Source organism: Dioscorea cayenensis, chromosome 5, assembly GCF_009730915.1.
Source record: "Dioscorea cayenensis subsp. rotundata cultivar TDr96_F1 chromosome 5, TDr96_F1_v2_PseudoChromosome.rev07_lg8_w22 25.fasta, whole genome shotgun sequence".
Classification (NCBI taxonomy): domain Eukaryota; kingdom Viridiplantae; phylum Streptophyta; class Magnoliopsida; order Dioscoreales; family Dioscoreaceae; genus Dioscorea; species Dioscorea cayenensis.
This window is the reverse complement of record NC_052475.1, coordinates 28,416,646-28,555,963: the sequence shown is the minus strand read 5'-3', so window position 1 is coordinate 28,555,963 and position 139,318 is coordinate 28,416,646. Positions and strand designations below refer to the sequence as shown.

Sequence of the window (139,318 nt, the reverse complement as noted above, 5' to 3'; positions counted from 1 at the left end):
AGATTTTCTATTTACATACATGTTTGCCTTTTAGAGGTATACATATGTAAGAACTTCATGTTAGCAAGGGCATGTACTTGACAGCAGTATGCAATTTCAAGATTTTTACTAGGGCTGTATAAATAAATACATGCATACTGTTGCAAATTTCAGATTCTTACTTATACAACCCCTGCACTAGAAGTATGATAGTAAATTACTCTTTTTCCCTCAATTTATGAACATGAAATTTCAAGATTTTACAAAGATGTTTGTTGAGTTTGATGAAGTTTAGTGAGTGGCATACCCATAGAAACCCCAGGAGGCCCTGGCGGTCTTTGACAAGAAATTATAATCAGCACAAGTTGGAACTCCATTAACTCTATTGTAAGAACACATCATCCCACTTGCATGCCCTTCCTGCACACAACTCTGGAATGGTGGTTGGTATGTGTCCGCCAAGTCCTGTGCTGTTACCTGAAACCTCATCAACACAAACAGAATTAATTGATTGAAGAAGTTCTGATTTTTTTATACTTATGCATATTATACAGCAGACTTCTCATACATGTCTAGTTTTATCAGAAGAGTAATCAGTATGCATGAAATGACCAAAAAGCCCTGTTAGTCTCTCTCTTGTTCTTTTATTGCAGTAATAATAATTTCTACTTCTTTTAATATAGATCAGCCTTACATCTCGCTCTCTCTCTCTCCCTGTCTTCCTTCAAGCCCCAAAATTTTGTTTCTTTTTAATTGATCTCCATTGGGGATAGAGTCTATTGTGATATCTCATGGTCATGTTCTTTAATCCAACTTAAATCTATCTCTAAATGCATAAAATACAATCATGTAAGGCAGAAGAATGTTACCTTGGCATCAAATGTATAACGAACAACCTTCTCCCAATTATCCAAGTCATAAGCAGTGTAGTGTTTGCAGCATGCTGAAACCTTAAGTCCAGTAGAAGAAGAAGAAGCAGTAACACCACCTTTCTTGTTATTAAATGAATCTCCTTGCATTCCCCTCACATAGCTCACTGCATACCTGCTCACCGTCTCCGGGTCCTCTCCCGGGAGTCTCCTGCCCTCTCCCCCACCTAGGATCTCTGAACACATTAATATTCGGTGCCCAAAATGTCAACCCTTCAGCTTGCCCAGCATTGTATACCGCTCTAGCCTCTGTTCCAATGACCTGCAATCATACTAACACAAGTGTTAGAGTTCTACTGTCTTGTAACATACTATTTACACAAATTTTATTCATGTGGATAAGCAAATACTTGTCCTATAAGGTACCAAAGGTTGGGGTTGAAAGAAGCAGCAGAGAGAATGACTTGAGGAAAACTAGTAGCAGACTGAATTGTGCCATTGAAATGGATCCCTTTGCCGGAGTTTCGACACACCATGCAATGACTCTGACCACCATTTGTATGCAGGGGATGCCGAGACGAGGAATGGCAGGAGCTATATCACCTAACTGAGATATCTTCTCATCCAGAGTGAGTTTAGAGATCAAGTCAGCAACTCTCTGTTCTATGCTTAACTTGGCATTGCAGAAATTGTAGTTCTTGGAGGGGATTGAGGCACAAGAAAATGGAGGCTCTGCTGATTGAACTGAGAATGATGCTAAAACATTGATGATGTTGAGGAGGAGAAACAGAGAATGATGTTGATCTTTGAGGATTCCCATATTCTGTTCTTCCCTCCCCTGTTTTCCTCTGTTTCCTCTGTTTTCACTATGTTGTGTGATATATATAGAATGAGTTTAGAGAGAGTGAGAGATGGTGGAATGACTGAAATACCCTTGAGATGTGGAAAATAGTGGTAGTCGGTGGAGGGTAGTTTGGTGTTTGTACTTTTTGTTAGGGTTGCCTTTTATGCGGAGGGATGAGAACTTTGACTCATCTTCTTTCCGAATATTAATGTGGAGTATTAATTAGCAACTCAAATTTAATAATTATTAGGAATTAATGAAAAATAAAGACTGCCAATTACATTCTTTAATTCTAAATTAATGGTTAGGTGATTTAAACTAATTCCATTAATTAATATACACAATCATTTTCATATACATAATTATTCACATTAACATACACAAGATGTTTTATGAGAATATAGATAAAAATAATAATTTATTAACTATTGCTTTTTCATTTTAAAAGAATTATTGAGGTTGTTTATTTATTTTATTGTTTATTTTTATGGTAATAAATTATTTTTATTAACATTTAAAAAAAAATACTATGTAATTACTACTGTCTTCTAATACTCCTTTTCAATATACTAAACAACTATAATTATTCACTAAACAACTACTATGTTCTTTTTTCTGTTTTAAATTTATTTTTTTAAAAAAAAATGTAATCTACATAATTATTTTTTGAATAAATATGGATAAATTTAAATGATCAAACCCTCAGTTTTTGAGCTGGTGGGGAAATGCAATACAAGCTCCCATAATTACAGTGTTGGTAATGTATTACATTTTGTTAATCCAAGCACTGTGATTTATTATCATCATTACTCCATATATATATATATTTGCTATTTATAAAGTCTATATTTTAGCAAATGGAGTATTTAACTTTATTTATTTATTTATTTATTTATTTTTCTCAATTGCATGAATTTTATATATGTACAACAGGAAAGAAAAGGTCTGGTTTTGGAGTGGGGATGGCACTGCAGTCTGCAGTTCATGTGCATATGGGGTCAATTCATGGAGTTGTTGTGAGCAATGGGAATGGAATAGGTTGGGAATTGCAATCACTGAATTTTCACTGCACACTGACAAACAAACAAACAAAACAAAAGAGAAAAACTGAAAAAGTTTATTGTTAATGCAGTGTGCCTATCAAGATTCAAGGCAAAAAAATAATGCAAGTTCATGTGAAACTTGTCTTCTTTTTAGTTATTTGATTTCTTTAAAAAAAAGAGAGAGAGAGAGAGAGAAAGAAAGTACTTGGGAACACTATTCATTAGTTGGGAAGAAGTTATATATATATATATATAAAATTGGGTGAATATTAATATTTTAGAGTAAGAACTGGGTTAGATCCTTGTACTTTGTTGATAGTGTAAATCTTGTTTTAATTTTTATTAAATAAATTAGGTTGTATTTGAATCTATGCAATAACGAGGTTAACAAACCTAAGTTAAAGACATGCATGTATAAGAGAGCTCTTCTAAGAAGTTCCGTTCTATCATTAAGAAATATGCTCAATCGCCACTTATCCTCTTTTTTTGTGAAGTGGAGATTCAAACTTGCCACTTTAACATAAAACGAAAAAATCATCCTATATATTATTTGATTATTAGTCTTTTGGTAAAAAAACTAGTTGGATTATAAAAATAAATAAATAACATAAAAAAGATGTTAATCAGAAGTGGGAGGAATGTTGAAATTAAATATATGCCCTCTCGGTACATGTTATTAGAGAAATTTAAGATATTTATAGTTCTAAAACCGAAATTGGTTGGTGCATGTCCTTGTTATTGAATGTAGATAAGAAGCCTAGAAAATTAGTGTTGCTAATTTAACAAACTTCGGTGCTTTTTCTCATTGTTTTTAAATTTAAGACGTTTGGCTACATCCATTATATTAATAATTCATAAATTTTAAAAATAAATAAATAAATAAAAAGAAACATGAGAGAGATAGATGATAAGAATGGAAAGTGAGCTGGAAGAGGATGACATGTAAAGACTTGAGAGGCTGTTGATGACTTCAAAGTCTCAAACAATACCAATCAAAAAGTGGAACCCTCACAATAAAACAAGTGGGTGTTGCTTTTGAAGTTATGTTATTCCGGAAAAAAATAAAAAAATAAAAAAATCTTTCAATGAGACAGTGATTCATGCCATACTTAGTTTCATTTGAACCAATGTTTTTAAAACCCAATCGGATAATGAAACTGGTCTCATATTCGTGGCCATTTTGGTCATTTTCTATTCAAACCCACTCTAATTCTATTGCCTTATCTACGACCATAAATAAATATACTTTATTTTAAATATTATATATATGTAATACATGTATACATAATAACAAACTTTATTATATTTTAATCAATATAATTATTCAAATATTTATTTTTATTGTCATTATGATTTACCAAACAAGTTGAAGATTCAAATAATTAATCTAGATAAGTTAAACAAACACAATCTCAAACCTTTATTTCAATCATTAATCATAAATGGGATGACGAGTAACTACATAAATTAAAACAACTAATTAAATTACTAATTATGTGGGAGTGAAGGAGACAAAATGAAAAAAATTCAAAACAAAACTAGAACTAAGTATGATTAATTTAATTTCTATAATGACTCAACACACTATTAAAACAAAAGATAAAATAAAATAAATCCTAAATGATCTGGCACTTTAAACACCATAAAGCCAGATTCTAAACCCAAGTCTAAAATCCAATATTTTCAATAAATCAAGATCAAAGAAAGATCACGAACAAAAGAAAAAAAAGAGCCTAATTCAAATTTCTTTAAAAACAAAACAAAACAAAACAGCCAGAAAACAAAATAAACAAACAAAACAAAACAAAATAAAAATCAAACCGTCTCCATCCGGCGGTCCGACTCTACGTTCACCGGCCACGTGTCAATTTGGCTCAAAATCTTGGCTATTATTCTTAAAACCTGACCGCCAGGCTTGCCTCCCTTGAAGTCGGCCCCGATCAATACCTGTCCGAAGCTAAAATACGATTTGGTGAACCTTCAATGGATGTGGCCCGTCGCTTTATTTTATTGTTTTTTAATAAAATAGTTAATTATGTCAAAGTTATACACAGATAAAGAGTTAATACCTTAATTTATATATGCCCTCACTCTATCTGAGGTTTGAATCTATCACCTAAAAAAAGTGCTTGGTATCTTTTTATATTATTTTAATACTACATCCTAGAGTTTATAAGATCAATAATATGTTTTGGAATTCAAATTTGTCGCATTTAATTTAAAAAAAAAAATTGAATTCATAATAGAAGAAAAAAGGACACCCAAATGGTCCCAACTTAAAAATATGTCATGAGTGTTCTCTCAAAACATGAGAAAGTTTGGTCCCTTGCATGAACCCTAAACTTAAAAGCATGTCTTGATTTGGTGCTTGGATGTGTAATTAGACCAAACTCAAGAATTGAATAAAAATTAAACACAATCCAATCCATGAAGTTGAAACATCAACCAAGTTGCTTTAAACCAAATTTCTTGCAAGCCAAGTAGCCAAATGACTTGAAAATGACTTTGAATTCATCTACAATAAAAACAAGTGTGACAAGCAATACAATGAAAAAGAGCTTTTTGTAAATACATTCCAAGCTATAAACCCTAAAAAGCTTGAGCCTTGAGCCCTTGCTTTATATTCTGTTTTAGGGCTTATAATTATGACGTGGACTTTAGAATACATTTTAAGCCATAAAAGGTATGATGAGAGTTTGAGATATTGTGATTATTCATTCTTTTTTAGATCTTTATATCAATATCAAGTTCACCAATTATAATTTATTTCCTTAATCTCTTTCAGAGCCATGGTCCACCTACTTGATTTGTTTTCTAAGCATTCATAAAGATGTATATGTTTCTTCAAAATCAAACCGGATTGGTTGGTTGGTTGGTGCATGGGTTAGATTTAATTTGAAATAAATAATTAGATTATGATCGATCCAAATAGATAGTTAGACATGACTTGACCTGTCTATTTGCTTAACTTATCATGTTATTAATACTGTCTATATATATATATATTTAATTAGATGAAAAAAAATATTTTTTTAATTGAGTAAATAAACTAGTAATTTATTGAAATGAGAAGAGATGAATACAAAGTTTTGAAAAACGAATAGAAAAAAATAAATAATAAAACAAAGAGGGATACATTAAATCCACCAAAAATGAGAATATAAAATTATAGAAATAAAAAGGCATAATTTTTATAAAGACAAATTTTATTACAAAATGAAATTATCCTTGATGTTAAAAGAAGTTTTTAGTCAAGTACCTTGTCCTTGATTTGTGTAGGGTACAGTCTATCTAGGTCATTAGCTAGTGAATCTAGAAAATTAAGACTTTTTTTAATCTGTCGGACAAAATCCTCTAGTTTAATATATATTTTTTATTTTTTTATTCAGTGCTTTTTAAAATTAACTTAGTTTGAACTTTAAACAAAACTCTTTCCTGCTTTAACTTTATTTTTATATATTTTATCATGTGATATAATTTTATTATATGCCACTTTTTAATCTAAACTTACTTTCCAATTATTTTTCCATAAATTATTTTAAATAAAAATTATTATATTTGGTTTAAAACAGATACAAACAAGTTTAGTGTCAGTGAATTGTCCTTGATTCGTTGAAATGTTTAATGGATAGGGTGCATGATCTAGTTTGAAGATTTGAATCTCCTTGTCTGATGCTTCAACTTATTCACACTGTGGGACCTCTAAGGTTTTTAAATATACAAATATAATATCATGCTTTCAAGATTTGAGGGTCACACCATTTAATTAAAAAATAATAATATTTTATTTTGGTTATATTCTTTTTCTCTCAATAGTCAAGCATTGGACTATTTAAGGTGCTTTTCTAAGTCTTGAGACATTTAAATAATGTCAAAGTTGACGGTGGGAAAGAAAGAAAATCAGGAGGAAATCATGCCTAATTTTCAGAAAAAAAAAAAGTTTAGTTATAAACTTATGGTGCTTATTCTAACCAATCTCATTGTGCAATGTGCTACCAATCTCGATGTGGGTTGGGCTCTTTTTTTATTGGGCTCAAATATGTCCTTAAACTTCCAATTTCATACTTAAGGATTATATATAAATTTTATTTTATACATACTAATAAAATTATTAAAGAGAATATAATTTCAGATTTTGCTAATTTAGATATATAAATATATAAAGTTTCAAACATTTTCTATTAATAAAAACCAATTTGATGAACTTGGTAGACAGAACCTGCATTCGTTGCAACTTGCAAGAAGATGCAAAATCAAAGAACAGCAGCTTTATTATTTCCACCTTAGATTAACTATAGATATACATCACAGATTCACAATGGAATGCATTCTCAGTCTTGTCTGGAATAAATACATTTACACACATCAAATGATGTGCAGAAACATTGATGTGAAAAATAATATTTGGATCACAATAAAATTTCAGCAAAACAACATTATGAGTGTGAATTGGATAAAAATTTTATGACTATGGCTCGGAATGTGAGGAAGATGCAGCTCGGTCGGCTTCGATCATTGATTTGATATAAAACTCGCCTGCTTTGTATGAGGACCGGACCATAGGACCAGATGCAACATATCGGAAACCCTGTTAAGGCACAATACAACATGAATTACAGTGTTCAAAGATATTAAACAGAAGTAGCTCAGCTATCACGATTTAAAATGTCATTGTTCTAAAAACATTCCTAATGATAACCATCGTCAATTGTCTCATAATGTTGAGCATAGAAGATAACATTAGGTAAATAATGCAATATTAAATCACATTTGTGATATTCTTGGTGATTAAAAGCAGTTGAATCCATAACGTGTGTTCACAACCTAATGTATAGAAGAATGTGCCAAAAGTTATAACGGTTACCAGAGATCATGAGCCAATTTGAAAAACTGTCAATTAAAGACTCAAGCCATAGAATGGCCATGATGGATGGGATGGCTCAAAATGGACTTACTCGAAGTTTAACAATATTAAAATTTTTGAAAGCAAGATAATCGGTTTAAACAAACATATATATATATATATATAATCAGCTGAAAGAATCTTTACCCACAGAGTTGTAAAAAAGATTGGAAGTTTGGGGATGTATCATTGCTACATTAAATGCACAATAATAAGATGTTATCTCAAATTTCTCAATGATTCAATTTTTTTTTTAACTCTATGCCTATGGTATGAAATGGCATAGGACAAGGAATTATAATTATAGGTATCATAGAAACCATTTGAGTGAAAATTTATTTTTATTGAACTATTTCAAGCATAAGTTTGCATAAATAAATCCAAGGAAGCAAGCATTAAATAAAAAAAGCAAGCAAAATGGTCATACAGACAAAACTATCAGGTATTTAGGCAGTCATGAAGAAGGATGTACCATTTCCATGCCAAGAGATTGATACTTGTCAAAAGCTTCAGGTGTCACATATTCTGAAACAGGCATATGCCGCTTTGAAGGCCTCATGTACTGACCAAAGGTCATGACATCAACACCAGCTGCTCTCACTTTCTCCATTGTGCTAATTATCTGACCAGGTGTTTCGCCACAACCCAACATTATTGAGGTCTTTGTAAGAGTACCAGCAGGAGCAAAATCTTTTGCCATCTTAAGAACATCAATTGATTGCTTAAAATTAGCACGGTGATCTCGCACTGAACCCTGCAGTTCTTCGACAGTCTCAATGTTGTGAGCAAAGACATCTAATCCAGAAGTGGCAACTTTCTCAACACAGCTAGGATCTCCTCGAAAATCAGGAACTGCAAGAAAAAGACAAAACATCAGAACCCACTAATCTCTGCAAACTTTTAAATTAGGATATGTAGAAGTGGCAACTTTCACAGTGACAATAGGAAAAGTACACAATGGGTCAATGGCAAAAGAATATTGACTTCATACCAAGTGCTTCAATTAGCATCTTTGGCTTTAAAATCTTCAGTTTCTGCACTGTCTCTGCAAAATGACCACTTCCTTGATCAAGTAAGTCATCTCGATCAACACTGGTAATCACGACATATTCCAGACCCCATGAGGCAATTGCTTCAGCAACATTTGAGGGTTCATTGGGATCTGGTGGGGGAGGAGTTCTTGATGTCTTCACATTGCAAAACCTAATTGACAGTAATATGTCAATATCATTTTCTAACATTAGCAGAAAAACCAAGTTTGATGCTTTTAAACAAATCGCAAATTATCTCCACAAAAGAAAATTTCTAAACAGACACAATAAGAATATGATAAAAAAAAAAAATCTCCCCGTATAAGGCCATAGCATTAATATCAGCATGAAAAAGGACAATAGCCTATTAAACTACCTTCAGCTCTGAGGACAAACAGAAGTTTCTTCTTCCACAATTCATACCCTTCCTCACCTCCTAAGGTCCTGCTTTGATAATTATCTGATTACAATTTAACACACTAAACATCAATAGTTAAAACTTTCCATAACTCTTCCATCCAAGTTTGCTCCTAGAAGATCATGTTGGCATGCGAGTTCTTTCTCAACCTTTATCCTAACTATCACAAACCTATCTAGTTTCCAAATTTCCACAGCCAATGCTATTTCCACTGGAGCCTGGAGGCATAGTGTTAATATCTAGAAATAACAAGCAAAATACACACTTCATAGTATTTCAAATGTTAATAAATACTAATCACACCCAATGTTCCTTCTTTCATAATATAATTTTTAACTCATATCAATGCTTAACATTTCAATGTTTGAGTTATCAATAACAAAGACACAAAATGATTGAGTTACATTATTTTTGCAAAATAGAAAGAATGAAGAACAGTACAAAGGAATGACCGTGGAAAATGTCATAATCCTGCGTCCTACCTTGCAATCCATTAGTAACATTATTCTACAGCTTCTCAGTTTATGAAAGGAATTGGTCTCCAAACGAACCATATAAATAAACAAATCCGGCGAGTTATAAAAGAGAACGAATTTCCCCGAAAATTAAAAGCAGACAAGGAGAAATCAGAACCTAACCTGCAACCTCGCGTACACGTATCCCCAAGAATCATAATCGTCGCCGTGGCCGTGCCAGTCTCGCCACCAGACCAGCACTCACCGAGGTTAGGACACTTCGCTTCCTCGCAAACAGTATGAAGCTTGAGCTCCCTGAGCTTGGCCTTGATGGCCGCATACTTGGCACCACCAGGGATGGTCTCCTTCATCCATTTGGGTTTAGGCAAGGGCTTCTTCTTCGTTCCGACCTCAACGGAATAGACGAAGTCGGTAAGCGCGGGAGAGTCAGCAGCGAGGCGACGACGGAGCTCAGCGAGGGTTCGCGGCGGAGCAGGCGGAGATGGAGATTGAGGAGAGGGCGACGAGATCTAGGGTTTGAAGAAGGGTCGCCGTGGAAGAGATGGATCGATAAAGATGAATTGGGGATTTCGGGTGGACTAGGGATTTGGTGATCGAGATGAGACCTCGGCGTTGCATCTCGTTCTCTCTCTCTCTCTCTCTCTCTCTCTTTTCTCTCTTTATTTATTTAATTATTTATTGTTTATTGTGGGATATTGATTTTGTTATCGGACATGGAGTTGCCTTGTGATCCGTGGGAGAGCAGATCTTGAGCTAAGAGTGCGGTGGATGCGAGATTATTTTCTAATCAAATGATACATTTGATTTTAACAAATGTGGACATATTAGAGATATATACATGAGTAATTTGGACAAATAATACGTATATACATGAAATTTATAAGTTATTTAAATATTTCAAAATAATAACAATAATAATTATAATGAAATAAATAAAAAATTTTCATACAAGCTTCAAAATTTATGAGCAACTATATTACACAGCATAATTTTTTTATTTTTTTTTTTTGATAAAATAAACAAGAGTCAAATACCTTAGCAGGCAATTGCCAAGAGTAGCCCGTATAAATAAATGGTAGAATACCCATATTAGTCCTTATATTTTTTTCACTTTGCCATTTTAGTCCTCTTATTTCAATTTAAGCCCTTTTAATCACTCTAGTCTTTGAATGAATGTAATTAAGTTTTCCATTTACATTTTGAACATAATAATTACTAATTTTTATTACTCATATATTCTATAAATCATATAAAAAATAAAGTATTTGTATCATTTCCCTTAATTGTGTATATTACAATGTTTATTATGGATGAATTGTGTAGTATATTAATTATTTTTATGATTAGAATAGTCTTAGGGGACTTGATTGCACTCATTCAAAGAGTAGAGGTATTGAAAGAGCTTAAATTAATGTATGAGGATTAAAAGGGTAAAATAAAATAAGTACATGGATTAATTAACATGAGTATTCTAACTAAATAAATAAAAAGAACAATATATTTAATATATGCATTATTTAAAAAATAAATAAATAAATAAATAAAACGCTAAGGTTGAAGGGATCACCCTGAGAAACCCCACAGCTTATAACAATCCCTTATTCCCGGGGGTGGTGGCTACTGCTTCAGGCGCAGCCATGGGAGACAAGAAGAAGAAGAAGAGCAAAAGCAAGAGGAACCCTAACGCCGATCATATCCTCGCTTCCAGGTACGTTCACGAGTGGTTCCTTGGTGGTGCTCCTGGCCCTCCTCTTTCCCACGACAGCGATGAATTCCTACCGCCTTTACCCCGTTACAAGGCCGCCGAACGTATCGTTTTCGAGTTTCACTCCCACTCCAAGCATAGTGACGGGTTTCTCTCCCCCACTGCCCTCGTTGAGCGCGCCCATCGTAACGGGGTGAGCTCTCTGAACTGATGATTCCGCTGATTGTTCTTTGTTCGATGTATCACCAATGTTTCAATATATTTGATTATTTTCCATTGCTTGTTGTGTTCTTCTCTTACGTCAGTGTTAGTGATGTCTGAGATGCTAGTTGTTCTGTTAAACATTTTTGGGCGATTTGTTCTTATATTTTGTTGAGGATTTAGTGATTTGTTCACAGTTCTGAAATTTTATTTCTTAAGGTGGTCTAGATTTAATTTTTAACCGTGTTGCTGATATATGTGTTTGCGCGCTTGTGTGCTGATTGAGTGTAGAAAATAAGATTTTACATGCCAATGAAGAGCATTGTTGAAAAAAGAAAATTTTTCATGTTTCTTTGCTAGCATTGTTTTTAATTTCTTTTTATTTGTAGGTGCGTTTGCAAATGGATTTATCATGTACCCAATTGTATCCCACTTAAAATAATTAATGTGAATGTAGCAGTGTGCAAGATTTTAGGATAAAGTAGCTGGTTTTACATGTCCTTGGTTAGAATCACAAGGGACCAAGGTTGGTTTTTTCTCCCTCCCTCCTAGAAAGTGACCTGAGTCATTTGAAGGGTGTCTACAGTTCAAAGTGCCGGAGCTCTTAAATATTTATTCTGGATAGAAAAGTGATTTAGTTATGTGTAGGTTATGGGAATTAAGATATATGTTGTGTCTTCTTTTGTGAGTGTCACGCCAGATTATGGATGCATAATTATAAATACTACTTCAAGTATATTGGTTTGTCTGTAACTCATACCTTAGGGATCTTTAGTGAATTTGTCAGAGCAGGATTTTGTGTCCTTATCCTATGTGAACATGCTCAGATCCTGTTTTTATCTTTACTTCCCAGTTCCCTCATCCTCATTCAAACAAACATTGTAAAGCATATGTTAAGGAATACACCCATGATTGTACTTACATCACTGCCATAGTCATCATCACTGTCATTGAAGAGACAAGAATTCTAAGTTGGTATTGGTTGGTTGAATGTTGTATGAACCTGAAGAGAGGACTAATTTTACCATGCTTGTTTTTTTATAATTATGTTATGGTTACCGGTGCCCATGACACGGCCTTCATTTGTAGAACAGGTGAAAGTACTTGCTCTAACAGACCATGATACAATGGCTGGTGTATCTGAAGCTGTTCAAGCTGGTCATAAATTTGGAATTAAGATAATTCCAGGTGTTGAAATAAGTGCAATTTTTTCTTCAAGGTACTTTATTTCTATTGCTTATCGAAGATTTTCTACTTCACTGTAATGCGATTGCATGAACAGCAGAATTTTCTCTTGTTTTGAGTTTTTTGACCAATAATACAACTATCAGGTGTCTTTTCAGACTTCCAGTTCTTGCTTCATTTCTTCTTTGTACTAATGCTTTTATAATGTTTTCTTTTCTTTAACAATTCAAAGGGAAGGTTCTGGGGCTGAGGAATCTGTTCATGTACTTGCATACTATGGAAGCTGTGGGCCTGCAAGATATGAGGAACTTGAGAGAGTATTATCTCATATTAGAGATGGTCGATATGACCGTGCGAAGAATATGCTGTTGAAATTAAGAAACTTAAAAATGCCTATTAAATGGGAGAATGTTGTGAAGATAGCAGGCAGTGGAGTGGCTCCAGGAAGGGTTCATGTTGCTCGGGCTATGATTGAAGCTGGCTATGTAGAGAACTTAAAGCAAGCCTTCAGCAGATATCTGTATAATGATGGACCTGCTTATGCCAAGTAAGAATTTAACCTTATTTTGAAGGAAACTTATCACAAAAATTAATGTCTAAGTAGGTAAACCAGTCCTTGCTTTTACACAGGGGAAGCGAACCATCAGCAGAGGTAGTGGTTCAGTTGATTTGCCATACTGGTGGGGTTGCAGTTTTGGCCCATCCATGGGCATTGAAAGATCCAGTTTCTGTTATTAAGAGTTTGAAAACTGCTGGTCTTCATGCTGTGGAGGTTTATAGAAGTGATGGAAAAATGGATGGTATAATATTTGTGCTTGAACTATATTAACGCTTCAACTTCGTTATAGCTTTTGTTTCCTTTGTTACTATACATTTGCAAAAAATGAAATCTTGTGCATTGTAGTTAATATTGGTGTTGTATGCAGTTTCTATAGAAATGTTTTATTTGTCAACCAGCCTAATTGATCTAAACTTCTGGTTCTTGAACAGAATTCAGCGATTTGGCCAGTATTCATGACCTTGTAAAAATTGGAGGGTCAGATTTTCATGGAAGAGGTGGACATGATGAATCTGATCTGGGCAGTGTTAATCTTTCTGTTCAAACAGTTTTTCAGTTTTTGAAGCTTGCTCGGCCTATTTGGTGCAATGCAGCAACAGAGATCCTGCTTAGTTTTGCTGCAGACCCATCGGATATGAATCTAGAGCACCTTACCAGATTCAGAAAACTAAAGATTCAGAGTGGGATTCCAACTGATAACAACAATAAGGATGTTCTAAGCATGTGTCTAACTTTATGGCTAACCAGTGAAGAGAGGGAAACTGCTGAGATTGAGGCCATCAGGCTGAAGCTTTCAGATACACAGTGTTGTTAGCTATGGGGACTTATGTATAGCAAATGTGATGCACATAGGTCCACATACCTTAGGGTTATGAAATTTTCAAGTTCTCAATACACCTACCATCATAATTTGTTTTCCAGACGCCCGAGTCCATCAATATAACTACTCTACAGAAGAATTGGATGGTGTTGGAGGGATATTGTCTAATAGTTTCAGCATTTAAATGAAGATTTGGAGGTATGCAAGCTTTGTGCTAGTTATAAGGCCTTGTTCCAAAAGAGAGTTGTAATCGTATTTTCTCTGTAAAACATTTGAGTTGACAAATAACTGTTCAATATGCCTTAGTCACAGAATGTAAGCTTGTTATTTTGCAAACCCATATCTGTGATGCTTTTCTTTTGAAGTCAATAGATACATATTGCTTCCATTTAGCATATGGAATTATGGTTCTCACATTTCTTATGTTAAACTTGCATTGAAAGATTTGCCAAATTTTTACTCATCTTGCATTTCTCTAGGTAGCACATTCATGTTGGGACTGGCTCAGCATTGAATTTTATTCAGTTTAGGGTCTAGCCTTTCTTACTTAATTATTTTGGTTTTTTGTAGGCCTAAAAGTAACCACCTTATATTTGTGATGCTTTTGGAATTTTATGTGACTGCTTGTTTGAATGCCTGGTTTCAGTTACACACTAGTGGAAGGAGAAGCGAATATCAAAATTATGTTTTGCTTTTATCTATCAGAAAGATATTATTGGGATATTAGCTTGTGCCTTTATGCCAAAATATTGATGATAGATGGATTAATGTTTCAATGATTTCATGTAACTTGTACGGTTATGGCCACAAAAACTAAAGGGATTCAATCTTCTCAAGGTGGTAGATTTGCCATGCTGTCATTAGTCTTCAATTACAAGTATTGTCTGCTCAATATCTATATCCCTCTTGTTTTCACAATTTGTCTCTGCATTACGTGTTATGCCTCATTTCAAGGAGATGCTGTGCAGAATGCACAGGTGTGATGATGCTATACAGGTATATTATCTGTTTGATGAACCTTCACTTTCTTTCCATGATCATGATCCAGAAGGGAACCTAATAGGAATTCTTTTCTTTTTGTATCCATCAGTGCATCACCTTTGATGACCTAAACATTTTTCACAAGCATCCTTCCAGGCTGCGGTCCTCGCGTAGGAGAAGTAATACCAACCATTAGACTTTGTGAATGCATTAGCCTAAAACATCCAGTACCTGAAATCATGAGCTAATTGTAGTTTTAGGTATCCATTTGAATGTATGCATGATAAATGACCATGAATGTTCACCAAGTACTATGTTTTCTAATATTTCCAGATCAGTAGGTTTGAGTTGCAGAAAAGTGATTTTGAATGAGATCTCTCGATTTAAATTGATTTCATTCTAAATGTTGCACGTTTCAAGTCTTCCTCACCAGCATTAGTCATTTTTATCAGTTAGCAAACCTGGAGGTTTGATTGATCCTTATTTTGAGGAGCAGTACTTCAGTACGATATGCTCTGTTTATTTACTAATATTTTGGTTTTTATTTTTGCAGCAGGCTATGATTGAGAAAGAATAGGTAGAGCCAGAATATGATTCAATGATAAAAAGTGGTACGAGACAGTGAACCTGCCTGTTTTAGTGCATTTGGATTGATTCAAGGCCAAGCAAATATATTCTTCTCTTCTGAGATTGTGGCCCTGCTAAACTTCTGCATTACCATCACCCTTTTTCCAATAGCATCTACACAAGAGATATGTCTTGCATCTTTGGAAGGACATACTCTGATTTAACACACCAGAAATGCTATGCAATAAGGTACCTCTACTTTGCCTTTTGCTCCTCATTGTGGACCAGTCTATCATTCTGTCACTCCATATCTGACACTGAAATTTGTTTTTCACTTGACAATTGCTATTCCCTTATGAGAATGAAAGGCTGGTCCCTCTTTTGCACACTACTTAACAATCTCATTAGTTAGGTTCCGCTGTGATTAGCACTGTGTGCCAGAGATTGGCTTATTGTTGCCAGCGTAGAAATTTTAATATTTCATGCTATAAAATTACTGAAAATTTGCAACATCTCCTTTTAGTTTTTATGTTTTATTTTCTTTGCAAAAAGTATGAATTTATGGGTATAAAAGTTTGAGCTAGTTTGTTCTGTGACTTGTTATATCAAAGAAGACTGCAAATCTGGCAAAATAGAAATATAATTTTCTAGGAAAGATGCAAGTATAGAAACTGAGTATGAGCTTGAGTCGACTCAGTGACTACTAGTATTTGAATAAAATAATTTGTTGGGCTATGAGAATCCTAATTTCTTAATTTTGGAGAATATATGTTCATAGGAGGATAAAATTGTAGAAATAATATGTCAAGTGGTTTTTATAATTATGTGTTAGTTTACTGATATTCTTAAAATTTGTAAAATTAGAATGTATCCATCTTCATCAATCTACTGAAAATAAAAATTGAGCAAAATGATAATTAAATGCTTGACTTAACATCACATTGACAAAGCACAGTATTATTCTATTAGAATAGAAAAACATTTAGATTGACATAAATTTATTTTTAAAAAAATTAGTAAGTTTGGACTGTTTTATTTTGTCAATTTTAGAACTTGGTCTAAAAGCAAAACATTCATTGTATGGCACTAACGTTGACTTTTCACCTCTCTATTGATCTCTTTTCTTTAATATTTCTTTCAGTTTGGATAAAAAGTCAAATATCTCCAGGTCAACGCCACAATCGTCAAGTGTGAAAGCAACAGGTGGTGGCAGCGAAGCCGTCCATGTTGTGGATGTTCAGATGAGTGCACACATGGCGCACAGTCATTGGTTGACTTGCATGATGAATGGAGTCTGATGTCAGCGCAAAGACGGCGTGGCGTGCTTTAATTGGATGTCCACCATGGACTTCTAAGGTATAATCGTCAGCACCTCTAGGTGGATAGATAAGAATGTCAAACAACACTAATCATATAATGCTCACTAATCACAAGATAATTAATTAAATAACACAAGGTTCAAAGGTGGGGATGCTTGGAAGCTTTATAAAAACCTCTTCGCAAGCTTCTCACTCTTCTCAGAGAGAAAACAAAAGAATCAAAGCAAAGGATTTCAATTTAGTGTTTCTTAGTTTACTTTTTCAAATCAAAGTTTATTTTCTAATCGAAGAAGATAGCTTTTGTTTTGCTGATTCCGCTCAAGGACGTATTCTTTCCTCTCTTTTTTTTATTACCTTAGGCCCATTTTCTATCTTTTCTGTTTTATTTTCTTTTTCAATTTTCTCATCAAAAGAGGCCACCATTTTTTCCATTTTTTCTGAAAGAAAAAGGGTGGGAAGAAAAACTGAAAAAAATAAATATAAAACTGAATCTTTTGCTTTGCTTAGAAGAAGGGAAAGGAATGTCTGCAGCTATAAATACATGCAGTAGCTTACCAGCTTTCTCTCCCAGCTCTTCACAGCAGGACTTCATGGAAGCAATGGATCCTTTAATGGCAAGTAGTCCTCTTTCCATTTCTCATCAAAATCTCATCTTTGGTTCTCAAATTCAATGGCAGCCACAATTGCAACACCAGCACTTGGTTTCAATGCAAATGGGACAAAGGGTAGGCTTTCTTGGCCCCAGACAGCAGCCCATGAAGCACACCGGCTCTTCGTTGAAGCCTGGGAAGCTCTACCGGGGTGTCCGGCAGCGTCACTGGGGGAAATGGGTGGCAGAAATACGGTTGCCACGCAGCAGAACACGCCTTTGGCTTGGCACCTATGACACAGCTGAGAATGCTGCCTTGGCCTATGACAATGCCTCCTTTAAGCTCAGAGGAGACAATGCAAAGCTCAACTTCCCAAAGCTTCAGAATAATGCAGCCCTTCTGGGTTCATTCCTGCATGCCTCTGTTAACGCCAAGCTGCAAGCCATTTGCCAGAGGATGAACAATTCTGATAAATCTGACAATTCTGTTCAAGCTGTTGATTCTGTGGTGACACCTGGAGAATCAAAAGAGGAATCGAAGACGGAGAGCTCATCGTCAGGTACCGACATCGATTGCTGCTCTTTAGAGTCTTCTTCATCAGCTCCAAAAATGGAGCATTTGGATTTCACTGAGGCTCCATGGGATGAATCAGTCAAGCTGTGCAAGTATCCTTCATTGGAGATTGATTGGGATTCATTACTCTTATGATGTCTGGTTTGCTTCTTGTTTTCATGGTTTGATTGATGCCCTCCTCTTGCAAATGAAATTTTTGGCATTTGCAGTGATTGTGATCAATCATGGTGTGGATGATGAAGGTCATTAGATTGTGACATTTTTATGTTGCTAGATCTTCCGGTTTGCTGGTATTTTTCATCTTGGCATTACCAGACACTGGATTTGGTGTCTTTTCTACATGCAATTTTCATTTGTTACTCTGTTTATCAATGTATTCTTGTTTGATGTTTATGAATTACTCTTTATCTTTTATTTGGTTATTTGGCAAACTATATATTGGATATTAAATGATTAGATTGAAACTCCTTTTGATTTTCTGAGCTGTATTCTTTGGTCCCTTTTGTTGTATTTCCAGGAAAACACTTTTTTTGTCAGATTTCTATTATTCCTTCTTTTCTGTGCAACGTTTCATGAACTCCTATGTGATGCCAAGCTGTCTAGAGAAAAATATTCCATTGTTGGAGCACATCAATATATATTTTATAATTATATTATTATTATCTTTTTTAAAAGAAGAAAAAAAGGGGAATGATTAAGTTTAAAATAAGCATTAGAGTTGGTGAGTTTATGAATCTAAGTTGATTAAAAGTTGCCTAGTCTATAAACCAGGAGGCATGAATCAAAAGGTTTGAGCTTAATATAAACAAACCAATCACTTGAGAACAACATTCTCTCAAACTTGGGCCATAAATATGCACACTTTAATTGGCTAGAGAATAAAGAAAGTAGGCAATACCACAGCCACAAACATAGCATTTTAATAAACTCCAAATACTCTTCTATTAGTCTATTTCTTCCATTGATAATCTTGTGATTAGTCATAATCCACTTCTGAGATGGATTATCTTAAAATGGTATTATTTAACCTAGATGATATTTTAATTAAATTGTTGCGTCCTTTGAAATCACATATTTATATGTAGATCGATTAACTTATTATTATTATTTTTATATAATTTTTATTTAGGAATGTGACCGGTGCCAACCACTAGTAGGCTAGTGGAATGTCACAAAAAAGACAATAGATGAATAAGCGCAAAGTTGAAATCCTACACTATAGTACTGTAACAATAGTGTTTATTTACTATTCACATGTCAAATATTATTTGTGATACTATTTAAATTAGTCATGATAGGTTCTCTATGAGACAAGTTGTATCTCTCATCTCTAAGGTTGCAAGACAAGAGTGACTTGTTAGCTCAGTATGACACCTGATCAAGTTCATAAGTTCTTAGAGGATGAATAAATTTATACACCTCTCATACATGTTTGTTCGCTGACAAACCATCAAGTGAGGGCAATGTTGTCGTCTATTGCCAAAAAACAAACAAAAATGGCTTACTTGGACTCTTTATTCTAATTAGATATTGCTCTTGTAAAACTGGTATAAATTTCTATTTAATTGATTGTGATATAACAGAGGGTTATTATCCAAAAGATGAATGAATACTTCATCTATTTTTTGTACTCCTCTTTTTTTAAAATATTTATTTTTTTAAAAAAATTAAATGACAACAAGATGCACTGCTAAATAATTTTTAAATACAATGGACACACTATAACTTTGAAAAATCATATAACAAATTAATTATTCATGAAAATAACCAAACTGAAGACGAGCATTACCACGAATATTGTCATATTGAGAAGTTTTTTAACATAACTTAGACACACTCTTCATGTTAGTGCCATTTAAGCCCAGCCCAAATTGTTTAAGAAGCCCAAGTTACAATGGTTGTGCTACCAAAGTTTGAAGCCCATTTCTCTATCTCCTCATCTCCCAAATTTATCAAAAATCTAATTATCCTTAAAAGGTTAATAATTCAACTAAATAGTTAAAAAAAAAAAAATCAACATCAAAATAGTTCTAGAAACTAAAAGTTGATGGTAATTCTTCTCAACATAATGTCATAGTCTCAGTTTCCAAATAAAACAAGAAAAGTACTTATTCCAAACACCAAACAACTTAGCTATTTAGTCAAAAAAACAAATCATATATTCATTAAAAAGCTACGCATAATTACAGTGGCTTTGCAAAGCATTTCCAATAATGCATAAATTTAGGCAATACTTCAAAGCCATGTGTGCTGAAAACTGATTCTTAACCAATGCTTTAAGAAATGAAAAGAGAAGAGAACCTTTTTTTTTTTAACCCTTCAATTAATGTATCAAGTTTAGTTAAAAATCACAATCAAAATTTGACACTTTGAATAAGAAGATATTGTGTAGGAGTTACATCATGCGTGCATGACTAGACTTTTATTTGATGTTAAAATTACAACTAAAAGATGGTGAAAAGTTTTTTCCTGGTTTACTAAGGTTTAGGGCTTACAAAGGCTAAGAGCATTCTTAATGAATTTGCTATAAGAATCTAATGACCAATCATATATATATATATATAGTTGAAAATTTTGTTATTACATGTCTATTAAATCATCTAGAAGTAAGGACTAAGATTTTTATATATTTTTCTTTAAATATAGTTGTACATGGACGGCAAAGTCTATGTAGAAATACTTATTCGGGTTTTATTTATATGTTTTTTTTTTTCAAAAGTTTTTTTTTATTGTATATGTTCATTTAAAAATCTATGAAGCATTACATAGGTTTTTGCCCAAAATTGCCCTTTATCTTTATTATACTCATATATTTTTCAATAATTTTTGGAAAATTAAAAAAATATTTTGAGGGAGGAAATAAAAGATATAATTAGAGTAGAGAGAGAAAGTAATGGAATTTTAATAGATTTTTAAATGAGGATAATTTTGAAAAATTGATATAATTTTTTATAAATTTAATGGGATTACTTAATTTAACTAACATTTTTAAATGATATGAGTTGATTAAAGAAGGCATATAAATAAAATCGAAGGGATACATTGATCTGGTTTTTAGTCCATTTATTTGTAAATGAAAAAAAAATCAGACAAATTAAAGAGAAAAGAGTAACCTTTATAAATATATATATATATATATAATCATGTTTACTAAAGTGGAATTAATTTTGAGTTCAATTACCTTAAATATCAGATATGTTATTGATTCCATCCAAATCATTTACAAGGAAACAGGAAAGATTCTCCCCCCTTACAAGAACAATTTACAAAGTTGATACTTTTCTGTTTTTGTTATGATATGATATGATATATATATATATATATATACATATAAAATGTGACAAAATAGTCATCGCTTTAAGATGGAGTATCTCAAAGAGTTGCTTCACCTAATTTCTACCTAAATAAGTTCATAATGAAATATGATACCTCTTTCGGAGGATTTGATGGGACCCAATGCTGTGCCTTCAGTTTCTTATGAAAAAGTTGCACCCATATTTTTATATAAAAAAAAATGGAATACATATATATGTAAAAATAAATTTTATTACATTTAAACCTTTGATAGATTGTGAGCTAGAAAAACTCTCATTTTTATTTTTTATTTTTTTTATAAAGTTGATGAATAACAAAATTAAAAAACAACTGAGTAAATGAGCTTAGGAAAAAATAACAGAAAATAATAGTCACTAAAAATGAAAACAACTATTTAAAAACAAGAGAAAAAATAGAGACAACTAAATAAAATGAAGGAACAAATGACCCAAAACACAGAAAGGGTTTTTATCGGGTACAAAAACGTATTTAGTTTTGCTAATTGACCACTAAATCTAAAACCTACTTGTAAATATTGTATTTGTCTCTCGTAGGAAATTATGGGAATTAAATGCTTCTTTTCACAGCATCAGCTACAAACACCTGAAAGATGAACATATAACTAATTAAGAAAAAAAAAGTTAAAAATAGCATCATAAAATTAAAATATTTTCATTTCTCCCAACCTAAATATGTCACTGAATAGTTTAGCTAGAAAATATTTATATTTGGCTACTTTTAAGCTTTCAACATGTTCCTAAGCTCACCATCAAAATAACATAACATATCAAATAGGGAGAAATTAGAGAGTCAACTAATTTTATTCATAAAAATACATTCATGCATCCATGATCCATGTACAAATAAAGCTGCAAGATGAAGAGTGCATATATGTGGTCGATCTGTTGACACAGGCAACACACACATATATATATATATATATTATATTCTCAGTGGAATTGTGCACGTCTTCATAGCGATTAGAAAATGGTGCACCACTAATGCTCTGCTAGATGTCTCCATGGCAGGACCTTAATGTCCCATCTCCAAATTAAGCTTTTAACTTTCACCCATGACTAGACTTAACAACATGAAGATGATGAAAAGGCATTTGCTACAAAGGATTAGGGTTTTCATGCATGTGTATACGTGTCATGGAGGAAATGAAAGTTTTCATGTGGGTGGGCTGTCAAAGCCATGCAAGAAGAGACATGTGGCTTCATGTGTTAGAGTGAAGTGAACAAATTAACAACAAAGAAAGAGAGCAGGATGGACAAACATCATTTCCTCTCCACTTTTTTGGTTAATATTTTCAAGAGTTTTGGACTGTAAGAAAGTGTGAAGAAAGAGTGAAAAAAGGTGAAAAAGATGTTCTCATTCTTTCTTGTTTCTATTATTGTGTCTTTTTTGTCACCAAGCTAGCTATTACAAACACGTATATTGACTAATGGAAGACTTATTTTCCCTTTAATACCCTTTATATTGAGCCTTTTTTTAAATTATATTTTTAATTAAATATATTGAGGGTTAATTATATGTATATACAACGGTTCTATTATACATATACATAGTTTAGTTTATTTATTTTTATTAAAAAAATTTTCAAAATATCGTCATAATTGAGATAATTAATTTATACACCACATAATTAATTCATACGTATACATCACATAATTAATTCATACGTCTAGAGTCCGTAGTTGTGTCACAAAAATATCCGTATAAGTTATAACTATTGTATCATCTTTTCACTTGTAGTGGGCTCTTTGTAATTTACTTTATTGTTGTGGTCCAGCTCTTTTATTTTATTGTATCTTTGTTGTTTTCTTATTTGTCTGTATTCCTATTTCTATTCAATAAAATATCATTTATTTTTTTATTTAATTATTTATACTTATTTTTAATTAATATGGGTGGATGTTTCATGTTTGTTTTATCATTTTATCTATCGCATTATATAATTGATTGCATGTGGTTATCCTTTATTTATTATTAATATAAGTATAGTCCATTGTAATTTTTATTCTCAAAATGATGTTATATATTTGATAGATATTTGCAAATTTTAAATTATGTGGCTATGAGTTAAAGGCAATTGCATTTTAATTGTGAAAAATGGTAAACTTTGGAAAATGGCAATTTGCAAGTCTTCTCACAAATTGATTCTAAATTATTTGGCCACATTTCTATATAATCTATATAAATAGAGTTTGTATATATATAATACACACAGTTGAAATTTCATGTCTTCATAAAAAGGTTCTCCACAGGTTATATATATATATATATACTTGAGTTAAAAACCAACTATTTATAATCATTTTAGATTTAAAAAAACATAAATAAAAAAAATTAATTAACACACATCTGTTTTTAGCTTTAAACTTATAAGATTTTGTAAATAATTAGGTACATGTACAATGGATAGTCTTTTTATATGATTGGTTCATAAAAAAGTAATAATCATAGGTTTACCTAACTTAATTTATTTATGATTTTAGCGAGAGCTTAGGCTTATAGGTGCGTGTATGAACTAGTTTGAAGACCTTGAGATATTTGGAAATTTTATATAAACATGAATTTTAATTGGTCTTTCTACTTAAACGTTATGTTTCATAATCTAAAATATTAAATGATAGGCATCTTCCAACATTATTTGTTGGTAAACAATCAAAATCAAAGCGTGCCAAATTTAGAATTATTAACATATTATTGTTAATTAAACAATGTTGGCCAAGGGGTAAAGACTAAAAAAAATTAATGAATCAATAAAATTAACATCACCGAGATTTTAATTTGTTTTTGATGTGATTGTTTACAGTGACTAGTTATAATTAAATTATTTGTATGTGTAACTCTAACCGTTGATTAATGCCTCATGTTAAAATTCTTTATAAATTAATTATTTCAAATATTTTGTTATTATAAAGGCAAACTAAGTCATTTAACACGCATTAGTCTCGTTGCACTTAATTACATGAACTTGTGTCAACTTATGCAAAACTTGATGAATAATAATTAGCTTGTGGTAAATTGATTATATATATTTATTATTATTATTATTACTTATTTTAACCCACCCGTTTTCTAATAGCTACAATATCTAATTAAATTAATCGGACCAGCTGGAATATTTAAAATTTTATAATATATAGATTTTGTGTTTTTTGTATACATATATAAATATTCAAGCTCAAAACAACTTAGGTGATTCAAATCCATATCACTTAGACCATTTATAATTAGTAATTAATTAAATTTTATTATACTTTAATTCCTTCTTACACCTTTTAATATAAAAATAAAAAAATAAATTTATTAAAATATTATCATCATATAAAAATTTATTTTATTAGAATTAAAAAGAAGAGTTTTGTTTGATGTATTAACACACACTCTCTCTCTCTATCTCTGTCTCTGTCTGTATGTATATATATATATATATATATTTATATAAGCATGTACTTTATTTTGATTAGAAAACCTTGGAAATCTAAATATTCCAATTACCTTTTCTAAAAGAAAACAAATCACATACTAATTTGAGGCCAAAAATGGAAATTTCTTCACTTGGTAATAAATATCATATTTATTAATCATGCTCCAAGAAAAGGAGCAGCTGGTTTGGGGCTTGGGCCGCCTGTTTACTAGTTTTCGGTGGGCCGTGTGCAGTGGCTGTTACTGTCATCTTACTCACCAATCCACGCGCCATACTTCTATTGACCCACAAGCCCGCCACCACTGGGCCCAACTGTAATACACGTGAGGAAATGTACAGGTGGCGGCCTGTCAATCAAGAAGTACTATATATTTCCGCACTACACCACAGCCTTTTCCCGGATCTCAACGTGAATTTATTTTTTGTCCGTTTCTGTCTCCCACCTCAGAACAACTATAAAAACCACCTTCTCCTCTGGACCAAACTACTCAAAAACAGAGCAAAACAGAGCAAAACAGAGTAGTCTCTTCAGCCTATTCCCTCTTCTTCTTCTTCTCTCCATTTCTCTCTGAATTTTTACAATTGGTCTTATTTGAGTGATTTGGGTGAAGGACAAGTGATGACGAAGAACGTGGCCGTGCCGGAGATGACCCAAAACTCATCTAAGCCGATGCAATACCCGCCTCCTCGAAGCGGGAATGCCGGCGCTAGCTATCCCATTCACAAGAGATTTCTTGCTCGTTTAGAGGTTTGTAACCATGGTGTTACGCCAAATGCATGGACAGACTCTATGAAAATTTCGTCTCCAACGCAAGCCATGTCTGTCTCAACACTGGTTGATGAGGCCTACATTGCTTGGACTGTGAGTTTTCAATTCATAGTTTTTCTTTCTTTTGGTAATATGATCTTTGTATTTTAGTAATTGAGCTTGATTTTGTGAGCAGGCGAGATATCCATCGGCTTTGGACCGATTCGAAGAAATCATCGGTGCGTCTAAAGGGAAGCAAATAGTTATGTTCTTGGATTATGATGGCACTCTTTCACCGATTGTTGAAGATCCTGATAGAGCTTTCATGTCTGATACGGTTGGTTTTCAAGCAAATCATTTTCTCTGTTTTGCTTATTAGTCTGTTTGCCTCTGTTTTTTTTTTTTTTTATCACTTTTGTTGATGAAGTTGTTACCGTTTTTTGAACCAATTAATAGATGCGAGATGCAGTGAGGGATATCGCAAGCTACTTCCCGACGGCAATCGTTAGCGGCAGATGCCGTGATAAGGTGCATTTTTATTTAACCACTCTAGTCATCGTCATCAAAATACCGAATGATTTTGCTCACTATTTTATCTTTCAGGTTTATAGTTTTGTAAGATTAGCTGAACTATACTACGCTGGAAGCCATGGAATGGACATTAAAGGCCCAGTGAAGGGACCTAAGAACACAAAATCCAAAGTATAGGGACTAATTAATCCTTCTTGCATTTCATCATAACAACTTCAAATTAAATGTTAATTTTTCTTTCATCTGTGTTTCAGACTAAGGCAGTGCTCTTTCAACCAGCCAGTGAGTTCCTTCCAATGATCAATGAGGTCAGAGTTTTCCTTAACATTCTAATGAAAACTAACTTAATTTTTCAGTATAATCAACAAGCCTGCAAAAATTTTCAGGTCTTCAAGACATTATTAGAGACAACCAAATCAACTCCTGGTGCCAAAGTAGAGAACAACAAGTTCTGTGTCTCAGTTCATTTCCGGTGTGTCGAAGAAAAGGTACATAAATACATATAAATATATGATGCAAGTTTATCTCTCAATCTTTCAGAAAATTGATACACATTAATTAATTTGTCCTTCAAAATTATTTCAGAAATGGATCTCATTAGCTGAACAAGTTAGATCAGTTCTTAAGGAATATCCCAAGTTGAGAATTACTCAAGGAAGGAAGGTGTCAAATCTCTTCAACTTATTCAACATCTGTGCTGTCTTGTTCTCATATATATTATATACACACATAAATAAATGTTTTCTTGACATTTCAGGTGTTAGAGATTCGCCCAACAATTAAATGGGACAAAGGAAAAGCTCTTGAATTCTTGTTAGAATCAATTGGTAAGCTAAAAAAAATATAATATATATATATACACACACACTAATATTCAAAACAAGTGTTCATTTCAATCGCTTTCTTTCCTTAAAGGATTCGCCAATTGTGATCATGTCTTACCAGTCTACATTGGAGATGATCGTACTGATGAAGATGCATTCAAGGTATAGTCTCACATCAGATGATTAAACAATCGATATCGATATATCTATCTATCTATCTATCTATCTATTTATCTAACATGTAGTTTGTGCGAAAGGTTTTGCGTGACAGAGGACAAGGTATCGGCATTCTTGTGTCTAAGTTTCCAAAAGATACAAATGCGTCTTATTCTCTTCGAGAACCTACTGAGGTAAGTACTACTTGTTAATCATCTAATATGATCAAAATTTACCGTATTGTGATTAATTATGATGTTTTTTTTTCTACTTAGGTGATGGATTTTTTACATCGTCTCGTGGATTGGAAGCGTAATTCTTAAAAGTTAATTTGAAGGTGTAAATTAAGAAGAGATTCTTGTATTGGAGCTTTTTATTCTTATTGTAATTTTTTTTATCCGAAGTGAATGTTATGTAAACTCTTTCGTGTTCTTCTTGAAGTGTAATGGAATTTGATTCGTGATGAAAAGAACATAACTATTCATGGTAAAAAGAAAAGATAGGTATCAAACGATGTTTAAATTAATACATACCCATAAATTTAATTTTACATCATTCAATACATATGAATGCATGCAAGCATATTCCTTATTAATTTTTTTTTTTTTTTGAGTTTGTTAAATTAATATTAATCAATTAAAGAATGTTGTTTAATATCACTTTCTTTGACCATCCCTACATTTTGATAGTGGTATTTCATTCCTCTCTAAATCGAGAATTCGGATCCTATATATGATTTGCCCATAATTATAAAAAAAAAAAACATTTTCTTTGTTTCTTTTGTAAAGCATGGTGGTGTTTTCCCTTGGAAGAAATAGGGAGCATTTAAAGCATTAATTTATTTTTATGTAACAAATATTACTCTTGTTCATATACTCTCCCTTCTTTTATATATATATATATATTGTGTTTAACTTCTATTATGTTCTTCTTAATTATACAACATCAAAAGAATAGTATTTTTTTAAAAACAAATTTGGATAAATCACGTATTAAAAATGTACACATGAGGAGTTAAGAATCTATGACTTTTGTGCCCTCTATTTGTGTGAGCTGAGATTTAAACCCATCTCTTTAATGAGATAATTACATAATGCAAAAGATCTGATGCCAATAGGACCAAACATTGATCGAAATAATAATAAAAATTTAATTACAATATCAAACATACATATAATAATACTATATATACCTAATAAATTTAAGTAAACCTAACACATCTAACATGACCAGGGGGCAGTTGAAGTTAAGCATCAATCAACAACATGTGGGTGGTTTTCAACAGTTTTGGTGGGAGACCATATGACAACATAACTCATTTCTTATTGAAGCCAAATAATGTATTATGTCTCAAGGACTCATTCAATTTCAATCACTTCATGTTCTCTTTCAACCAAACATGTCAATGTGATCCACAAAAACCCATCAAATGAAATGATGAACTTGTTTTGAATCTCTACGTCATGTCTGATTTAATGGATGAATAGAAAGCACCAGTGTTTATATTCAGCCAAACATGTCAATGTGATCCACAAAAACCAATTAACATGAAATGATGAACTTGTCTTGAGTCTCTACTTCATGTCTGATTTAATGGATGAATAGAAAGCACCACTGTTTATAATAAACCTATCCACATAACAAGCATAGTGCTATGAATTTAATTATTATTATTATTAATAATATCAAGTGGAACTATATATGTCAGTATTAATCACACTAGAAGGTTGTCATGCTTTCATTTGAAACTTGTCAGGTTTGCCCCCCCAACCAAGAATTTTAAAACATATATCTATATAGGATGTCAATGTTCATTGGTTTTAATGAATGTTGTTAAGGTTTCAGTGGTTTTTTTTATAATTTTAAATTAAAATATTGAGTTAATATAAGCCGACCAACTACTCTATTATAGTATTATTACTATTATATATAAATAGTAATGCAAGGCATGTTTACTGTATTGAGTTCACACTTCATTCTTTGTAGTTTTTTATTGTGTGTGCACAAGGGTAACTATTTTTATTCTTAATTTGTCAACCTATCACCAAATTTTGTTTGAATCATAATCTTATTCATCTATTAAAAATTTGAATGTTGAATGAGAAAATTATTATAATTTCATTTAAAATCGACGGTAATAATTTTAAAAAGATTTTGAATGAGCACGAAACATTTAATTAGAATATATATATATATATATAAGGTGTGGCTTGTTTCGTGAGTCTAAATACAATTTTAGTACCATAAATATAAATAAATTTTTATGTGCACACAAAACATTATCACCACCAAAATAATTAGCATATCAAGTTTTAAAAGTAAAAGGGACAGCTAATTCATTTTTATCAAACTAATGGTATCTTAATTTCAATGTCACATGCTTGGAGAAAACCATGGATTACAACAATTTTATGATCTAAAAATATTCAAATATTTAGATCTAAAATCATAGATGAATAATTAACCTATTGAGTTTTAAAAAGTAGAAGGACAACTAATTCATTTTTTAATAAACTAATGCGTCTTTATTTCAATGTCACATGCTTGGAGAAAACCATGGATTACAACAATTCTATGGTCCGAAAACATTCAAATATTTAAATCCAAATCATACATAATAACCAACACAATTATTTTCAACTGATATGAGAAAATTATTATTATTATTATTATTGTTGTTGTTATTGTTATTGTTAGTGGATAAGCAACTCACCTCAATTATTGGAAAAGAAGATTGATCCTTTAACTTATTACTCGACATAGAAAAGAGTTATCATCTTTTTATTATGCACGTGGTTATTTGTTATAATATTACTTATTTCATCATTTTAATATATATATATACATGCAATATATATATATATATATATATATAAAGAGCACCGTTTTGCAACAATGGCTTGTTGGAAGTCAGTCAAAGCCACACACTAGAATGAGAGTGGAATGCCAGCATAAAAAAAATGGCTTTCTTCTCTTTTATTTTTCCCTTGTGGTTAGGTAATGAAAGAAATAAGGTTGCTTTTGGTGTAAAGGGCTTAATCATGGTTGAAGTGGAGTTGGATTCCACTTCTAGTGTTTGATGCCTTGATCACAACCTCTTCCCCCCCTTCTTCCTTTTATTTTTGTAATCCCTTTATGGCGTGTAAAGCTAGTGCCCTGTTGCATTCAACTCATCATTGGTGCCTCTTATCTAATAAACTAAGTCATTGGAAATTCAACATTATTGGTAGCCAAGATCCCTTCAACATTTAACATCTCCCTTTCTTAATTTTCATACTTCTTTTGCAGTAATCTTTTAACATAAACTATGAACAAATCTGTTTTCAATTCAATTCAATTCATCCATTTGATTCTCATGCAGTTTCGACGAAATTCTATACATGATCATATATATTATTTATATGTCTATCAAGACTTTGCTTCTTGATTCAAATTGTATGTATATTAGTCAATTCTGTGTACTTGATGATCACATGCAGGTAACTGAAATAAATTGGAAAGAATGCAGAAAAAGTCCATGGTCCCCCTCATAAAATTCAGATTCTATTCATGCATCACATGATGTAAAAATTTCTGAAGAAATGGAGTTCTTTGAGTCTTTTTCTGATGATTCACATGAATTATATAAAATTGGTTTACATTATGAAAAGACTAACTAATATTGCTTAAAAATGAGCTTTGATTAGATTTTGAATGGCTGTTGAATCTTATGGTCAAATTAAGACAGCTTACCATAATTATAATAATAAGCAAAAGCTCTTGTAATTTGGGTTCAGTGCAAGGACTCAATTCATGAGTCAATGTATTATAATTCTTATGGATTCAGAGCACAAACAAACTACATTTTGATTTAAGTTAATTAAAACCAGCCCGGAATTTATAGGCTATGGATTGAGGCCCATATGCAGCATCAAACTAAAAAAAAATCATTTCAAATGATCAGTTAATTACTCTTCATTTCAGGTAATAAATTTCTTTGGATTATGCTTCTTTAATCACATTTTTATTACATGCATGCTGTTAATATAAAAATTACAAGTGCACACATACTCTCTAATCTCTATGATTGGAAAATATTAAAAATGATATATATTGTGATTGTTGTCACCCTTTACTTATTATTCAACGGTTTTTTTTAAAAAATAAATGTGAAAATTTACTATTTTTAATTTTTTTTTAAAATACCAACTATTCACTGAGACTATGGTGGATGAAGTTTATCTTATATATATATATATATATATTACATATTCACATCTTAGATAGTTGTAATCTCGTGCATTATTCAAGTTTTGAAAAACAACAAAATTTTAATTATTTTGATGGATATAAATAAACATTTGATTAGAAAAAAAAAAGCAAATAAAGATAATGCCCATTTCTCCTCTTGTTATTTTTTTCTTTATTTTATTTTATTTTATTTTTTGTCAACTTCTAACTAGGCCGTGTACTGTATCTATAGATGTTAAAAGGCCTTGAGAAAAAAGCCCATGGACCGTAAAACACAAATCTTCTAAAGGCCATCAAGCAAATAATAATAATACAGACACAATATTATTCCATTGCATCCACTAATTGAATGCCATATAATACCCAAATGGAAATTAATCTAAGAAATCAAATGGACAAATTAGAGGAAGACATGTCCTTGTTGATGTAGGTAGTTGAGAAACCTCAATTTGTCTCCTTTCTTGATCCAACTTTTTCAAAATTAAATGGTAACCAAATTAATCAATTTAATCATATAATTAGCTAGCAAATATGGACAGGGCTCACCATGGCCCATTGACCCGCCAGCAACCATATAAATAATAATAATAATAATAATAATAATAATAATAATAATAATAATAAATAACTAACTAACTAATTAACTAATTAACTCCTTTTTAATTAGCACTGGGTCTCATGTTTGTGTCTTGCTAAAGAGACGGATTCAAATCTTAACTCACTTGAGGCCATAGGTGTGTTACAGTAATAACTGTATGCTTGTACTGAAGTTGTTTGCCTACATTTGTAAAAAAAAAAAAAAAAACAAATATAATAAAAATCTATTTGTAAATGAAATAAAAAAATATTTTTGAAAATTATTGATTTTATGGATAATAAATAAATAATATATAATATTTATATATGTAGTTTATTATATTTATTTATTTATTTGTTTTGAATAAATATATCAAGAACTCGCCATCTTTGTCATATTCTCATAGGTTTTTGAATAAATTTGAAAATTTCCGACATAACCGTTGGGCCGTTACGGCGACGTAAGCGCGGGAGTTATTATCATATTTTTTTTTTCTGTAACGGTGTAATGACGTGTACTTCCAACAACGTCCTGAAACTTGAATTCAAAATCTCGCCACCGCTACTACGCTCACTCAACGGTAAGCTCACCGCAGTGCTCACATATAACCTTTTGGGAAACGCGCTCTCCAACACAGTTCTCAAAAAATTCAATTTATCAAAAGAAAATTATGTGAGGAAGTATTAAGAATATTATTATAAAAACATTTATTATGCTTTTATCAATTTAGAACATTTTGATGGAGATTTATTCTAACAATTTTACTTTTAAAAAAAATATTGATATTGAGTTTGGAATTTCATTCACGGAGAATGAGAACTTGAGTTAATCATTCTTTTTAATAATATTAAATAATAAAAACAAATTCCAATTAGAAAGGTGCATTATCACTTAAAAAGAATAATATTATTAAAAAAATCCCAACTCTCAAGTGAGATTAATATTACATTTTCAAAAAAAAAAATTATGGGTTTTAATTATTTTTATTCAAAATTTTATCCCCATATATATTTTTTCTAAAAAAATTTGTTATGTTTCCAAAAATTCGCATAAATCAACAACAATATAAGTTTATGCATGAATTTTTTTTTATAAATTGAACATAAAATCACGTGTCACCCTTGAAAATAACACATTTATTTATTTATTTGAGTAATTTTGATAATTTAACCACTGCAAAAATATTTGGGAAAAATTGGTTTAAATTATATAATTTATTTTACGAAAGCAACAAGCCCATCTACATAAGAATTGTGTGTATGGGTTGATAATTAATCGTTCAACCAGCACACTTTTATCAGGGAATGAGCGATTTGGGCTACGAGTCCAATACTATAATCAACAACCCATTATCATTATTGTTTACAACAAATTTTAAACTTGAGATCCTTTTGTTATCTCGATTTTATTTTTTGCAATAAGGTGAGGTGCAGGTCGGCTATAAGCCGTTTGGTTTATATAATTTTTTTAAAAAAAATCATTCACATCAAATAAAAAAAAACTAATTTGAAATCATTTTATATTTCCCTTCAAAGGGGGAAACGGAGATCCCAATTCCCACTATAGAGGTAAAGCAAAGAAGGATAACACCGGCGGTGACAGGATCCTAGACATGGTGCCACGTGGCAGAAGCACAGATCAAACCTTAATACAAAAATGGAAAGAAAGAAGGGCCCTGCTGCTGGCAAAGCTCGCTACTTCCCCTTCCTTCCCTTTCTCTACTTCTCAAGCAAACCAAAAGGGAAGCAATGGCGTCTGAAAGGAGGAATCCTCGCTCCACTGCCGACCTTCTCACCTGGTCTGAGACTCCGCTGGAAAATCCAGAGCCGCCGCGTCCCATCAAGGTACTTCGTTGTCGTTTTTCGTTCAATTCCGGGCTTTTTTTTATTGTTTTTTTGAAGGATAATGATCTGGTTTCTTGGGAATACTTGCAGCCTGCGGGAGGAGTTGGTAAGGTGTTGTTTGGCGGTCAGGTCACTGATGAAGAGGCTGCTAGTCTGCTCAAGAGGTGTAGATCTGAAAATTCTGCTGAGATTTTCGTTCTTTTTATGATTTCTTGTGATTTCGTGGATCTTGGTGATTGTTTTGATGAAAAGTTGAGATTTTTACCTGTTTTAGTTAGATTCGAGTGGTTTTGTGGAAATTGGAGTCTTTTGTTGCCTTTTTAAAAGGTTCTTAGATGAGAAATTTGGAGAAGGTTGTTGGTGAATTGCTAATTCGTGTTTAAAGTTCTGGGATTATGATTTATTATAGGATGCTAATGTGACTGTTTATTATAAATATGTATGCTGGCTGAGGAATAATGGAGTAACATTTGTGAATGATATGAGCATGTGATGAGCTAAGATCTTTTAGATGTGAAATAGAAGCGCACCAGATGTGAACTGTTTGATAAAACCATCTTATTGTTCATAATGTGCGTCATGTGGTTTATGTTTTTTCTGGTTTTTGTTAAAAAGTTTAAATCGGAGAGTATGATTTCATTAATGTTTAGTTTCATGCAGATGTTTGATATGAACTTTGGAACATGGATTTAGGGGTGACATGAATTTTTGTCCAACAAAACATCTTGGACTATAATGTGAATGCAACACTGACATCTTTCTTAATATGGCGAAACCCTGACTAAATACATTCTGTTGTTTGTGTTCGTTCTATGACAATGTGGTTGGTTTGGCATGCTTTGACATTCTAATTTGTAACCCCAAGGAAAGGAAAACTTGTTCATGAATGCAAATTGACATTTTGATTTTATTTGTAAAGCGTTGGCTAAGCACATTCTGTTTTTCATGTCCTACAGCAACAGATTTTGTCTAGAATGCTTTGACATTCTTTTTTGCAACTTCCAGGAAACCTTGTTCAGGATCCAAGTTAAGGGAGATGACTGGTAGTGGCATTTTTGTTGGTGATGGTGAAAATGGCACTTCAGACTCAAGTTGTGCCTCTTTGACTCCAAATAGTAAAACAAGCGTGCGGATTTACCAGGTACTGCTTATATTACAGCTGAGCTGAACTTTGTTTCGGTGATTTAGTGATTTGTTTTACTCCAAGAAACATATATCTTCAACCAATAGTTGGGAAAGAATATATATATATATATATATATATCTATGGTTTAATATTGTCCCATACATAAAATTATGCTCAGAGGGTAACCATCTGTGTAGTTGCCTGATTTTGCTTGGAGAAGTTTATTTTCATGCATCTACATGTAGCAGACAACACATTTAAAGTGTTATAGACGACTACTGCAATCTTTGTTGTTCCTGCAATATTTCGTTTTGTATGACTCTACCCAATTAGACTTGATAATAATTTTACTGCATGAGGAATACCACAAATTCTTGAGATAACTTCAGAAATGCCTGAGATGGCCATAGTTCTTTGATATGGCGCTGAAGAAATCTTATGTTGAGCCAGCAAGCAATTGGTGCAATGAGTCAGATCTCTTTCAGTGCTGATGAGAGTGTTTCTCCTAAGAAGCCTACTTCCGTGGCAGAGGTAGCAAAGCAGAGAGAGCTAAGTGGAACTCTGGATAGTGAATCAGATTCCATTTTAAGGAAGCAGATCTCTGATGCCAAGTGTAAAGAGCTCAGTGGGCATGACATTTTTGGCCCTCCTCCTGAGATTCTACCCAGACCACTAGCAGCTCAGAATTTGGGAAAGGAGAAAGATGTTGAAGAACCAGCTCCAAGAAACATTCATACATCTGTAAAAGTCTCAAATGTAAGTCTCATTCAAAGTAATTCCTGAAGTTATAGTTTCTGAATTCTTCTGCTTTTTTTCATGCAAGTATTTTATATTTTATTTTTATGCAAACTATTCCTAAGTAATAGTTTCTGAACATTTTGTGCATTTCTTTTTGCAAACTATTCTTTAAGTTATAGATTTTTATGCGAGAAATTAAATAAAAGTTTCAGGGTTTCTATATTTGAGTGGCATCATGCTTAGGAAACCAGATGGTCTCAGTTCCTTGATGCTGTTGTTAGATAACTTACAAAAACATCCTGCCATGACAAGCATATCTACAATTTCTACATTTCTATAGTGCAAGTGATGCTTATACCCATTTTTGGTACCATTCCATATTCACAAGCTGGTTATATATCTTCTGATGTGTCATTTTGTGTATACATTTGAATTCTGCAATGACCATCTATACTATGTGAGATGCTTGTTTTTTATTCCTGCTAAATGGACTTCCACTGTTTGACGCCCCTATCCTTTTAATTGATCTTTGGTGACTATTTTTTTATGGGCTTACCGAAAATCTTACTTTGGGCTAGTAAATAAAGATCTACAGGACCCCTCAATTGGGAAGGCATGATACTTCACGTAAAAATTCTTCTTGGCTCTTAGTTAATCTGAGGGTTTCTACTAACCAAAACTCATGTTCTTCACTGTAAATCATGAAAATCTTAGTTATCTGATTTTATTAGTTTCTACAGAATCCTTACCTGGCATGTTATTTTATCTGTATTATGATTATATAATTATATAATCCAAAATCCATGGTCGGTGATCGTGCATTTATGCCTACACCAAATTCTTTGTCCTGTGCCATTGTTCGAAAGGCTGCGATATCTTGACATTATCTAGAACAGTTCATTTATTAATGCGATAATTGTACGACTTGTAAGCCCAACACATCTACATTATTGATTTCCAAGTAGTTTATGATATTTCAAACTTCTTGTAGCCTGCTGGAGGTCCTAGCAGTATGATCTTTAGCGAGGAAACTCCAGTCAAGACAGCAAAGAAGATTCACAACCAGAAGTTTGCAGAACTAACAGGCAATAATATTTTCAAAGAAGACACACCACCAGGCTCAGCTGAAAAATCACTACTTAGTATGGCAAAATTGAAGGAGATGACTGGTAGTAATATCTTCGCCGATGGCAAAGTTGAGTCTAAAGATTACTTCGGCGGTGTGCGCAAGCCTCCTGGTGGTGAGAGCAGCATTGCACTTGTTTGATTTTTCTAACCAATTATTTGTTTTAATGTTTTCAAATGGACCATATATTTGGTCTGCTGAACTGATTTATATATCTAACTTTTGTGAACATTGGAATTTTGCTGCTGGCTATTTGATCATTTGGATTGTGTTCTGGATTTTGAGGTTATGAAAGTGGTTGAACTGTTTATTATGATATAATTCTTCACAAGGCCTTGATATTAAAATTTTCTTTCAAGCTTAAAAAAACACATAAAAATCAAATCACTATTAAAGGGCAATGTAGCATGTGGGTGATAATTATTTGATCCATTTGGAAGTGCATGAGTGCACTTGTCATTTGTGTGGTTGGGTCCGCATACATAATTGACTGGGTTCAAAGTCTCTCAAGACTCAATAACTTATTTTGAGAGGACAAATATAATAATGCACAATAAACAGAGCATGCATATATGCATGCATGCATTGCTTCAACGGGTATCTTTTACGTGACTATGAACATATCATATGATTGATGTCTTCCCATGCTTCATTGAATTTATATTGCACCCTTTTTTTTTTTTGTATTTTTTTCTTAATCTTCTGAGGGTTGTGTTTTCTTATGCGTTAGTACATGAGAAGTGAAAATTTGTAACATGAGTGTAGTTGAATATAAGTGATCATTTGAATATATTCTTTTAATTACTTATAGGTTTGTTTAATTTTTAAATTTGATGTACTAAAACTGGTTTAATAACATTTAACACCTAAGTAGATATATAATGGTTAAAACACTATCACCATTGGGACTTGGAATAATGTTTGAAATCTAGACACTTTTAAGTCTTGAGTATTTTGTAAAATCTTTAATTAATTATTTTATATTAAAATTGGTATTTAAGACAAAGATTTATTGTGGATATTATTATAAGGGAATTAAGATCAACCAATTGTAGTTTCACCTTTCCTTATTTCTCTCAATTTTATACTGAACTAATCTCAATTAAAAATCTTTTAAAATGATAAAACTGAAAAAAATTATAAATTTTTTAAGTCATTAAAAACTTATTCTCACCCATGCTTTTATGGAAAAATCAAAGATGTTAGGATTATGATTATAAAAAAAAAAGGCAGACACTATTACAAATATTTATCAAATATCTAGAAAGAATTAAAAAAAAAGTTTTCTTTTTTCAAATATCTCACTAGACAAAACAATTTTTGTCAAGATAAAAATTAACAGACTTTGTTTTATAGTACAATTTAGAAATTTAAAAAAAAAAGGACATTAGAGGCTAACAGATTACATCACTGTCTTCTTGCTGGGGTGGAAGAGAAAAAAAAAAAAAGACTTTTTACATTTCAATATATTAGAAATTGAGCCTAACCAGGTGAATAATATTATTTTTTTGACCAAATAATTATATCAAATGATAATTAAAAATAAGATCAAGGTCGGTTATTCAGTGATGAATGATAAGATTTGTTTTAAAACAAAAATTTTAAATTTGAAAATCATCAAATAAGATCAATGGCTGAACGGTGGAATTCGGTATAAAAGCATTAAAAATCCCAGAATTTACGAAACTTAGAGCAACTGATTTTCCATTTGTTAAGATTTACCATAATTTTTTTTTAAAAAAAATTACCATATTTGGTGGCGTATATAAATCCATGTTGTTAAGATTTTCCATATTTTTTAACAAACAAAACAAATTTACTATAATTTAGTGCACGTATAAAAAAAAAAAAAGAAATCTTTGTGGCAAAAGTCAATAACTAATTTTTGTAAAAATACAACTTTACCATTATTTTTTGTATTCCAATATATAAACTTGATTGACTTTTGATCACAAAAAAAAAATATACATGTAAATATTAATTCTTGGGGGGTTATATATAGAAATATAAATGTATATAATTTCTGTTAAATTAAAAAACATGCAAACAAATGAATGGAGGCATCTTTTAGCAGCGACGTGGCTGAATCCTGACGGTCCGATGGTATCTTTGGGGGGCATAGTCTCATATTTTATTCCAAAAATTATTAAACAGTCCCTCCAATCATAAAATTATGAGAAAAGAACATACATGTACTGCGAGTTTATTTAAGTTTGGATGCGGTTTGATGACTCAATAAATCTTGATTCCGGATCCAAAGCACCTTCCTATTCAAAGGCCAACTCTCTTGCCAACTTGGTTTCCTATGTAAACCTTCTTCTATATATATATAAATATTTTATTATTTTCATAAAATGTCAAGAAGTTGAGATATAGTTTTACTTGTAATATTTATTTTTTTAAAAAAAAATTGAGACACTTTCATAAAATTAAACTTATAAAAATTTAGTTTTTATTAAAAAAAAAGTCAAAGTCATGTTTTACATCTGCTATAGCTAAATTTAAGTTAAACATGTTCCTAAAATTTTTACCACATGCCTAAATATCAGGGGAAAATTCAAAGTTAAAATTTAACAATTTATTAAAAAAAAAAGAAAGTTTCTCATCTGGATCTCACAAATATATATATTTTTTTTAAAAATACACACTCCAATTATTAGTATATATAATTTATTAATTTTTCAAGGTTAATTTTGAAAAAGAACCCGGTCTAACTAAACCACGTAAACCCATCCCAAATATCAGCTCGAGATATTTCCGGTAACCGTACCGGATCCAAGATATCGTCCAAATCTTTATTTTTTATATATAATTAAATAATTCAGATAAATAAATAAATAATATAAATAAAATAAAAAAAACAAAACCCATAAACCCCAACCCATATATATACACACCTCTCTTCTCCTCCTCTTCTCCTCAATCTCTCCTCATCTCTTCTCTTCTCTTTAAGCGGATGATTGGAACCCTAGTAGCCCTTTTGATGTATGTTTTTGATTCTAATGGAGGCTGCTGCAATCTCAATCTTTGCCTGGTTATCAATCTGTTTGTGAAGTTGTGAGTGTTGCTTGTCCCACAAGAAACCCTCAATGCTGGTCGGATTGTGAGTTTTTTTCTCTGGATTGTTGTTGTTTTTTGATGTTTGATTTCATGTTGTTGATCTGTTGTAATGTGGATTTTGAAATTTTTTTTATTTGTTCATTTTGTTACTGGGTTTTTTTGAGGTAATTTGGTGGGATTTTGGGGGGTGGGGACTGGGGAAGGGTGTGGGGGGATGGAACCCCCAATGCAATCTGAATTCTGTGGTGTTTACCTTGTTTTGATTGCTTTCTGGATGTTGATAGGTTTACTAGTCTTAGTTTTTGATTTATTTTTTCAGGTTTTTGGGTGATTTTTAGGTGGAAATGAAGGAAATCTAGCTGAAAACCCAAATGCCATAGATTTTTCTAGTTATTTGAATTCATTATTTGTGTTTTCTGAATCTAAACTCAAGAGACGGTTTCAATCTTTTTATGCTTTTTTTCCCCTCTTTTTCTGGGGTTTTATCTGATCCATTTTGATACAGAAAAGAAGGAAATCTGGGCGAGAATTCCCTCTGCAATCTCAAATCTGAAACCCTGAGCTATTTTTCTGGATTTTTGGACTTATTTGTTTTTTAATTTTTGGTGGCTTTTTTTTAGTGAATTCTGAGAGGAAGACTATGAGACTTGGGAAACAGGAGGAAGGGGAGATGGAGAGTCTATTAGATGAGATCCCTCACGCCATTAACATCAATGATTCTCGTCATGGACTGCCTATGGATGCCTTGTTTGGCAGGACAAGTGTCTCTGATGACTCATCGTCACCGATTTTCCATGGTTGGCTTCAATCCCACAACAATGGTTATGTTCATGGTGATGGCAATGGCAATGGCAATGGCAATGCATGCTGGTCATCGCCCATATTCTCTGATTGCTCTTCAAGCTCAGGCGAAGACCGGATGCTGGATGAACAAAGATTGCTTGATGGCATTCGAAACATAAGCATTGGCCGACAAGCAATGGCTGCATCGATGGTCAGGTCTAATTATAACAACTCTGCAAGGAGAAGCTCTCCTGAAATGGATCTTGGGCCATCTCAATGCCCTTTGTGGGGAATGGAGGGGTTCAGTGGTAATCACAATGTGAGTGTTTTCTCACCTCCATATCAGCCTCGTACTGCCAAAGGAGCCTTACAGTCACAGAAGAATTTGTGTAATCTTGATTGTGATGTGGATGCTTTGAATTCTTCGAGTCCAAGATCCCCTTATGATGTGCATCCTAAGGTGAATTATAGCTTACCTCTTGTGAATGAAGAGGCAAGAACATTCCATGGCAATGGAAATGGGAATCCAATCTCCTGGTTGTCATCTATTAAGAACTTGTGTAATGTGGAGGATTTTGATATTGAAAGCAGTTTGATTATGCAGGACAAAGGGTTGTATGGTCCGTCAAATGGGCGGAAGGCACCACAGGCCAATGACCAGCTTCCTTTAGGTGGCCTTGGTGGAGTAGTGAATTATGGGAGCAGTCCTCGCCATAATCGTTCTCCAATTCATCCTTTGTTATATGAGCGGTGGGTGGATGTTGAAGGGTACATCTCCTACCTTGCCAAAGACCAACATGGGTGTCGGTTCTTGCAGCGGAAGTTTGATGATGGGAAAGATCAAGTCGATAAGATATTTAATGGGATTATTAATAATGTCGCTGAGCTCATGATTGATCCTTTTGGGAATTATCTCATGCAGAAGTTGTTTGACGTGTGTAGTGAAGAGCAGAGGATGAGTGTCATCCTTGTACTCACAAAATATCCTGATGAGCTTGTCAGAATATCTCTGAACATTCATGGGTATTGATCATTGCATTTGAGATTCATCTATGTTTGCTTCACAGTTGTTGTTAGATGTGATAACTTACCTGTTTTATCTGATTGCGCTATACTATACTGGTTCAGGACAAGGGCTGTCCAAAAGCTGATAGAGACTATTAAAACCAGGCAACAGAAAGCTCTGGTTATGTCCGCTCTTCAACCAGGGTTTCTTGAACTCATCAAGGATCTAAATGGTAATCATGTGATACAGCGTTGCCTGCAATCTCTTACCAATGAGGATAATAAGGTATGCTAAAACTTAGAAGATAATAAATAATTTTGTGAATTGCATTGATTCATTTTCTTATGCTTAATCTCTTCATGTTCCCTTTGATATGATAGTTAATATTTGATGCTGCTGCAAAACATTGTGTTGATATTGCAACACATCGACATGGGTGCTGTGTCCTGCAACGCTGTATTGCTCATTCAGTTGGAGAGCATCGTGTGAGACTGGTTTCTGAAGTTTCTCTTAATGGGCTCCTTCTAGCTCAGGATCCTTTTGGGTAACAATCTGGAAATTTAGCTCTGACTTCCTTTTGTTTTATGAAAGATATTTTCTTGTGGAGTTTATTGTCAATGTTTAACTCAATTCTGAATATTTTTTTATTATAATTTTTTATTTAACTCATGGCAATAGGATGCTCGAGACGAGCTTATTAGGTGTAATGAAGGTAGGATCACTCCTGTTAATGTTTAATTTTTCTCTTGCTAGGATGGCAGTCAGAATTTGGCCGTTCTTGGAATTTTTACTTTGGGTTTGCAATATTTAACTGATTACAAACCAATGTAATATTTTCCATGACCTCCCTCCATATATTCTGATCTTTTAAACTAAAAACCAGGGTTTCCTTCTCTTGATGCTCCAGAATATATATATATATTCCACCAATAACAATGTTTATTGTCTTTATTATTTATTTATGTTGCAGAAATTATGTTGTTCAATTTATTCTGGAGTTGAAGAACCAATCAATTCTTATGATCCTGGCTTCTCAATTCGAAGGAAATTATGTGCAACTCTCAACTCAGAAGTTCAGCAGCAATGTGGTGGAAAAATGCCTCAAGTACTTCGGTGAAGAAGCCCGTGCAAAGATTATATCAGAACTGCTTACAGTACCTCGATTTGAACAGCTAGTGCAAGACCCATATGCAAATTATGTCATTCAATCGGCTCTTGTAAATTCTAAGGTCTTCTTCATCCTATCCATTGCTTTTCCATTTTTTAGGCAGTGAAGCATTAAATCCTTATCTTTCTTCTCACTTTTTACTGCAAATTGCAGGGCTCTCTCCGTGCTGCATTGGTTGAAGCTATCCAACCACATGCATCGGTGCTTCGAACAAGCCCTTATTGTAAAAGGATATTTTCTCGAGCTCTGCTGAAGAAGTGATGTAAAACTGTGAGTTCTGTAGAGCTGTGTTGTTGTCTTCCATGTTCACTAGTAGTGCTGTGTCATGGTTTAGAATCCCAACTCTAAGAGTCTGCTGAAGCCCATTGTTTGGCTTTCAGCTTTAGGGTTTGTAAAAATAAGCAATTTTGCGTCCTGCTGCTTATTGCTATGTATTTGATGTGAATTTCTTGTGCATCATCTGTAGTATTCTGCTGTCTTTCATATTCAGACTATCAACTTATCGACTTTCTCTTCGTAACTCTTTTTTTATATGTTAGTCTTTAATGTTTTCATATATTATTATACTTTTGAGTTAATGTTTTTGACTATGATTTACAGGAGCATAAAACATTCATTATATAAGCAACATAAATAAAAGGCAGAAAAATAAACAAACATAAGTAGATTATTTATAAAAGTTGAAACAAACCACAGTAGACTCTGAAGTTTTACAGGGCAAGCAAAACAGAGCACTGAATACGGTGGATATATCATATGCAGCAAGAACAAACAGATGCTTTATTTTATATCTATAAAGAGGCAGAGCTCAAGCATTACTTTCTCCTATCAAGGCAAGAAGGAAATCCTCATAATCTCCACGAGTGTCCTTAGCAATGGCACGGTCTAATGGCACACTGTTTCTTTTGTAGTACTCTTCCTTTATGATTTTCAGATCAACTTCAGCTCGAGTTGTTATTACCCTGGTCAGAGCACCTTCATCGGTTCCCATCTTGTTTATCGCTAGCCGAATAACCTTCTCGAAATATCTTTCTGGGGCAGTGATGCACTTCACTACAGCCCTCAAGGCAGAGAGGAACTCATCTTTAGGATCAGACTTCAAATCCTAGGAAGGCCAAGCAAAGGTTTAGCTGATGAAAACATAGTACTATCTAAATTAATTTGTGTTCAACGCTGATACCTTATTGATTGGATTACCAAACTCATTGTGGTAATGGTTTAGTGTTGCAAAGAGTTGCGCCTTGCTCCGGCTAGCGAGAATCCTGATAATTTCATCATTGCTGTAATCCTTTTCTGAGATCTTTCCATGGAGTATCTTAGCCTCCGATTTTGCCAATGAAATGTTCACTTCAGGCCCATCGTAGCGGAACGAACTTACCAACGGTACAAGAAGCTACACACAAACCAAAAGCAAGTACGATCAGAATCAAATTGGTATTAATTTAGACTGTGGTACCTATTAGCTTCTTCTGAAGGGTGAAATAACAATACAACAAGACCAAATGGAATCTGCCATTGCCAACAATATGGAAATGGATAATTACATCGGATGATCTTTTATGTTGCAATGCGGAAAGCAGAGTCAACAGAGCTTGATATTTTAACAAGACTTCATTTATGTATATACACACACACAAGCTCATCATCTAATTACACTATTTTTATTAAGAGTTTGTAATTACCCACAAACCTGGCTAAAACTAAGATCTTTAGCATTTGACTCTAATGCAACAGGGCGAGGATTTGACTCCCCTCAAGACATAGTTAAGACATAAAATAGAGTGTGTAATGCCTTATCATTTAAAAACCCAAATAATCACTTTTTTTTTAACATAAAACACTGGGCTTCATGAGGCTTGCAGTCACGGAACAATCACAAATTTTGGTATGACCTTTTGCCAGGTTGCAAAACAAACCTTTTTTTTTCCCAAAAAGAAAGAAAGCACAAAGCATGGAAGCACTGACCTTTCTGAAATGATCGGAGGTGTGCGCCGCAACATCCTCCTCCAAGGAGCGCTTGAAGCGGTCATGGTACGCACGCCTGGCGGTGAGTAGCTCCTCCGGGCTACGGGTGCATGCGATCTCTATGAGCACTCGGTTCGCAGGGCTCCATCTCTTTATCACCTCCCCCGCCAACAATGCATCCCTCTCCGCCGGCCCCAGCGTCCATGTCAGCACAGCCTTCTGCTCACCAGCCCCAAGAACAAAAAATAATAATAATAATAATAAATTTAACATATTAAAACAACAAGTAAGATAGAATGCTGTTTCATTCTTTCACAAAATAAAATCTCTTGTTACTGGATTAGAAAACCAAACGTGAAACACAAATAAAGTCTCATTTCAAATTATCACTACTTCTCACTCAACATAATTTTAACTCTAAAATGAAAAAAATCAAACCTTTAATATGCTAAAAATAATTTGGTCCTATATATAGAGAGAGATATTTTCCAATCACAATAAGAATTTTGTAAATTTTAAGGACTAGAATTAGCAAGGACCAACGGAATAGCTTATTTCAAAAATCAAAATAAGTACCCCTTCACTGCTACGGTTTCATTGTTCACATTTCTAATACTTTAAAAAAAAAAATTAAAATAATTTATGTATATTTTTGATAAATTACAGAAATTATTTTTGGATTGAAACAGATGATATCAGCACCCGCTAGCGATGGTAGCGAGTAGAAAACAGAAACCCGTGAACAAAAGCAAAAAAAACCAATGAAAAATCTCAAACAAATAATTCAATAAACCAAAGCAAAATTAAAAACTTTAAAAAAAAAAAAAAAGAAGAAAACTTGAAGTTGAAGATCGGATCTATGCGTGATAAGGGGAAAAAATTAATAATAATAATAATAAAAAGGAGGGAAGAAAAAGCCCCATCTTCGGGATCAGCGTCATCACACTGGTCGCAGTGACCATAAGGTACGATGGGCAATTGGAAAAAAAAAAAAAAATCATCGGGATAAGCACTGTGCTGATCTCGAAGTACGGATCGGCCGATCTGATGTCCAAAACCTTGGATCAACCCTTTTTATCATATGTAAACATAGATCAAGCCGGAAATTGATGATCGGAGGGGAGAAGGAGGAGATGAACCTCGAAGTCTCGAGTGAGCTCCTTGTCGAGGGACTTGAGGAGATCCTCCCCGTGAGTCTTAGAATAGACGTCCCGGATGACGCGGCGCTGGGCTGCTGTGCGGTGGGCTAGGATAGAGATAATCAATCCCTCGTTTGTTCCCCAACCTAGGATCAAAACCAAATCAAGGAATGAAAACAGAAATGGTGAGAGATCTAGAACCGTGAGTGAGAGAGTTGTGAAGACCCACCTGAGAAGGCTTTGTGGAGCTGCTCGCAGTCCTCGGCCGGGGACGGGACGGTGGCCGGCACAGAGATGGTCGCCATTGTCGAAGCTTCGCGAGAAAGGAAAGGAGGTTTTGATTGTTTTGAAGGGGTCGGTTGGAAAGGGACAAGGGGTATAAATACTAGAGAAGTGGGGTCCATTTTTGGAGTTTGTTTTTAAGGTGCGCGTACAGTGGACACACGTGGCAAACCTTACGCGGAGAACTGAACGAGTTTTTGGAATGATCTGTGAAGGCGCTTGAAATTACCAATTAAGCCCCACTAACTAATATTATTAAATTCTTTTTCCGTGCATGACCCTTTTAAAATGTGGATATTTGAAGAAAACCTCCATAAAATTATATGATTTTTATTTTTCATTGCATTAAAACAAAATTATATGAGAATTTTTTTTTTTTTTTTGGGCCAAGTAGGTATGGCAAAAATTGAACTCCGGGTTTAGTTTTCCCATGCCCCGCCCCACTAATAATCTAACTTATTATACATTATATAGTGTAAAGAGTAAATAATTTTTTTAAAAAAAAATTCAATAAATTTCTTATGAGCTTGTTTTTATAAGTAATTATTTTATTAAAAAAAATTATTTAAAAAATATTTTTAACAATTTTAGTTATTTGTTTGTAACTATGAGCGGGGCGAGACGATCGGTTAATGTGAAAAAAAATAGAATAGGGCGAACCTTGGATGGCTTGCCCCGTCCTGCCCCATTGCCATCCCTGGGGACAAGACAAGCGTGGGTGAGAACTAAACCTAGGTTAGTCAGGCAGTCCGATAAATGTTTGTATCATTCATGGTGCATAAGACCAACCAAACGTCAAAATAGATCATTCCATGTATGAATAAATGTAGAATGAGAGCATGACTAGATCCTTGTTCACGATCAATGCATTGATCGCTGAGTGCGGCTATTAGCTAATACAACTATTCATGTGCGTTTTGGGGGAACATAGTGAACATTGTTGTCAGCACAGAGAGCCTGCATATGGAGAAATATGTTAAACACAAGACAAAATACAACCACATATGGATTTAGATTAGGCATGGAATGAAATAAATTCTAACTCCAAGATATTCTAACTTGCAGGTTTTTATATACCTGGTATTCCTCCGGAAGTTCCTCAGAGACTGCAAGTGTGTAGCATCCTGGAATAAACCTTCCTACAAAGGGTTAACAAATTTCAGGTCATCGACAAATGTGTTTTAGTAATTCTCTCAATGCAACATAATGAGATGGGATAGATGACAATCAGACAAACTATATAGCCCCATATTAAACAAGGCATGTGAATTTCTTCGCACCCATCACTATTAATTGAGCTAATAAATGCACTCAGATGGTTTCATTGTTTGATTTACCAATTCTTAGCCAGCGAGCAGCCCAACTTCGAGTTGGATCCATGACTGAAATAATCCTGCAGAAAGAGAAGCCAGATATCACTTAAGTTTGGCATATATATTTGTAGATGCTACTAGCAGATATAAGAAGTCCTGCCAGATGGACATGGTTTGTTAGTTTGAGTGGAAATCACTAAAAGAGAATAGCAATGACAAATTTCAGAGGAAACATTAAGAAGTTCAGCCAGTAAGTCAAAGTTGCAAATAATTGGCATAAACATAAGAACTCATATAAATGTTACACCAATATTTAACTCTAATAATTCCTCACACTTTTAGGTATTAAAAGTTCACCAATGATGCAGGTTCAGTGGCCTTCCAATGGTCTGGAACTTTTACTCAGTTCAAAGGACTCCCATGTTACAAAATCACCCCATGACAAATGAAATGCTAGACAAAAATGTAATACTTACCCAGTAAAATTGGGAGTGGTGCAATTTACCACATTGTCGTGTTCTTTATCCATATCCAAGAAGGGGCAATTTTCACAGCCAGACTCCCTAAACTGCATAATCAAGACAAGAAAGCACATAAATAAAATAAAATAAAATAAAAAGAGGAAGAAAAAGATATTGACAAAAGTATATTTAACATAGGAACATTTTCTTCCAAAAAAGCAATCTCAAATACATCTAATACTTATCCAAATTACATAAGCCATTCATGTAAACAAAAAACTTTTGCAGCAGAAACACAACTACAAGGAATGCGAACAGAATGCAGGAAACTGATGGTCTGAATAAAATTAAGATGTTGACCCACAGACAACATATGTATGAACATACGTTAATGTGAAAAGTACCAGCTGTTATGGTATGCACATAACATATACCAAATGCAAGGCTAAATGAAGGTTAAGCTCAAAACATCCCTCAGCCTCCGATTAAATTATTCTAAACCACAACATGAAGTTTATGCAACATATAATGCAATTTATAGTAAACCAATTAACAAATGGATAAATACAACTTAAAATTTATATCAAATTTCACCTACTAACAGATTATAGATGCTACAATAAACAATTCTAGCAGAGTGGAAACATAAAAAAAAAAAAAAAGTGTCCCATGTTTTGCGGGCATGTCAAGGTTGCATCCTATGTGCAAATTTCCTCAAATTAGTCATAGAAGGATATGCAGATGAACTTTATTGTAAATGAATGAAACTATGAATAGAAATACTTTGAAAATCACTTCAAAGCATACATTTGGGTATCACTTGTTCATTGCCTGAATAAAATTCTAGTCTTGCTAGCTTCACCAAACAAATTCAGCTCAACGTCTGTGGTGTGATTTCATCATAGAAATACATTGAAACCTTCACCTTTAGTAAAGATTAATTCATACAAATGTGGAAATTTCTTTTCGATCTGATATTTCAGTAAGAGATTTCGAATCAAGGCAGCTTCTTGTTGACAGGATATATACAGTATTACTTCACATAATCAAAACCAGTACGAGAGATATTCAATGCTTAATCTGAACTTCAAAGAGTTGTTTAACATACATTTTGTCAGATGATGAAGATTCAAACGAACCCTAAATTTGTTAACCATCCATAAATTTATGGGGGCAAATGGAGAGATTTTCAAACCCTAGAACCGAAATCAATGCCAGAAAAATAGACAAGGGGTCAACGGGAGAGAAAGCAAACTCATGGGAAAATAAGAAACCATGACGAAACCCTAAACCTAGCACAAGATGAGGAGAAGGACCTGATCGTAGGTCTTGACGAGCCGGCAGCGGAGGCAGGCGCGGAGCTCGTGGCCGAAGCTCGTGGGGATCTGCGCGAAGCTCGACGCCCGATCGTCCTCGGACGGCATATACTCGCTTCGCTTCCCTCCCGCCATCGATCCCCTCTCCTCTTCGTTGTTGCCGCTGCTTTGAAAGCGAACCAAGTGATGGAACTCCGTAAATGGGAAAAAAAAAATCGATTAAAAAAAAGAAAATTAATAATTACTTTTTGAATTTAAATTAATCTGAAATTAAAAAACTTGTATTTTTTAATTCTTATATTTTTCAAAAAAAATAAAATAAAAATATTTCCAATGAATAACATTCCATATAATGGAAGGACATAAGCTAAAAAAAAATTATTCAGAAAATGAAACATTTTCTTATTAAGTAAATTCAAAATCTATTATAATGGAGTTAATATTATTTTTTTTTTTAAAGCTAGTCTTTGGTCAATCGATATTAGGTTGTTCAATTTTAATTTGTGCAATTAAAAAAAGTGGAAATTGCCAAAAACACCTTGTAAGTTTGCAATATTGCCAAAAACACCCCGTTAGTTTTGCACTCCTCAAAAACCCCTTCCTTTTGAATACGATGATTTTTTTAAACCCCCAAACATCTAATAGTGATTGATAGAGTTAATTTGGAATTTTTTTGGACTGAAAATTGTCCCTGCGTGGGAAGTTATGGCAAGTGTGACGGGGTTTGACTATAATGCCATTGAGATCAGATGAGTTTCTATTTGAAAAATGAAAGCTCTATTTAAAAATATGAGGTATGAGGTTACTGCTTTAAAAAAAATGAGTTTCCCTGTTTAAAAAAATGAGTTTTCTATTTAAAAAAATTAGTTTTTTTGTTTAAAAAAATTGAGTTTTTCTGTTTAAGAAATGAGTTTTCTGTTTAAGAAAAGAGGTTTCTGTTTAAAAAAATGAGGTCTCTGTTTAAGAAATGAGGGTTTTGTTTAAAAAAATGAGGTCTCTGTTTAAGAAATGAGTTTTTTTCCGTGTATTTATCACCCCCAAAAATCTCTTTATCTAGCGTTGGATCGGGCCAGGTGAGACAAAGCATGCGGCTCACAATCACGATCACGCTGCATGAAAAATGGGATTTCATGTTCGAGAGAAAAAGGTCAGACCTTTCGATGCCTTCGCTCGACGACGAAGAGCATGCGGTCTTCCCGAGGTCAACGGCGAAGAAGATGAAAGAGATGAGGTCGACGGCGGGGAAGGCGATGAAGACGAAGACGAAGACGGCGAGATCGAACCCTCATCGGCGCCGCTTCCTCCCTCCGCTCTCGCTCACCAACTTAGGCACCATGGATCCAAACCCCGGAATGATCCCTAACCCTAACCCTATTGCTATCCATGTTGCGGTCTCCGCGATCGAGAATGGTTCCGTTCGAGTTCGACTCGTCTTATCCGACGTCGCCATCGAAGACCTCACCACTCCGACCGCCGAGGAACGTCGCCAACCGGATCGCCAACGCCGATAAAGATTTCTCCTTTAAGACCCCACGAGAGCGAGCCGCTCGAGATCGCTCGCCGGATCCGGAGCTCGGCCTCAGCGTTCGCGAGATCGGCGACGATGAGATACTCGATGTCCCTACTCAATGAGGGTCTCTGTTTAAAAAAAATAAGCTCTTTGTTTAAGAAATGAGTTCTCCGTTTAAGAAATGAGTTCTCTGTTTATATGCTTGTTTGTCTTTGTTTAACTATCGATGTTTCGTTTAATATATTGCGTTTACGTTTAAAAAAGTGCTTAAATATCGTTGTTTTCTATTTAAATATGTACGAGTGCAACCTTTCGATGCCTTCGCCGACGACGAGGAGCATGCGGTCTTCCCCGAGGTCGACGACGAAGAAGATGAAAAGAGATGAGGTCGACGGCAGTGGAAGAGCGATGAAGATGAAGACGAAGACGGCGAGATCGAACCCTCACTCAGCACCGCTTCCTCCCTCCGCTCCCGTCACCGACTTAGGCACCATGGATCCAAACCCCGGAATGATCCCTAACCCTAACCCTATTGCTATCCATGTTGCGGTCTCCGCGATCGAGAATGGTTCCGTTTCAAGTTCGACCCGTCTTATCCGGACGTCGCCACCGAAGACCTCACCACTCCGACCGCCGAGGAACGTCGCCAACCGGATCGCCAACGCCTAATAAAGATTTCTCCTTTAAGATCCCACACGAGCACGCCACCTTCGAGATCGCTCGCCCGGATCCGGAGCTCGAAAGACTCAAGCGTTCACGCGAGATCGCGACGATGAGATACTCAATGTCCCCTACTCAATGAGGGTTTCGCTTTTAAAAAAATGAGGTCTTTGTTTAAAAAAAATAAGCTCTGCTTTAAGAAATTAGTTCTCTGTTTATATGCTTGTTTGTCTTTGTTTAACTATCGATGTTTACGCTTTAATATATTGAGTTAACGTTTAAAAAAGTGCTTAAATATCGTTGTTTCTATTTAAATATGTATGAGTGGCCAAGATTAATTGGTTTTATATGCAGGATTAATTTGCCATGTAAATATTTGTTTTTTCTGCTTTAAATATTAATGTTTTTTTGTTTAAAAAAATGAGTTTTATGTTTAAAAAAATGAGGTTTCCGAGTTTTTCGTTTAAGAAATGAATTCTCTGCTTAAGAAATGAGTTCTATGTTTAAAAAAAATGAAAGCTCTGCTTAAGAAACGAGATACGTCAAAAAGAATCGAAAAAGAATGAAAAAATGTATGCAAAAGGTTTAAGAGCAATGATGGAATTTCATAATGCAGGGGGTAAAAAGGAAGTGAAACAATAAAGGAAGGGTTGTCTGAGGTATGCAAAACTCACAGGGGCTGTTTGGGAAGTTTTGAAATTATCGAGGGGTAAACAGTAATTTTCCCTTAAAAAAATTATAAACTTCAATTTTTTTACATGTGTCACGAAAAAAAATTACCAGATGGCTTAAAAATAAACTCAAATTAACCTACTAGTTTCAATTTGAGGCTTTTTTAGGTAAATAAGTAAAAATGGAAAATTAGAAAAGTTCGAGTAAAAATAGTGAGTGATTTTTTGACCCTAACCTTTGGGTGGGTTAGGGGTCTTGTTATGTTATTTTGTTTCGACCTTGTTATCTTGTACTTTGTTTTTGCTCCACTTCAGTGGATGTTGTTTTCGGGACTTATTTTCGCTTAACGTACGCGTTTATCCACTTTTTTTCAAAAAAAATCAGTATATTATATATTAATATTCTCATAAATTTAAATTTTCTTATAATATATATATATATATATAGATTCAAAGACGGATTGCGTGAGATCCTCTTCCGTCTTCCGTCTTCCAGAGGCTTCTTTCCCTTGAGCACCAAGCCCGGGCCTTAACCCTAGTGCTATCCTCATATCTAGCATCTACGCTAAAGTTCACTCCTTTCCGGCACCGGCGTCGGAGATGTCGCACTTCGGGAGATCAGGGCCGCCTGACATCAGGGACACATACTCGCTTCTCGTTCTCAACATCACTTTTCGTAAGTGCATACGTTTCTTCTCACGCCGTGCTTCCTTTGATTTTGGTTTTTCTTGATTCCGACGTGATCTATATTAATTTGGGGGCAGGGACAAAGGCGGACGATCTTTACCCTCTCTTTGACAGGTATGGCAAGGTAGTTGATGTCTTCATTCCAAGGGATCGCAGGTGAGAGTGGAAACTAGCCTCTGCTTCTTCTTCTTCTTATTTTGTGTTCTCTTGGATTTTTCGTGTTGAAATTCTTTTCCTTGATGGGGTTTTGGATGTGTAGGACGGGAGATTCCCGGGGATTCGCGTTTGTGAGGTACAAATATGCGGATGAAGCGCAGAAGGCTGTTGATAGGCTTGATGGTGAGCTTCTTTTCGGTTTTGTGTCTGTTTATTAGGGTTTTGAACCTGATTAGAAATTTAGAACATCTTTGTTATTTTGGTTATTTGAATTGAATTTTTTGTAATCTTGGATTTACAGGAAGGAATGTTGATGGTCGGAATATTATGGTGCAGTTTGCAAAGTATGGGCCCAACGCAGAGCGGACGTATGTCATTAATTTTTCTTTGGCTTTAATTAGAAGTTTAAGTCTGTTCTTTTTACTCCTTCCATCACAAGTTTGGTTTAATTGACATTGAGATGGATTTAATTGTGTTTTGTTTGCTTTGCTTGTGCTTTTATGTTTTTATGCATCGTGCTTGGTTGTTGTAGTTTGTGTACAGGGAAAAGTATAAAGCTTGAAAATAATGCAGTATTGTGTCTGTGACTATGTTCATTGTTTTAATATGCCAATGGGCGCCCTTTGGAGGTAAATAACATATGACAACCAGTTTTCTACACAATATTGGTGGCCTCCAACAATCCATTCTCAGTTCAGCCTTAGTTCAGCCTTAACGGCTTCAACTGCCTCAATACATTTTGGAATATTTTGAAACCTCTAGACCATATCATCCTCCAACACTAAAACACAGCCTCCAGATAATTGCTGGTTGGTTGGGGAGCGTGTCAGGATGTTCCTTGACATTACAATTGTTGCCCACAACACAGAACATCAATTTCATGTATAAGTCTTGTGTTGCTGGTATGTTAGTCACTGACAAACTGTTCTTGGATGAAGCTTAATTTTAGTAATTATTGCTCTTTACCAGAAGTCAATGCCTTGGTTGAGGCATAAATAGGGTGTGTCCGTAGTGGCTTGTCCACATTATAAAAAAAGAAAAGAAAGTAGTCTATGGCCATAAACTTGATCCATTCTTATTAATGAATTATGTTCACCATGATTGACTTTGTAACAGACTGATCGTCTTCTTACCCCAGAGTCCTTAAATTATAGCATGGTACATAGGAATGGAGTTGAACAAACTTGAATGAACTTGTTTATGTTTTTCCTTATTTGTGTCTTATTTATTTATTTAGTTATTTATTTTTTAAAGTACTAGCTTTTGCTGGTTGCAGTCACAAGGGAAGAATCATGGAAGCAGTTCCAAGGTCAAGGGGTAGATCAAGGAGCCGAAGCCCTAGGCCAAGGTAAGCTTTCTTGTGACTTTCCTTTTCTTCTCAAGCTTCAAGTTGATACCAAGTGACTTGGAACTCAAAGAGTCAGTACCAAATTTGGCTGCAAAATGCACTAGAGTAAATTGCATTTTATTTTGCCATTATATTATTTCCTTTACACACCTGATTTTACATCTGTAAAGCAAATTACTAATATGAAAGTAAATTATGTTTATTGGTCCTATGAGTTTCTAGCAAGGTTAGATTTGCCTTCTTAGAACATCTATTCAATCACACTGTTTTGTTCTTGCTTATGCTTATGCTAATCGGAAAGGTACTCATGTGGTTCTCTGTAATCTCTGTTGTATGTGTTTATGAAGAAAGTTGCATCATATTTGGTTTTAATATTAATCTTATACATGTTACATTAAGATCTGCGATATTGTATATGTAACTCTCCCATAATCTCAATGTATGCATGTGCTTATGAATGGAGTTGCATACTAGGGTCTTAGTCTTGTTTCTTAAACTTGTAGATTAAGATCTGCGATATTGCTTACATGGCACTCCATAATCTCGATATTTGTATGTGTTTATCAAGAGTTGCGTCATGTATGGTTTTAGTCTTGGCTCTTAATCATGTTACAGGAATATCCATGATACTGACTATGTTTTGGTTTCTTAAATATATAAGAAAGCCCCAGTTTTGACAAAAGCAACTTTGCTGGTGCTCCGGCGCATTAATGTCAGATGATATGTTTAAGACAACATCATTGTACAAAGCATGTTAGGTTCATGAAAGCAGTGGCTGCTAATGTTCACTGCATTATAACCTCCACATTTTGGTGATCTTGGCATGACAAAATGTATATCATGATGAATTAGTGTTAAAGAATAATGTAGGAAATTTCTTGTGCTAAGCGTTTAAGTTGATTAAACCAGAGGCTGCATCTAAGTACATGTATATCATTTAATTTCCATAGAAGACCTGTCAAGAAGCGAAGGGAAGAAGTCAAGTATGCGTGCCACATTCTTTCCTGGCATTCATCTTTGTTTGCGCTGTTTTTTAAATGATTGTTCAATGCTTTCAGGTATAGGGATGATTACAGAGATCGAAATTATAGAAGGCATAGTCGCAGTAGAAGCAGAGGAAGATATGAGCGTAACAGGCACTATGACCGAGAGAGATACTACCATCGTAGTAAAAGTTACAGTTTCAGCCCTGACTATGACAGAGATTATGGTCGAAGCAGGTTAGATGATGCCCGAAGGAGCAGGAGCCGCTCCTTTGCCAGGTACAGTATCTCCTATTATTGTGCATCTTTTTTTGTTTCTTCCTGCCCTTTTAGAATGAAATCCTTTGGCAGTGCATCACCTGCTCGACGTAGCTATAGCTCAAGGAGTTCCTCCCCCCGCAGGACACCCCTATCTCGTGATGCGAGCCTGGATGAACATGGCAGTCGGGGGAAATCTTCACCTTCCCGTAGTGTTTCTCCCGAAGGTCGTCAAGATGACTCCAGAAGTACATCTCCCTGCAGTTCTGGCTAGGTAATTATCTTACGTATGCTACAGTTCTCTTTAAAATCTTTGGTTGTTAGTTTAATAATCCTCATCTGTCTGATCAGTTCTCATCATTCAGCAGAATTAAACTGTCAGCTATCTTCAGCATATAAAGATTGAGAAGGATTCTCATGAAGGTAGAGGCATATGGTTCTTGCTGGCAGTGATCTTGTTTCCTAGGTTTAATTTTACTTCGTTAAGGTCAGCCAATGCCTCTTTCATGTGCCTACTATAGTTCTATCCTTGTGTTTTGTAGCCATGGTTCTTACATGGAAATCTAGAATTGCTTTAGATGGCTGCTTTGTTGTATTTTACTTGAAACTCTTGTTAGCTCTATGTTGCTCTTGAACAATTCGAAGAAGGTTTATTTTGATTCTAATTAATATGAACTATATTAACCTTCCTAGTTTTGTTCGAGAGGGAGTGAGTTGCTGATTACTGACAAGATGAATGTATATCGGTTTTCATCCTGATGAAGCTGCTGTGGCTGACCCTGTTTTCAATTTCATTTGATGATGATGATGATGGTGGTGGTCATGATGATGATGTTGATGTTGATGTTGTTTGTTGGATGGTCGTGACATTTGTCATGTTACAACACCCAACCACAAGTGAGGCCGATTCCAATGTCAGTACCATTTCTAAGTCGTTACATGATGCCTTCTCATCCTTTGCTAAGGCCTATGTGTTTTCACTTTATTATCTTGAATGGTTTTTTCTGCGTAGATATAGCTTCATCCTCCCATTTGTGTCTCGGTTGCTGCTGCGGTTGATATTTGAGACCTCAGAAAGTAGCAGCAGCTGTTAAGTGCATGAGATAAAGCTTGGGTTGAAATGCACCGTGACCATTGCTCATTGTTGTGCTTTGGTATGCTACTCTTCCGCGATTTGATATGCTGTGGTTATTGCACTTTGCTGTGCTTTTTCTGAATACCAAGCTGATACTTGCATGTTGACCATAGCTCATTTTTTGAAAGTTAATGGTAACGCCGCTCAGCATGCTTTGTTTAGTATTCGTACTTAAATAATTTTGTGGAATGAAGCTATATGTAAAGATATTTTTCAACAGGTATTGGTGAGCAGGTTTATGTTCTTCACCCTTGTTTAGTTACCGGCTCATGTGATTTATATATCTTTCAAAGTAAAAAAACGCTGGTGTCGATTGGCTGTTAGTGTCCGGCGATGTTGACATTAGGATACCAACCAAAGAAAATGTTTCGAGTAGTAACGTGACATTGCACTGCGACCTTATTTCAAGTAAGCATTTTTTATTATGTTAAGAGGAGGATCTTTGTCTGTAGTGTTTGCAAATGAAAAGCAAATTAAAATCAATGCCTCTTTTCAGTTTCACCCTTTTATATCCAACTCATGCGTTAAACACGAGCCCATGGGCGCATACACGGTGGCATGCAAGACGTGTTTATTTCATCAAAAGTTTTTAAATCTTTGTCAAGTCAAACATATGAATTAGTGGAGGTATATCCAATGTAGACAAACTTGGTCCGACCAGTCCGCCATGAGGTTGATTCGGGTTTAGTAAGAAGTAAAAACCTCTCAAAATCTAGTGATGTGGCTGGTCTGTTAGACTGGGAATCAGATGAACTGACTAGGTATAAATGATCAAAAATCAACTCAAGTTTTTTTATATATCACTCTGTGTAATCCCTACACTAGATGAGATGGCCATAAATCTTGAGACTTATAATTAACTTAAAGAAGAGGTGCCAATCTTATCCAACCCTCCAACTGTCTTCGCCATCTCCACCCTCTCGAAGCTATATATTGCCTTGTCCTCTATTGATGGTGGCTTGCCGTGGCCTTGTGGCAATGCCAGCCGCAGTAGGGATTTGGTCTTTCATCAAAGTAAAGAGAGAAAAACACAGTGATCAAAGAATTGAGAGGCCGTTTGGTTCGTAGTAATCATATATTACCACGTAACGAGATTACCGTGGTAATAAAATCGGGAATGTTATATGCCCAGGAATGTTGTGGTAATTCATGATAACCATGTTTGGTTAGAAACTCATATTACATAGTAATCAACTTGGTAATGTTTTAAATTTCCTATATTACCCTTGTGTCTACCATTTTATGCAAGTTTAAATTTAAAATAAAATAAATTCTTGGATAAAAAAAAATAAATTTTCGAAGATCAACATATTCCTAAAATAATGTTATTTAAATTTATTTTTTTTATCCAACAAATAAAGTATAAAAAATATTATTTTTAAATAAAGGGCATAGTTGTCCAAAAAATATTTCAGATTACCACCCACTTGGTAATCCAACATAGCCACCTATTTTGGTGGTAATGGGATTACCAAGTTTCTTGATAATCTTCCAAGGTTACTAATCACAGATTACCATCAATATTACCATCACCACCAATCCAAACATGGTAATCTTGTCAGATTACCACGTAACAGGCGGTAATGTTTTCACATTACCACGAACCAAACGGCCCCTGAGGGTTAAGAAGGATGTGGTGTTTTTTTTCCGTTTGCTTTCATATTCATATAAAATCTAAATTTTATATTTAAATATTTTATTTGCATCCCTACCCAAAAAAAAAAAAAGCACGGTAATATTACGCATAAAAAAAATCTCATTATATTTTATTTTTATCTGAATAACTTTACAAAATTTTATTTTATTTTTTATAACAGAATTATATAAAAAAATTTAACTTTATTTTTTAAAAGAAAACTAAAATTATCCTTATTTATTATAATCCTAAAAAAATTTAGTTTGTTTTTAATTATATATATGAAAATATCCACATAAATTTCATTTTAAGCATAAAGATTAGTTCTATATAATTTTCTATTATGTTATTTTTAATTCGGGTGTATCTGTTTGGGCATAGTATGGATTTAAATATCAAATTTAACTTTTTTTATTATTATAGCTATATTTATGTTACATTGTATCATTATTAATCGTTATAATTTATTTTTTTTATATTTTATTATCGGATTTGCCTGACAACATTGAGTATATTTTGAAATCATTAATTATTTATTTTATTACTATATATATATATAACACAAATCCACTAAACATGAATAAATAATACCCTCTCTGTTTCTTTTTAGTTGTCATATTTAACTAATTCACATCAATTAAAAAAATTAGTTATAATTAGTTAATTATTTATATTTTATAAAAAAATTATTACTTTTTAAAACTACCTCTATTTAAAAACTTTACTAGTAAAAATATAATTTATTGTTTAGTTAATTTTGATTTATTAAATTATATTAAATTAAATAGATAAATTTTAAAAAAAAAATATTTAATATTGCACAAATTTTTTGATGTGATAAATAAAAATAAAAAAAAATAAAAAAATAACTCCAAAACGTAAGTAGCGGAGGGAGTAATACTTTTGGAACATATAACGCTGCCGTTCCAACTTCCAACCTTCGTTTTCTGCCAGGCACCAGGAGTTATGCGTTGCTTTCTATGCTTTAATGCATTGGCCTACAAAATTAAGCTGGTTGATCAACAACCATGTCAAGCCCAGCAGCCCCACCCTCAAGAGTCAATGTCATTGGATTCCCCGCCCTTGATTATTCTACATTATGGATTTTTAACTTTTTTTTTTCTCCTTATAAACTTTATTTTCCATATTTAAAATGGCAAATTGCCCTATGCATTCATTGTCTGTATTATTAGTACTGCTACTGGTGTCATTATCATTATTTCATGCAATTGTAATTTATGTTGTAAAGTTTCAATTTTTTTAAAAACAATAAAATGTTTTATAAGAAAAAAATTAAAAATCATTTTATACAAATTATACCAATAGTACCGGGTCTCTTAAATAAAATATTTATTTTAAGAAGAATTTGAAATCAAATCCTAATAATCACATAAAATATAAAATATGGATGTAAATGTTTATTGAGTTTGTAATTACATTTCACAAGTGCATGTTTTTAATTTTTTCTATACTAGGTGTTTGTAATTTATATGTTAAAAAAAAACCCTTGATACATAAAAAGATGACATTAAAAAGTTTCGAACATGCATTTGTATGCGTACCATGGTGGTTGAGGTCATAATTCAAAATATTATATCACCAAAGACTTATATTTAATTTGACTATAACTTCATTAAAACACGGCATCGGGATGGTAACAAGTCTTGTGTTTTATATTCTTTCCGTTTTTTTTATCTATTGTGAATAACCGAATCTGACATATCAAAAAAGTTATTATTTTATATAATTTAATAAAAAATTAGTTATCTTTTCAAAATTACCCCTAATTTATATTTTCATATTTCTCTATTATATTAAATTTAAAGAAAAAAATAATAATAAAATGTTAGGATAATTTTTAAAAAAATAATAAATATTTTTTAATTTTTAAAAATAATAAATTAAAAAAATATGAATTTATTACAGATAAATAGCAACAGAGGAGTACAACAATATCAATAACAACAACTGATAATGTAAATTTCCGATTTAGCAAGGGGGCATGCATAAAAGTGTCCTTAAAGGAACATACACGTGTCGCTGTTCTAATCATCAACCGTACTTTTCACTGTTCATTCCCAAACAGGTGTTCCATCCCGCCATAAGCTTGCCAAGGTGGACGAGTTACAACCCGCTTTCTCTTGCCGTCCAATTTCTCGATATTCCCTATATCTCGCCGGACCGCTCTCCCCTCCTCTTCTTTGTCGGAGTTCTTTCGCCGGCTATCCAATGGATTACGGCGATCCAACGCCGGAGGACAGCTTCTCGCGCTGCCCCAAGTGCCGTGCGGCTGTCTCTTATTCTGAGCCTTCTGATCGAAGGTCGGAGGAGGAATTGAGGAGGGCGATCCGGCGGTGCACGGAGGCGGCCGGGAAGGGGTTTGCGATTGGGGCTGGACTTAAGGGTGGCCTTGCCCTCTTTTCGATTCTCGCTCGGTTGAAAAGCCGTAGGACCTCTGGATCTGTGACAAGGTGGGATTTTTAGGGTTTGTTAGATTATTTTCTTTTGGGAGTTTTTTGTTTAGGTTTTGTAGTCATTTGTTTTTTTGGTTTTGATGGTTAGGAAGGTTGGATCGCTCACGAACTCAGAGGCGATTGTGATTGCAGTGAAAGAGACGTTGAGATATGGGTTGTTTTTGGGGGTTTTTGCGGGGACGTTTGCTTCAGTGGATGAGCTTATTGGCACCATTGGAGGGCGCAAGAGGTGATTATCATTGACTCCATTTCTTGCCATTTTTGGTTATTTAAAGAATATGTTATTTTTGATGGTGTAGACTTTAACATATTGGGGGTGTTGCTTAGTGTCGTAGCAATATTAATTGAGGTGGAAATCTGTTTTGATTCAGATAAATTCTAAGCGTAGGAGACTTTGTTGTTGTAGAATTTAAGTCCTTTGGGCTCTGGCTTGCTTATTTGATGGCCGATCATTATACTTCTTGCGGTTTTTGGTATAGTGATTTATAGCTGTGTTAGGACTTTAACAGGGTGAATTAGTGCTACCTATCATAACAATTTTGTTTGAGGTGGTAAAGATTTAATTCAATTAGCGGAAAGTTCCTGTGCGTGAATTTTGTTGAGTTTCTTTCCATCTATGTCTGTTCATTTGATTTTGTCTCTCCAAATTCTAGATGCTGTTGTTAATGAGTGAAGTAAAAGTTTTGTTCCCTATTTTGGTGATATTGTGTTGTCAATCATGCTTTAGTCTTTATATATATATATATATATTCCCATGTTGTGCTGACAGAGAAATTTTTATTTGGGAATACTATGTTTCTGTGCGTATATAATCGAGATTTTCTTGAATGTGCTTACTTTTTGTGGGAGTTGAAAGCAGCATATAGTGTGCACCTGGAGATTCCTTGCAGTTATGCTGCATAGGCATCATCACACCATTGAAGTGAGCTGCATGCATTATTTTAAAAGTGTGGCATGGTGGAGCATATTGCTTGTATGATACTACAAGTATTGTAAATTTTAGGATTTCAATCTTGAACATTTCTGGATTCTATTGTCTTAAACATGTAACTATTTGAGTTATATATTTTGGTAGATAAACACTGTTACACTCTATGGCTCTAGCACAAGGCTGTTATTCCCTTGGCAATGAGTTATGTGCTGATTGATTTCAAGTTAAGATTTCAGTTAAACAGGCATTGTTTTGCGCTTGCACATAATCTTTATCATGATTTTCTCCTGCATAATTTTGTGTTACCAGATTGTGGTTATCATAAGTTTTAATTAGCAAATCAATTGTTTACCTTCATTTTGGTGCAGGACTGCTGGCTGGAGGTCAATGCTAGCTGGAGCAATAGCTGGTCCGTCTATGCTTTTGACTGGACCAAAAACTCAGCACACTAGTTTGGCTATCTACATCTTCATGCGGGCTGCTGTACTAGCAGCACGTTGTGGTATAAAGAGCAAGAGACTTGGAAAAATTTGTAAACCTTTAACTTGGAAGCATGGTGATACATTCCTTATGTGTCTCTCATCATCACAAATTTTGTATGTTCTCTTTCTTCAGATATTGGCAATTAGCTTGTTATTAGTCCTTTCTTCTATTAATTGCCACCATTCAGAAAACCACAAATCTCTCATTAACAATGCATATACATTGCATGTGAAAAAAAGTAATAGTATGGAAAGCTGATGAAATGTCGGCCAAAAGAATTAACTAAGAATTATTCAATATAAATTACATTGGAAGACACTTTTAACAGTAGCTTGTTAGCATGATATAAGCAATGTCTTAATTTTATGTTATTGTATCAGTAGTTATTTGTTTAACATTACTTGCTTGAGGGCCCGTGTTGTATTTGTCTGCTGGTGACCTTAGAAATGTCATCAGTTTATGACTGCCATCAATGTCTCTGAATTTGGATAATATTACTATGGAGGGTGGATCCATTTATTCTTAGATCCTTAAAGTTTTTCTGAGTAATGTGTATGGTTTAAGTTCTTACTTGGGAAGAACTCACATTGAAATTTACTGTCGAACATATCAATCAACATTGATAAATTATAAATTGGAACTTTGATGCTTTCAGGTCTGCTTATATTTTGAAGCAGGACAGCTTACCATCATCCTATAAGTCATTTCTCAACAAGCATGGAGGAAAGGATCTTGTTATTCTGCAGGGCATCAAAGATATAGCAAGCGGCATGCCTTTCACCAATTTGCTGGAGGTGGAGAAGTATTATAAGTCTGTTGGTGTTGACATAAAACTAGACCCGAACATGAAGGTGCCCTGTTCGGTGTGTAGTCCCACTCACATATCACTTCTCAAATATGTTGTCTTTCTAAAATCATTTCATCATAAAGCTGTCAAACCAATTTGGTAGAAAGGTACTCCTTGATAAATCACTTTTGGGTAAAAGAGGACGTTTATAAACATTTCAGATTGGTCTTGGTCACTAAATCAAGGCGTGTGCCAATAATCCTTGTTAGACCTTCGGTGATATAGCCATCCTTTGTTTTCATGTTTATTTCTGATTACAATGCTGTTGTCAGAATCTTCATGGACTACATAATTGTTATTTTAATAGTTTTCTGTTTTCATACAGAAAAGACATTGTCAAGTCTTGCCTAAGGTCATATTTAAAGCCTTTTTAGTGAGACTTTTGTCCCAAATGCATGTAATTGCGAGACTTTTGTGAGGTACACAACCTACACTCATATATAAGACCCTATTGGGAGAATACAGATTATATCTTTTGAACGTTTCAAAGGAGAGAACTAAGTTGAAATTACATGTAATAAGTTCCAAAGAAGAGCATTGGCCTCAAATGTAAAACAGATTTGGGATGAGAGAAGTTTGAAATAATATTTGGAAGTGGAATAGTCTGCCTGCTGCTTCCGCATGAAGGAAGAAAAGTAAATGATGTGCATTAGCATCTTTTACCACATTTAGTCACTTCAATTCTTCTATGACCAGTTCTATTGTATTTCACTGGTTTGTTCCAAGTATATGACATCTTTAGTTTTTCATGCTCCATTTCTTAGTATTCTTATATGTTAGTTGGTGTTTAAGTTTTGGCATGTTTATTCATGCAGATTGTACACGGCAATCAATCCTGTACTGGCCATGTTCTTTCTTTTCTTTTTCAAGCATATGGAAGAGCATTGCCCGTATATGTTCCAGTGTACTTAATTCCTGCACTGATTGTTCATCGTCAGGGCCTCTTGAAAAGGTAACGTTCTTTATATATATATATATATATAATAAATTCGCTTAGTTAAAGACTTTCACAATTTTAATTTGAAACATATATGAAAATATTTTTCTTAAATAAATGTTTTAAAATTTCTGAAAACAATGCAAATTATTGACTGGGAGCTAACCTTAAGTATTTGAGTTTTCTATATTGCTCACCAAGGTGACTTGACTAGATTATATTTTGAATGATTGACCAAGGTCATGTGTGGTGACTTCCACAGGGAGCACATGGAGTTTATTGTGGGTCTCCTTAGAGTTTGATCTTTAGCTGATTCAAGAATGTGTATAATGAAACCAAAGCATTGTGGTATCTTCATCACATTTTGTTTTTTTGTTTTTTTTAATTTTTTTAACTTAGATTTTGGCAGATATTTGGTATTCTCCAGTCCAAACAAGGTCTGTAAAATCAGGGAAAATTTTTAATCACTGATGAAATAGATCTATATAGATTGTTACTGTCCTCAGTTTCCTTTTGAATCTGTTAGATGTCTTGTCTTTTTGCTGTTGGGCAAATTAGGTGGCATCGTAAAGGTTTTGTAGGCTGAAAAGCACTAAATTTGCACATGTATAAGGAATTCTAAACTCAAATGAAGTCTTCAGCTTTCATTTCCTTTTTATCTTCACAATCATTTGTTAAAATGCAATTTTCTTTTACTTTGATCTCTTTTGTGCATCTCTTGTATTTCTTCTGTTCCTCACCCTCATATGAATATCTGATATTTTGTTTGCTGAAATAACATATGCTTGACACCCTCATATGAATATATGATATTTTGTTTGCTGAAATAACATATGCTTGACACTGTGTTTGTTCAACCAACGTCATGCAGGCCATACACTATACTTGGAAAGAGTCTTCTTGGAACTGCAAGATCTAGCTTGTTTCTCTCTGCATACTGTGCGTCAGCATGGTTAGTTTTCATCTCTCTTTGGTCTTTCCAACTCTAACAACTAATGCAGAAAACATTTTTCTTCTCAACTTTGCCACCTAGCTGCAGTAACTTTGCCAGGTTACTTTAATGACTTAGCCATGATGAATATCCTAATGCCTCTTGTAAATCCTGTTTTATGGGGAAATCTACTTGGTTATTGATCCTTGATTTTTCATTACAGGGCCTGGACATGCTTACTTTTTAGGCTTCTTGAGAGATGCAACATACCCATGGTTGCAATGGGGACGGTAAGTTATTGTTATTGAACCATTTTAGCCATAGGCATGCTTGGTTTTGTGGCTGGAGTTCATTTTAAAATTAGAACTTTTTGTCAAAAGCCCTCACCGAAAGCTATAATTTGGTGTTTTATGTAAAAGCTCCATTTTTGTTCATTTTTTAGTTTTTAGTGTTCTGAAAGCTGTTTTCTATCTAATCAAAGTGCTTTTAATCATTCAAAACCTTGTTTAGAGTTTCAAAAGGATCCCCTAGATTAGTTATCAACAATTTCTCAATCAGGCATTGTGGTTACCAATTGTTGCTCCTGATGACAGTTCCTGACTGGCCTGGCACTGTTGATTGAAAAGAAAAGCCGAAGAATAGAGATATCTTTATACTGTCTAGCGCGAGCTATAGAGAGTTTCTTTACTTGCATGGCCGATGCTGGCCTTTGTCCTCAGGCTTCTAAATTGAAGCGATCCGATGTTCTCGTGTTTAGCTTAGCTACATCCATAATCATGCACTGCTATGCACAGGAAAGGGATGTTTTCCGCTCGAAATACCTAAATGTGCTTGACTGGGTGTTTGGCATTCCGCCACCATGCGACAGCAATGAACTCGAGAAATGTCAATGTTAACAGCAATTTTGAAGAGTACTGCTTTCCAGGTTTTCTCCGTTGCTTTTGTTTGGATAGGTTTATTATTCAGCACATTGAATTAATGATTTTTTAGGTTCATTATTCATTTTCTAGCGTCAGATGCAAACTACAAAATCAGGTTATATACTCATGTTGTTAGGACCACCTTCAAAATGTTTTTACAAGAATGTAGTGTCTGAAAATGAATTACAGTGTTGATTTTTTTTGGGGGGGTTTTGTTGTGTTAAGGTAGCAATAAAGCCTCTGATGATGTTATACACATTAATGAAAATTTTCCATTTGAATTATGTTATTTAATGATGTTGTTGTCTTTACCAATAATAATATTATTGCTAATTAGCATTTTCTTTATTTTAAGTGAATTTTAAAATTTATTGAAAATCCCAAATGCTTGTGCGGCTGATGAGTATAAATCTTGCCAGAAAATAAATAAAAATAGAAAACTGAACTGGAAAAATATGTTAATCAAAGTAATTGCCAGGTTTGATCAAACCCTTTCCTCAATCCAAGAAAACCAAAGATCTTGGAATATTGAAAACACAAAGTATAAGGGAAACGATGATACATATGTAGATAAAAATCAGATTTTTAAGGCAGTAGCAAAATCATAAACAAAAGCCCAATAATTCAATCCTATTATCACAAATTACATTCCAAAACCCTAACCCTAAACCTCATCCTCGTTAAGCAGCATATTAGGAATCCCCTTATTGATAGGAAACCTCCGCCCAGTCTCCGGGCACACGAGCGCCCCCTCTTCCACATGGATCTCTAACAAAGCGTGGTGGAATTTCTTCAAGAAATCCTCCGATTCGAGCATGGAGGCGTCAGCGGACTCGGGCAAAGCGACGTAGCCAACCGTCTGGGAAGCGCCGAAGAGTGCTGGCCAGTCGATCTTGGGGAATACGGAGCGGAGGAAGTCGGCGTTGAAGTCGACCTCCTTCTCGACCCAGGTTGAAGCTTCGAGGCGTAGCGGGAAGCCATTGACGACCCCCTTCACGTTGCTGGATAGCATGTTGTGCGTTAAAAGCCTCATCCTTTCTCTCTCACTCTCTAGAAATCTATAAGAAAGGGCGGCGATGTGCGGCGAGGAAGGAGACGATGGCTTTTTAGGGTGGCGATATTTTCATTTATCACGTGTCTCTCACGTGATTAAGGGGGAAATGGGCCGGTCTACTGATCCAGACCCAATATGGGCTATAGCGCGTGATCAGCATGTGCTACATATATATATATATATATACCCTTTACAGGACCCGGAATTAGGCTTGTATTTTGCTTATTATATTAAATCATTAAATTAATTTAGAAAATATTTGATATGCCATGTTAAATAAATTTTGTTCTTTTTATTTTTTAATTATTGAAAAATGTTTAATTTTAAAAATTAGAACTTAAAAATAAAAAACAAAGGGAAACATCCTTCTTTAGTTGTACATATAAATTTTAAATATTTTTCTTTTTTTATTTATTGTGGAGTACTAAAATACAATTAATTGTACTTGAGATATATAGCTACATATTTCTATATTTTCATATATATATATATATATATGAAAATTTATTTTTTCTTTATCCACCGGTAAAGATGGGTCTTCTCCAAATTTTTATAGAAGATATTCAATCAAAGCATATTTACTTTATATAACCAGTTACATACATACATACACACACACATGTATATATATATATATATGCATTTTTGTAAAAACAAATCGGTATTCATGCGAACAAGTCCCTTAATAACTTGAAAATTTATCAAGAAATCCATACTACTTCCGAAACAAGCTGTAAATTTCGATTATATCTTTATGTTTGGGATCTCGAGGCAAATGTACGATGGATGTTAAGTTGCCGGCGAGAGCAAGATCACATGAGGGTCATACGGCGTCCTCTCGGCAACGGATCAAATTGATCAACAAAAATGAAGAAAAAATAAAATAAATTGAAAAGGAAAGGGTGAGAGAGAGAGAGAGAGAGAGAGAGAAACCCTAGAATTCGAATTCTTTTCATTCTAAATCCTTTTGGTGCCTTGATTGATAGCCATCGGCATCGGTTCCGGTGGTTTCTTCATCGCAGTTGCAGCTGCGAAAGTGGAGAAGTTCTTTCCCGGGGGTATTGCACGGTGATAGAGCTGGGGTGGGTGTGGGAGAAGTTGACGGCAATGGGGGCCGCGGGGTCCAAGCTCGAGAAGGCCCTTGGCGATCAGTTCCCCGAAGGCGAGAGGTTCTTTGGCCTCGAGAACTTTGGGAACACCTGCTACTGCAACAGTGTCTTGCAGGTAGTTTGATTTCTTATAGAATGAGAAAAACTTTGATGTAATTCTTGTTTCATGTTGTAATTTGATTGATCCATTTAAACTTCGTCGAATAATCAGGAATTTTTAATTTTTTATAATCTAGTAAGATGAATTTGATGCTTTGAACAATGGATATAGAGTGAAATTGGAATTCAATAGCTTGAATGCTTGATCTAGTGTACTAGCAAATGAACAAGTTTTTTTTTTCTTCTGCCTATTTTTTAGATTAAATTTCTTCATACTTTAGTTTGGCAAAATGATTTGGCATTCATAAGCTCGTATAAATTGCTAGAAAATTAATTGACCTATACCAAGCCTTTTGTAGACCTTGTTTATATTGCTAAAGATATTAACGAAAACTTTGATTCATTATCATTAGATGTGACAAACAAGTTGAATTACAATTTTATTGTGTGGTTTTGCTGAATTGATTTTTATTTGCTAATCAAATTTTGTGTGCAGGCACTTTATTTTTGTGTCCCTTTTCGGGAGCAGTTACTTGAATATTATGCAAATAACAAGAAGCAAGCTGATATTGAGGAGAACCTTTTGACATGTTTGGCAGACCTATTTAGTCAGGTAAAGTTCTGGTGCTTGATTTGTGTGTGTATTAGAAACTATTAGCTTTGTATGTTCTATATGTGCTTGATTTCACTTTTCAGTCATGGCCCTTTTGCAGTCTGCAACTTAGGCCTGAAGAAATTCAGCATTACTTGTCATGGGGTTTAGCTTCGAACTGATGTTAAAAAATTGTCATGGATAACATAAATTGTTACGGAGGAGTGCTTTATTTTATTTTTTTTGTTCTTCAAGTTGATTTATACATGTGTCAATCTAGTAAGAAAGGAATAAAGACTTGTGCCAAGCAAACAGTACAGTGGTGGTTAATAACTTTATGGTTAAATGTCCTCTTGAGCAAATGTAAACAAATAACATGTCTTCTGTAGCTTGTTAAATTCCATTTTTCCTCCGTATCCTGATCCTTTTTTTTGATTTGGAGATGCAATGATGATGAATATATCTAAGAGACTATTTTCATTTGGCCGATGTATTGTTATTGTCTACTTGCTGATCAATTATTCGAACATTGCATCTACCTTGTGAATAGTTGCTTTCCCTGATGGTGATACTTTCTTGTACAATGCTTTCTAAGATTTTTTTTTTTTTCTTTTTCATTCATGTCATGCAGATCAGTTCCCAGAAAAAGAAAACTGGTGTTATTGCTCCAAAGCGTTTTGTACAAAGAGTGAAGAAAGAAAATGAGCTTTTCCGGAGTTACATGCACCAGGTTGGTAACTAGTTCCTGATTGCATCTTACTATTGTATGTCTCTTTGTGAAGAGTTGATTGTTGTTAATATTGGCTTGTGGTACAGATTGCACATTATATTACAGCATAATTGGATGCATTAGTTTTATTAATTTGTATTTGTACTAGTACTTGTGGCAAAGTACTCTGGAATATCGTTGTTGTCCAGCTATCTTGATAAAGCCCTGTTTCTATCTCTGGTCATCCTTTTCTAGACTCCAACTTGTGCTGTTGGTTGGTCCCTATCAAATTAATTGTAACTTTATCTCGTCCTCCTCTGTCACCAAGCCACTATTTTTTTTCTCCAAAAAGGAAGGAGGGAAAACACTGAAATCTAACCACTTCACTTAAATCCCTTGTATTTTTTTTTTTTTACTTATTTCAATAATTTCCAGCCAATAACTCTTGATTGTTGATGTTTGTATTGTTTCCCTATTTTGCAGGATGCTCATGAATTCTTAATTTTCTTGCTTAATGAACTTGTTGATATCCTGGAGAAGGAGACTAATACTGCAAATGGTTCCCTTGAACCCCCACCACCCCTGGAAAATGTTGCAAATGGGCGACTTCATCCTCAACCCAATGGTACTCACAGGAAACCTCTTATCACGTGGGTTCACAAAAATTTTCAGGTGAAACAAATCCAACATCTCAGACTAGCCATGTTTTGCTCATTTACATGTATATGGTGTAATCCAATGACCTGTAATATTTCTGAGTTCCTTTCCCCAAATGATTTATGTTTCCATTTTGTGATAATCTTTTTGCAACTAACTCTCTCATTAATTAACTGATAGGGTATTTTAACCAATGAAACAAGATGCTTACGGTGTGAAACTATCACAGCCAGGGAGGAAACATTTTTTGATTTAAGCCTTGACATTGAGCAAAATAGTTCTATTACAAGCTGCCTGAAAAACTTCAGTTCCACAGAGACTCTAAATGCAGAGGATAAGTTCTTCTGTGATAAATGTTGCAGGTTCTTTCTTTCTCCATTCATGTTCCTCTTAGTTCTTTGGTGGCAAATGCTCACCACCCTCCATGTACATTGCATGCATCATTTGGTCATGATCCAAAATTAATGACATTTCTGATTAGAAAATTTAGTTTGAAGGACCATGTGTTCCTTTAAATGTTCTCTCTACTTTCTTGGCTTTTTGTATAGCTTCCACAACTATATTATCCTTTTGTTCCTGGTGATGCAGTCTGCAAGAAGCTCAGAAGAGGATGAAGATAAAGAGACCGCCGTCTATCCTGGTTATCCATCTAAAGCGCTTCAAGTATATTGAGCAACTTGGCCGAAACAAAAAGCTATCATATCGGGTTGTATTCCCCATGGAATTGAAACTGAACACAGTGGATGGCCCCGAAACGGAGTACTCCCTGTTTGCAGTAGTCGTCCATGTTGGAAGTGGAACAAACCATGGTCACTATGTTAGCCTGGTCAAGAGCCATAATCACTGGCTGTTCTTTGATGATGAGAATGTCGAGATGATTGATGAGTCCAGTGTCCAGACATTCTTTGGATCTGCTCAGGAATTCACTAGTAACACTGATCACGGCTACATTCTGTTCTACGAAAGCATTGGTGCAAGAAGTTGAAGAAAATGATATGCCATTTGTGATCATTTCAGTGTACAGTTCATGGCGAGGAACACCGAACACCATCTTCGCCGTAATAAAATGCTGAGTGCATGTGGTTTGCCTGACGTTTACAGGGTGAATCCTTTCTTTTATTTTAACAGCATGTTAAACATTATAATATCAGATGTGATTGCTCCCAAGATGTTTTTAGCTTGGATGCAGTGTCATCTGTATTCATTTATGAGATATTGTTATCTGTCAAACACACACAATTATGTCATTTAGTTATCTTTGCTAGTGAATTACTCCTTAACATCAATATCATCTTTTATCTCAATCTTTCATAGTTAATATCTGCATGATTTTGCAGTTTGAGTTCAACTTAATATTTTGACTGACAGTCCAAAATATTATGACGTAAAGATACCATGTTATTCTCAATACCAAAACACATCTTTTAGCTAGTATGGACTACATATTATTCATGACCGAAATTTCTACATATGCTTCAAACAACAGAAAATGCAGCAATGGAAAAACTCTTAAATTTAGCGAGAAACACAAACTGAGTTGCATGTAGAACCAGAAGAAATAACTGAAACAAAATGCTACAAAGATTCAACAGAACTTAAAAAGAGTGTCTCTCATCTTCTTTGAATTAATCTCGAATATTTTGAGTTCACTGGAGAACAATGTGATTCATGCCTTGGTAGGCATCCTTCAAAAGCCCAAGCTATTGTATAGGATTGCCATAGATGATACCATTTCTATGCCTCTCTGTCAATGCTATCTCCACTGGATTCCTCTTAAAAATCAAGAAAGAAAAAGCAACGGATTCAATGAGTTAATTCTCAAGTATGATTAGAAAAATTAGGCTTCTAAAAACTTTGTTGTTGTTGTTGTTGTTGTTGTTGTTGGGTTGTCTAAGAAGTTGGCAATTGCATTATGATAAAAGCATAGAAGTATTTCACCTCCATTTTCAGGCAACTCGGATGACCATAACATTAAATTGTCTTTGAGTAATTCCATTATAAGTGTGCTATCTTTGTAGGACTCTTCACTGAGGGAACTGAGCTGTGTTATCGCCTCATCCAATGCTCGCCTTGCAAGGTGACAAGCTCTGAAAGACGGCGAAAGGGTTCAAAAAATCTTGAATTACTTATAAGTCGATGATTTATTTAAGAATAGAAAATACAAACGAGGAACTGTCACTCACCTATCAGGTGCGTTCTGTATCTCATAATGAAAAACAGAAAAATTAAGAGCGAGACCGAGCCTAATCGGATGAGTTGGAGGCAATTCAGTAATTGCAGTACTTGTAGCAGCCTTCATACAGAAAAAAAACAATCAATCAAAATTCAGTATATTTATCGATAAGGATAGATAATGAACATGAAGAATTTCGCATACCTGATATGCCTCGAGTGACTTGTCTGCAGCTTCTTTTTTCTGTTCTCCAGTCTTGAATTCAGCCAAATATCGATAATAATCACCTTTCCTGTATGTTGTAAAACAAAACATCAGTAACAAAAGTGTGCAGACTAGTTGAATGTCTGTGACTGAAGAATACATCACTATGATGATAAAGAAAACATAATTGTTGACTGCAAACAAAATTCAATGAAATGCAAAGAGAAGGAAGTATATCAGTGTGCAGCCAGTGAAAGACAAATCACATCTTGTGGAAGAACACAATGGATTCTCCGGAAATGGATGACGGAAGGATGTGGATGGCAGTGAAAGACAATATATCGTCGCAGATCTTTGTGAGTTCATGTTCAACTCTTTTCAAGTAATGCATTATATGTTCGGCATTGTGCTCGTTTCGCTTTTCATCTTCTTTGTGCATGAGTGAAGTGAGGTACCACCATGATGTTCGTCTTGCACCTATCAAATTCTTGCAACCAATTGATAGTAAATTTCTCTCTTCTGATGTCAATTCAATGTCCATCCTAGCAACATTTTTCATGAACTCCACCATGTCTGTGAATTGACCAATGTTAATAGAAAATTGAAGTAAATGATCAAATAAACAAATCTCATTAGCATTGGTCATCTAATTCTTCAACATATATAGTTTACATTAATGAAGATACTCAGTTTTATTGTTTATTTAACAGAAATTCCTATACAATATGGATCAACAAAATCAGAGGAAAAGAGCAAGAAAAAGATACAAAATGATAAAAACATTATGAAAAAACAAGCTTAAAATTAAAAGAAGATAAACATTTGTACCAGAATTGCTCAGTCATATTAACGCTTATAAAATATACAAAAATCACTAAGTGAACCTCATTCAACAACAAATTACACATTAATTAAAAACAACATAACAAAACAAAGTAATGCATCTTTATAATATTGTCCAAAAGAAAACCTCAGGATCAAATCATACCATCATATCTCTCTGCCTGCTGAGCTAGCTTTGCAAGATACACAGTCTTCTCCCTCTCTTCCAAGAACCCCATCTCTTCTTCTCTTTCTCTACCTCTCTACTCTGCCCTTCTAGCAAGTCATTGCTTTCTCTTTCCATTAATTTCTAGGCTCTTATTATGGTGCAAAATGATTGATTGATGAAGATGCATGTTTGTCACTGTAATTTCAGTAGTTTTATTATTTTTTTTTTTTTTGGCACTGAAAACGTCTGTTCTGTTAAAAATTCTTGTTTTATGATAAAGCTTTTATTTAATTAAATTAACTGATGTTGTAATAAAAATTGGTGTATGATGTGAATTGACATAAGTAGAGTTATTTCTATTTACTGGGAGAAACTGTTGTATTTGTGATATGGTAACATGTATACACATATATGGTATATGTTTTATGATGGAGCTAGCTTTTTAAAATTCAGGAATATTTTATTATAATCTTTAAATCATAATTTAATGGTTGTTATTTGTAGAAATAATGTGCAAAGTTATTATTAGTTATCCTGTTTTGGTACTGTTAAGGAGTGTTATAAACGATTTGATACTATAGAAGAATGGATAGTGGCTGTTAGATGAAAATCTAACAATCACTGTGAGTCACTGTGGGATGTTCTTAAATGACGTGATCTTATATATATAATTGATAAATCACCTCAATTGTATTAACAAAAAGTTATTATTTACACACGTACATAAATTAGAATAAGGTCATGTACTAAAAAAAATCAAAGTATTGTAAAACTACTAGAGACGATTAAGTAACTCTCCGATAATGAGAACAAAAATAAGAAAACATAATAGGATTTAAAAAAAATGAACGGTCAAAATGTGAAAAAACGTGTTAAGAATTTTTAAAATAATCCACAATTAGGAAAAGTTACCACCTAACACAGTAAACAAAGATACCCTGGAAGTAGAAATTGCAATGGATAGTCACATAATCATCCAAATTAATTAAATCTCTCCAAACCTTGGGCTTCTCTGTATAATGCAAGATCAAAATGCTAATTAACTTACTAATTCGACTTACTTCGTTAAGTTGAACTCAAGCCAATGATAGCCAGCTGCATAGCAAGTCTTGCTGTCTAAATTGGCCGCATGCAAACTTAGCCAGCTACCAGATCCGGATCCGGTTAGTTTTATCAACCACTCCTGACATGCCACGTGGTGATAATTTTTTAACTCCAACGTGGAGTGGTTCCATTGGACCGAAAGCCGGTTGACGACCCATCACTACTATTTTTAGAAGAAAAAAAAAAAAGAATCATGGACTAATTATTTTTAATAAAAAAACTATAAGTATTATTAGCTGGTGGTGGTCTATCCCTCAGAAAATACTTGAAATAAAAATAGTACAATAATACAAAGTGGAACTTCATTGGAGCATCAGGCAAATATTTTAATCGTCAGTCATCACTCATTTGTTTGTACCTTCTCAGACATTCCACTGTATGAAAAGAACCATAAGCTGCCTCTTTATCATCTCTTCAAGCTCCTACTCTACCCCACTTCTAAAGGCTTTAGGTTGTTTTTTTTTTTACATAGGGTTTTGGTCTATTAATACTGATTTCAGTAAAAAAAAAAAAAAATTATTAGAACCTTTATTGTTGAGGTTTTAAAACCCATCGTACATAATGACCCTAAAAAAAATTCCAGCTGTGGATGTGGGTTTGCATATCAATTCCTACATATATCGGATGAGTGCACATTAACTAAAATAATCAATTCCCAGTGGTGCACATGCCTCAACTATTTTATATATATAAAAAAAAAAAACTTAACTTGATGAATTTGTTATAAATATAAATATATTATTTTAAATATAAAAGTTATAGTTAATTCGGAGAAGAATTGTTTAGTGGGAAATTGGATTAGTCTGTTGATTGAGACTGTAGTTGGATTTTAAAGGTTTTTATCTTTTTTCGTTTTTATGTAAAAGAGGTAAATACATGGGACTAGTGACATCCTGTCTGTATAGGAGATTATTAAACCGTATTTGGATTAAAAAATAATAATAAATTTTATTTTTAAAATGCAAGATGGAGAATGGAAATGGTTTTATGAGGAATAAGATGTAAACAAGCATAAACATTTCCATAATTCACAGATGAGAAGACCAAGATATAATAATAGATCAATCCAAATAAATTGCAAATTGCATAAACAGTGATTTACTTTCTGCAGTGCAGGCTCATGACAATTTACTCCAATTTTACCCAGGACAAATAGAAATTACATAAATAGATGTGATCCTTTATGTCACTCAATGCTGGCAAACGTTGTAAAGCCATAAATTTTTTACATGATTCTCAATTGACAACATGAAGGGATAATTGAAAGACAAGCAGTATAAGAACAAACACATATGATGCAGAAGTTGTACTACAGAATGAATGGCATCCGATGTATATCAAACTTCTCTGAAGAAGCAAGCTGAGGTTCCTGCAAACATATATGAAGCAAGTCTGACTCAATTCTATGATAGATCAATCATGTTTTCTGATAATGGTTCATGATAAGCTAAATAAAGAAAGAATGGCAGACATTCTGACATGTCAAGCAAATATTGAAAGTCTAAATATTTTGTAAAAATTTGACAGATTAACCATTAGAGAATAGAAAAGAGTAATCACCACAAACTATCTTGAGCATCTTAAATGAAAAGATCAAGCCTATCTGTAAGTTCTGCAAAGTTAACATCTAATGGAATCATAAAAAATAAGATCATAGTAGTGGCAATACCTGGTCTATGCCACACTTGAACACTTTTTTGAAAAGAGCAGCTATAGGACCAGAGAAAGGGGCACCCATGCCAGCATCTCGAATTGCAGTGCGCATGGCACTGAGAATGCGACCATAGGTCAATCCAGGTTCACTTATCACAGCTTGAATAAAACAGAATGTCATAGCACCAGTCGTAACATCATTCGAAAGGGCCTGAAAGAATAATGATGATCTTAGTTGTTGGTAAGATCTTCATTTTCAAGGAAAACAATTAAGGCCAAACCAAAATCCAATCATGCAACCATAAAGCACACAACACAAATAATAATTAATGTCAAAGCATGATTAAGGAAGACATTAGGAACAGAAATATGAGATATAAAGTTTATCGTACCTATGGATCAACAGCATGCACCAAAAAATGACAAAAGAGGTGCTAAACATGAATGTTTAGGATCTAGAGTGCTAGATACGAAGAACAGAGATGCTTAATATGAACGCGCATTCAGACTCCTATTTTCATATTACCATATCAATGCAATGGAAACTGCAGAATCTTGATGCATTAGAAAGTTGAAATAGGTGTGCCTTGATATGCTACTGGGTGTGCCTTGATATGCTACTGGCAATAACAATTACTCCCACAGTCCCACTAACATTATCAGAAGTTTGACCAGAGAATTGAATATTAGTTTTCCAACAAACATGAGAACCCGCACAAACTACAATCTTCCAAACCTAGATCTAACCAACAAATATTTTAAATCCAAGCATGAGAATTTAAGCCTGTGCCACATTCTCATGAACTAGAAAACAAAATAAGAAGTTATTCCAACAATCCTTCAAGCTAGTATTTAAAATGCCATTAACTCACAGCAGTGTCTGCAGAAGTCTGATGATCACCACAGCCGCTAAATGAAATGGCCAACCCACCACTAGTGCCTTTATATGTATTTGAACTGTTGCTTTGATCTTCCCACTGGAAAGAACCTGTCCTGTATAAAGCAATAAGGAGCTAATCATTCTCACATATATTTTTCAGAACAAAGCATGCACATACATAAAATACACTCTCCATCAGAGATGTTGGTGCTAAAAATCCTAAATGTTCCATTATATACTTTAAATTACCTTAAGCTAAAGCCAAGCATGAGAATTGAGAATTGCATGGGATCTAAATAATACAGCCGATATGTTAACCAACACAACTACACAGAGATTTTTCTGCTAATTAAAAAACCATAAGATTGAGAACAAGAAAATTGAAATAATTCGAACCAGAACTATAATGCCTTCTTCCAATTTCATTTATATATAACTAAAGCATTGGTCCAGACACAAATCTTCAAGATTCCCATAAGCATAAAATTGAACCACCTTGCAGAGAAATATAACTAAACAAAGAAGAACGATCAAAGAAACACAAATTGAATCACCTGCTCATCTTGAAGAGAAATACAATTAAACAGAGAAGAACTGTATAAAAAACACAAATTGAATCACCTGCTCAACTTGCAGAGGTAAGGCAGATCAAGAACAGTGCCGCTGTGGCAAGAATCAACAATGGCGTGAAGCCGTACTCCGGTGGGCAATGGCCGTACGAGGATGTTGTTGATGTCGTCGTCTACGATCATCCCCTCGGTCTCATAATCAAGCGGGCAGAGAGTCTCGTCGAAGCCATCATTCTCGTCGCCTCCAAGGCATGGGCGCTGGGAACCATGGCCAGAGAAGTGGAAGAAGAGGGAGTTTCCGGAGCTCACGCCGGATATGAGCCACTGCATCGCCTTCAGTATGTTCCGGCGAGTTGGGATCCGGTGAGGATCCTTCTCCTCCTCTGAGATCAAATGGGAGAAGGGTTAGATTGGAGGACGCCATTGATGGCAGCAGCGCGACGATGACGAGCTAGGGTTTGGTCGGGACCGAAACGCGAAGAAGTAAATAAGAAAAAATTTTAAGACTTTTTCCCTCCAATATCTCCATTGATTTACTTTTATAGAGTATTCCTATTTTAGCCCTTCTTATTTGGTGAAAAAGAAATATTATTTTTTTATATAAAATTAAATAAAATCATAGCTTTATTAGAATAGAAATGCTACTATTCATCACGAATAGCTTTCACGAAATCCAACATGAATACTAACCCGGAGCTGGGTTAACATTTTCAGCTCCGATATATGCAACACCAACTATGGGGTTAGTATTCGTGCGATTTTTTGTACAAACTATTTGTGATGAATGTCATAACTTTTATTAGAAAATAAAAGATGAGTCAAAAGTAAAACATTTGATTCTCATACAGGAAATCAAAAGTTTAAGTCTCTTTCAATATATGGTTGAAATATGATGAATTTTTATGGTAACTATCAATGGCAAAGAGATACTAATAACATTTAAAATAAAGTTACAATTTAATATTATCTTACTCTCAATTTAATTAGTAAATATCAATAATATGCTATTAAATAATTTATCATTTTGAATAGAATATGGATTAATTATAGATGGAACCTTGACCTCTCTAATTAGAGTAGAGAATTAAAACACTCCTGATTTTCTTATAGTCTCATCGTAAGTATAGATTTTTGTTGATGTTTCATGTACATCATATGAACTACCTTATTAATTTTTTTTTTAATTTATACAATACCATGCACACTCAATCATATATTAGAAGAGAGTTAAGCTTTTAATTTTCAACATGATAATCAAATATCTTACAACTCAATTATCAAGCCAGTGAACACCTTCTTACAACTTAAGTCTAAAAGCCCAAGAAAAATGTAAAAAGACAAGAGGATTGAAATAGATATACGCATACATGCATGCATGCATGCATCCAAATATATATATATATATATATATGTGCATGTGGAATTAATTAATACCTGTGAGAATGAGGAAGGAGTCATCAGGGAACTTGAAATGGTTGACAAGGAAGTACTTCATGCAGTTAACATCATTAACAGTTCCCTTGAGCTCATATCTTTTACTAGAGTAGGAGATTCCGATGAGCAGTGCCCTCTTCTTTCCGGTGACTTTGGGGAAGCTGTCCGGCCAGTCACCCTCCATGCCTCTAATAGAGGACTGTTGAGTAGTGATCCTGTCGTAGTTGTATCGTTGGGATGATGAGTAACTGTTGTATGAGTTGTTGTTCATCAGAACTTTGGGGAAAACCAGCGACGGGAAGAAGGAGTGCACGCTGCTCAGTGACCGGCAACGCGTGCACCGGATGGTTCGCGCATGGTACGGCACAAGCAGCCTATCGCCGCATGAGCTGCATGATTGAGTCCTGGCCTTTGATGACATTCTTTATTCTTTCTTCTCCTTGTTGTTGTTGTTGTTGTTGTTGTTGTTGTTGTTGTTTGGGTGATGATGGTGTAGAAGGGATATAAAGAGAGGTCTGGTTTTCACTTTACATATGGCTTTTCAAAGAAAGAGTTTGTTAATTGTAAGTTTGCTTTGATGGATGAGGAAATTACCATTTTTGCCATTGGATTTTAAAATGGTAAATGAAAGGCAATTTTAAAGAATTATATATATATATATATATATATTGTGTAATATACCTTGGACATATTTCAAGGGTCAAATCTTATTTTTGGTATTCTTTAAAAATGTGAATGTGGTATTTATATATTTTTTTAATTACTTGTATAAAATAATTGGCCCAATATCTGAGAGTTCATAGATTTCATCAATTTATATAATTGGCCTAATTTTTTGCCCCCCCTAAAGATAAGTGAGTTAGATGATCAATTTTTGATCCGTACACATGCCTCTCACTGAACTATGCTTGTCGCATTTGTTAAAAAAATAAAATAAAAAATAAAGTTTAGAAGATGAATCCATCCATTTAAATCAATATGGAGTGTAATTATGTAAATAAAAAAATAATAGAAAATGTTTCATTTGTTAAATTATTTGATATAAGTTATATTCTTGTACTAAATGATTTAAGGATGACAAAATGTAAAGGCAGAATTGTCAAAACAAGATTATAGAGGAGTTCACTTCCATATTTTAAATTTAAAGTTAATTTATAATGATGAACTTGGGAAGGGAATATATTAAGCGTTGGAAAGAAAAAAAAAAGCTTTATAAAAAGAATTATTTAAGTTTCTTTCTTATCCTTTTCTTTTGGTTTTTAACTTTATTCCAATGGGTAGAGGAAATAGTGGGGAATAAGATTCCCCAAATGAAAATTTTATTCAGTTTTGAAATCTTTTATTTGGAAATACTTGAACAGGATGTGATGGACAAATGCTTGGTCATCACTAACACTGCATCAGGGAATAATTTGATGTGGTTGCAAAAGTGAGTTTCTTGTGGCCAAAATATTATCAATTTGTGAAAGTTCTGGATTATATATATATATATATATATATATATGAGATAAAGAGTAAAGAAAACAAAAGCTAAAGCTACCATCTTAAATAGTAATATGAGATTTTTCCATTTAATTAAGAGGCCAAGCCCATGGTGCCAAATTTGTAGCCCAACCCACTCTATGAATCTTTAATAAAGAGTTGGAATTCATAGACTTTGGATGCATATTTTATAATTAAAGTTTTTTTTTTTAATGAAGTAGATTATTTCATGTCATTCTCATGGTCAAAATTCTTAGGTACCTTATAATGTTGCATTTCATATTAAGTTTTTTATTTTATTTTATTTTATTTTTAACATGGTTATCTCCCATTTTTTAGAAATTATTAAATTTTTAATAAATGATAAATCAAAATAAAAGAATTAATATTCAACTAGCAAAAGTATTATTTGGATGTAGACATGAAGGAAAAGATGGGCTCAAGAAATAAGCATAAGAACATTCAAGAATGTTGGCAATAGGAAGCCAAAAATAAATTGAAGACCATGACAAGGACCAATCTTCAATTCCAATACTTATTAGGGTCTTTCATTTGTGAGAGTGAGAGGGAAGTGTCACATTTTTTTTTTAAGTTTAAATTTTATTTGTTAGTGTAATATAAATAAAAATGAATTATTATTTTTTTTTTATGATATGGACAAATCATGATACAGTGTATTTATAACTTTAATCATGTATTGCGAGGTAGTCAGAATCTCAACTTGTTAAATTACAGTTAAATGCTTAAACACTCTGCTATTGTGAGTTGTGATGATGATATTATGTTAATCTAGTTAATCAAACTAGATAGATATATGCAAAATTATTTCATTAAAAAAATCATCTAAAACATGGCTACACCTAACCAGCTTGTGCTGGTTGACCCACCAAGTGATCAACCTTGTTGATTTATTAGTTAGTTGTTCAATGATGGTATGACAGCCTTTTTTTGACCCGTTATTAAGGGTCTAAAATCTCGGCATGTATGTAACAAGTAACAACAAAGGCATGCATGTGTTATTGTCTCATGGATCAAGGACACTGTCACCTTGTGGGTCTTGTCCTATTCACATGATGGCCATCATATCTTTCACAATTAATGGTGTCACTTGACATTAGATCAACCATATAGATAGTTTCCTTTCTTGATATTGATTTGAATAAAGTTAGGGGAAATATATTTTTTATATAAATAATAAGGTATAAGAAAAATTTATCCAAACAAATCAATTGATTTTATACACGCACTAAAAGAAATAACTCATAATGGTAAATAAAATTATTTCACATATATTTTTATGTAAAAAATTTAAAATTGGACAAAACCATTGACAAAACAAAGATTGGATACGATGATTTTATAATGTTTAAAATCGAGTATAATAGTGATAGTTCAGTTTGTCAAAGTTATTTCACTATAATCAAACTTTATATTATATTCAAATAAACTTTAATTTGATTACAAATCAAATCAATATCAACTCAATCTTGAGCCATAACTTAACACTGTTACTATTTAAATGAAATCTAATCACTTAAATTCTTTAAATAGATTTATATAAATCCCTCACTTATCACCATAGATCACACGGTCAGCCTTTTAGATTGGGTCTAATAAAATTTGAGTTGCAAACTCTAAAAAATAAAATAATAAAAAAAAATCAATATTAGAGCCAAATTGCATATTTTAAAGAAGAACATATTCATTTATGGGGATAGATTTTAAATTTGCTAAATATGATGAGATCTTGAAAGGTTTTATGAGATATATTTCTAAAAAAGAAAAATATTATGCCATCCATTCTTCATTGACTAATTCACATGAAAGAAAGAACAAGATCCATAAAGAATTCATGACCATAGAAACATGTCCCCTTCCCCATCACCTAGCTCCCTTAAGGTTTTGTTGCCTTAATTCCAAGTGGCTTTAATCAAGGCAAACATTATTGAAGCATGACAACTCCCCCCTAAATGACAAGTTTATGCTCTAAAAACAATACTTGATAATTAATAAAATAAAAAATTATCATATTCGTGTATGAACATGAACCTCATCATCTTAATTTATCACATGCTTAATAAAGATTAGAAGTTTGAAAATTAAATTTAAGAATAAACTATAAAGAATTCAGTGATGTTATATGGTTCTCTATTTATTAGAATTAGAGCATATTGGTACAAAGCTCTTCTTCACATAATCAAAGAATAATAATTAATAACACAATGTTTGCTTGAGAATATAATGTCTCCTTTACTTGCGCATCATAAATGGCATCAAATTTTAATTATTGTTTTGAGCAAAATAATGTCCACATATATTTGTGGAATTTTCTCATCTAGAATCCATTCCTTATAGAAATCATATTTATAAAATACAAATCTTTACAAAAATCATGGTTGCTTTTAAATCACTACAAAAATATTTTTATTTGTTTATGTATTCATGTGGTTGAAAATAAACTTACATATTTTATGAAAAATATATATATATATATTTCATTATTTTTTTTTAAATGAATCCAAAGATAAGAGTAAAGAATCGTGTAATTTTTTTATATTTTTTTTGTTCACTTATAGTATAGAAGCATATTAATAAATAAAATTGATTTGTCGAGATATATAAATTAATAAATATAATTTTTATGGATGTATATATATAATTTATAATGTTTAGAGAAAAAAAAATCAAAAAATAAACTTTGTAATCATAATGAAACTAGATAACAACAAGATGCATTATAATAGAGTTTGAGAAGAAGATGGACTACACCACAAGAACCTTTCAAGAAGGACTACACCACAAGAACCTTTCAACAAGATGGACTACACCACAAGAACCTTTCAATTTGAGGAACCATTTTTGTGGGTATGAGATGAGATATATCCTAATATTATAGGTAACATTATACGCATGGGTCCACAAATAATGTAATTTAAAAACAATCAAGTGACAGTTCAAATCGGCTAATTAATTATACATGATTTCAATATAAAATAAAAAGATAAATACATGGAAGGAAGTGACATAAATTGTGATTTATCTCATATAAAACATTGTTATTGGAGTATGATCAAAAACCATAAATTTAATTAAAAATAGATTCGGTTTATTTGATGGAAAACTAGTACTAATGCCGGGTTGAAATCAATGTTTTTATTAAGCAATAGATTTTAAAAACTTGTTAAAAAAAAAAGTTGGCACATGAATACGTTATTATCAACTCAAAAATAATTACATGTTCATTGAAAGTATTTATTACTCACAATTGGAGTTAGTTCAAATAGTAAAAATTTGGATGGCATAAGCAAGTAATTTCAAATTTAAACACTTGCATGGATAGATATATATATATATATATATATCCATTGAGAAAAAAATCTGTCTACATATATATATATAGACAAATATATAATCCAAAATTTATTAAATATTAGATATTTGTTATTTATAGTTGTTGGAAAGCTCACAAATATACAATCATCCCCTAACCCAATCTAAGTAAGAGGATCATATTATTTTCCTTAATTAAAACTTTAGTTGGTCGTTTCTTGGTTTGATCATCAAACAAACTATTATTATTTTGTTTCTTGTGTTCGATATATATATATATATATATACATATATAAGCATATTTTAATTTCAACCAAATGTCATAGATATTAATTTAGTACCTTAAGTTATGATGGAATATATAGTTTAATAATGCATAATGAATTTGGAGGAATAGACACTTGTCCTATCAACATTTTATTAATAAAAAAATATATATTATTCTTTGAGAGGAGTTGAAAATTGAATTTGGTTTGATGTTTCTTTTTCATATTAGAAATTTAGAATCATGTCTTTTTAATACTCTATTATTGCCATACAACAATACTCATAAGAAAAATATGATATTTGAATTTGTCGGTCTATTTTGTTCAAATTTTCGTACTATATATTGTGTGAGAAGGGAAGAGAGACACACATTTCATGCACACTATAAATTGAAGGCCACCCACTAATTGATACCAAACATTCATGCCTTGACCGTTTAATTAATTAATTCTATGCCAAAAAAACCAAAAAATATTGATTGAGAGAGACTGATATAAAGAATGATCATATCATATGGCAGAGGTTTGCATGCTATTTATTTGAATGACTCCTTTTGTGTTGTGTAGTCATGTGCATGTATAGATATATATATTAAATGAGGAGGGTGTATATCTATTTCAAGTGATCTGGCCTATAAAAATTGACTTATATTGTGGATACCAAATTTAAAGTGAATAACAAAGAAATTAAAATCAAATTTTATTATTAAAATAAAATGAAAATATTGTGATGATGTTCATATTTTTTTCCTCCTAGTGTGGATTTGGATTTAATAAATAAAATTAGAGTTCATAAGTATTATTATTTGATGTTTGGTGTGATGCAATTAATGTGGGATGATGATACATCATTACTAGTGGGTTTAACACAATGCAAGCTAAAAAGACTTGATTAATAGTGACTAGCAACTACTCTTATAAGAAGAATTTTATGGAGTAGTTGGTGTAACTTTGAATCTATGTTCTCATAACTTTTGTTTTTCCAAACATTTTATGAAAAAAATATTCATTTAAACGAAAGTGGTCCATTTGATGTTCTAAACAATTCGATAAATAATATATATATATATATATATCCTTTTTCTTTGTCCAGATATGTCAAACAATCTGATGTCTATAAATATATCTAAATTTATTAAAATTTGAAAATAAGTCTAGAACTAGAAACTATTTTTTTTTAAAAAAAAATAGAGTTTTTTTTAATTTAAACATTCTAATGAACTTATTTGATATTCATAATGCTCAAAAGATATATCAACTATATGGTGTTTAAAAATTTATTTAATCATAAGTTTTTTTTTACATTAGACGACAAGCACCCCATTTAAGATTTAAATCAGAGATAGATACAGATGTGGAGCGCACTCACAAGCTTAACAACACCTTATAGCGCACTCGTAAGGTCAATAATACTTTACTTTGGCCTTGCATAGGTTTTGAAAATCTTACACAAAATGACACGGTACTAATAGGCCAAGCAACTGTTGTTATACCTAACTATAATTTGAGAATAAATCAATTTAATTTATATGACCTCAAATGTATTTATTTTTAGACCATTTATTACAAAGATAAGAATACCAAACCATATATCACAAAGAACGGAATACTAAATGCATCAATCCACAAGATCAAATTTTATGGGAAGAAGAAAGGATAAAGACTACCCCAACTATGTTAAACAGGATTTGCAAGCTATGGGCAGCGGTTTTGTTTTCATTTTTTTAAAATTTTAAAATAAAAATTAAATTTGATTTATTTTAAATAAATAAATAAATTATTATTATTATTATTATTTTTAATCAATATTGATAGCAACGTTTGCGTATAATTATAGTACATGGGATCCAGCATTGATAGCCATCGGTCGTACGCTGTGCCGTGCGGTCGGCGTAACAGCCAAAAAGTAATGCCACGTCAGCGATGATCAAATAATCGGGGCCCACAAGAGCTCATTACAGTGCTCGGCATGCGGCGCCGTATGGAGCACATGTACGCCACCTGTCACGCACGTGATAACAATCCAAAGCTTTTCAAAAAGACAAAACTACCCTTTCAGATATTTACCAAATTTGTCTCGATAACAGTAAATTAGGTAACATACATTCCAATCATATATGTAGAGTCAAGAGATATATATAAATTAACTGAATTTTAAAAAGGTATAATATCCGATCCCCCTATTTTTCTCTTTCTTCTCTTTTGGTCCATCTATTTAGAAATGCGGCTCACTAATTATTTACTTTTGAAAATGACCCAATTTGGTCTCTCTACCTTTAATTTCTTCCATCTAGTCTCTCTACTTTTGAAAATACAGCAAATAATTGACCTATTTTTAGTATAGAATGGACTAAATAGAACCATTTTCAAATATAGAGGGATTACTTGAGAGTATTTCTGAGTAGAGGGACCAAAAGAAAAAAGAGAAAAGTAGAGAAACCAATTTGAGTATTATACCTTTTAAAAACCATCTGTATAAGTGGTTGCCATTTGGTTCCTAACTTAGCTAAAAGATTGAGGGGTAAAAAAAATAAATTTGAGAGATATACATAGTATTTAATTTTATCAATTGATAATTTTTTTTAAAATTATGATAAATACAACCTTATAATGATTTAATTATTTACAAGTTAATTTGAGTCAAATGATAAATAATCTGCCCTCAATTTGGACAAATTAATTAAAATGATGACTAGATAAATTAGATTCTAATCATAGTTATAGTAAAATATTTATTTTATCAGGATATTTAAATATGATTGTAAATTTATAAATAAATATGATTGTTTTAGTCTTACAAAATAAAGTAGTGTGCAAAAATATATTCAGATTGTGTCACGTACGTGGTAAACCAAAATATGTGTTTTTTCTTAATAATTATTAAATCATAAAGCTACATATGGTGAAGCCGTAAATATCAATTTAAAAAATAGAGACAGTTATATATAAAAAATTAGAGAAATTTTATAAAGTTATTCCATGTGTTTATTATGTCACATTTTGGAGTGTATTGCACTGCAAACTCACATCCAGCAACATGGTTAATCCTGCAATGTATATATTATATTAATTTAATTGTTTAGTACGGTAAATTTTATATATATATATATATATATTCCTTCATATTTCAAGATGCTAGAGGATAAAATATTAAAGAAAATCTACCTTTGAGCAGATATTTATTTTGATAATCTAATAAAAAAAAATAATAATAATAAACAACCACCCACTTTTACAAAGGTACGCAATTGATTTTTCTTTTTTCTTTAAAAAAAAAAGACATTATAATTCAAATAAAATTAACAGAAAATCATAAACTAACTTCACACCTAAAAAAGGTGGAGTTTCATCTGGTTTTAAATAAAAAATTAATCATACTATTAAATACAAATTTTAATGCTTATTATTACTCTCAATTAACAAAATTAATTGAGTTTAACACTGAAAGCAACCTCTGAGAGAGAGAGAGAGAGAGAGAGAGAATGGTCTTCCATTGTAGAGAGAGAGATAGAGAGCCACCCGCGTGGCAAGCGCGTCTGAAGGCTCGCCTATTTCCAGGCACTTCCACGTTGTTCTCTGCAATCCTCTTTCTCTTCTCCTGCTCTTCCTCTCGGTCACCAACTACTACCACTTGCTTCTTTCTCTTTCTTTCTCTAAGAAGAGGTCTGGTGGTCAGAGAAGTCAGTTAAGAGAGGATGGAGAGATAAAGTTCTGTGCTTGTGTCTCCCGCCAGCTTGAGTTTTTCTTTTTTGGCTCTCTCTTTTGTTGAGTGGAGTTTGCTTGGCGTTGTCTTTTATTTCTCTGATTTTCAGGTAAGTTGTGTATGTGTTGTGTGTAGTGTATGATTTGGTGATGAAAGATGTGTTTTTTCTGTTAGTTTGTGTGGAAAAGGTTTGATTTTTCTTTTTCTTTTTTTGGTTTGGGAGTTGTTTTGCATTGATGGTATGTTGGGAATTGGGTTTCTGCCTGTTCATTTATGGTTTTGAGAGGGGAATAGAGAATGGGGGCCTTTTTGTTGTGAAAATCTCTTCTTTTTTAAGTATTGTGGGTGATGTCTGTTGTGTTTGAATGGAAGTTCTTTGCTTGTTTTATTGGATAAGCATTGAAGTATTGGTTTTTGGGGAATTTGATTCTCCCTTTTATTGTAGAGAAAGGAGATCTAACTTCTTTTGTTTGTTTGCAATGGGTCTTTAAGATGAGAAGAGGATTCAATGTCTCTTCTTTAAGTACGTTAGGTAGGATCATTTGTTTTATTTGGATGCTTGGGAGAAATTAGTTTTTTATTATTATTATTATTACTGTCATTATTTTGTATGGATTTGTTCAAAGACTTGAATTTATAGAGGAAAAAAAAAAAAAAATTCATGTGAGATATCATTACATTAAGCTATTTCTTCCTTTCGGTTTGATCTGTGTCATCATGCCATTGATGAACAAGAATGAATCATTGCCAGTGTGGGCTCTTTTATTGTTGCTGCTTTTGAAAGGAATTGAATTGGGAAATTGCCTTTTTTTTATTCTATATATTTTGATTTTCTAATCTTGGCGGTTGCTCCTTTCCTTTTTTTCATATATGGAGAGTGATTGATTTGGAGAGCAAGTTTTTGTGACCCAATTACATAGAGTTCTCCATATTCATGATGAACAATCTTCTCATTTTCAACCAACTTTATGCAAAATGGTTGGGAATTAAAACAAAGAGCAAATACCTTCCGTTTGATTTTCTATCATTTATGAAGTATTCCATTCCTTCTTCATTGTTTTCTTTCACTTTCCAGTGCATTTGAAAAAGAATGTGCTCTTGCTCTTGTTTCCACTTATTGTGTTCCTTGACAATTTGTTTAAGATAACAATGAAAAGATAGTGGCATCTATTCTGTGCAACCATTTTTGTAGGTGCTTAGCATCATTGGTTCTTTTAAAAAAATAAATAAAAGAGCACCTTCTTTGATGAGTGCTGAATGTTGATCTTCTTCCTGTTAACTTGTTTTCAGTATCTTAGCTTTCTTTCTGAATTGCAAATGTGTGTAAGAAGGCTATGAGATCTGGTTTTCTTTTTTCCTCTAAAGATCAAGTATGTGAATTGAATCTATTCTGAATGTATAATTTGTTTTCTCTTTCCAGGTTTAATATCAAGACGGATTCATTAAAGATCTCTGCTGATATTTTAGCTATTTTCCAATCACTCTGGCCGACCCTCAAGCAGCATCATCTCGCACCTTGAGAGAGGTGTGGGTTCAAGAGGATGCTTGTGTTCCTCTCTTTTCAACTCCAATCTCTGCACTTTTGTATGTCTGGCTTCTCTTCCGCATGGTAAAAGGATCTCCGATTGACAATGGCTAGCCCTTAATTATTTGCTAATGAAAAAGTCCTTTTTTAAGTAGACCATTTATACCATTATTTTCAATTCCATATTCCCCTTTACGTTTTTAGTGTTGCAAAGAAGATTGGTGTGTAGTATAGAACTCTATCTAGTGATCTTATATTGTTTGTGAGTGGTAATCCTACCGCAAGATGGCAAGGTTTAATTGCTTCTCTTCGTTGCTGGTCGGCAAGAAGAAGAAATCAAAGGTGATAATTCATTGAACTCTTTTCTGATTTTCTTAGATGTGGTCTTACTTTACAGGCTAATTTGGTTCTTTTTGAATTTGTAGGAATCTCCGAAATCTGTGAGTGCTAAGCATGTGAGCAGTCACGGAGGAAATCCGACTGTGAAGCCAGAGGAATTGATCAATCAATCGTATGGAAAGGAAGAAAAGGAGGTTGCTTTGGATATCTTGATGTCATTCAAAACCGATGAAAGGAGTTCTCCTTTGTGTGTTAAAGCGGTGCATGATGAGAAATTGTCTCGAGCTGAGACACCAGCAGAGGCGGCTTATGAAGGCGGTGATGAGCACGATGATATGGTGTCAATGAAGAGGGATTACTCTGACTTGGATCTCCAAGCTCTTGATGCAGGCAAAGGTGAACTCAAGTCGCATGATTTGAATAACTATGAATTGGAGAACAAGTCTGAGAGGGAGGAAGAAGGAATTACTCCTGAATTAGCTATGCAAAGCGGCCATGCAAGTGATCCTGGCATGGGTAGAACAACTGCATTCTGGGGCTCTCCAAGGTTGAAACGGTCGTGCTCCAACATTGAGACTAAGCGAAATACCCAATTACCAGCATCTCCATTGAAGTCTCAGTCCTACAATGATCTTCAGAACTTGGCAGGGAATGCAAATGGAGATCTCCTGAATGGAATGCCAAGCAGCCCATTGTCTGCTATGACTAACTGCAGTGCAGATAGGGTGATGCTAAAGAAGCGGTCTTCAAGCCAGGTTCTACCTTCAAGAAGCCGGAAACTATGGTGGAAGCTCTTTCTATGGAGCCACAGAAATTTGCACAGGCCTCGGAATTCTAAGCCTCAGAGGCTACTCTCTACTAAGCATGCTGGAAATAAAAAAGGTGGCTATTTTTCTGATACACTCGAACCAAATTGTGCTCCCGACACGAAGAACAAGAGGCCAATGGAGGAAAAGGGAAACAACAACAGAGCTGATATGTGGCCTCAGAACCAGTGGGTAGCTTTCTCTGCGGGATCCTCGCCTCTAGATAGAGTTAATGCTTGGGTGAACAGTCTTGAATCAAGCCCATTTTGCCCAATCGATGATGATGAAATCGATGAAGGAGAAACATCAGGCTCTGTACCATTACTGAACTCTTCTGAGATTGGTGAGTCATCAGGGAAGAACCACTCCTACACAGGGAAGCGATTCGTCGAGGAATTCGTGCAGGCTAACAACATCATCCAATCTTTGAACCCACTTTCTTCAGTGGCTCACATCTCTGGAATGGGCTTGAAGGTTATTCCCTCTATTTCAGCCTTCTCCAGCCTTCGTGCTGTGAATCTTTCTGGCAACTTTATAGGTAGTGATACTTCACCTACTTATTCAAAAACTCCTGCATTTTATTTTTGTATAAAATATCTCTAAAAGCAACTTGTGCTATTTGTGTAGTTCACATTACTCCTGGCATGCTGCCGAAGAGCCTCCATGCACTAGACCTGTCTCGCAACAAGATTGCAACCATTGAGGGACTCAGAGAGCTGACAAGGTTGCGAGTTCTCAATCTCAGTTATAACCGGATTTCTCGCATTGGCCATGGTAAATGTTTCTCATGCTTTAATTCAGATTTTACCATTCAATCATCAATTCCTTTTCTCAAGCTCTTTGATGTATCTTTTTATAATTTGTCAATGTTAACAAACTGCAAAATAATGGTTATTTAGCATATCAAACATAAAGATTATCAGGGCAATGAAATGTACCTAGGAAGAAGTTGTAGGATCACCCAACCAACTTATACATACTTAAGTAACAGCGACGGTTACTGACTTATGTACTAAGTACAAATTTTTATAATACATGGCTGCTGCTCTTAATGCATCAGAGATGTGTGTTTCACTGTCTACTATCCTTTAGACTTCATCACAAATTCATCAGTTCCAATCAGCTGGCTTATCAGGACCATTTAGGACTCTACCGAGCCAAAGGTCCTGAGAAATTAAGAATGCCTCCTGATAGTGCAAAAACATGTAGCCAAGATGATTCACGAATTTCTATACATGAAGGCAATACTCTTTCAGTATATCATCTTATGATTATAGTCTGAAACACATCTTAATAGGAGTGTTAATGAGTTCTGAAAATACTTATAACCATTAAATGCATCCTTGTTGCCAGGACTATCTAATTGCACTCTCATCAAAGAACTGTATCTCACCGGAAACAAGATCAGTGATGTGGAGGGACTTCATCGGCTTTTGAAACTCTCTGTACTAGACCTGAGCTTCAACAAAATAACAACAGCCAAGTCCCTAGGCCAGCTTGTGGCCAACTACAACTCCCTTCTGGCCCTCAACCTGCTTGGCAATCCAATACAAAGCAACATAGGGGATGACCAGCTTCGGAAAGCTGTCACCGGCCTCCTCCCAAACCTTACTTACCTAAACAAGCAACCCATAAAACCTCAGAGAGTAAGAGAGGTAGCTACTGACAGCGTCGCAAGGGCTGCCCTTGGCAATAGCGGCTGGAACTCTCGTCGGAGGTCTGCCAGACGGGCAAGCCAAGGCTCAGCATCTTTGATCAGAGGTGCAAGCAGCAGCATCAGTGGGCAGAAGAGCAACAAACACAGATCAAAGAGCAGACATGGATCATCATCAAGGAAGTAAGTTCGCATGCGTGAAATCGAACCAATGGGCTTGGATACATGTCCTGTTATTATGATTATTCTGAACAACATATTGATCGATATGGTGTGAATTTGGACGGTTTGTTAATTGATATCATATTGATTATTAGATGAATCGATCTAGAATTTCTAGTCTTGGATTAGATTTTGAAGAGTCTTTTCCATAAGAGCAATCAAATGATATCACTTGAAGGTGTTGTTTGATCTCTTTTCAGTGACATTGTTGTAATTATTGTTTCACAGTTGTTTGTGAGCTTCTGTACAAAATTTTATTGGTTTGCTCTTGATGTTATCTTCGCTTGTCGTATAAATATCAACTAATATATTAAGGTCTTAAACTTGAACATGTGTACCATTGCTATCCACTTTCTTTATACCGGTTCTGTGATGCTTGGATTTTTTTTTTATTTTTATTTTTTAAATCTTATGATAAAAGTTGATAAACGCTCGTCCATTTAAAAAGAATGGACATCAGAATTCGAAGAAGGTGAGACCTTCCAAGTCATAAGAGAGTTTGTCTGGACAGTTTGAGAAAATGGGCCAAGAGAACAACAACGTGAAAGATAACTGAGAAAATTAGGCACCTCAAGAGACATGCAGAGGAGAGGGTTTTAGGTGATGTCCGCGTCTCCCAAAATACTTTATACTATAAAAAATCATTTTGTTCATGGCAATGGCATATTATCGCAATACGAAGGTTAGGATTGTTATTTGCCTTTGAATATTGTACTTAGTTGAAAACTATATTTAGTTAAGAACTTATATTTCTAAAAATATATAGTTCATTACCGATCGATTGGTCATAATAGTAATCAATTTAGTAAAATGTCAAAATTTTCAAAAAAAAAAACTCTTTAACTTAAAACAAATAACTAAGCGAATGCAAAATTTTAAATTAAAGTAAAAAATAAATAAATAATTGAAAACCACCGAATGCAAAATATCCAAGTTAAAAAATAAATAAATAATTGAAAATCCACTGAATAAAAAATTTCCAAATTATAATACCAAAAAACAAATAATTGAAAATCCCACCGAATGCAAAATTTTCAAATTAAAGTTAAAAAAAAACAAATAATTGAAAACAACCGAATGAAAATTTTCCAAATTAAAATACTAAAACAAATAATTGAAAATCCACCGAATGCAAATTTCCTAATTAAAGTAGCAAAAAAACAATAATTGAAAGCCACCGAATGTAAAATTTCCAAATTAAAGTACCAAAAAACAAATAATTGAAAATCCACCAAATGCAAAATTTCCAAATTTAAGTACCAAAAAACCAAATAATTGAAAATCCACCAAAGAACCTCTATAATTTTTCCATAAATAATAATAAAAAAAATTACTTAATTAATGACTTAAAAGTGCTTACATGGATTAGAAGAACCACCAGAAAATTAGATTGTTGTTTGCTTGAGTTCAATACCAGAAATTACATGCAAATAGAAACCCTAACTTTAGGCGACGAGAGAGAAGATAAAAGATAATTCTTTTTTATATATTTCACCCGCATATATTAAAGATTATTTAAAAATAAAGTTATATTTATCCAAAAATGGTAATTCTAATGTTACAGCAATCTAAGATAGATATAATATAATTACTAGATTCATTAGTTTCAATGTAAGTAATCTTATATTATCATCAATATTACTACTATTATAATTTTAAACACGGTCTTTGAGTTTCAAATTACGTTGATGTGAAGAAGTTTAAGTTTTGCACCTGCACATGTGATTCCTCATGCAGCTCCTTTAGATTTAAATTGTAATGTTGTATAGAAGTTTAAGTTTTGTAATTTCACATATAATCCCCTATGGTTTTTGGGGTTCCCTAATGTTCAAATTGCATTGTTGTGGAAGAGTTTAAGTTTTGCAACTCCACCATAATCTTATGGACAGATCAACATAGTGGCTAGTGAGGGCAACTGCAAAACCCCCCTAAAATTTGAAATATCCACTATGCCTATAAAATCTATATTATTATATAGTTAATTTTTTTTTAATTTTATACTATTTGCCCTATTAAAATTAAAAAAATAAAAATATTAAAATAAAAAAATAAAAAATATATATGGTAAGTTTTACCTTCACTGAATAAAAATTCTGAATCGGTTTTGGTCCTCTAAATTTTACAGCTCCATGTGATTGTCTGTTTTATCAATAAATAAATAAATAAAACGTAAATAGATATTGTAGGAAGCCTCCATCTTTTTGAAATAAAAAACTAAAATTTAAAAATTTTAATTAGGTATAGAAAATTATCTTTAATTTTAATGGCGATAGATAATAGACCAATTTTGTAACTGTAAAAAAATATTTATACTAAAGTAATAAAGATATCATTACTTTTAATAATGGTAAAATTTTTAATTTAGTATTTACGTTTCGGATCACGTGCAAAACTGAACCCTAAACATGGAATTAAAAACAAAAATCCGACCTGCCGGATTCGAACCAGCGACCTAAGGATGCCTATTGCTCACAACTACAGTCCTCCGCTCTACCAACTAAGGTCGGTCTATACTTTCTGGTTTGAAAAATCTAAATATCATTATACTGATGCCGTCTATATAAAATATTAAAAATTGGCTCTAGCCATATTAATAAATTAATCAAATCGATCATTGTGTTGACGAAACGTATGGCAATTGCCAACTCCTCTTAAAAATAATTAATTTAATAAAGATATTTCTCACAACCATTATTTTATATTTATTGATTTATTTATTTTTTAAGTAAATGTGGATAAACCACATATTTATTGAAAAGAAAAGAAGCAACAGTACAAAAATAAAATTCTCTCACCAGAAGTGAGGGGAACAACATACATAAAAAGAAAATACAAGAAAAAACTAGAAATGAAAGGAATTGATTTAATTGGTAAATACAGACAAATCAGTAATAGAATTTAAATAGTTATCAATTATTGAAATAAAATATCAATAAGTTTATTATAGTGTAGTTTAAGTTTGAAATTTAGCTATTTAAATTACAACTTAATTATTGAAACAAGTTAATTATACATCTTAGTGATCTCACATTGAAAGCAAATATTAAAATAAACAAAACAACAATCAGACGCCAAACAACAATCAACTTATCCGGAGTAGTTCTTTTCTATTTGCTGTTGGGTAGGTTTATGTCTCCAAACAGTAGCCTTCGTCGATCCAGCTTACTACCTTACTTTTGTTGTTCTTCTCTATTTTTTTATTATTTTGTTCACTGTTCTCCTCATCTCTGGTGGGTGAGTATTTCAGACCGTTTTATTTTTAATTCTTCTTGTTGTCTTAAACTGTTGTATTTTCCTATATTTTTCTTATTTTAATAAATCTGTAGTTATCTACTTTATTAGCGCCAAACAAGAAAACATGAGACAGAACATTGAAATTCAACAAAAAGGCATCATTATTGATCACTCGATCGATAACTTTCACTTGGTGGAGAGGAGAACTCCATGAACCAACTTGTAGAAGTTAACAGTACAAACATTGAAATTCAATAAAAAAGCATCATCATTTGATAGCCTTTGACTTGGTCGAGAGAAGGACTTCATGAACCAACTTCTCAAAGTTAACTGTAGAAGTCCCACTTGGTTCAGTTGATCTAAAGGCTTTCTCCTTCAACTCCATGGCCTTCTTTCTCATCTCTTCACCTTTTTCCCCTTCCATCAACTCTCTAACTTGTTTCTCAACCTCATCTCTCTTCACATCACTATCAATCTCCATCCCCAAACCCCATTCCACACAAACATACCTGCAGTTTGTCTGTTGTTCAGCAAAGAATGGCCAAGAAATCATCGGAACTCCGGCGACGATGCTTTCAATAGTAGAGTTCCATCCACTGTGTGTCAAGAAGCCACCTATGGCCGGGTGGTTGAGCACCTCCTCTTGAGGACACCAAGTTGCCAGCATCCCTCTCCCATTGATCTCCTCCAAGAACTCTTGAGGAAGCACTGCACTGTCACCCTTCACCAGGTCTCCTCTTATAACCCACAAAAAGTCCAGTTTGCTGTTGGCCAACCCCCATGCAAACTCAACCAAATGCTCATTGCTCATCACTGCGATACTCCCAAAGTTCACATACACCACTGATGCTTCCTTTCTTCCTTTTAACCATTCAAAACAACCCAACTCTTCTTTCCATAGGTTTGAGCCTAGTGATGAGTATAACTCAGCATCCTTGATCATATTGTTATTGAGCAAGGAGAGAGGGCCAATAGTGAAGATAGGAGGTTTGAGTATGGACCTCATGGCATCAAGGACTTGTCCTTCTAATTCTTCAAAGGTGTTAAGGATGATAGCGGATCCCATGGACGCCCTCATGGTTTCTTGCCTGCAGTAGTTGAGCATAATATCATTAGGATTTGTGGTTCTCACAAAGGATGGGAAATCCTTCAACCTCATGTTATCCATCCCTGGTACTGTGGTGATATGCATGTCTAGATATCCATTAGTGAGATCTTCTTCATCTGCATGTTATAAATTTGAACCATGAATAAAATAAGCACACAAGAAAATAAAAGAAATAGCTGATAATCAAAATATATATGTACTTACTTTTTAAAGGGACAAGGCCTTGATCAATAAGGTGCTGATAATGAAGGTACCCCATAAAACCACAAGCACTTGTAGTCCAAAACAAGACCTCAGGAACACCAAGTTGTTTAGCAGCATCAAGAGTGAAACTCATAGCACCATCAGAAACTATGCAAGAAACAGGGGGATCATGATTGAGGTTCCCCAAAAGGTCAAGGAACGGAGCCAAGAAATTATTGGTGGCCGATTCACAGAGTGCAGGGACATCTTGTGTCGCGTCCTCATTGGACGGCGGCAAGCCATCAGGGATAGACTTAAAGTCAAAACCAGGGACGCCGGAGAGGGAGGAGACACCCCGGGACTTGAGAAGACGCTTGTGGTTGAAGTGAGTGTTCACAAATGTTATCTGGAAGCCATTGGAGTGCAGAAGCTTGGCAAGCTTTAGCATGGGAGTTACATGGCCTTGTGCTGGGAATGGGATACACACTGCATGAGGTTTCTTCTCTTTTGCTAGTGACCCCATCTAGATGTGTGTATGCTTCAATTGATGTAGTTTTTGGGTGAATGGCTTTTGATTGAGCTTATGACCTTGAGAACTTGAGTTTGCTCCCTTAATATAGAATGAGGAGGCTAGGATGGTGCAATTAAGGATGCTGTTTTATTTTTTGTTTTACTTTTTTAATGTGCTTTCAGAGAGGTTTACTTTGACCAATAACTGAGAAATGAAATCTGGATAGACTTGGATTTGCTTAATTGGATAGCGAGCTGGGTTAATAAAAGAACAGTAAAAAGAAGAGTAAGGTCGGCACTTAATTGCTAATTTTATATATTATATTTTTGGGGTTTGTGGTTGTCATGGTACACATTTGTTTACTAAGTATATAGATTATTTAAATATGTGTATTTTATATTGGTTTATAGTTTTTAAAGAATTTGTTTTTTACAATAGTCATAAGTTTTGATGTACGATCTATAGAACTTTTGATGTATTTGTATTGGACTGAGTTTTTGATGTCTATATATACTGAGAAAAAGTTAATGTATTTTTTTCCATAAACTAAATGGCTTGTTTTATTAAAACAAGCAATTACAAAAATTAAATAAAATATTTGGATAATAATTATAAATTAACAAATATTAAAAATAGACCCTGATAAAAAAATTGAATTTTTTTTCTAAAAAATATATTGGAAAATAAGAATAAGAAAAGTATATTCTTCAATTATTTAGGGGATGAACAATTAATGAAAAAGTTTTCATTGTTCACTATGTTTTCAACAAAAACGTGATATTTAAATTTGGTAACCATTACATTTTCTTACTGTAAATTGGAATATTTTTGTTTCTTATTTTGTATCATGTCTGACACTTTTTTCTATTTTTTCTTTTTGGGTAAAAATAAACAAAAACGGTAATGTTTTAATTTGTCGCGGTAGTGCTTTAGTTTTACTAAATTTTAAGGAAGGTTTTATTATATATATATATATATATATATATATTTGACGAAAGTAACAATCTCCGTCTCATAAGAAAGTATCAAATAAACATATAAATATAATGGTGTATTTGTTACGGTGATTTAATGACCCTTAGAGATTTATCATTTGAAGCAAGTTAACACATGAAATAATTAGGCATTGTCATATGTGCTTAAGATAATATCTCAATGACCATAATCCCACAATGCTAAATCTCTCTATTTTATAATCTCGAGATGTGAGAAATTTCACAAAAGACATCATAAATAGTAAATAACTAATATTGATATAATATATTTACATAATATTGTGGTACAATGGATTTAATTTGCACTACTCATCCACTATTATTATTGTTATTTTTTTATTTTTATTTATTTTTATTTTTATTTACTTCCATTAGCTGTAGTAGTTGTCAATAAGGTTCTATTGAAAGGCAGATTTTTCTTCCATTGACACCTGATTTTATGAGTACTTATTTGAAAAAGTCAATATTTTATTGATATTGATATGGTATAAATTTTTAAATGAATACTATAATATTTTATTAAATGCAACATTTTTGTACTCTTTTCTTAAATTGAACTTACATAAAATTGAATTTATTTTAAGATATTTCGAACTTGCCCACAATTTTCAACCACAAATATATAACTATAATATCTTTGGGATAAAGGCAAGAATTATTACTTCCACCATTAAAAAGCTTGTTCAAATATTTTCTTTAATTGAAAAATCAAATATTCAACTCTTTTATAATATAATATTTTAAATTTTGTACTTTGTCCGTATAAATTATAAATTATTGAAACAAAACAAAAATACAAAATAGAAAATAGGGTGTAAAAAAAACGGCACTACTCCAGTTTTTTCAATAAATTCATGATTTATTCATTTTATTTTAAAAAAAATAGCACTACTAAAAAAGGATTATAATTAAAAAAATATATGAAACTCGTATAAAAAAATCTAACAAGAGAGGAAATACTAAAGAAACTTGCTCATTAGCATCACAAGGGGCTGACAAATAAGACCCTTTAATCATAGTTCATAGATAGTGGAGATAGTGGGTATTAGTTCATCATAATTAGGAATTAGACATCACACAAAGTTAAAAACTTGTTTTAATTGGCTTTCACTTGTCCTTAAGTTCTTTTCTTCGTCGCAGAGTGGGAGGTTCCGTCGAGATATCAAAATGAAAAAAAATATTAAAGTACAGAATACGTGAGAAAGTGAATTGACAAAGAGTACGTCCAAATATTTTAGCAAATGGGTTGTGTCCTATAATAATCCTTTTCTTCATGTTGCAAATGTTGACAAGTTCAACTGAACGGCCAATGGTCATGTATGACATAACCACACAATCCAATAAGTGCCGCTTCATTTAATATAAATTTAGGAAACTAATTATTTATATATATATATATATAATTGTTTGATTGATATTTTCGAAATTTAGGCACGAGTACAACTTCATTTTTATCGCTAATTTTCATATTGCTGACAAAAGTCAGCATTAAAACATGGAAAGTATTATCTTAATTTTTATTGAGATCTCTTCCTGATAACTTTTACTAGTAAGATAAACTTTTGACTTACTGATGTGAAACTGCATATTGGAGAAAAAAAAGGGTCATAATTAGGAAAAGTAGTAATTTGCTACTATACGTTTCCTAAATGTATTAAAAAAACATGATAGACAAATGGGAAATTAATTGACAAAGTATTTATTTTAATTTTGTTTAAATTGCTCTTGGTTAAAATTATTATTGGTCTTTAGACTAGATAAGATTATTAATTAATTTTGATATCTTAAAATTTCAAAATTTTCAATATAACTACACTGTATATTAAATATTATTTGTTTAAAAAATATGTTAGTAACAAATTTGGAAGAGAGAGAAGGAGCTTTATTACCGGAGGCAGAATTTTTATGGGGGGAATTTTTTTAGAGAAAAATGATTTTTTTATTGAGTACTAGTAATAATTGAAGGAGACAAAATAATATATTTTATAAATATTTTTCTAATTTTTTTTAAAAAAATAATATATATACTAATTTATAGAAAAATAAGTTGTAGAACAATAATTTTTTACAATTTTTTTACTACATAACCTCTGAATGTTAGGAGATTAAATAATAAAATTTTATAAATATGTTTTTCTAAAATAAATATTTTTATAATATTTTTAGATTATCTATACTAATTTGTAAAAAAAAACCAATTGGCATCTAAATATAAATACTTACTTTATTTTAAACTACTTAATTCATTTTATTTAGATTTTTATTATAAATAAATAAACTAATTTTTTAATTGTTTTCTTATTTTTAAAAAATTTGTTGGAGATAATAAAGATTTTTATAATTTTTATATTATGTAAGGGATTTTGTAAAAATGGGGGTTGGTAATAAATATTTTTTAATTAATAAAACTATTATATAAATAAGGGGATTTCTTAAAATCGGGGTTGGTAATAAGGATTTTTTTAAAATTAATAAAACTATTATACATTTTTTATATTATATAGTAGATTTTGTAAAACATAGGGGGCTAACTCCGCCAATGCTTGTGACCAAATAAAAAAGAAGCCGGCCGGGGCTAGGAGCCTAGCTCAAGGTGGAAAAGTTAATATAATATAAATGAAATTTTTTTGATTAATAATAAATTATATATTCAAAATATTTCTTATAATTATTTAAAACTTAGATTGTAAAACAATACTGCAATAAAAAAACAAATTAAATCGTATAAACTAAGATCTATTTGAACTTTAAATATTTATAAAATATGTGAGAAAGGTTTAAAAACATTGCTCCTATCATCTTTTTGAAAAAAAGAGTGGATAAACCACTGATTTATCGAAGGAAAAGATAAAAGTACAAATAGTTAAGTCCTCTCACTAGAAGTGAGGAACAAAGTACAACTAAAAAACATGGAAGCAGAAAGTAAATAAGAGTCTAAGCAGGCGGAAGATATCGTCTGGCATCTCAGGCCTGTCTAGAAATGTAGAAGGAGAACTACTCCCTGAGGGCTGCATTGTGGTCGGGAGCCGCTAGTAGGATTAGAGGTTCTAGCGCTATAGAAGTTGAGTGGCGCTTGATTTTTCACGTGATGCTTCATTGAGATTTTTGTTGATACCTACTCGCAGTATTGTAGAGAGCCAGAGAAGCATATTAGCGAGTTGTATAAATAATATTGAGATGCGAAGATGCAATCAAATGAAATATGCGATTGTTTCTTTCGAGCCAGACATTCCACAATATTGCACGGGAAGTGAGATCCCAGAGGATTCGGTGTTGAGGGGCTAAGGATGGTATCCAATTGGTCCACAATAAGGGAATTGTCTGTGGAAGAGAGTGTAATTCTAAAATTTGAGAAAAAAAATGCCCAGATGCGTTTGGAGAAAACACAGTCGATGAAAAGATGTTGAAGATTCTCGGAGGCACTGTGGCAAAGGACACAGGTATCAGTGGAGTTTTGAAAGTTGTAACCTTTCTTGAAAAGATTTACTAGAGTGAGGATTTTGTCCTCCCTAGCAAGCCAGCAGAAAAGAGTGATTTTGCTAGGGCAACGATTTTTCCAGAAAAGGGGGTAAAGCGAGCTGCGTATTCCACCATCAATGAGAAAATTATAAAAGGATTTGACTGTGAACTTGCCACTTTTTTCAAGGGTCCAAGTGTGGATATCATCATGAATATGAGAACAGTCAGGGATGATTTCAAGAAGAGCAGTTAACATATCAGGGGTGGAAGTGGAGAATAGAAGCTCAGGATTGTTTAGAAATTGGGAGAATTGCATGATGGTAATCCAAGGGACAGTACAATCATGGAAGAGATCGGGCCAACAATCTTTAAGTAAGATTCCAGCGTGCCAACGATCAGACCAAAGTGAAGTGTTCGAACCACTTCTTATAGTTTTCATGATACACGACCGGAATGGGGGTAAAGTGGAGGTCACTCCTGCCCAAAAAAAGGATTTATTTCTGGGAGGAATGTGGGAAAGAATTCCATTAGTGTCATTTATAGAATAATTAGCATGGACAATTTTGGCCCAACAGCTGTTTGGGTTGTAGGATAATTTCCACCACCACTTTCCTAGTAAAGCGTTGTTGAAGGTCTGAAGGTTAAGGATTCCCCAGCCTCCGATTTCCCGCGGTCTGGTGATTCTGTTCCAGGCAATCAATCTGACTCCTTTGGGTCCCAGATTGGGGCCTTTCCAAAGAAAATCTCTCTGAATTTTGTCAATTTTTTTAATCACCCAAGCGGGTAGCTTGAATACCGACATCCAATAAACAGGAACAGTGGATAGGACAGAGTTAATGAGCGTTAAGCGTCCACCAAGTGATAAGTAATTTGCTTTCCAAGAAGTAAGTCTAGAGCGAACCATGTCAATGAGTCTTTCCCAGTCATTTCGTTTGGGTCTACGACCAGAAAGAGGAACTCCTAAGTAGGTAATTGGGAGACAACTTCGGGAGCAACTTAGGATTCTAGCTGAGGAGTGATGAGGTTGGAAGCCGTAGTTAGAGGAGTACAAGCAGCTTTTCGAATAATTAATGGTTAAGCCAGATGACCCCTCATAAAGATACAGGATTAGTTTGATGATATGAAGATCTTCTTGCCCTCCAGTGGAAAAAATAAGAAGGTCGTCAGCATATTGGAAGTGACAAGTGTTGTCGGTATGATTCAAGGGGACACCCACCAAGACTTTAGATTTAAGAGCGTGGAAGAACATGGCGCTCAAAACGTCAGCGGCAAGGGCGAAGAGCAATGGGGAAAGAGGATCGCCTTGCCTCAGGCCTCTTTTACACCGGATGTATCCCTGAGTCGTTCCATTGATAATAAATTGGGCCTTGGAAGTACTGAGAATGGAGTGAACCCAGGAGATCCATTTAGGTCCAAAGCCTCTAGCTGCAAGGATTTCGAGCAGAAAATTCCAGTCAAGAGAGTCGAAAGCTTTTGCGAAATCCACTTTAAAGATGTAACCAAGACGTTTTCGTTTTTGTAAATTGAAAATGATTTCTTGTGCACCGACAATATTGTCCGCAATGCATCTGCCTTTGATAAATCCGGATTGTGATTCATCAACAAGCAAACTAATAACATCACTGAGGCGATTGGCAAGGATTTTGGAAATAATTTTACATGTGGAATTGATAAGGCTGATGGGACGAAAGTCCGTCACATTACCAGGCGTGTTATTTTTTGCAATAAGAGCAATATGTATCCAGTTAATACGTTCGAGGTTGATGGTGCCTTCGAAAAAATCCTCGCAGAGTTTAACAAGAGTGTCTTGGAGAATGGTCCAATGTTTTTGAAAGTTGAAAATAGGGAAGCCATCCGGACCGGGAGCTTTGTCAGGGTTAAGTCCAAAAATAGCTTGTTTGATTTCATCGGTAGTGAAAGGAAGTTCAAGCTGAGAGAGATCAATTCTTTCTTTATATTCAAAAAGAAAATGCCAGTCCAGGAGGAATCTATTTGGCAAAGAAGTACCAAAGACAGATCGGTAGTGATCAGTGAAGATTCTACCAATTTGAAAATTTCCGTCAATCCAATTGCCATTTTGAAGAATACGAGGTATGTGATTTTTATTTCTCCTGCCATTTGCGACTTGGTGAAAGAATTTATTATTATGGGTAAATCACACTTATAGTCATTAAATTTGTCAAGATATTTTAATTTAGTTACCGAAGTATTAAAAAAACTCAATTATGTCACTAATTAACTTATTATTTCCGTCCAATTAGATCATTGAAGGCTTGAAAGCCTTGCCATGTGAGCCTGTCTTTAAAATCAAATCACCGCCATAATAACTCATCACCATCATTAACGTCTCTTCTCTAACAACAACTTAATGAATATCAACAACCATAAAACAAGAGTTAACATTGAAAAAAAAAAGAAAAGGAAAATGAAAGAGAGAGATGCTTATGGCTGTGTCAACACAGCATAAAGAAAAAGTAGTAACGAAAAAAAAAAAAAAAACTTGCTTCATTGTGGCGTTTATGATGTTGTTGACACAACTAGTAGCATGTGATGTGGATTCAGTGGTGAAACCCGGACTTGATGATAGGGGGTTGGAGCCTAAAAACAAAGTGTAATAAATAAAAAAATCATCCAACAATATAATTATCTGCAATGAAAAATAATGTGCTAATATAAAAATTATTGAATATATATATTGAAAAAATATAATATATAATTTTAATTTTTGTTATTACCGATAGCAAGCATACGAGATTTTTAACAATTTAACTAATAAGAAGTAACTACATTTGAATTTTCAACAATTCAACTAATAAAAAATAACTACATCTCATCTCGCAAATTTGTATTTTTTAAAAACATGATAAAATTGATCCGTCCTATTATAGATAACTAAACTATTGTTTATAAAAAATCATAATTTATTGTTTCACTCTAGCAAATATGGTACATTGTAACATACATAAATGTTATAATATATTTATTGAGCCTCATTATTAATTAATTTTTTTAATTACTAAATTTTTATATATATGATTTTTTTTTTATTTTTTATAATTTTTATTAAAAATTTTGAAATCATAGTAATTTAAAAAAAAATGTGAAAACCATGCAACTTTGAGGATTTGAACTAATATCACATCCTTTTGAGCTAATATGTTCAAAGATTTTATTTTACATTAAGTTAAATATAGTAAACTAGAACCATTATCATAGACACCGAGGAGGTTTCAGCCCCTACTAGCCCCTTGGTTCTGCCCCTGTGTGGATTGTCATGTCAGCATGCCGTTAACGCTATAGGTCTTAGTAATCTTATTGGACAAAAATAAAAAATTACTAATCCAATTAAATTTTTTTATCATTAGATGATTGAAGTAGGATATCCCAAATAGTTTAGTGATTATCTATTCACTTTACCTTGCTTATTACGTGATAACCGATGCTTAATTGGACTCGATTATCTATACAAGTATCAATTTGAACTCCAAAAATGGACATACAAAAAAATAATTTGTGACCTTATGGCATGTATTAAAAAATTAAGCCGTAACTCTTGAACCATCCCAAGGTACACATAAGTTTCACAATGTTGTCACTGAATAAATTTGAATGAGATCTTATAAAGCATGTGATAAAATTTACCTTCTCACCCAAATATATATTATAATTAAGGTGTCACTAAAAAAAATGTAATAATAAAATATACAAAAGTCTACTTAGGAAAAGGAGGTGACTTTGAGATAAATATATGCTAATAATTTCATGGCTGCTAAGTTATTGAAGTTGATGTGGTGAGGTGCCATTGGGAAATTAAGCATAATAGACGCGGAGGTATGCTTTTTTTTTTTTAAAAAAAAATATTGTAATTTTTTTTTAATCTACAAGATCGCACAAAATATATATTTCTTTAAAAAAAACTTATAATATGGGACCCGTTTGATTTTTTAATATAAAGAAATAATATATTTTTCATTTAAGTTCTTCTAAATATTTTTTCATTTCACTCTCTAATATAAAGAAATAATATATTTTTCATTTAAGTTCTTCAAAATATTCACTAAAAAATAATATAAAAAAATCAATAAGCAACATATAATTTTTATGTTTGTCAATTTGATGGTGAAAACCATTTTTTCATGCTAGATGAAATGACACCACCATTTATGATAGTTAGTGCATTAATTTGCAAGCACAACGGTGTGACTATAGTGAGTTTTAAACTTTTTATTTTCCTTGCTACTATGTTCTTGGAATATATGCATACATTTATTTTGTTGTAATTTTCTTTTATTAATATCATGTGAGTTTGGTTTAATTATTAGTAAGCATAATCATTATAATAAAAATGTAATATTTATTATAAAAAATTATAAATGAAAATATATAGATGAAAATAGAAGTAAATTAGTATAAGTGAGGAAAGTGGGGAACGGAAAATATCTTTCAAAAAATATTTGGAGAAAGTGAAATGAAAAAATTTTTAGAAAGACTTAAATGAAAAATAGGTTATTTTTTATTTTTAAAAAAATCAAACGGATCCCGCATTATAAGTTTTCCTTAATATTTAAAAATTAATTAACGGAGTCCGCTTTGTTTTTAAAAAAGACATGTGATTGTGCATCATTGACTATAATTGCACAGGCCAATCTTGTAAATAATATATATATATATATATATATAATATTTTGAAAAAATAGGCAGAGGCGGTGTTATAGTGAGACAAGCCATGACGCAATGAGATTTGGAGGTCTTATTTGTTAATTGGGATAAAAGATACTTTGTATGTTTTCTTCAATATGCTTATGAAGAAGATAATGACGGTCACCGCATCAAGGAAAGCAAATATATATATATATTTATATTATTGGTTTTGAAGAGAACCTCAAGAATCAAACACATGGAGAAGAGAACAACAAAATAGAGAGGTGACATTTGGAAGATTTAATTGGGTAGTAGTCGTATCATAATTTGGTGACTATTAATTGAAAATATTCGGCTTCCTTTCAATACATTAATGTTTTGCTACTCTAAAATTGCTCCAATCACCTAAAATTTGGTGCATTGTATTATTAAATTTTATTCTTATTATTTTTTCTCGTCATTATTAATTTAAAATAGATGCTAGATGCATTGCTTGTATGTGTGATAAATAATGATTTTATAAATAAATTATTGGTTTAACACTATACTTTTGGCAATAATATAGAAATATTAAAACTGATTTAAAAAAAAAAAAGTTTTACAAAGAAATTAACATGGAATTTGAACAGAATGAAGACGTAATGTAAGTGTAAATAAATAAATAAATAATTTTTGAATAGAAAAGAATATCTGAACATGACTGATCAGTTTGTTCACCCTCCTTAATTTGATTTGGGTTGCTCTAACTTAAATTACCTCTTTTTGGAATAATAAATAATATAATAGAAATAATAATAAAATAACACACTTGCAAGTTGCAACCCACCACCCTCACCCATTAAATTTATTATATCAATGGAGCAAATTTAAGATCTCAAGCTCTCAAACGCAAGCAAAAAAACCATTCATCCAAAGCACTAATCAAGCAAGAAAACAATGGGGTTTCTAATACCAGCGAAGAAGAAGCCTCATGCAGTGTGTATTCCATACCCAGCACAAGGCCATGTAACTCCCATGCTAAAGCTTGCCAAGCTTCTACACTCCAATGGCTTCCACATAACATTTGTCAACACTCACTTCAATCACAAACGTCTTCTGAAGTCCAGGGGTGTCTCCTCCATCTCCGGCGTCCCTGGTTTTGACTTTAAGTCTATCCCTGATGGCTTACCACCGTCCAATGAGGATGCGACGCAAGATATCCTTGCACTCTGTGAATCCATTACTAATAATTTCTTGGCTCCGTTCCTTGACCTTTTGAGCAACCTCAATCATGATCCCCCTATTTCTTGCATAGTTTCTGATGGTGTTATGAGTTTCACTCTTGATGCTGCTAAACAACTTGGTGTTCCTGAGGTCTTGTTTTGGACCACAAGTGCTTGTGGTTTTATGGGGTACCTTCATTATCAGCATCTCATTGATCAAGGACTTGTCCCTTTGAAAAGTAATTAAGTACATATATATTTTGATTATCAGCTCTTTCTTTTCTTTTCTTTTCTTTTCTTGTGTGTTTATTTTATTTGATGTTATTTTTCATGGTTCAAATTTATAACATATGCAGATGAAGAAGATCTCACTAATGGATATCTAGACATGCACATCACCACAGTACCAGGGATGGACAACATGAGGTTGAAGGACTTTCCATCCTTTGTGAGAACGACTGACCCCAAGGAAACTTTGCTAAACTACCTTAATCGAGAATCCAAGAGGGCATCCATGGCATCAGCTATCATTCTTAACACCTTTGAAGAATTAGAAGGACCAGTTCTTGATGCGATGAGGTCCATTTCCAAATTACCTCCCATCTTCACCATTGGCCCTCTCTCCTTGCTCAACAACAATATGATCATGGATGCCGAGTTATACTCATCACTAGGCTCAAACCTATGGAAAGAAGAGTTTGGTTGTTTTGAATGGTTAAAAGGAAGAAGGGAAGCGTCAGTGGTGTATGTGAACTTTGGGAGCATCACAGTGATGAGCAATGAGCATTTGGTGGAGTTTGCATGGGGATTGGCCAACAGCAAACTGGACTTCTTGTGGGTTATTAGAGGAGACCTGGTGAAGGGTGACAGTGCAGTGCTTCCTCAAGAGTTCTTGGAGGAGATCAATGGGAGAGGGATGCTGGCAACTTGGTGTCCTCAAGAGGAGGTTCTCAACCACCAGGCCATAGGTGGCTTCTTGACACACAGTGGATGGAACTCTACTATTGAAAGCATCGTCGCCGGAGTTCCAATGATTTCTTGGCCATTCTTTGCTGAACAACAGACAAACTGCAGGTATGTTTGTGTGGAATGGGGTTTAGGAATGGAGATTGATAATGATGTGAAGAGAGATGAGGTTGAGAAACAAGTGAGGGAGTTGATGGAAGGGGAGAAGGGTGAAGAAATGAGAAAGAAGGCCATGGAGTTGAAGAAGAAAGCCTTCAGAGCAGCTGAACCAACTGGGACTTCTACTGTTAACTTTGAGAGGTTGGTTCATGAGGTTCTGCTTCAGTGCTTCTCTCAAGCAAGTGATGGCTAGTGTTGAACAACTGATGACATTTAATTAGTGGTTGAATAATTAATTTCAATGCATTTTTAGTGATGCTTTCGCTTTTTGCTTGTCTTGTTGATGTCTGTTTTATTCCTAATTTGGTTGATTTGTTGGTGGGACGTTGCTTTCAGAATTAATGAGCTAGCAGATCAGATGAATACACACTTTATTTTAAATAAAGAAATATTTAATGTGGATGTGCAGTTGATTATGAAAAGCTCATTAATGATCTTGTTCAATAAGAGACAAGTTGATATATTTTTTTATACCCATATTTTTATTTGTTTTGCATTGCCAATGTGAGGTTATAAATTTAATTATTTCCATTGAAAGCTCTTTCTCTCAACAACCAAATGAACTTTTTGACATATGGTGTCATTTTTATTGTTATCTTAATATTATTTTACTAAAATCGATTAATGAGCCAGAGGTGATTCAAAGATTAAATAACGCGAGAGTTTAATAGCCTTATTAGAGTTTCTATTTTTAATTGATTGGTAGTGATCGTGTATGCATGTTGATGGTCCATTCATACAATTTGTTTGTTTACTTGAATAATTCTAAAGATACATGATTTAGTTGGTGGATCTTAGTTTACTATATATGTTGGGTCCATGTTGGGTTGCTATTTGTGTTTTGTTTTATCTCTTATGTACTATTTTTTTTATTATATTTGTAGTTTATTGGAAAATAAATAAATTATATGTCTCATAAATTACCGTAATTTATTTATTTTGATTTGATGAAATATTTTTATTTATTTATTTACATACATGTTTATGAAAAATATTTTGAAAATATTTAAAAGCGAGATGTTTAATTAAAGTGGAAATTAGCAGCGCTTTAAGTTTGTAAAATTCCAAAAAAACAGATTAGTTTTTCGATCACAAAACCCCTCCTTTTTAAAAGTCATGTTTTTCAAACCCCCGAGCCGCATAGCGGATGTGAGCGGAGTGAGTTTCAAATTTTTGGACGAAAATGCCCTTGCATGGGGAGTCAGTAGCTGCTGACCATCTCGGCGATTTGAGGAGGAAGTGGGGGTTTTTCAGTAGGAGTAACTCAGAGGCAATTTATTGGGCTAGTTTAATTGCTTTTTCTCGACTCACGTCTTGACTTTTCCGATTTCAGACATCTCCGAAGTTGTCTCTCACGTGAAACCTCTGTAATTGGCATTTCATCGACTTTTCCCTTTCACAGGTATCTCGAAGGAGAAGTCCCCAGCGCACTAGTTGGCATTTCGTCGGGTTCTCGATCTAAGGTATTGAGTATGGTTTTATGTTAGCGATACATTCTGAAAGAAAGATTTTTCGGTTTTTGTTTTTGTGCTCTGTTTTTGTTGGAAGATATTGAAGTCTGCGGGGGATTTCTCGTTTGGGGTTTTTGTTAGTCTGCGAGGGAGATTTCTCGGCTAGGGTTTTGTTTTTGTTTTGCGTTTTCGTTATGTATACTGCTATCGAAATAGTTTTTCAATTGTTATGATTTGTGTAATATTTATAATGTACATTTCCGTTCGTTTGATATGGTTGCGATTTTACTAAATGAGGGTTGAGCGTTTAAAGAAATGAGATGTTCTGAGTTTAACATTTGTTGTCTACTGTTTAAGTATTCTAGATCTACTGTTTAACAAAATGGGTCTCTATTTAACATTTTATATCTACGTTTAATAAGCGAGAGTTCTGGTTTAAAACCTATATTTCAGCTTAAACTTTTGTATCATCTGCGGGGCTTGTGATTATGGCGGTCGACCCTAGTTAATGGGCGTTGCTATTTGAGCACGGTTGTGGAGACCTTAGTGAATTGAAAGTTAACATGACCCCTCGACACTGGGAGATTATTCGAAGGACACCGTTTGCGGCGTTATTTGGTGGAAGCTATATACCAAGAGGGCCCTTCTTGATTCTCTTTTGCAAAGATGCGATGGTCGCACCGATAAATTCGAGGATCGGGAAAGCTGCTTTGAGTTCGAGACCTCGAGATGTGGCCCTCGTTCTTGGTGCTGCGTTGCGATGGCGGCAGCGGTGGTCTTTCGAGAAGAAAACCGGTCGGTTCGAGGCGGTATCTATCGAGACCTACGAGGAGCAGAGACTCCATCGAGGCACTACGGTGCAACTTGTTCGACGAGAGGGAGAAGAAGATAATTTTGTCAAACTCGATGGTGTACCTCGTGGGGGACGGTCCTCTTCCCAAATACATCATGCTCGGTTCGAGCTGGATCGTTGATTACGTCGATGATCTACCGGCCATGAGGCGTCTGCGCGTAGGCATGCGGCTGCGCACAGTGGCTTATGGAGGATATTCCTGAGCGGCCGCGAGTGCAAGATAGATGCTGTGGGAAGAGACCGACCGCAGTGCGTTAAGGGGTTGCTCGGTCGCGCTTAACGTCCGGTTTTCTGGTGGCCGGAGCGAGGGAAGAAAGTCCGTTTAGCGAGATCCCAAGGATCTTTGTGCTACGGTGAAAGTACTACGGGAAGCAAGCGACGGTGAAAAGCGAGCTTGTCGTCAGCTCGATGGAAAAGAGGGTAATAAATCATGGACGATGTCTAACGTAAGTCTTTAATGTTTAAACATTTTTATTTAGCGTTTAACTTTAGTATTTACCGTTTAACTATTATTCATAACCGTTTAAATATTTTGTTCTCCGTTTAATTATATTCTATAACGTTTAAATATATAGTTTTTTTATAGTTTAAAAATGAATGATCTCATTTGAAATTGTTTGGTTTACTATATGTTAGTTTCTCGATGTGGATTCGTGAATCTTTGAAGAAAGAAATATTTGTTGGCCTGACCGAGCGGATGGATGCCGTTGCTCGGGAACCACTTGCTCGAGGCGGGATGAGAGGCGGCCTCTATCGTGCTTGTGCTGGGCGCCGTTCTCCTACTTCCGACCCAGCAGCGCACGCGCGTTCCTCGGCAGCCGAGAAGCCCTCCCCTACCCGGCGGTCAACAACCCCTACCACGACAGCGGCGGTCCCCAGACCATGGCAGCCCCTCCGGCCAGTGGCGGCCCCACGGTAACGATTAGGCGAAGATGTCAGCGCAGCTCTTATGCAGGCGTGCGGATATTGATGAGCCCGAGTTTCCTCGGCATGCGCTCGTGTGGGCGGCTGGAAGGGGCGTTCTGGCCGAGCTGCGCCCGTCCCTCGAAAAGAACCCAGAAGCACCGGGACGAGCAGGCGTCGGAATTTGGCGGCAGCGACATCATCGGGAAGAGGTCGTTTCAAAGCGGCCACATTCGAAGAGACTTGCGAAAAAGAGGGAGAACAATCTGCCTCTGTCTCCACTGCCGGTGACGATGAAACAATAGCGACACCATCGGCGGGTCGTCTATTCTTCGAGTGCATCGCCGTTGATGACATGGCCATGGCGGTGGAGGACATCGTAGATGATGTGGCCGTTCTCGCGGTTGAGAAGATCGTTGACTCTCTTCTCGATGAAATCGTCGACCGGTGGGCCAGGGTTTGCCGAGATGCGGCGTCAGATGGACGCGATCCACGAAGGTCGAGAACAAGTTAAGGGTGTGTCTCCCGATGATCTTTGTTGTCGTAGCCACGGTTGAGAAGATCGTCGAATCCGTTCAGAGTGGCCGTGGCCCGGACGATACCCGCGATGACAGCGGGACACGATCCACCACGCACAAGAACCATGTAAGGAAGTATGCGCGGTTGATCTTTGTCGTGCAGTCGTCCGCGTCGAAGCAGACGCAATCCCACAACAAGAACAACAATGTAAGGATGTGTCTGCGGTTGATCTTTGTCGGCATCGTCCGCGTCGAAGGAAGATCTTGATGAAGACCCGGCCAGAACGGCGAGAGAGATGATCGAGGCCGATCGAAAAATTGGACGGAGCCCGGCTCGGAAAGCTTTTTATTCGAAGAAGAAGAAATGGGTTGGCTCGAGTCGTCTTAACAAATCTGACGAGGAGTTGATGAGGATCTTCCTCAGCTGCTCTATGGAGCGAGGTAAGTGTAACGTTTTTTTATGATATTGTTTAAAAGAGTTTCTTATAGTGTTTAACTATTACCTAATAGTGTTTAATACCATTATGTTATCATTTAAGTTTTCAGCCTTACTGGTTTAATTATATATAATATCATGTAACGATTGATAATATCGTTTAAATATTTACTGATATGGTCTTCTAATATACATTATCGTTTAACCTCGACTGCATCGTGTGGAAGAATGACTATTGTCGACTTTCACATGCGACGGGTTATACTGTTGCTTGAGGGAAGGAGATGAGTCGGCGATGATGTGATGGGCGCTTTTCGTGTCATGCTAATACAAAAGTCGGCGACGAGCCGTATCCTTCGAGCGGCGCCTCCGATCGTCGGACCAGCTTGCTGTGTTTATGTCAAAGCGGGACGGCGCGCATGACACGATTATGGCTATGATCGGGGATCTTGTCGCTGACTGCGTGAAGTTCAGTGTCGTCCTCCGATAATGCATGAATGGCCCACTTCCATGTGCGTCAGTCACGGGACGATGATAAACAAGAATACTGAGCGTTATTCTTCGTATCAGAAGTGCGATAAGGGCAGCGTTGGACATGGTAAGTTCTTTAATTATGTCCAGATTAATATCATTTTGGTATTTAAATCGGTATTCTAATCTCGACTTGCATATCTCGGCGGTAGGAATCTATTCGACCTTTGTGTCGATATGGAGTTAAAGCGGTCGGCGACGACAAATACCCGCTCGTGCGACGACGAAACCCACGCCAAAAAAACAAGGAAGCGTCGATTGCGCCGAGTCGTCATGCGGTTTATCGAGCGATTCTGTGGGGTGAGAGTTACGACTCGCATGACGGGCGTTCACTTACCTCGAGATACGGTATGTTACCCGCGTACTTAGGAGGAGGCGGTAGCGTCCAGTGACAAAGGGGTCGATCGCAAGCGGGTTAAATTACATTTTTGAATAACATGTCTTGTATGTCATTTAGTCGATTTTGTTTTCAAATGTAAATCTGGACAAATTCGATTCATTGTTTTTACGTGTTAGAAAGAACATGACTTATATATCTTAATGTAAAAATTTTGTTTGTTTTGAATTGTAAAAGCGGGTTAAATTCCATTCGGTTTTATTTCATTGTTTAATTTACGTTGTGATTGTGTACATTTCACTTTCATTGTTTAAATATAGTATATATCGTTTTAAACATCGGTTTTAAATATTTCAAATTACGGTGTACCCTGTTTAAAAATAACACTTTCTACTGTTTAAATGAATGCACTTATTGTTTAACTAAATATGGAAAGTTGCCCATCGATACACAATTCGATTCATTGTTTTTTGTTTTTCGAAGAACATGACTTGTATATCTCAATGTAAATTTTTGTTTTGTTTTCAATTGTAAGGCGAGGTTAAATTTCATTCGAGTTTCATTTCATTTGTTTAATTTACGTTGTAGTTGTGTACATTTCCGTTTCATTGTTTAAATATACCATATATCGTTTTAAAGCATCGGTTGAAATATTTCAAATTACGGTGTATCCGTTTTAAAATAACAATGTCTCCGTGTAAATACATTCGATTCGTTATAAATACACGATGTTTCCACATCGTAGTCGGTTTATTAACAATGCCCTAGTCGGCGGCTTGTTTCGTTGCAAGATAAATCGATTGTGAATTGAATGCTTTTCAGCTGACGTCAGCGTTGCTAGATGGGTACCTCTCGAGGTCATTTGTTTAAAACATATTTCGTATTTTCTTAAACACCGTTGTCGTTGTTTTAAAAGAGTAACTTGAGTATTGTTTAACTTTTTCTATTGTTTACAATGACGTTTTTTTGTTTCCCATTGTTTTTACTAGGTCTCGTTTAAATTTGGAAGTTCGCGATCGAATCACGATTGTTTCGTTTTATTTATAAAAGATTTACAACATTTACAACATTTACAAAAGATTTACAACATTTACAACATTTACTGACGTCCGCTCGGACTTTGGACACTCGCGACTCGACCCTCGTATAGCGAAACAAGTGTGCATACGTTCGAGATGCTCACGGCGGTTTGCGTAACAAAGCTGCTTGCAACGACTTGCAAAGCGTCTGACATTAAAAAAAGGTTAAACAACACACGTTCATGAAAAGCGACTATTAATCAATGTGTCGTGGTAGGACTTAAGCGGCGATCACGATAGTTAAACGCGAGCGTACTGGGTTGTCATGCGGCGTCGTTTTCTTAAGCGTTAACGAGAAAGTCTCGAGTGGTAAATGTCGAGCCCGTCTTAAAGGATGTTTCAGCGATCTCCCTCCTCTAGAGAATCCTCCATGATCACGCGATGCAGTGAAAACTTTCTTTTTCATACCCAAGTCGAAATGCTCTCTTAATTGCTTTCCCAGTCGTCCACTTTGGAGAATCCTCGCGTTCGAGGCGATTGTGAGGAGGACTTCGACAGGCGGGAAAAAGATAGTTTAACTAGTTCGATGATTACGGCTGATTGATTCTCAAGATAAGGAAGAAGGCTCACGAAACATCCTTTCGGATAGAGTGGTTGTCCGTGGGAAGAGGAGGAAGAGGAGGAGGAGGAGGGGCGGCGATGATGAGGAGACGGCAGTGGTTGTCCATGGGGAGGGTTCTTCACAGTTATTTATGGTGTGAAGTCCTGGCGGTGACTCTTCAGTGTCAGAGAAAAAGTTAAGCGCGCGATGGCCGACATTGGTGAGTGAGCGAGCGGGTGTTGGAAATTTATGTTACGTGCGTAAGAATGTAATGCAGTCGTTAATTCTTACCTTGCGGGATCTAACTCTTGCCACGCCCTGCGTGCCACATGCCCGACAATTCGGATCGAGCGAAAAAGATCACCGTTTCTGCGAGACTTTGAGAATTTGCGTTTATGAATAGTTATACATGTAAAGATAATGTTAAGCGGAGATGGGAAGTATTAAGCGGATATGACAATTATTAAACATATTAGTAAAATATTTAAGCGGATAATAGCAAATAGTTAAACATTATTTAAAATATACAGAATAGATAACCATAAGCGAGAAAGAACTTTCTGACGAAATGAACTCAAAGTCGTAATTCTTTGTTCTTCTCGATACGTAATACAACTTTACAACCATAAAAGAGAAGGCGACAATGGCAGCATGCTGCGCCTCGACGATAAAATGGGACTACGATCTCGTTTGAAGATGAAGTGCACTTGACCCGATCCGATGGAAATCAATTTCATTTTACATTAGAAAGCCGAGTTTATATATTTCGGGTATGATAATGAGGAGAATAACAAGATGTAATGTAACTCCTTGGCGTTGTCTATCGAAGCAAAGCGAAACGCGTGAAAGGTTGAGCAGTGATGTGATTTGGCGCTTTCGCTTTCCCTGCATTTTCGGGGCCAAAAATGGGATTTCCCAACATGGACCCATTTGAAGTGAGCGGTGGGGGGTAAAGGGAGTTAAACACTATACGGAAGAGGCATCAGTGGTGTGATATAAAAAGTAGGAGGGGGTTTTTGGGAAGTTTTGAAAATTACGAGGGGTGAACAGTAATTTTCCCAACAATTATTGATAGATTCTATGTAATATTATTTTTAAAAATAATTCGGATTCTTTTGTCTTGAATACATACAACTCTTTTTTTGAATAAATGTGAATAAACTACAGTTTTATTGAAATAAATGCATACACCTCTTTATTTATTGGGTAGTTCTTGACAATAGAGATGTATACACGTTAATAATAAGTAATAAAATATGGGGCGTTGGTATATAATTATTTATTAAGTAAATCCTTATTTCCTTTTCTTAATATTTATAACTTCCCTCATCTTCTCTCACAGAAATATGTTAAAATATCTCCATCCACTACAGTGAGAAGTTCTATTCCAATAAATTTTATTTAAAGTTTTATAAGTAAATAAATTTTTTTCACAAGAATATTTTGTGCAAATAACCCTTTAGCTACACCACCCGAGAAAGATCGTTTCTTTGACTTCTTGGTATTCAATAACAATATTTGAGAGATTGGACTGGAAATTAAGGATGAGGAGAAAATCTTTTGTGCTTGCTAGATTATTAAAGGTTTATTTAGTTTTTAAAAATCATTAAACTACTGTAACTGATGCATCACTGTATTTGTGTTAAAAATATAGTCACACTGATACCACTAAATCTTGAGATTTTTTTAGTATAAAATTATTAAGCTTATGTATAACTCATATAGGGCCCACTAATATAAAATATAAAATCTAGCAGAAAAATAAAGTGGAGCCCAATATATATATATTAAAAAAAAAGACCTCTATACATAAGTGGTGTACAAGTCTATATGAGTAGAATCTCGGAGACACAAGTAGTGTATTAGTCCATGTGTGTAAGACCTATGAGACAAAAAATAGTGTACAAGTCCTGATAAAAATAGATCTCTGGTGTGCAAGTTTAAGTAAGTTCAAACTGGGAAAAAAATCACATAGTTAAACTTGAGAGAGGGTGTTCAAAATATAGTCCCACATCGGTTGTATGATAGAAGTGTAATGAGTTTATATATAGGTATAGGGGTTGAGTCACTAAATCAAGAGATTTTTTTTGTGTTAGACCCCTAAGCTTATGTATAACCTATATAGGGCTCACTAGTACAAAATATAAAATCGAATAATTTGTTTATCTTTTAATAACTACTTATGAGGTGGCGTTTGTCGTCTATTAAAGGTGATTTGCAAACACGAATCAAAATACTAAACAATGACCATCCAGCTAATGTGTTTGGGTGGAAGGCCAGGGTTTTAAACATTGTTTTCTTATACTACTCCTATAACAACGAATTATCTTTTGTGCTTGTATCTCTCTATTTTTACCATTTTCAAATTAGCGGACGTGGTGTTCTTTGATTTCTGAACCAAAAAATAAAACAAAGACCACCTTACAAAGTGGAGTGCACAATTATTTAATTTGAACTTGATCACCCAATTAAGATCCTGATTGGATTGCTGTAGAAATACTTTCAGAATAAGTTAAATGTTTTTCTATATTTTATGTTTGGATAGATTAATGCAGAATTACTTTTATATGTGTAAAGTTGTTTGGATGTGGATTTGTAAAAGTGTTTTTAGAGATGACAAATTACTAAAATGGGTATTTATTGATTTTTCATTCAGCTACTATTATATATTGATATTAATAATAATAATAACTTACTGTATTATAATTATAATTGTAATATTAATTATATAATAATAATTATTACCGTCGTCATTGACCCGAATATGGAAATCAGGGATTGTAAAGAATAATTGAGAGAAATTGATTGTTTATGAGGGTTACTTTAGTAATTCTTTGGGACAGCTTCTAAAAAAACTGAATTTCAGTTTTTTCACAGCTTCTTCGGTCAAAAAAAAACTCAAAAAAATATAATTTTAAAGATTTAGAAGTGATTAATTTATAAAAAAACACTTATAGTTACACGACCTTTTTGAATGTAAGGACAAGATTTTGACCAGTGTAACTTTTGTGTCTGCCTCAGTGTTTGTGTGTCAGAAGTTATGAAAAAGCATCTGTGAAAGCAAAGATGACTTTGTTTTGGTGCGGAGAAGATCCCTAAGGGTCTGCTTGGATGAAGGTTTTGAGAGGTTTTGTAAAGTAAGGTAAAGTAAAGTAATGGGAGGTAAAGAAAGTTTTTAAACCCTTCACTTGCTTGAGGCAGGTAAGGTAAATAGAGGTTTTGAAACGCTTATTGTGTTTGGTTTTGAAGTGAGTGGAGGTAAGGTTTTTATAGTAATATTACCTAATTACCCCTATCTTGAAAGACAAAAGTTGATTCTAATTCACGGTAATGTTTGTTTTGATACCACATTAAAAAATATATGTATACACATACACATCAAATACACATATACATACATGTACATATACATATACATATATATAAATACAAAATTATATATGTATACATATACACACAGGCATACATATATACATATATATATAGAAAAATATACATATACACATACACATATGCATAATGCACACATACATATACTTGTACATATGTATATTTATATAAATATACATAGGTATTTTTACACACATATACATCCATACAGGTATGCATAGGTATTTTTACACATATACATGCATATATGTATGCATATGCATACATATATGCATGTATATGTGTAAAAATACCTATGTATATTTATACACACACATATACATCCTTTATAATTTAAAATTAATTGTTATATTAATTAATTAATTAATTAATATTTCTTTTATTAATTAATATGTTGGAATTTTTGTAAATGAACAAGGGCATTTTGGTCAACAAAAAAATTATTTCTATTCAAAACCTCTCAAACCCTCCAATTTGGAGGGTTGGAAAATGGGGGTTAGATGGAGGTTTTAAAACCTCCATCTAACCCTCTAAACCCTTACCTCCATCCTTACTCCCTCCCCCAAGCAAGGTTAATCCCAAACTTTACTTTACACTACCTTCCAAAACCTCCATCCAAGCACACCCTAAAATGGGGGAACATGATAAAAGAAGAAAATAGATAGAGTTTTGGGGTTTTTTTTTGTCATGGCACGAAGTTGTCATAAAAAAGTATAATATTTATTTTCATGTAGAAATTTTCGTTTACTATTTTTTTATACAATATAAAATTTTAAAATTTTATAAATTTCTATTATTAATTTGAGTGTGTTTTTATATGGTTTCTTCTCTTTGTAATCTGCAATGGTAATGTGATTCATCTAGTTTTTATTTAAAAATATTTTCTTAATATGATTTTTTTATAAAAGTTGATGAACCACATAATGAAATAAACTGTAACATTTAGTGAATCAATCAAAGTAAAACAAAATTAATATAAAAGGTACCGAAAATATCATTGTATTTGTTTGGTGCATTTTCGAACATATAAAAACAAATATATATATATATATATATATATATATTTGTTAAATGTCTAATTATAGCTAGTTTCCCCGCTCTAAATAATAAAAGAAAAAAATAAAATAAAAAACCTTGCTTTAAGAACAAGCCCAGCCTAGTCCTCAAAAGGGCTTGGGCCAAATTATCTTTCACATATTTCATTCTTCTCGTTTATTTTCTTGTGTTTGCCCGTGATTTCAGTAAGTTATTGAACAAACATATTAAGAAAACATTGTACAACAAATATTTATACTTAATTATTTTAACAACCACTGGTTAGCCCAATAATTGCCATAAAATCAATGCATGAACAAGGCACAAGGTCAAATTTTTATACTAGAATATTGTAGTGATAATGTCTGGCACTGTGGCGCTATTTATTTATGTAGAAAGAACTTTTTATTATTTTGACAAATAAATATCCAGGAAGATTATTCAGATAATATATTACTTAAATTTTAATCATAATTTTATTATAGTATTTTTTTTCCATTATTTCTTTTCTTCATCTTTGGTTGAGAAAATTCATAATGAAAATTCATAATAATTTAACATTAAATGTTAAATTATTAGACTTTACCCAAAGAAATATGAATTTTATGCTGAATTCTTTTAACTCGATCCAAGCCCAAATTTATCCAATTATTTTTTGAAATAAAAATAAAATAAAATAAAATATCAACTAATCAGTGACATGAAGTTCTCCCTTCAAATTTATTTAAGTTAATTAAGTTATAAAAATATTTTAAAATAATAATTAAACGGCAGATGAAACTTTTGAAAATAATTATGGCTTCCAATGAACCTTATCAATCTTCTTTCTTTTTAATTATTTTGGTCTTTTCTTAATATTTATTTCATTCGTACGTAATGGCAACAGACATTCATACATTGGAAATCCATGCATTAATTTTTATTCAATGAATGAACCATCCACCTGATGTTTACAAAATAGACATGCATATTATTGCTTCAACATATACTTTGTGTAATTTTAAAAATACACATAGGCACGTGATTATCACCACACAAGTGACAAGTGTAATACATCTAACATATGATACATTGCATCTAAAAAAAAAAAAAACATATGATACACGTGTCAGCTTTGGTTTGTTTGAACTTTGAAGTACACAACATTGTAACTACATTGTCTTCTTCTGTTGATGACGTAGCAAACTCTTACCCTTGCACTAAGAAGGGACCCACATCTAGGTAAGTATGGTGAGGAAGGTCAATGAGTCGAGGTGACCAAAGTTATTGCTTTTGTAGGTACAAAAGTGACCGCACCACCGCCCACTCCTCTAAGAATTGTATTTTGCTTCTTCTTGCTTTTAATAAAATTTGTTGCTATTCTATTCACCTTCTCATCTTTTCATTCTCACTTAAGAGTTAGAGGATTCTAATTCAACTATTGATTTGTCCATATATATATATATATATATTAAAAAAAGCATTATTTATTAGACAAAGTTTAATTTTGCGGCATGTTATTTCTCTGCAAGCTGTTTATTTATTTATTTTAAATAATTTTTTATGTAAACAATAAATTTTATTTGGATGATAGTATAAAAGAAAACCTTAAATAGATGTACTTATCGTATGCTGTTAAAAAAAAATAAAAGAGTAAAAGCAAAGAGACAAACACAAAGCGGAATAGAGAGAACTTCAAATAGTAATAAAGAACAATGGTTAAAAATTATATTGAGTTAGAAAAAAAAAATAGGTTAGTTAATTTAAAAAAAACTTACATGGGTGGAAATTGTGTGAGACAGCTATCATCTAAGAGTCACTATATAGTGATTGAATGATCATAATGTGAAAATTGTGCATCCCACTCACTAGTGTTCATAACATTATTTATTATTTAATGGAATTTGAATGCAGAAGAGAAGCAAAAAAAATTAAGAAAAGAAAGAAAAATGATGAGAATCAATTAAAACTATTTAAATTATCATTTTAATTTTAAATTTAAAAATATTTTAAAAACCATGTATTTTTAAAGGATTTTAGAAATTCAATGTTTTTGTGGATATTTAAAAATTTATTAGGGACTAGTAGTGTTGGAAAATTAATTTTAAATGGAATTTGAAAAGTTGATAAGAATAGATATTTTGAAAATTGGAAAAACTTTGGCTCTAAGAATTACAATGGTTTTGGAATTTGAAGAGTTTTTCAATTTTTTAGAATTTTAAAAATTTTAAATTTTTGGAATTATATATTTAAGTTAGAATTTGAAGAGTTTTTCAACTTTATAGAATTCAAAAAGGTTTCAAACTTTATAAATTCTAGAATTAAATTTGGAACTCCAAAAGTTAGTCTCCAACCTATATAAAGGGTTTTAATCTTAAACTTTAGATATGAAACATAACAATATACAAGATAGAAGATACAAAAAATACAATACAATAAAAATACAATTCTAGAAGAGAAAAACACACACTTTACTTTCTTCTTTTCACTCACTCTCTCGTAGAAAGCCTAAATTTTGTGTGATAGAGTTTATATAATTCAGTTTGCTGGTATTGTAAAGTGGTGTTGTCTTGCAACTGAAGATCGCTGTATCCTAGAAAATATATGCCAATTCAAACACAAGCATCGGAGGGTGGCGAATTTGCTTTATTAAAAATTGTGTGATACACAGGCCTCAATTTTATCGAGGATCGTCTTCAGGATTAGGTTTTTTCACTTTTAATATAGAGTTTTGTTTTATTTGTTATTTTTTATTTATCAATATCCCACATAGCAATGATTGTTCGTCTCCAATAATGTTAGAGCAGACCTTATTAGAAATTGTGTTTGTGCCAATTCAATAATGTTAGAGCAGACACAAGCATCGGAGGGTGGCGAATTTGCTTTATTAAAAATTGTGCGATACACAGGCCTTGATTTTATTACTTATCGTATTCAGGATTAGGTTTTTTTCACTTTTAATATAGAGTTTTGTTTTATTTGTTATTTTTTATTTATCAATATGCCACATAGCAATGATTGTTCGTCTCCAATAATGTTAGAGCCAATGTTGTCAGACCCGGACCGGCCCGGCCGGTTCAACCGGAAAAACCGGGAACCGGCCATGTGGCCGGCCCGGGTATACCCCATTGACCCAGGTATTAAAAAACCCGGAGTTAACCCGGTGACCCGGGCGGTTCAACCGGGAACCGGTTGACCCGGCTGGGTCAATCGGGTCACAATGTTTAATTTTTTTTACAATATTTAATAATTTATTATTATTTTCTCATTAAAAACCACAAAATCGGTTATATTTATTAATATTAATTTATAATTTATAATCAATAAATAGAATTACAATATATATATATATATATCATAAAGATACCAACAAAAATTAATATTTAAAAATAAAATATATTAATGTATTATGTAAATACTTTCTAAAAATTTAATTTATTAATAAAATAAAACAATAAATGAGTGTAATTTTATTATAAAAATATAACATTAAAGTATTTTAATTAAATAAAAATATAAGAAAATTTTAAACAAAATAAAAACTCAATTAAAATATAAGAATTAGTGAATTAAATTTCTTATTTATTTTAACATAAACAAATAAATAAATAAATAAATAAATAACACCGAGAGAAGTTCGATAATTATATATTAATATATTAAATTTATAAATATTTAAAAAATGTAAAAATAAATGACAAAATTAGAAAATTCTACTGTATATAAGGTCATTTATCAATTTAAATATCAAATTTGAGTAGGTTTTTATAATATAATTATGGGTTTAATATTATATTTGCTCATTATTAATTATTATAATATTTTTTTATATTTAATTATTGACCCCGGTTCAACCCCGGTTCGACCCGGTTGAACCCATTGACCCCTGACCCCTGGGCTTAGCCGGGTCATTGCCCGGGCCGGGTCTGACAACCTTGGTTAGAGCAGACCTTATAAATATACATATACATATACTATATATATATATATATATATATATATATATATATATATATATATATATATATATATATATATATATATATATATATATATATATAAAGTAGTTCCATATAAGTTGTTAATTTAATCATAGAAGTTTTAAATTAAAAATGTCAAAAATATCATATCTTATTTTATTTTTTTTATCTTTAACTCATTGTTCCATCATATTAGAATTTATTCTCAAAACCACCAAAAACATGCATCACATTAATAATTGATGATAAACCCAGTGTATTTTTTTTAATTCCCAAACTAAATAGAGTATGTTGATATGGTTAATAAATTTTCAAAGTGATGTTCTTAAAAATCATATTCAGACACACTTGTTTGGGTAAATTTACAAGAAATAAAAAACTGATAAATACAATGCTTTGGTTTTAAATAAAAACAGAAATTTTATTAAAATAAAATAAATTACAATGAATGGTTTGAATTTTTTATGTAAAACTAATTTAGGTTATAAACTCATTTAAATGTAACAAAAAATCAGATATTCAAAACAATTTTTGAGGAGAGGATGAGAGGTATTTTTTACGTAAAACTCTCACAAAAGATTAAAAAAATACATTGTAAAGCGGATAATTACCAATAAATTAACGTGCAATTTCTAATATATTTAGAAATCATAAATCAAATTTTCAAGTAACAAAAAAAATATAATATACTTTTAAGGGAGTTATATAGACGCGCTTCAGTCTTGAATATTAGATGCGGTTTGGTATTTTGAACAAACAAAGCTCCATCTCACATGGCCACACCAACCGCGGGAAAAGGCTCAGCACGTGTTTGAGACTCATAAACGTGACTCACGTGATCGCACGTGATCTCCACCAACCCAGATTACATCAAAATTGAACAACAACAACAATAATAATATATAATGGTGAATTCCATTAATTTAAAATTTTAAATAATGGTTAGGCGACCTACTAGTTCACCCATCCAATCTTAGACTTTGCTGATTTGATCACCCACTTGGGCAATTAAAATATTGAAATTTCGTTAGACTTCTCACTCTTCATTTATATATGGTTTTATTATTTTATAAATTTTAGTTTGGATTTTAAATAGTGTTAGAAACTACGCTCTCTGGTATTTTTTTTTTACTTGTTAATTTTAATTAATTAAGTATTAAATAAATTAAAATTAATTACTAAAAAATATATGACATAGTGATATCAGGTCCTCTCCATTTGGAAGAGATGTAAGTTTGATTCCCCAACCGTGCTCTCCATTTCAAAAAAGTGAGGATGCGTGGTAATTCTCATGCTTGTGTACGTCGATAAAAATTTGTACTTGTCACCCTGCCTAAACAAAGATAAAATTAAAATTAATTAAAAATCTAAAATTTATAAAAATTTAAATTAAGTTTCTAAAATTACTTTTATTTAGAATATTATTTTATAAAATGTATAGTTGATATGATTTTTTGGAAGATGTAGAAATACATTAAATATAAAAATTAATTTTAAAAAAAATAATATTTAATATTTCATAAATTTACTAAATTAAAAATAAAAAAAACTACATGAAAACTCTAAAATAAAACGAGTAAATGAATAGTTTTACATTAACTTTTATTAAATTTATATTGTTTGATAATCAAGATATGGGACAGCCAGCGTCATTTAAGATATTTTAATGTTGTTTCTAAAATTTTTAAACATATTCTTATTTAAGTAATTATGTGTTCTCATTTGTTTTTTTTTTATTGATTATCATTTATCACTGTCCAGACTCCAAACATATATAGACTTATTTAATATCTGCTAGAGCTCTCTTTAAACAAACACATTCATAAATATCTAAATATTAGCATATCCAAATTTTATTAAAGTTCAAAACTTATGATAATATATATTCAGATTTTATGGAAAACCGTAGATGGGATTTGAGCAAATTTGATTCTCAATTATTATTATTATTATTTATTTATTTATTTTGGGACATATGAGAAGAAAATTGTTATAATTTTTTTGTAGAAGAAATATTTGTATCTAAAATAAAAAAAAAGAAATATTTGATTAATCAAGAAATGAAAGTCAGAAAATATAAAGCACAACTAACCCTCTTCAATTTTCCATCAATTTCCTTTAATCCAAATTAAAAAAAAAAAATACTAACTTCACAGTTCATACCAAATGAGAATTGGCCACGTCAGCCAAGTAACATGGTATGAGTGTGCTTATTAGTGCTGATTTCACCTACCATAAAATAGTGAAACGGATCTAAATCCGAATCCGCAAAAGATCCGACCCGCTACCTCACCAACTCCACAACCTCCCATTAGCCATTCTCACCAACCCATTTCACTCTCTATAAATACCCCCCCTTCTTCTCACCCTTCTTCTTCAGGCGCCACCCCCTGCGACTGCGAGCGCCCCCCCCGAGAGAGAGAGAGAGAGAAAGAGAAAGAACCCTAGAAATGGCGCTTGCTTCGAGTTCCTCCCTCTCATCCAAGGCCCTGCTCCCCTCACAACCTCTCTCTGGCAGTGGTGCCTCCGATCTTCGCCTACCAACTGTCTCCATCCCCAGTTCCAAACCATCTCGCCGCTCGATCGCCGTACACGCTGCGGAGCCCGCCAAGAATCCGGTGGTGGTAGAGAAACCCTCTGCTCCGGAGGTGATGACAAGGCCCGGGAAGTGGGCAGTTGATAGCTGGAAATCGAAGAAAGCGCTGCAGTTGCCGGAATACCCTAATAAGAAGGACTTGGAGGCTGTACTCGGGACCCTCGAGAGCTTTCCGCCGATCGTGTTCGCCGGGGAGGCGAGGCATCTTGAGGAGCGCCTCGCGGAGGCTGCCATGGGCCGCGCATTCCTCCTCCAGGGCGGTGACTGTGCCGAGAGTTTCAAGGAGTTCAACGGCAACAACATCCGTGATACATTCCGGATTCTCCTCCAGATGAGCGTTGTCCTCATGTTCGGAGGCCAGATGCCCGTCGTTAAGGTCGTCCTAAACCTTAGATCTGTAATCTTGGCCTTGTATTTGGCTGAATTTGAGAATCTGACTGTTGACTATGGTGATTGTGGTTGCGTAGGTGGGGAGAATGGCAGGCCAGTTTGCGAAGCCGAGGTCGGACCCGTTTGAGGAGAAAAACGGCGTGAAGCTGCCGAGCTATCGTGGAGATAATGTGAATGGAGATGCGTTCGATGAGAAATCGAGGGTTCCAGACCCGCAAAGGATGATCAGGGCCTACTGCCAGGCGGCGGCAACATTGAACCTCTTGCGGGCGTTCGCGACTGGTGGGTACGCCGCCATGCAGAGGGTGACGCAGTGGAACCTCGATTTCACTGACCATAGCGAGCAGGGCGATAGGTATGTAAATCTCCTTCCTGTTTCTTTGATTTTGGGGTTAAAGTTCATTGTTTTTGGTTGAATTGATACTCTTTTACTGCTAATTGTAGCCTTTTTTTTTTCTCCCTCTTTTGTCTTTTCAAAAGGCTAGATATGTGATTTACGAAAATAAATGTTCCTGTCTTCTTGAAAATATCAGCACTTTTCTTGCCATCCTTTTAATTGATTATTCTAGTTTCTATGATGCTGAAATTAGGGACTTTTTATGTAAGTAGTTTCTGAATAATTCAGAAGTTGATTCTGATGGATAAAAAATGTGTGATGTTGAGTTTTTTAATTGCGAGTTAAACAAAAGTTATTGTTAGTTGTCTTAACTTAAGATGGTGTTGCTTTGAAATTATTTCTTTTGTAAATAGTCACTTGTATGCGGAAAACTTGAACAAAGATTCACAGACAAATTAATCAGAGTTTATCCAAACTTTCAAGATTTTTTTTTTTCTTAATTTTATTCTCAAACTTTGATAAGTATCAATTTTATGCTGACCTAATTATTCCTTTGAAATGGTATGACTGTGGTTTATCCATTTTAAAAAATTTATTCCTTTGAATTGTGCTACTTCCACACCGCAGAAACACTAAGTTCAATCCTTTACCATTTTTTATCTCTTAATTGCAACTCCAGTTGGTGTATCTAGAAGACTATAATGATTGTATTAACATTTTTTGGGATATAAATGTGTTTGCATGTGTATCTAGGAAATTTTATATTGTAAAAGTAATTAATTTAGCAAGTTTGTGTTACGAACATGCAAGCCAAAGTTTGCATCATTTTGGATTCCTTAGCTTTCTCATTATTTTGGACTCTTGTGAGGACTTCCATTAAGCATTTGGAGTTTCTCTACTAAATAGTTAGCATGTGTAACTCTGTGGAATCTATGTTATGTTTGTATATGTGAATTATCTGACTTTAGGACATTCTGAAAACATGTGAAACATTTGCGCTGCAACTTAGTACAATTTCTGTGGCTGCCCATCAAAGGTTCAATAGATAGTATCTAATCTTCTCATGGTACAATTTCCATGTGGCTGCCAAGCAAAGGCTCAGTAGATAGTGTCTAATCTTCTCACGGTTTCCAACGTACTTCTTAAAAAAACATGGTTTCTCGTGTCACATGATCTACTCACCTGATGCGGTAAAATTGCTTATGTTTGTGCATTATACAATCTTATATTAGCAACCGTCTTTTCAATAAACTTTTTCATTCATGTTTACTTTTTTTTTATCCCTCGGAGTAATTGCTTGATGCGATTTTTTAGATACAGCTCTTATTTTCCTAGATGGAAATTCAATAAGACTAGAAATCCTAAGGCAGCTTTGTTTGGTGGGAAATGAGCAGGTACAAGGAGTTGGCCCATCGGGTTGATGAGGCCCTGGGGTTCATGTCTGCTGCGGGACTTACTGTGGACCATCCTATCATGACAACTACTGATTTCTGGACATCCCATGAGTGTCTCTTGCTGCCATACGAGCAGTCACTCACCCGTGAGGACTCCACCACTGGTCTCTTCTATGATTGCTCTGCCCACATGCTCTGGGTTGGTGAGCGCACTCGCCAACTTGACGGTGCCCATGTGGAGTTCCTCCGGGGTGTTGCTAATCCCCTTGGAATCAAGGTATATAATTGATATTTGACATCATTGTGATTGTGAGTGAATCATTTTTTGCAGTTCCTTGTCTAATGAGCGATCGAATGGGTGCAGGTGAGCGACAAGATGGACCCAAAGGAGCTGGTGAAGCTGATTGAGATCCTGAACCCTACAAATAAGCCAGGAAGGATAACTATAATCACAAGAATGGGAGCAGAAAACATGAGGGTGAAGTTGCCCCACCTAATCAGGGCTGTCAGAAATGCAGGGCAGATCGTCACCTGGGTCAGCGACCCTATGCATGGCAACACCATCAAGGCCCCATGTGGTCTCAAAACTCGTCCATTTGATTCCATTCTGGTTCGAAATTCATACTTTCTTCCTGCTTAAAGAGCTTTGCTGTCCTTGCCCTTTTATCTTACTGTTGTGTTTTTTTGGTTGCAGGCTGAGGTGAGAGCCTTCTTTGATGTTCACGAGCAAGAGGGAAGTCATGCTGGGGGTGTTCATCTGGAAATGACAGGCCAGAATGTGACTGAATGCATCGGTGGGTCTCGCACTGTCACTTTTGATGATCTGAGCTCTCGCTACCATACACATTGCGACCCGAGACTTAATGCCTCGCAATCCCTTGAGCTTGCCTTCATCCTCGCTGAACGGCTCCGGAAGAAGAGAATCCGATCACCCCCAGCCAACGGTGTTGGTTATCTGCCTCCATTGGAATTCTAAGCCACTATCTGTCTATGCATCCTTATTAAAATTCTATGAGCTTGTTCTTTTGGTTTATATGAAAATTTCTCTCCTGGGCTCGTGAAGTTTGTATGTAATCATGGAGTGTGTTGTAAGCCAATACAACTTGTTTAGCTGGGAAGAAGAATAAGGAAGTTCAGCCATTGGGCATTCAACTTCATTTTTTTTTTTTAAATTTTTTGTTGACAGGTTAAAGCTCTCAAACGAATATCAATTTTTAAGAAAATTAAGTTGAATAGTGATAAGTTAAAAAGACAAATTTGCTGTTACAATTCTCTTGTGAGATGGGGATTTTGTATACTTTGTTGTCACACACAAGAAGCTTATGTGATTTTGTCCTCATCTTGAGAATGAGCGAGCGACAAGTGCTGGTTTGGGGGGATTTGGAGCCGTGGGATGTTAAACCCAAGTGCTCACTGTTATGGACCTCCCAGCGTGAGATGCACAACAAGTGAAAACAGTTTTTTTTTTTTAATCAGAAGATCTTAACAATTGCAACAAAATATATTGAACGCTCAGCTGAATGAGTTCAAATGATTCAGCTAATACTCCATAAAATTCTTTGCAAGCTTTACATCCATACTCATGGGAATCAAAAGAAAGACAAAAGTTCATGCTAATTAATAAAAGATATGTCTCACTCTCACTTTCAAGGAATTACCGATCACTCTGAAGGACGAGAATAAGATCAAGTGTCTTCGGGTTAATCATCACCAGAGTCCACCCCGTAAACTCCTAGCAAGAGGTAGCCCAATATCCAAAGTATTTTCCCTTTCCCCCAAGCATCTCATTTCTTTTTATAATCCTATACTTGTGTATCAGCTCTTATAATATATCCCGATGAGTTATACACTCACCCAGTATAAAAATAGTAATAATATTACACACAAATTAAAAGTTAAATTTTTTTTATATCTATTTAGAAAGAAAATAAGGAAAAGCCTAGACCAGCTTTTCCTATACTTTATATATATATATATATATATATATATAATTTATATCTATAAAGCTTTTAAATTATTGAGTGAAATTTAATTCCAGTATGCAAAAATTGATGTATCTTTATCAAACTATCAAATTTGAACTAAACCATCCAAATTGGTGTTTCTTTCTTTCTTTTTTTTTTTTATAATGCCAAATTATAATTTCCACCTTTAATTTTTTTTAATTAGTAACATGATTTTTTGTTTTTTAAATTATAAACAAGTCACTGCCAAGATTTGAACCCACAACATATGAATAAAGAAGGGATAAGATACCAATTATCTTACTTTAGACAGGTATTTTCAACCATGAGATATTAGATATTATTATTATTATTTTTTTGAAAAAGTGATATTAGAGATTATATTCTTCAATTTTTTATTTTTTTTTGTAAAAAATATATTAAAGCGGAGGACGAAGATGAAAAAAAGATAATTTTGATATTTTTCAATGGCCAAAAGTAAAAATAAAAAGAGAAAAGCTTCTCGATTCATTCACACGCAGCCGCGGGATGGCCGCGTGAACGCGTCCCCTCGCGCTCTTATCCCCACCGTCTTCTCCTCGCCGTCTACCCCTGAGTTCCCGTGAACCGAGCCCCAAGTTCCAAGCTTTGCATCACCACTGCCGTCAATCCATGGAGCCTCAGTGGAGGGATCGGAGGCCGGAGGCACTGGGAGACCTTTGTGTCCTCCCTGACGAGATCCTCTGCTCCATCACCGACCTCCTTTCGCCCTCTGACCTCGGTCGCCTCTCTTGCGTTAGCAGGTCCTCTCAATTCATCTTTTTTCCCTTTAACGTGAATGTAATTTGGTTTCGATTGGAATTCTTGTCTGAATTTTGTATTTTTGCCTTGTGAATGCGATTTACATCTGAGAATATATTAAGTTTTGTGAATTCTGGGTTGAAATAATTTGCATTTTGGGGGAAAATATTATTATAGAACCTTTATGTTTATGTTTGTGAAGTGAAATTTATGATTTTTTCTTCTTCTGAATCTTCTCCAGTGTTATGTATGCACTTTGCAATGAAGAACCATTGTGGATGAATCTCAGCCTCAAAGCTGGAGGTGTTATCAAATACAAGGGTTCTTGGAAGAAGACAGTATTATACCAGTATGTGTGGACATTCAATTATGTTCTTCGTTTGAGATGAGAAAGGCCTTTCCTCTATGTGTGACATTCCTTTTTTAAAAAACATAAAAACAATTCATTCCTTTTTTCCAGGAAAAATCTCTGCACTGAGTTTGAAGATTTTTGCAGTAAACCTTTGCAGTTTGATGGTGAGAGATGAACTTTTTTTTTTGCGATTTTGGTGTGATAAATTTTTATTTAGTTTGTTGTTATTTACGTGAATAAGTTGTGACTTTGATGTTTCTGTAGGATTCTACTCATTGTTCCTGCACAGAAGATGGTATAGGCGCTTCACCACACTGGATGCATTCGAATTGGATAGTGGAGTTATAGAAAGAAAGAAGGATCTTACACTGGAGGAGTTTCACACTAACTATGATATGAAGAAACCGGTAAATCTCATTCTCTATTCTTTTGACGCTTTAGGACTTGAAGTCAGTTCTGTTTTTCATTTAATCATGATTATTGTACTAGAATTTATCTTAGCATGCTCTGTTAAGTGTTTTTATTTGTTAATTTCTTTTCATTTTTGGGTTCAGTGAATGCCATGTTGTATTCTATGTCATTTGTGCAGGTGTTGCTTACTGAGTTAGCCAATACATGGCCAGCAAGAAATAAATGGACAATTGACCAACTGTTGAGCAATTATGGAGATGTTGCGTTCAGGATATCTCAAAGGAGTTCTAAAAAAATTAAAATGACATTTGAGGACTATGTGTCATATATGAAAGTTCAGCATGATGAAGATCCACTCTATATTTTTGATGACAAGGTACATATTTTAACCATGTACTGTATTGAACTATTGAAGGGCATGGCACACAATTAACATTTGTGACTGGTTTATCTGACAGTTTGGAGAAGCTGCGCCTACTCTACTTGAAGAGTATAGTGTGCCTCATTTGTTTCGGGAAGACCTTTTTGATGTGTTGGATTATGATCAACGGCCTTCTTTTAGGTGGCTAATTATTGGACCAGAGCGGTCAGGTGCCTCTTGGCATGTAGATCCAGGCCTCACCAGCGCCTGGAATACCCTTCTGTGTGGAAGAAAAAGGTTAGCTGGTTTCAGGGGGTGGGTCATTTTATCTATAGGGAGACTTGGATACTTCTGCTTGACTTTGTGCCTGCATTCTCAAAAGGGCATACTTTCCAGTACACTGCTTTAGTCTTGTGAGCCGGTCCTGGTTATGTACTCAAGTTATTCTTTGAAACAATCTTATAGTCTCCATGATTTGTGTCATGCATGCAATTTTGACTTATACGCAAATAGTTTTGGCAAAATTGTGGCTTGAAGCCTTATTATCCTTTGCATTAATGCATTTTTTTTTTTACTTTTATTGCATTTTCATATCTTGCAGTTATACTTTTGTACCGGTGAGACACTTAGACTGATATTTGTCACCACTTGCTTTAGTTGTTTTTCTTGTTTTATGCATAACTTAAAGAAAACTTAATATTTCTGCAGGTGGGCATTGTACCCTCCTGGTAGAGTACCTGCAGGTGTCATTGTTCATGTAAATGATGAAGATGGTGATGTGAACATTGAGACGCCAACATCTTTGCAGGCAAGTTCACCTACTGATCTTTCTGAACATTGACAGAAATGCTTCATATATCTTATTTTATTAATTTTGATTTGGACTTTTGCAGTGGTGGCTTGATGTTTATCCTCTTCTTGCTGACCATGATAAGCCCATAGAGTGTACCCAACTTCCAGGAGAGACTATTTTTGTTCCAAGTGGTTGGTGGCATTGTGTGCTTAATTTAGAAACAACTGTTGCTGTCACACAAAACTTTGTGAATACATCAAATTTTGAATTTGTGTGTCTGGATATGGCTCCTGGCCATACTCAAAAAGGAGTCTGTCGTGCTGGATTGCTGGCTGTCCAAGATAAAGGTTTTGGAGATGTTGACAAAGATGCATTATTTGAATCAAATCAGTTGAATTACCCTGACCTCACTCGGATAGAAAAGAGGCTTAAATGTTCAACAGTTGATAGAGAGGCATCAAGACCTGACAACTCAAATGGGATGAAAGCATTCTCTGATGTCAGCAACATAATGCGGAATCAGAAATTTTCTTATGACATAGAATTCTTATCTATGTTTTTGGATGAAGATAGAAATCAGTATTGTTCCCCTTGGAGTCCAAGCAACTGCATAGGTCAGAGAGAAATGAGACAGTGGCTACATAAGCTTTGGGTTCTAAGACCTGAGATGAGACAATTAATATGGAAGGTAATTGCAAGGGAAAGTTCGTTGATTCTTGATGCATGCATTGCTGGCCCAGGATAAATCTTGAATTGTTCTCCTGCAATTCTTCATTACTGAATGCGATTTTTTTTTCTCTCTTGATTCACTCAAATGTTTACTTTTTCCTTGTAGGGTGCTTGCCTAGCTCTAAATGCGGACAAATGGTTAACTTGCGTCTCCCAAATTTGTTCTTCACACAAGTTGCCATTTCCTTCAGTTGATGAGAAACTTCCTGTGGGCACAGGCAGCAATCCTGTAAGTGGCTTCATGGTAACAGTCTTGCTAAATTTTCTCTTGGGATGTGGGTTTTGTAGTTGTTCTTATGAATGAAAATTGCTCTTATATATATATATATATATGTTATTTGTATATTTATTTCTAGTACCTAACTTGGGTGTTTTTCTTTAAGCAGTGTCTTTTTCCTGTTGCAGGTGTTTCTCATTTCTGACTTTGTGATAAAAATTTATGTAGAGGGGGGTTTGGGAAATTCCATGCATGGCCTAGGAACAGAGGTATTGCATCTATTGTCAGTTTCAACTTTGCTTTTTTGTCCATTTTTGGTCTTATGCATATCCTAAGCAGTTTTTCTTGTCTGATAGCTTGAGTTCTATGATCTTCTCCAAAAAACAGAGTCACCTCTGATAGCCCATGTTCCTGATGTTATAGCAAGTGGAATTATTGTCTATGAGAATGGTAGTTACAGAGTGTTTCCATGGAGTGGCAAAGAAATTCCTGATGTAATTGCTAACTGCAACCTTGTTGAAGGAGATGGCACAGAAGATGGCTTTTTCTTTGGTGTATGGAACAAGAAGCGGTTTGAACTTAAAAATCAAGGAGATATACCTTCCTTCCCAAGTATATGGCCATTCTTGATCACTAGAAGATGCACGGGGAATATCTTTGCTAATTTGTAAGTTTTCATGATATTGTGCTCTCATGGACGATTTTCCCTCCTCATCCTGTGTAATGTACTTTTTTTGAAACTTTGATTGTGTTCTTTTGCAGAAGAGACATTTTGACTAGGGATGATGTTTTGCAATTGGCCTCATTTTTAGGGGAGAAGTTACAAACGCTTCACAACTTGCCTCTACCATATTACTCCCAGCATGACCACTGTTTGGAGGACAAAAGTGTGACTTTGAGAAAAAATGACCTCAAGAAGACTTGTTTAGAAGTAAATGGTAATCATTCTGCTATTCCACCTGAATGGGAACTTGTTCTTGCTAGCCTTGAAAAGAAAAAGGAGGGCATTTCAAAACGTCTAATGCAATGGTAAGCTATATTTTCTATTTCAAATGGGGAATAATTCAACCTCTTTTTATTGAACCTCATTGCATTGTTATTTCAGTAATAGTGGAAGTTCATGTGAAAGACCATTATAGAGTTCATGATGGATTAGACTGGAATAAATTTTTATTTAAAATTTAACTTTTGCTGAATTTGTTGAAGTTTTAGCCTGTATTCTATGAAGAGATACTACTCCCAAGAGCAAATTTAATATCTAGCTTGACATTGTCTCATTAACTTTAAGTGGAACTATTCCATTTCCAAATTATGTGGAATAATGCATTCTTAGAATGGCAATATTAAACTATTTCAGATTTGCAGGTTAAGAACTTTGTGATGATCCAGTAAATATGTCATTGTTTGTCAGAGATGAACTGCTAGTCTTTGATACTCAACATATATCTTTTTTCAAATTGAATAGGGCTTTCTGATCCGTTGATGGGTTCTCCAATAATCTCAGAGATGACCTGCTAGTCTTTGATACTTAACATATATCTTTTTCAAACTGAATAGGGCTTTCTGATCCATTGATGGGTTCTCCAATAATCTTGAATTTAACAAGTATTGAAATAATGTGATTTATTTATCTCTTATAACCAATTTGTTATAGATCCTTACCTTTCTATTGTTCATTTGGTGTATCCTTCACTGCTATTCAAAGGCTGTATAGTCTAACCACACACAAATGATTACTTATCCACTGCAAATGCTGCTTTCAAATGCGTAGATAATCCTACTATAGGATGATTGCCATTGAAGTAATATGGAAGTTTCAAAGTGAAAATTTGTTAATCTATATTTCTGGTTTGTCAATAGTCGGTTGATAGAAATTAGATGAGATTGATAGTTCAATTTTTTTTCAATATTTGCTGATTTCAAGATTAATATTTTATTTCTTTTTGAAGTTGAAAAATTTCTCTCTATGATGCATATAATGTCCTCTTACCTCCATGTTTCAGGGGAGGCCCTATCCCAATCTCATTAATGGAAAAAGTAGAAGAGTACATCCCACATGATCTTGCCCCATTGCTGGGCATATTCAAGGTCATTTTCTGAATCCTCTATTTGTTTTCAATGTAGGTTGACCATTATTGTTGTCTGATTAAATTTCAAAATCTTCATTGATATTCCAGGACAATGAGGGATCATACAAGCTTAGCAGATACCCTACTTGGATACATTCTGACATCATGGATGATAATGTATATATGGAACCGTCATCTTCCGCTCACAGTTTTGACAAGACTACGTCCCATGCAAGTTTAACACCCAGTAATGTGTTGGAGTTTTGTAATGGGAACGAAGAGCCAAAGAGATGGCATCCTACATATATTCTTGATTATAGTGACTTGTCTATAGGTGAGTCATTGATTTGCTTAATTATAGGTATTTCCTTTTGTTTTTCTTATTTTATTTTATTAATGGGGTTGTTATATGCCAATTTCCTAATGCTAATTCTTCCAATCCGACCTACATTTTTTTTTCCTGTCCTGGTGTGGGAATTTATTGTGGTTGGATGTTAAACTGCTCACTCTGGGACAAAGAATGCTCAAGTCTTTTTCCAAACTTACGCCTAAGTTAGCAAGAACAGGATTTGTAGAATTAGTGAAATAACAAAAACTTAGGGCAGTCAGGCACGTGAAATTGAAAGTCACAATCTTTTGCGATGAATAGTCTAGTCAATTTAGCAACACTTACACAACCAAGTTAGACCTTTTCTCTAAATTGCTTCTGAGTTGCATTTAGTTGCTTCGGATGTTTTTTATTCGTGTTGTAACTCTGCTAAACTTGTTTAGGTGATCCTCTATATGACTTGATTCCGATCTATGTGGACATTTTTAGAGGAGATAGATTCTTGCTTAAACAATTTCTCAAAAGCTACAAACTTTCATTCACGATAACAGCCGCAGACGGTTTACTTTCTGGTAATGCTGCTGAGGATTGGAAAAAGTTTGCAAGGATGTCGTATCGTGCCATGTAAGTTACCTTATACCTTCACTATAAATGTTCTTGACTGCACATAGTATCACCAATCTTTCTTCCTCTAAGAAACAATGAATGACCGAAAATGAAACATGCCGGCTAATCAATCCTTTTAACTTTTGTAGGTGCTTTTGTATATTACATGATGAGAATGTGCTAGGGTCAATATTCAGTTTATGGGAAGAATTGAAGGCGGCCAAATCTTGGGAAGAAGTAGAAGAAGCTGTGTGGGGAGAGTTGAATAATTACTAGTCTTGTTTCTCAAACTACTAAGATTTCCACATGGTTAACTTGCTCGGCATTTTTACTGGGTTATTTTTTTTAACTGCTCTTGCTTTTGATTATGTCAGAGACTTGGAGATCTCACTTAACAATTCTTTGTCTGACCCCAATTATTGAAGACGTGATTCATAGTGCAGGAAAATGGTCCAGTGATACAGATTCTAGCAATAAATTTCGTTTAAGTTGTGATACAGGATTTCAAGAAAACATTTCTTATTATTTTGTAAATGTAACGTGAATTTTGTCTTAGCTGCCCTTCATCGTTCTTTAGAAACAATTTCTTTGTTTAATAACAAATTAGCATTATTATTATGGAATGTACTGCTATGTTGACTATTTTCTTTGGTTGGTATGTATGTATGTATGTATGTATGTATGTATGTATTTTTATTTCTCCATTTCTCTACCTATTCTTAACATATATAATTTATGTAAAATTAAGAGAAGAAAACGGTCAAGCATTTTAACAGTTAATAGACGAGTAATCTTCATAAGCCATTTGGGTAACTCCCTTCACTGATGTAGCATTAAAGAAAAAAGAAATTATTTTTCCATTTTAAATTATTTCCAAATCTATTTAAGTAATAAATAAATAAAAATATAAAAATATAAAAAGTTATACCATAAATCAAATGAACTCGTAATTTTTTTATCCTAACTATTTTTCACTTCTTCAATTCAAAAAAGTTCAGATTTGTGTAATATCATATTACACGTGTCATCTAAATGGTGCAAGTGCATGTATTTGTCCTGTTAAGAGCCAAAGAGGTGATTAGGTAGTGGGGAAGGAGTAAGCTAGTAACGGCCTAGTTGAAGGCTGGTTCTGCCAAATTGCTATCGTGCGGTCAGCATCTCGTGCAGGTACATCGTCAGAGCAACGTGGGGCCACCACGTGGCCTTCCCCCAACTTTTTTTCTTTTGTTGACACTATGAACAGAAAGTCCCTTTGTACTTACATTCACTGAACATGAGTTTGCATAATGTCACCATTATAATTATATATAATATATATACATGAGAAAATGAATTATAAGACCACGAAAGTTTCAAAACATTTCCGACTAATATTTGAATATTTAAATTTATCAAACAGATTTTTATTTTTCAGTTCATGTAACTCATTCGGTTAATTTTTTTTATCTTATAACATGTGCTTTCCACTTAAAATGTATAGTTTTCGTTTAACATTGCGTGTTTTTTTTGTAACCACATAAATTTTCACTTAATATATAATACTTTTTTTTAATATTTGACCTTTTTTGTTTAATATCTAACCTCCGTTTAATATTGTATATTTACGCTTAAAAAGTTGAGATGTATTTATGTTGAAGTTAATTGCATTTATGACAGAAAAACAGAAAAATACGGTGTCATCAGGGAAAGATTTTTTAGGAATACCCAAATTTGGTAGGACAACAAAGGACTTTTTAGGAATACTCAAATTTGGTAGGACAACAAGTGAATAAGTAAAAAATAGAGGGATTTTAAGGGCATTTTCAATATATATATTTTTAAGAGGTGGATAAGTTACAGATGTGGAGATAATACCTCAATCTCACAAACAACATGAGTTGAGCTTTAAACTAGTGTTTTTTGTGGTAAAAACATAAACATGTTACATATGAAATTTGGTGCTAATAAATGAAGATGTTATCAGTTATTATATATTTAAAATATATATATATATATATATATATATATATATATATATATATATATCATTATGGATGGAAAAATGAACTTGTGTGTTTTTTTGCTGGAACAACATAGAAAATAGATGACATAATATATGGGAAAAAGTTTTTTATTTAATTAATTTGAATGATGATCAAATTCATTGGTTGATATAATTGAGGATTAAT

General features: G+C 33.7%; 20 protein-coding genes across 36 annotated transcripts in view; 12 read left to right on the top strand and 8 right to left on the bottom strand.

The window, feature by feature from the left end:
- Window positions 1–1,909, bottom strand: part of LOC120261051 (probable beta-D-xylosidase 7) — a 5,458-nt gene extending 3,549 nt beyond the window's left edge. Inside the window, 6 exon segments of the mRNA XM_039268720.1 lie at window positions 287–456; window positions 849–1,052; window positions 1,054–1,170; window positions 1,259–1,372; window positions 1,374–1,415; window positions 1,417–1,909. Of these exon segments, the coding sequence (XP_039124654.1) occupies window positions 287–456; window positions 849–1,052; window positions 1,054–1,170; window positions 1,259–1,372; window positions 1,374–1,415; window positions 1,417–1,668 (899 nt within the window). The 5' untranslated portion in view covers window positions 1,669–1,909.
- A 5,072-nt stretch (window positions 1,910–6,981) lies between these two features.
- On the bottom strand, window positions 6,982–10,218 carry LOC120262311 (lipoyl synthase, mitochondrial-like). The gene is given in 5 exon segments (XM_039270401.1): window positions 6,982–7,323; window positions 8,111–8,490; window positions 8,630–8,841; window positions 9,726–10,069; window positions 10,071–10,218. Coding segments are annotated over 5 exon segments (1,167 nt in total). The 5' UTR covers window positions 10,182–10,218; the 3' UTR covers window positions 6,982–7,203.
- Window positions 10,219–11,145: 927 nt separating this feature from the next.
- On the top strand, window positions 11,146–14,447 carry LOC120261171 (3',5'-nucleoside bisphosphate phosphatase-like). Its single transcript, XM_039268932.1, has 5 exons — window positions 11,146–11,461; window positions 12,564–12,688; window positions 12,887–13,201; window positions 13,285–13,454; window positions 13,645–14,447. Exons 1-5 carry the CDS (start codon window positions 11,201–11,203, stop codon window positions 14,025–14,027), a joined length of 1,254 nt encoding a protein of 417 aa, XP_039124866.1. The 5' UTR covers window positions 11,146–11,200; the 3' UTR covers window positions 14,028–14,447.
- LOC120261172 (ethylene-responsive transcription factor RAP2-4-like) lies at window positions 14,126–18,519 on the top strand. 2 transcript variants are annotated; one of them, XM_039268934.1, is made up of 4 exons: window positions 14,126–14,231; window positions 15,568–15,830; window positions 16,723–16,937; window positions 17,578–18,519. In XM_039268934.1, exons 3-4 carry the CDS (start codon window positions 16,869–16,871, stop codon window positions 18,196–18,198), a joined length of 690 nt encoding a protein of 229 aa, XP_039124868.1. In that variant the 5' UTR covers window positions 14,126–14,231; window positions 15,568–15,830; window positions 16,723–16,868; the 3' UTR covers window positions 18,199–18,519. The 2 variants fall into 2 exon arrangements, with proteins under 2 accessions (XP_039124868.1, XP_039124867.1); XM_039268933.1 differs by lacking the exons at window positions 14,126–14,231; window positions 15,568–15,830 and having other exon boundaries at window positions 16,864–16,937; window positions 17,472–18,518.
- Window positions 18,520–25,322: 6,803 nt separating this feature from the next.
- Window positions 25,323–27,559, top strand: LOC120261599 (probable trehalose-phosphate phosphatase 6). Of its 2 annotated transcripts, none has more exons than XM_039269545.1 (11): window positions 25,323–25,679; window positions 25,762–25,902; window positions 26,022–26,093; window positions 26,169–26,267; window positions 26,351–26,404; window positions 26,483–26,584; window positions 26,682–26,759; window positions 26,854–26,923; window positions 27,012–27,082; window positions 27,178–27,270; window positions 27,352–27,559. In XM_039269545.1, the coding sequence occupies exons 1-11, from the start codon at window positions 25,437–25,439 to the stop codon at window positions 27,397–27,399; spliced, it is 1,071 nt and encodes a 356-aa protein (XP_039125479.1). In that variant the 5' UTR covers window positions 25,323–25,436; the 3' UTR covers window positions 27,400–27,559. The 2 variants fall into 2 exon arrangements, with proteins under 2 accessions (XP_039125479.1, XP_039125478.1); XM_039269544.1 differs by having other exon boundaries at window positions 27,166–27,270.
- A 5,980-nt stretch (window positions 27,560–33,539) lies between these two features.
- Window positions 33,540–36,858, top strand: LOC120260591. Its single transcript, XM_039268101.1, has 5 exons — window positions 33,540–33,727; window positions 33,818–33,891; window positions 34,733–34,868; window positions 35,304–35,609; window positions 36,583–36,858. Exons 1-5 carry the CDS (start codon window positions 33,632–33,634, stop codon window positions 36,856–36,858), a joined length of 888 nt encoding a protein of 295 aa, XP_039124035.1. The 5' UTR covers window positions 33,540–33,631.
- A 2,794-nt stretch (window positions 36,859–39,652) lies between these two features.
- Window positions 39,653–43,254, top strand: LOC120260485 (putative pumilio homolog 7, chloroplastic). Of its 2 annotated transcripts, none has more exons than XM_039267971.1 (6): window positions 39,653–39,774; window positions 40,398–41,583; window positions 41,689–41,851; window positions 41,947–42,110; window positions 42,537–42,795; window positions 42,888–43,254. In XM_039267971.1, exons 2-6 carry the CDS (start codon window positions 40,418–40,420, stop codon window positions 42,993–42,995), a joined length of 1,860 nt encoding a protein of 619 aa, XP_039123905.1. In that variant the 5' UTR covers window positions 39,653–39,774; window positions 40,398–40,417; the 3' UTR covers window positions 42,996–43,254. The 2 variants fall into 2 exon arrangements, with proteins under 2 accessions (XP_039123905.1, XP_039123904.1); XM_039267970.1 differs by having other exon boundaries at window positions 39,653–39,820.
- A 129-nt stretch (window positions 43,255–43,383) lies between these two features.
- Window positions 43,384–46,221, bottom strand: LOC120261980 (annexin D2-like). Its single transcript, XM_039270009.1, has 5 exons — window positions 46,068–46,221; window positions 45,839–45,984; window positions 44,700–44,918; window positions 43,915–44,127; window positions 43,384–43,839 (listed from the first exon to the last, which is right to left on the bottom strand). The coding sequence occupies exons 1-5, from the start codon at window positions 46,141–46,143 to the stop codon at window positions 43,543–43,545; spliced, it is 951 nt and encodes a 316-aa protein (XP_039125943.1). The 5' UTR covers window positions 46,144–46,221; the 3' UTR covers window positions 43,384–43,542.
- A 646-nt stretch (window positions 46,222–46,867) lies between these two features.
- On the bottom strand, window positions 46,868–49,401 carry LOC120261701 (transcription elongation factor SPT4 homolog 2-like). Its single transcript, XM_039269682.1, has 5 exons — window positions 49,211–49,401; window positions 47,910–48,001; window positions 47,458–47,513; window positions 47,198–47,259; window positions 46,868–47,077 (listed from the first exon to the last, which is right to left on the bottom strand). The coding sequence occupies exons 1-5, from the start codon at window positions 49,343–49,345 to the stop codon at window positions 47,027–47,029; spliced, it is 396 nt and encodes a 131-aa protein (XP_039125616.1). The 5' UTR covers window positions 49,346–49,401; the 3' UTR covers window positions 46,868–47,026.
- Window positions 49,402–52,520: 3,119 nt separating this feature from the next.
- Window positions 52,521–56,779, top strand: LOC120261957 (serine/arginine-rich splicing factor SC35-like). 11 transcript variants are annotated; one of them, XR_005536673.1, is made up of 10 exons: window positions 52,521–52,727; window positions 52,816–52,894; window positions 52,998–53,077; window positions 53,196–53,262; window positions 54,171–54,242; window positions 55,301–55,504; window positions 55,628–55,757; window positions 55,852–55,970; window positions 56,177–56,397; window positions 56,496–56,779. XR_005536673.1 is itself a non-coding variant. In XM_039269979.1 (8 exons), exons 1-7 carry the CDS (start codon window positions 52,652–52,654, stop codon window positions 55,755–55,757), a joined length of 759 nt encoding a protein of 252 aa, XP_039125913.1. In that variant the 5' UTR covers window positions 52,521–52,651; the 3' UTR covers window positions 55,852–56,148. The 11 variants fall into 11 exon arrangements, 1 of the variants encoding a protein (XP_039125913.1); XR_005536668.1 differs by having other exon boundaries at window positions 55,577–55,757; window positions 55,852–55,906; window positions 56,248–56,397; XR_005536667.1 differs by having other exon boundaries at window positions 55,577–55,757; window positions 55,852–55,906.
- A 3,468-nt stretch (window positions 56,780–60,247) lies between these two features.
- On the top strand, window positions 60,248–65,766 carry LOC120262281 (transmembrane protein 135). Of its 3 annotated transcripts, none has more exons than XM_039270373.1 (8): window positions 60,248–60,725; window positions 60,817–60,957; window positions 62,028–62,255; window positions 62,798–62,993; window positions 63,805–63,941; window positions 64,798–64,878; window positions 65,081–65,147; window positions 65,451–65,766. In XM_039270373.1, exons 1-8 carry the CDS (start codon window positions 60,484–60,486, stop codon window positions 65,751–65,753), a joined length of 1,395 nt encoding a protein of 464 aa, XP_039126307.1. In that variant the 5' UTR covers window positions 60,248–60,483; the 3' UTR covers window positions 65,754–65,766. The 3 variants fall into 3 exon arrangements, with proteins under 3 accessions (XP_039126307.1, XP_039126306.1, XP_039126308.1); XM_039270372.1 differs by having other exon boundaries at window positions 60,250–60,725; window positions 62,798–63,005; XM_039270374.1 differs by having other exon boundaries at window positions 60,623–60,725; window positions 60,821–60,957; window positions 62,798–63,005.
- Window positions 65,767–66,233: 467 nt separating this feature from the next.
- LOC120261765 (multifunctional methyltransferase subunit TRM112 homolog A) lies at window positions 66,234–66,876 on the bottom strand. The gene has a single exon (XM_039269748.1). The coding sequence runs from the start codon at window positions 66,808–66,810 to the stop codon at window positions 66,442–66,444; it is 369 nt and encodes a 122-aa protein (XP_039125682.1). The 5' UTR covers window positions 66,811–66,876; the 3' UTR covers window positions 66,234–66,441.
- Window positions 66,877–67,676: 800 nt separating this feature from the next.
- On the top strand, window positions 67,677–71,288 carry LOC120262191 (ubiquitin carboxyl-terminal hydrolase 4-like). Its single transcript, XM_039270267.1, has 6 exons — window positions 67,677–68,055; window positions 68,536–68,652; window positions 69,263–69,361; window positions 69,824–70,012; window positions 70,178–70,359; window positions 70,586–71,288. Exons 1-6 carry the CDS (start codon window positions 67,939–67,941, stop codon window positions 70,980–70,982), a joined length of 1,101 nt encoding a protein of 366 aa, XP_039126201.1. The 5' UTR covers window positions 67,677–67,938; the 3' UTR covers window positions 70,983–71,288.
- A 418-nt stretch (window positions 71,289–71,706) lies between these two features.
- Window positions 71,707–73,435, bottom strand: LOC120261729 (14-3-3 protein 7-like). Its single transcript, XM_039269711.1, has 6 exons — window positions 73,363–73,435; window positions 72,641–72,947; window positions 72,375–72,462; window positions 72,181–72,290; window positions 71,936–72,084; window positions 71,707–71,769 (listed from the first exon to the last, which is right to left on the bottom strand). The coding sequence occupies exons 1-6, from the start codon at window positions 73,433–73,435 to the stop codon at window positions 71,732–71,734; spliced, it is 765 nt and encodes a 254-aa protein (XP_039125645.1). The 3' UTR covers window positions 71,707–71,731.
- Window positions 73,436–75,587: 2,152 nt separating this feature from the next.
- LOC120261728 (metacaspase-1-like) lies at window positions 75,588–79,532 on the bottom strand. The gene is made up of 5 exons (XM_039269710.1): window positions 79,006–79,532; window positions 77,624–77,954; window positions 76,995–77,115; window positions 76,139–76,333; window positions 75,588–75,838 (listed from the first exon to the last, which is right to left on the bottom strand). Exons 1-5 carry the CDS (start codon window positions 79,424–79,426, stop codon window positions 75,779–75,781), a joined length of 1,128 nt encoding a protein of 375 aa, XP_039125644.1. The 5' UTR covers window positions 79,427–79,532; the 3' UTR covers window positions 75,588–75,778.
- Window positions 79,533–87,569: 8,037 nt separating this feature from the next.
- LOC120261005 lies at window positions 87,570–92,609 on the top strand. 2 transcript variants are annotated; one of them, XM_039268657.1, is made up of 5 exons: window positions 87,570–87,895; window positions 89,207–89,653; window positions 89,737–90,994; window positions 91,084–91,230; window positions 91,810–92,609. In XM_039268657.1, the coding sequence occupies exons 2-5, from the start codon at window positions 89,597–89,599 to the stop codon at window positions 92,295–92,297; spliced, it is 1,950 nt and encodes a 649-aa protein (XP_039124591.1). In that variant the 5' UTR covers window positions 87,570–87,895; window positions 89,207–89,596; the 3' UTR covers window positions 92,298–92,609. The 2 variants fall into 2 exon arrangements, with proteins under 2 accessions (XP_039124591.1, XP_039124592.1); XM_039268658.1 differs by lacking the exon at window positions 87,570–87,895 and adding an exon at window positions 88,966–89,105.
- Window positions 92,610–95,703: 3,094 nt separating this feature from the next.
- LOC120260372 (7-deoxyloganetin glucosyltransferase-like) lies at window positions 95,704–97,380 on the bottom strand. Its single transcript, XM_039267837.1, has 2 exons — window positions 96,879–97,380; window positions 95,704–96,790 (listed from the first exon to the last, which is right to left on the bottom strand). The coding sequence occupies exons 1-2, from the start codon at window positions 97,378–97,380 to the stop codon at window positions 95,835–95,837; spliced, it is 1,458 nt and encodes a 485-aa protein (XP_039123771.1). The 3' UTR covers window positions 95,704–95,834.
- A 9,899-nt stretch (window positions 97,381–107,279) lies between these two features.
- On the top strand, window positions 107,280–109,186 carry LOC120260058 (7-deoxyloganetin glucosyltransferase-like). Its single transcript, XM_039267503.1, has 2 exons — window positions 107,280–107,904; window positions 108,022–109,186. The coding sequence occupies exons 1-2, from the start codon at window positions 107,400–107,402 to the stop codon at window positions 108,981–108,983; spliced, it is 1,467 nt and encodes a 488-aa protein (XP_039123437.1). The 5' UTR covers window positions 107,280–107,399; the 3' UTR covers window positions 108,984–109,186.
- Window positions 109,187–126,193: 17,007 nt separating this feature from the next.
- On the top strand, window positions 126,194–129,712 carry LOC120261330 (phospho-2-dehydro-3-deoxyheptonate aldolase 1, chloroplastic-like). The gene is made up of 5 exons (XM_039269185.1): window positions 126,194–126,795; window positions 126,887–127,164; window positions 128,541–128,817; window positions 128,905–129,150; window positions 129,235–129,712. The coding sequence occupies exons 1-5, from the start codon at window positions 126,274–126,276 to the stop codon at window positions 129,514–129,516; spliced, it is 1,605 nt and encodes a 534-aa protein (XP_039125119.1). The 5' UTR covers window positions 126,194–126,273; the 3' UTR covers window positions 129,517–129,712.
- Window positions 129,713–130,999: 1,287 nt separating this feature from the next.
- LOC120260935 (F-box protein At1g78280) lies at window positions 131,000–137,768 on the top strand. The gene is made up of 16 exons (XM_039268527.1): window positions 131,000–131,286; window positions 131,526–131,633; window positions 131,745–131,800; window positions 131,901–132,043; window positions 132,226–132,423; window positions 132,506–132,705; window positions 133,117–133,216; window positions 133,302–133,889; window positions 134,037–134,159; window positions 134,336–134,416; window positions 134,504–134,814; window positions 134,910–135,176; window positions 136,151–136,235; window positions 136,325–136,550; window positions 136,988–137,168; window positions 137,300–137,768. Exons 1-16 carry the CDS (start codon window positions 131,156–131,158, stop codon window positions 137,424–137,426), a joined length of 2,925 nt encoding a protein of 974 aa, XP_039124461.1. The 5' UTR covers window positions 131,000–131,155; the 3' UTR covers window positions 137,427–137,768.
- The last annotated feature ends 1,550 nt before the right edge of the window (window positions 137,769–139,318 follow it).

Coding starts and splice junctions, on each gene's coding strand:
- LOC120261957 (XM_039269979.1), top strand. CDS start 52,652: ATGTCGCACTTCGGGAGATCAGGGCCGCCTGACATCAGGGACACATAC. Junction 52,728..52,815: donor CGTTCTCAACATCACTTTTC/GTAAGTGCATAC, acceptor ATTTGGGGGCAG/GGACAAAGGCGGACGATCTT. Junction 55,505..55,576: donor AGGAGCCGCTCCTTTGCCAG/GTACAGTATCTC, acceptor ATCCTTTGGCAG/TGCATCACCTGCTCGACGTA.
- LOC120261728 (XM_039269710.1), bottom strand. CDS start 79,426: ATGTCATCAAAGGCCAGGACTCAATCATGCAGCTCATGCGGCGATAGG. Junction 77,955..79,005: donor CTCCTTCCTCATTCTCACAG/GTATTAATTAAT, acceptor ATTTGATCTCAG/AGGAGGAGAAGGATCCTCAC. Junction 77,116..77,623: donor TACCTCTGCAAGTTGAGCAG/GTGATTCAATTT, acceptor TGCTTTATACAG/GACAGGTTCTTTCCAGTGGG.
- LOC120262191 (XM_039270267.1), top strand. CDS start 67,939: ATGGGGGCCGCGGGGTCCAAGCTCGAGAAGGCCCTTGGCGATCAGTTC. Junction 68,056..68,535: donor ACTGCAACAGTGTCTTGCAG/GTAGTTTGATTT, acceptor TTTTGTGTGCAG/GCACTTTATTTTTGTGTCCC. Junction 70,013..70,177: donor GGGTTCACAAAAATTTTCAG/GTGAAACAAATC, acceptor ATTAACTGATAG/GGTATTTTAACCAATGAAAC.
- LOC120261765 (XM_039269748.1), bottom strand. CDS start 66,810: ATGAGGCTTTTAACGCACAACATGCTATCCAGCAACGTGAAGGGGGTC.
- LOC120262281 (XM_039270372.1), top strand. CDS start 60,484: ATGGATTACGGCGATCCAACGCCGGAGGACAGCTTCTCGCGCTGCCCC. Junction 63,006..63,804: donor ACATGAAGGTGCCCTGTTCG/GTGTGTAGTCCC, acceptor TTATTCATGCAG/ATTGTACACGGCAATCAATC. Junction 64,879..65,080: donor GCATACTGTGCGTCAGCATG/GTTAGTTTTCAT, acceptor TTTTCATTACAG/GGCCTGGACATGCTTACTTT.
- LOC120261701 (XM_039269682.1), bottom strand. CDS start 49,345: ATGGCGGGAGGGAAGCGAAGCGAGTATATGCCGTCCGAGGACGATCGG. Junction 48,002..49,210: donor TCGTCAAGACCTACGATCAG/GTCCTTCTCCTC, acceptor TTGATTATGCAG/TTTAGGGAGTCTGGCTGTGA. Junction 47,260..47,457: donor TGCTCGCTGGCTAAGAATTG/GTAAATCAAACA, acceptor AACCCTTTGTAG/GAAGGTTTATTCCAGGATGC.
- LOC120261330 (XM_039269185.1), top strand. CDS start 126,274: ATGGCGCTTGCTTCGAGTTCCTCCCTCTCATCCAAGGCCCTGCTCCCC. Junction 128,818..128,904: donor CTAATCCCCTTGGAATCAAG/GTATATAATTGA, acceptor GAATGGGTGCAG/GTGAGCGACAAGATGGACCC. Junction 129,151..129,234: donor GTCCATTTGATTCCATTCTG/GTTCGAAATTCA, acceptor TTTTGGTTGCAG/GCTGAGGTGAGAGCCTTCTT.
- LOC120261729 (XM_039269711.1), bottom strand. CDS start 73,435: ATGGGGTTCTTGGAAGAGAGGGAGAAGACTGTGTATCTTGCAAAGCTA. Junction 72,948..73,362: donor GCAGGCAGAGAGATATGATG/GTATGATTTGAT, acceptor GTCAATTCACAG/ACATGGTGGAGTTCATGAAA. Junction 72,085..72,180: donor ATACAGAACGCACCTGATAG/GTGAGTGACAGT, acceptor GCCGTCTTTCAG/AGCTTGTCACCTTGCAAGGC.
- LOC120260058 (XM_039267503.1), top strand. CDS start 107,400: ATGGGGTTTCTAATACCAGCGAAGAAGAAGCCTCATGCAGTGTGTATT. Junction 107,905..108,021: donor AGGACTTGTCCCTTTGAAAA/GTAATTAAGTAC, acceptor TAACATATGCAG/ATGAAGAAGATCTCACTAAT.
- LOC120261599 (XM_039269544.1), top strand. CDS start 25,437: ATGACGAAGAACGTGGCCGTGCCGGAGATGACCCAAAACTCATCTAAG. Junction 26,585..26,681: donor TCCGGTGTGTCGAAGAAAAG/GTACATAAATAC, acceptor AAATTATTTCAG/AAATGGATCTCATTAGCTGA. Junction 27,271..27,351: donor CTCTTCGAGAACCTACTGAG/GTAAGTACTACT, acceptor TTTTCTACTTAG/GTGATGGATTTTTTACATCG.
- LOC120261005 (XM_039268657.1), top strand. CDS start 89,597: ATGGCAAGGTTTAATTGCTTCTCTTCGTTGCTGGTCGGCAAGAAGAAG. Junction 90,995..91,083: donor TCTTTCTGGCAACTTTATAG/GTAGTGATACTT, acceptor CTATTTGTGTAG/TTCACATTACTCCTGGCATG. Junction 91,231..91,809: donor GATTTCTCGCATTGGCCATG/GTAAATGTTTCT, acceptor CCTTGTTGCCAG/GACTATCTAATTGCACTCTC.
- LOC120260935 (XM_039268527.1), top strand. CDS start 131,156: ATGGAGCCTCAGTGGAGGGATCGGAGGCCGGAGGCACTGGGAGACCTT. Junction 134,815..134,909: donor GGGAATATCTTTGCTAATTT/GTAAGTTTTCAT, acceptor GTTCTTTTGCAG/AAGAGACATTTTGACTAGGG. Junction 136,551..136,987: donor TTATAGTGACTTGTCTATAG/GTGAGTCATTGA, acceptor AAACTTGTTTAG/GTGATCCTCTATATGACTTG.
- LOC120261980 (XM_039270009.1), bottom strand. CDS start 46,143: ATGGCGACCATCTCTGTGCCGGCCACCGTCCCGTCCCCGGCCGAGGAC. Junction 45,985..46,067: donor GCTCCACAAAGCCTTCTCAG/GTGGGTCTTCAC, acceptor TTTTGATCCTAG/GTTGGGGAACAAACGAGGGA. Junction 44,128..44,699: donor CCTCCGATCATTTCAGAAAG/GTCAGTGCTTCC, acceptor GTTTGTGTGTAG/CTTCTTGTACCGTTGGTAAG.
- LOC120260485 (XM_039267971.1), top strand. CDS start 40,418: ATGAGACTTGGGAAACAGGAGGAAGGGGAGATGGAGAGTCTATTAGAT. Junction 41,852..41,946: donor TTACCAATGAGGATAATAAG/GTATGCTAAAAC, acceptor TTGATATGATAG/TTAATATTTGATGCTGCTGC. Junction 42,111..42,536: donor CTAGCTCAGGATCCTTTTGG/GTAACAATCTGG, acceptor TTTATGTTGCAG/AAATTATGTTGTTCAATTTA.
- LOC120261172 (XM_039268933.1), top strand. CDS start 17,491: ATGGAAGCAATGGATCCTTTAATGGCAAGTAGTCCTCTTTCCATTTCT.
- LOC120260372 (XM_039267837.1), bottom strand. CDS start 97,380: ATGGGGTCACTAGCAAAAGAGAAGAAACCTCATGCAGTGTGTATCCCA. Junction 96,791..96,878: donor AGGCCTTGTCCCTTTAAAAA/GTAAGTACATAT, acceptor TATAACATGCAG/ATGAAGAAGATCTCACTAAT.
- LOC120261171 (XM_039268932.1), top strand. CDS start 11,201: ATGGGAGACAAGAAGAAGAAGAAGAGCAAAAGCAAGAGGAACCCTAAC. Junction 13,202..13,284: donor GATGGACCTGCTTATGCCAA/GTAAGAATTTAA, acceptor GCTTTTACACAG/GGGAAGCGAACCATCAGCAG. Junction 13,455..13,644: donor AAGTGATGGAAAAATGGATG/GTATAATATTTG, acceptor GTTCTTGAACAG/AATTCAGCGATTTGGCCAGT.
- LOC120260591 (XM_039268101.1), top strand. CDS start 33,632: ATGGCGTCTGAAAGGAGGAATCCTCGCTCCACTGCCGACCTTCTCACC. Junction 33,728..33,817: donor AGCCGCCGCGTCCCATCAAG/GTACTTCGTTGT, acceptor GAATACTTGCAG/CCTGCGGGAGGAGTTGGTAA. Junction 35,610..36,582: donor CATCTGTAAAAGTCTCAAAT/GTAAGTCTCATT, acceptor AACTTCTTGTAG/CCTGCTGGAGGTCCTAGCAG.